General features: G+C 41.7%; 3 protein-coding genes across 4 annotated transcripts; 2 read left to right on the forward strand and 1 right to left on the reverse strand.

The window, feature by feature from the left end:
* The first annotated feature begins 1,890 nt into the window (after positions 1-1,890).
* Positions 1,891-17,487, forward strand: PDIA6 (protein disulfide isomerase family A member 6). The gene is made up of 13 exons (XM_065632155.1): positions 1,891-1,966; positions 4,674-4,815; positions 6,004-6,061; positions 6,805-6,931; positions 7,431-7,537; positions 8,997-9,130; positions 9,513-9,627; positions 10,232-10,372; positions 11,778-11,862; positions 11,956-12,028; positions 12,869-13,027; positions 15,016-15,112; positions 15,884-17,487. The coding sequence occupies exons 1-13, from the start codon at positions 1,933-1,935 to the stop codon at positions 15,950-15,952; spliced, it is 1,341 nt and encodes a 446-aa protein (XP_065488227.1). The 5' UTR covers positions 1,891-1,932; the 3' UTR covers positions 15,953-17,487.
* On the reverse strand, positions 17,404-37,097 carry ATP6V1C2 (ATPase H+ transporting V1 subunit C2). 2 transcript variants are annotated; one of them, XM_065632156.1, is made up of 14 exons: positions 37,076-37,097; positions 36,811-36,970; positions 35,236-35,303; positions 29,599-29,684; positions 28,777-28,806; positions 24,923-25,017; positions 24,303-24,394; positions 21,980-22,078; positions 20,840-20,908; positions 19,809-19,901; positions 19,291-19,384; positions 18,948-19,045; positions 18,437-18,566; positions 17,404-17,791 (listed from the first exon to the last, which is right to left on the reverse strand). In XM_065632156.1, the coding sequence occupies exons 2-14, from the start codon at positions 36,940-36,942 to the stop codon at positions 17,696-17,698; spliced, it is 1,182 nt and encodes a 393-aa protein (XP_065488228.1). In that variant the 5' UTR covers positions 36,943-36,970; positions 37,076-37,097; the 3' UTR covers positions 17,404-17,695. The 2 variants fall into 2 exon arrangements, with proteins under 2 accessions (XP_065488228.1, XP_065488229.1); XM_065632157.1 differs by lacking the exon at positions 28,777-28,806.
* Positions 37,098-43,276: 6,179 nt separating this feature from the next.
* Positions 43,277-93,594, forward strand: NOL10 (nucleolar protein 10). Its single transcript, XM_065631290.1, has 21 exons — positions 43,277-43,363; positions 44,082-44,127; positions 44,776-44,874; positions 45,608-45,685; positions 47,530-47,567; positions 51,078-51,214; positions 51,963-52,028; positions 52,915-52,975; positions 53,498-53,583; positions 53,934-54,012; positions 55,414-55,563; positions 57,887-57,953; positions 63,140-63,192; positions 79,390-79,516; positions 81,198-81,277; positions 81,434-81,532; positions 82,175-82,261; positions 83,796-83,969; positions 84,342-84,589; positions 89,752-89,854; positions 93,190-93,594. The coding sequence occupies exons 1-21, from the start codon at positions 43,298-43,300 to the stop codon at positions 93,307-93,309; spliced, it is 2,064 nt and encodes a 687-aa protein (XP_065487362.1). The 5' UTR covers positions 43,277-43,297; the 3' UTR covers positions 93,310-93,594.
* The last annotated feature ends 50,222 nt before the right edge of the window (positions 93,595-143,816 follow it).

Raw genomic sequence — 143,816 nt, forward strand, 5'->3', positions numbered from 1 at the left:
TTTATCACATACCCTGTATCGTTTCCCTGTTTTCATTGTTATTTATCACTCTACTCATATTTGTGTTGGGGCAGGTTTTATCACCACTATCTTATGTGTACTTCCAGAACACACATAAGAATGTTGAATTGCTCCTGGTGTAGAATCGTTTCACATAGAAACTCACCAGGAATTTACTGAGTCAGCAAAGATCTGTGTTAAAAGCTTCTTATTTGGCAATAAGTATTTTAACACATGCTTCTTGGTGCTATAGAAATGTTAAACACAGTCATTCAGCTTGCTGTTGCACGAACTGATGAAAAATAAAATACATTTCCTCTACGCAGTTCCTTCTGTTAGCCCACCCCCTTATCAATATTCTCTGCCAATTTACATGCCATAAAACTATCCTTTAATTATTTCTGGTTTTCAGGATTTTACTTGGAGCTAATGTCATGCTAACTGCTCAGTCGTGGCCAAGACACCATGTTTAATTTTCATCATACTGGTGGAATGTAAGAGAAAATTAATAGAAATAGTTATTCCCTTGGGAAGGATAGTCAGCAAAGCAGCCCCTGTTTGCTTCACGAGTCAGTAAAATAAAACGTATGTTTTATTTCAAGAACTAAGAATCACCACAAACTGGAATCTGCCTGCTCAGCAGGCTGCCCATTTATAGATAGAAATGCCAAGATGTCAAAATTTTGTAGCCATTCTGATTAAAACTTTTATTTCATGCATCCCTGTTCCTCCATTTCTGAAACAACATGACTATAAAAATGGCTGCTTGTTCTCACTACCATGCTAACAATTTCATATTCTTAAAAAGCATGACTTGGATATACTGAAAAGTGCTACTTGTGAGCATGAAGCAACGGGTGTGGATGGGGGTTAAAATTTAAACCACTTCAGAGCCAACTGCTGAAACTTTCTATTTCAATGGTACCTTAAGTCCAGCTACTACTGCTACACGAAAAAATTCCAGCTCACTTAATCATTGAACCCTAGCTCTACAAAAGCCTTTGGATCTATGCCCACCAGCAACATAGCCTCAGGCTTTACTGCCCCCCTGCAATGTGCAATCATTGTGGGGCAAGGTGGGAAACAGTCAGCTTTTTGAACCATTTGTTTCCAGAGCTTTTGAACTGGGATGTGGATTTTTCATTGAAAACAGCCACATGCATATTGTGCCACTAGACCCAAACTTTCCAAGACTCTCCCGGATGCAAGCAGCTTATCCAGGTTTCAGCAGCACTGGTATCAGCACCAGTCCTCCCCTGCCCCTACTTTTATTTCCTTGGCATACTGCAGACACAGCTAGGCTAATTTCTACTTCTACGTGCATGATTGCGACTTGCAATCAATTTTTTTTCCCAAATCCTTAGTTTCAAATACCTTACTTTTCACAGTGACACCACTTACACTGAGACTTCAGTTTGCACTTAAGAGGCAGTACAAAAGACGCTCAGGCACTAAACAGGACAAAACACTGGCCTGTCTTCCTTCTCCTTGAAGGCCTGTGGTGGGTATCAGCCCAGGCCCAGACACCCCCGAGCGCTGAGGCAGGAGCGCCTGAAGGCACTCTGGTTGTGGTAGGACCCCGGGAAGCTGCAAGAACCAGGCTGAGAGCGCTCTACCAGGGCCAGCGTACTGACAGCGCTCACCGAGTGAACCCCTGCTACCCTCCTGCCCTCGGCACCCCGCTCCCAAACCCCAGACCCATCCCCTCAGGCCCGGCCCCGCCACCCGCCTCTTCCTCCTCCACCCCTCAGAGCCGCCTCCGACCACCCGCGCCCCACAGCGACTGACGCGGCCTCCTCTCATTGGCTGTCGCAGTGCGCCAGCGCCGGCGCCACCAATGGGCGGCGGCCACGGCGGGGAGCGCAAGTCTCGTGGGCGGGAGGGCGGGGCGAGCGGGCTCTAGTCGCTGCGGCCGAGGGAGCGGGGGCAGCCATGGGAGTGCGCGACGCGGGCCGTCTGTGGTGGGGTAGGAGCCGAGGGCCGGGCGGGATGAGGGGCCGCGGGTTTCCCCTCCCCGGGCCCCGCCGGAGTGTGGGCCCGTCGTGGCGGGAGAGCACTGGGTGCCGGGCTGAGCGGGCGACCGCTGGGGACGAGCTCCGTGCCGCCGGTCGGGGAGGGGCGAGGGCTCTGGGCCGTGCGGGCCGTGCTGTGGGGTGGGGGGCAGCGGTCGCGCCTCGGCATCTGCCGGTCCGAGCTGCTGTGCCGGCTAGGGGTGGGGGGTGCCGCCCCCGGCTGCTCGGTGGGTCACCGGAGCGCAGATAGGCGGTCTAAAGATCTTAGGAAACTGCTTATCTCTTATCCTAGTAATAAATAAATAGGTAAAGCCGCTTTGATTCCCAGTCAGCGGTGCCTGGCTGCCCCGAGCGGGGATCCAGCGCTGTGAGGGCGGTAAGGAAGTCAGGCCTGGAGACAAAAGGAGGAGTTCGTGGGGAATTGCGCTTCCCCTGCCCTCCCCCAGCTGCTGCATCTTCTGGGCTGAACAAATGGGCAAAGCCGTTCGGCAGCCCCGCTCGGACCCCTTCGCACAGACACCCGGGGTGCAGATTGTGCCCAGGGCCCGAAGGGCTGGCTCTCACTCCCCCAGATGTCCAGGGATGTGTGATCTTCAGCACACCGAGCTCTGCTGCTGAAGCTGTGGGTTATTTTAAGGAGAAAGTTCACAGAATCGTCATCATCGTCCCATAGCAAAAGCTTTTTTTTGCAGATCTTCAGAGTCACAACTTGGCTTTTCGATGAGGAGTGGTAATACTAGCATGGAGCTGGTATAATAGTATTCCTGTCTATGTAGTTATTTTATATTAGAAAACAACTTTTGAAATCAGGTTATTCTGTGAGGTTTTTTACTCAATATCAGGAACAGATTTGCATTTTCCTGGCTTAGATGCTTGTAGCAGAATGATCTTTTTTTTTGCTAAAGATTAATTTAACATTGAATATTTCACTATAGAAAGGAAAATTATGCCACCAGTTCATGAGTCATCATAATTTTTTTTAATGATGTGGTTATACGTGACTAGGTGGATTTCACCATATGCTTGCTTTTGTGAGTTCTCTTTAGCAGGTGTTTTTGCAAAGCTGGAACTTCTCTATTTAAGTGACAGAAACGACTGAGTGAACTTTGTTCAGCTTCTGAATATATTGTGCCACAGGTATCTTTAGGTGATGCTAGAATATACTGATTACAATGTAATGGTCTCGTTCCATCTAGAGAAGGGATTCTCTCTTGAGAGTGACCGTAACATTGAAGCAGCTTTTTGCATCCTTGTGTTTTTACTCTATGCCAGCAGCAGCTCATACCATAGGTCACCGTAACATGCTGTGCCAGCCACGGATTGCCCTGGAAGTCAGTTGGTCAGTGTTGAAGAAGTGCTGGTTGTGTGTGTGCACCGAAGGGAGAAAGGGCCAATCTAGTGTGTAAATCTGGTGGTGGAAACCAGCTAGGATCACCCCAAAAGAAAAGGATTGGGTCCTAGGGCTAGAAGAAGCTGTTAGGAGGGGTAGTGGTGCAATGGATAAGGGTGCTTGGTTGCAGTGTGACAATTCAGTCCTGATCCTCTGGCTGGGTAACCTGGAAGATATTATTTCTGTCAACTTTGGCCACCTGCAGAATAGGCGTAATGAAACTGACCTTTCTTGAGCAGGACTTGATGAAGCGTAGGTGATGCTGTGCAGTCTGTGTACCATGTGCTGTGGAGTTTATACATCACTGAACTGTATCTTCCTCATTCAGTTTTGAGAATGTGCAGCTTCCTCTGCAAGTTATTAACTCCTCATAGCAAAGCTGGAATTTTTTTTTTGCATAGTTCTGACTTCAGTGTCTGAGCTCTTACTCCCCCCAGTCTTTGGATTAAGAAAAGTCTTTTGCTATGTGAATTTTGTGACAGAGATGCTTGTCATCTTCTACCAAATCACCTTTTAATCCTGACTAGGTAGAAAGAAGGATTATGAAGCTTTACATGTGGTCTCAAACAATAATATCCAGAAGTATGAAGTCTTTCTTAAGAGAAAGCAATTTCCTTCTACCTTCTAATGATTTTTTTTTTTTTAGTATTCCAAGGGTGCTTGAGTTGTTAACTAGAGAGATTTAGCTATTCTCCAGTCTGTTGCTAGAGAGACAAATCGATGGTAGATTAAGATCCTCATGAGCAAGAATGAAGGACCTCCTTATTCTACCAGTATATCAAATGCTGGTCCTAAAATCAGCGTAACTGTGCTAAGACTAGTTGGGATAGTTCTGCATTATGTGATCCCATGAAAGATGTTTGAGTGCCTGCTATGCAAGAGGTATGGGCAATTGTCTTAAGAATTTCTATAAGAAAAAAACGAAAGAAAACATAGCTGATCGTGAGGATACCTATGGAAATTCTGCTGGTCTGATACCAGTAGTAGTTAGGGTTGCAACTTTGACAAAATGCTCTCTGGAGAGCTATAGTGGGAGTGGCATGACTCCAGCTAGCTTCAGGCACAGAAAGTACATTACATGATCCTGTAGAACAATTATTTGTGAGGGAATACATATATGTTACCTTAACTTCCTTTTCCTCTGGTCAAGCTGGAATCCCTTTCCCTTTTTGCCTGCTTATTTGCAATGAGAAGGGAGATGATTTAGCCATGGCAACAGGAGAGCCATAAATGTTCTGCAGGAGTGCTGATTACTTTGCTTTTTGTCCTAGGCACAGTGAGCTGCACATTATTCCTGGCAGTTAATGGTTTGTATTCGGCCAGTGATGATGTGATAGAGCTAACACCAACTAACTTCAACAAGGAGGTCATTCAGAGTGAGAGCCTGTGGCTCGTGGAATTCTACGCCCCATGGTAAGAATTACAGATGCATACTTGCTTGCTCTTATCCTGAAGGAGCAGCATAGGAATCTGGTGCTGATCAGTCCAGGGTTTCATTCAGTCATTGGTAGTACAATTATTGGTTTGGCCTCATCGGTAGCAAAATAGCTGTAGTTGGGATTCCTAGTTTAAGTGTCCTCATGAGGAGGGGAAGAAGGCAGGAATTGGTTTCAAGTTGGCAAATAGGCTGTAACAACAAAACTCTGTGTGCCATTTTACTAATTCAGTTTTTGTACTGAGATGAATAATGAAAATGACTGATCAATAGTGCAATAGATAGCTGAGAAGGCCCCTCACTTCTGTCTTTCTGAACAGGATTCTGATGTGAAAGCACAGGTCTGAATTCACCCTTAGAATTTCCAATTTCCATTGAAAAATACTGGCTTTGTGCATCTTAATTTAGCATTTCGATGTCCCATCCTGCTCGTGACCAGAGCATTGGATTGTCTTCATCTTCCATGTAAATTTTGGTGATGCATATTCCATCTTTCCACAAATTACTTGTGCTATTGCCATACAAAGTTCCACATTCTGGAGGAAAGGGCTTTTCATTGCAACAGTCTGTGCCTGGACTGAGCAGTTTAGAGGGAAGCTTTCTGTGCCTTTTCTAGTGTTATTACAGCTTTATGGGCAACAGGGAGCTTTATTGAACAGATATTAGTAAATTGGCAGCTCCTTCTTCCCTACAGACTTGTGATGCTGTGGTTATGCACTAGTTGCCAGTCAACTGTTCATCTTCTCCCCTAGACACCTCCAGGATATGATGTGCTACAAATTATTTCTAGTTAAGAAGTTAGAATAGACTTATTGGTTCTTCTCACAGGTCCATTTTGGCTTGCAAAAAGACTAGTGTGCAAATCTGAATTTTGGTGTTAATGTTTGCCCCTGTGTTTGGAAAGCCAGGTAGATTTTGAAACGTGTATGTATATAAATGTGTGTGGATGCACCTATATAATACATGTGGAGGTTTTCTTCTGAAGTCTGAGTTCTGATGTGATGTTGTGGCATTGCCTCTTCCCCTCTTAATGAGTAGATCTTCTGTCTCCTACAGTTTGCTGTGACTGACTGTTCTGTAATTGAAAACCCAACAAGACCACTCAGTACTTTGCGAAATAGTTATCAGATCTGAATTACAATTACTGTTTTGGTTTTTTTTAAAAGGTGTGGTCATTGTCAAAGACTAACCCCTGAGTGGAAGAAAGCAGCAACAGCATTAAAAGTAAGTTTAGCCTTTCAAATGTGCTTGTGACAGTGGACTGAGGAGAGTTTGGCTGTTTGTCATGTGGCTTGAGAACACGGCGGTGGGGTTTCGTCTCCAAAACTATATGACTTTAATCATACCTGTCCAGCCAGAGAAGTGGTCGGTCAGAGGCACTTAAAAGTCAGGATTTTTCTCTTTTGGTTTTTGTTTGTTTTGTTTTTTAAAGAAGCCATTGAATCATAGAGGAAGCAGGTCAATTCTGTCCTTAAGAATTCCCATTACTGTTTTCCAGGGCTGCTTTTAACAGCACCAGAAGACATTAGAATCCAGCCATGCCCCAAAATAGCATGTTTCTCTTTTCTTCCTTGCTATCTTGTCACCTGCCTCTGATGTACAAGAACAGCATGAACTGAATATTTGAACGCAGCTTTATAAGCTGTTGGTGATGGGTTTTTCCTTAATTACAGAAAACTTGGTCATGCAGCGATTTGCTGAACTCTTGCCTGTGTAAAATATATTCCCCTTCAAAATAAAAATGAAATAATAATTTAAAAAATTAGTTTGGCAGAATGAAGAAAGAAATGGACACATATGGTGTTCTGTAGCGTCTATGATTAACGCTTTTGGAAGGATAACACCTCTCTTCTGGTGACTGTTTCCTTACCCTCCTGATAACTCTCTCTCTCCAGAATGCACAAGAGTATAAAATGTGTTAAATCACTGTAGAAGTCTTGTCTTAGTTTTTGTTTTTGTTTCCACAGGGTGTAGTGAAAGTAGGTGCAGTAGATGCAGATAAGCATCAGTCCTTGGGTGGACAATATGGAGTCAGAGGGTTTCCAACTATCAAGATATTTGGAGCCAACAAAAACAAAGCAGAGGATTATCAAGGTAAATGTGATGCTCTTTCATGTGTTGCATGCTTAAAAACTTATCTGAATACAGTAATTATGGTAGCTGGTAATACTGTCTTATGTGGTGTTTCCTTCCTGTCTAGTGCTTGTAGTAACTGAGAGACAGGTGGGTGGGACTTGTTTGACCAAATTGTGTATGTCTTGGTGTTGGCTGAGAGTCCCACCTGCAGTTTGTAGATGGTGGAGGTAGACAGGCAGTTCCAAAGAATTATTCCTTTCTTCCTGTTCACTGGGATCTTGCCACAGTCACCCCCAATCTGATAGGGTGGGTAGTTAAAGAAAGTGGAGTGAAATCAATCCTGCTGCTTGTGTTTAAGTTAGTGATGTCCTCCTACTAGTACCATATCACTCACAGCCCAGTCCTGCTTTTCCTGAAAAATTCTTAGGATGAGGGACCACTAAGTTTGTAATTAAGTCAGGGACCTACCTTAAACTGACCTTTAGGTGCTTTAATCACTCATTTTGCTGCATTGCAGGTGGCAGGACAAGTGACGCCATTGTTGATGCTGCTTTAAGTGCTCTCCGGTCCCTGGTGAAAGACCGTCTTAGTGGCAGAAGCGGAGGATATAGTTCTGGGAAACAGGTATTTGAGAGAATGTGTGGGTTTATTTTAAACGGGAGACTGACCTGACTGATTGAACATTAGATCAGGACTTGTGCTCCTGATTGTTCACAAAATAGTTGAAGTTGGAAGGGACCTCTGGAGGTTGTTTAGTCCAACCCCCTGCCCAGGGCAGGGTCAGCTGGAGCAGATTGCTCAGCGCTGTGCTCTCTCAAGTTGTGAGTATCTCCAAGGACTGAGACACCACACAGACTGCACTGTCTGGGCAACCTGTTCCACTGTTTGACCACTCTCACGGTAGAAAATTTTTTGCTTATGAAATTCTTGTATTTCCACTTATGCCTCTTTCATCTTGTCACTTGGCATTGCAGGTAAGAGTTTGTTTTCTTTATTCCCTTCCACTTGGGTATTTATATACAAAGATAGGATCCATGCTGAGCCTTCTCCTCAGCTGAGCAATCCCGGCTTTTTTGACCTGTCATCATGTCAGATGCTCGGAGCCCTCAATCGGCTTTTACCCTTGGCTGGCCTTGCTCCAGTGCGTGCATGCCTCTTGCACTGGGGAGCCCAGAACTGGACCCGGCACTCCAGATGTTTCACACAGTGCTGAGCAGAGGGAAAGGTCACCTCCCCAGACCTGCTGGTAACTCTCTGTGTAAAGCAGCTCAAGAGGATGTTGGCCACCTTTGCCACAGGGGTGCGTTGCTGGCCCACGTTTAACTTGTCCATCAGGATCCCCAGGTCTCTCTGAAAAGCTCCTTTCCAGCCAGTCAGTCCCCAGTGTGTACTGGTGCATGGGGTTATTCTTCCCAGGTGCAAGACTTTGCATCTGCCTTTGAACTCTGAGGTCCCTGTTAGCCCATTCTCTTAACTAGTTGAGGTATCATTTGCCTAGTCCTAGTCTAAGCTGGGTGGTTGAGGCTTTTTTAAATTTGGTAGTGTTCTTCTGAATTTGGCTTGCTGGATTTCTCCGTGAAGGTAACTTAAAAAGCTTCTGGCTCCTACTGCTGTTCCTAAATCACAGAGCAAGTACACACTGACATCTCAGGTTGGCCAGATAGACCTGGGTGTACAGTACGCTGTGGTGTGTATTGCACTTGCATGTGTTTGTTTCTTCTGGAAACCAGGCCACGGTGGGACTGAAAGATTGGAGAGTACTCTGTTTTCAGACAGATCAGAGCATGAGGAACTGGGGAAGTGCTCCCACATTTTGTTAGTCAGTTTGACCTGATTTCTTTTTTTTTTTTTTCCCCTTATGGTTAAGAGAAGGTTCACTTGCTGTTTCTTTGAAGTGCCGTGGGAGTAGGCTGTGTGTATCGTCAGTTCTAAAATGGGAAAGTTCTGTGACCTAACACTGACTGCCTGTTTTGTGTCTCATTTAAATAAAGACAATTTGGTACAACATGACACACAGGAGATGGCTTGTGTGGGAAATGAATTTTGGCTGTTTCTTATGTGAGGGTCTGTTTGTTTCTTGCAGAGCCGAGAAAGCGGAGGTGGAGATAAAAAGGATGTGATTGAACTGACTGATGACAGCTTTGATAAGAACGTCATAAATAGTGATGATGTGTGGATGGTGGAGTTTTATGCCCCATGGTGTGGGCACTGCAAAAAGTAAATGAGGTTTTTCTTTGACATTTTAGTTCCTATTTATGCTCATTTTTGTGCAATATGCTTAATCCTCTAAAAGGGACCTTGCATCTCTGGTATATCAGAAGTGGGATGTTCTGTAAGGTGTTTTAACAAAACTGTGGGCTTGGTGCTGCTCTGGCTGTACTCCAATTTGGCAGTAAAATTCCCAGTTACCAGTGGAAATAAGATCTGGAGGTTATACTAACTTTTTCATTCCTTAAGATGCAGGACTTCAGTCTCATTTGGAATAACTCTCCTAGCTGTCATTCTCTGCAGAATCTTTATTCTTTTTCTGAGTGGAGTATGCTACATACTGTTGTTCTATACTTTTGCTAGCTCTAAGCACTTATACTGTGGTTTTCAGCTTGGAGCCAGAATGGGCAGCTGCTGCCACTGAGGTGAAGGAACAAACAAAGGGCAAAGTAAAGCTGGCTGCAGTAGATGCAACAGTCAATCAGATGCTGGCAAGCCGATATGGGGTAAGTGTGTTCAGCAGCAGTTTCAATTTGCTTTCAATCTCTAAGTCAGATTTCCATTTAATGCTTACTGAACTGTTCCTTGATCTGGTACCACTTAAATGTTTTGTTCTAAAAATAATGTTGAGTGATGCATACCACTTTTCCACAAATAATTCATTCCTGAATGTCAGTAACAGTATAAATAAATGTGGTGAGAGGAAAGGGATAAATCTGGATGTTGCTGATGAAAGAGGCTGTTTATTTCCATAAGGTCCATAATTGTCCCCACAGACAAATTGGGAAACTAATGTCTAAGAAATACAGAGAGTGAAGACAGTCTTCCTGGTACTTTAACCTGCTGTGCTTGGTGTGTCTAATCTGAGATTGAATTTTGCTGATTTGTTAGGCCTAAAACTTGAAACAGTGTTTCAGAGTACCTTAGCGTTGTTTTGAATTGCTACACTAGTAGGAAGCTACAAATTGTTCCAGTTCAGTAGCAACCTGGTGTGAGACTTGCAGATGTTAAATCTTTTCCCTCTTAATCTAGAACACATCAGAGTAGCAGAGAAATTCCACTGTAAACATTCAGATTTACTTGAGCTGATGGCTTAAAATCGTCTTGCAGATTCGTGGATTTCCCACAATTAAAATATTCCAGAAAGGAGAAGACCCTGTTGATTATGATGGTGGCAGAACTAGATCTGATATTGTTGCTCGTGCTCTGGATCTGTTTTCTGATAATGCCCCACCACCTGAGCTCCTGGAGGTACCTTTACATTATTTTCTCAAACTGCTTTTCAATCGTATCCTTTGCAGCGGTTTTTTACAGGACTGTAAATAAAACAGCTTGAGGGTAGTGCTTATGTGCTGCCTCTTTTTAGGAACAATTGAAAAGGTTGGGTTCTGTGCCCTATCTTTCTCTTACAACAAGAGAGCAAGGTTTTGTCATTTGTAAGCCATTCATTAGAAGTTGCATGATGACTAACCTTGCTTGTTGTCCAAAAAACTCCATGCTCTTTATGGTGACTTCTTGTTTCAGCTCGATGTTGGTAGATTTGAAATGGTGGTCAGTTTTTTTCTACAAAGTGAGGTGAATGCAAGACAATCCATTGGGGTGCAGGAAGAAAAAGAATTTGTACCATTAATAAATGAAAAAAAAAATAAAAATCACAGAATGGTTGAGGTTGGAAGGGACCTCTGGAGATCATCTAGTCCAACCCACCTGCTAAAGCAGGTTCACTCAGCAGATCACACAGGAATGTGTCCAGGTGGGTTTTGAATGTCTCTAGAGAATGAGACTCCACAACCTCTCTGGGCACCCTGTTCCAGTGCTCTGGCATCTTCGAAGTAAAGAAGTTTTTCCGCATATTCAGATGGAACCTCCTGCACTTCAGTCTATGCCCATTGCCCCTCATCCTATTGTTGGGCACCACTGAAAGGAGTCTGGTCCCATCCTCTTGACACCCACCCCTGATATTTATAAACATTGATAAAATCCCCTCTCATCCTTCTCCAGGCTGAATGGTGTTTATTTCATCTTTGTCATCCTTTTAAAATGTCTGTATTCTGTATGCCTTATAATGTATATAAATTTAGTACAGTAGTGCATGTGTATAATTGATATTCATATTTTTGGGCTGTGTGCTTAGAATTTTTTTTTACTGGTAGCAGTGCACAATCAAAGCTTGGAGACCACTGATGTAGATAAATGGATTTTGGGGTAGATCACACGACTGGTATTGCTCTGTTAATGTTGATTAAATGTCCTCACCTTCAGCAAATGCTGCACCCTGCTGGCTCCCCTTTTGCTGGCAGTGCCATGAGTGAAACTTACAGGCGTATGCTTAGGTCTGGGTGTGCTGATTCCAGCTCTGGTCCAAGGACAGTGACTTTGAGCAAGAAGTGACATCTTACTGTACTCTCTGTAAGCCTCATTTGGTACTGCTTACATTTTTTTTTTGCTGCAAGTCTCAACAGAAGACTTTGAACTCTTTATAATTAGTCTTGTGTTGGGGAACCAGTGAAGTAATAGAAGCTTGCAAGCTGTTGTGTCGAGTTGTTTCAATGTTTATTATCTTGTAGGAAGGAGTTGGTAGGCTGTTGGAGGGAATAGCAGTCACAGCTGGGTAACCAAGTATTACTCTCATTAACCTTCTGGTGCTTTCTTCTAGATAACTAGTGAAGATGTTCTGAAGAGCACCTGTGATGCTCATCAGCTCTGCATCATTTCTGTCCTGCCTCATATTCTTGATACAGGTAGACATACAAGCAAACAGACTTCTGTATGAATTTGTCACTTAAACACGTAGTTGTGGGTCTTTTAACTTGCTCAATTCTGTCTAAAACCAGGAGCTTCAGGACGGAATTCTTACCTGGATGTCATGTTAAAAATGGCTGAAAAATACAAAAAGAAAATGTGGGGGTAAGTGTCACTGTAGACTGGTCATCTTGGAAAAGATGTGAGCATTTTTAGAGGTAAAGCAATAGAATTTGTGTGATAGTGATTTATCTGCAGGTGAGAGTTGTTCCTTGTTCAGGATAGTATATCTTGGTATTTCACTAACTGTACTGTGGAAGGGGATCCTGTGGCTTTAGAATAAACTGCTGATTTAAAAAAAAAAAAAATTCATCCACCTCTCAAATCCTGCATTTACTCTCTTCTCAAGTGGACATTAGGATCTCTGGGAAATGAGAATTGTTCTGACACTGACTGCTGTGAAAAGGGGGCAAAATGGCATGAAAGCCTGGGGGGAAATACTGAGATTGGCTGATTCCAGAGATTCTTCAGGGGACCTGTTAAGTATTAGAGGAACTGAGACCTGACCAGTAAGGAACTAATACTGAGTGAAATATTGGTCTTACAGTCTTTTGCCAGAAATCCTCTACAGTGGGATTTGGGCAGTACTTTGTCACCTTTAGATCTGTGACTTGAGCCCTTTTAAACCTTGCTTAATATAGGCTAAAGTGTAGTGATTTGTTCAGATTGGTAACATAGTTCTTTCCCTGGACTGCCTTTAATGGGGGTTCTTCTGATCCAGCTTTCAGTGGCTGTGAGCACTGGGCTGGCCCAGAGGAGTTTTCTTCTGTTACATGGTTCAAGATGGGGACCTGCTGTTCCCTGCCGACTTCAGTAACAGTTGACACTGTCAAGGGCAGTTCAGAGCCCAGCTTGAACTCTGCAGGGTTGCAGGAGATGTCTGACTTCAAACTGACTGTAGTGCCTATCTTAATTACTCATTTTCTATTTTATCTCTTCTTCAAGGTGGCTGTGGACAGAAGCAGGTGCTCAGTCAGATCTTGAGAGTTCCTTGGGGATTGGAGGCTTTGGGTATCCAGCGATGGCAGCTGTTAATGCTCGGAAAATGAAGTTTGCCCTTCTGAAAGGATCATTCAGTGAGCAAGGGATTAATGAGTTTCTCAGGTATGAAATCTTCAAGTGACTTCAATCTTTCTGTAACTGGGGCTGTTACTCTTTAGACCAAAATCAGGCTTTCCTGCATCAGATAAGACTTGCACATTAGGAGAATTAAGTTGATGGCTATTCACTAGAGTAGTGAATTATTTCAGTGGGAATTGCAACTAACAAAGGAGTCTCTACCTTTTTGTGGTGGGCAGAATCAAGAAGTTGGACATTTAGATTTAAATGATAGTTTTAGCACAACTTTTGAAAAGAGTGTGAAAACGGAAGTGAGCTTTGATCTTGAAAAACTCTGGTGCTGTGGTAAGCCAATAAATTTATGAGATTTGGTCATTAATTATTAATTCAAATGGTGCATTCTGATTAGTAATTGGGCAGTTCTCAGTTTGGGAATCTGGCGCTGCTGAGGTTCTGGAGGTTCTGTATGTTGCTGTTCCTCTTTCTGGTTTGGTCTGGTCCTGTCTTCCCTTTCCCTGTTCCCTTGGCATCTGACAAACTATTTGGAGGAGCTGAAGCAATCCGTCCAAAAAGTCAGTAGCTCTCTGCTCAGCTGAAGTTCTGTGAAACTGCCTCTTGTGTAGCTGGGCAAGAGCCAGGGCTGAGAAGAACTGAACTGGGAAAGGGAATGGAAAGGGGGACAGAAGGTGGAAGCAGCACCAAAACAGAGCAGCTAAACTTAAACTGTTACTTAAGCATGCTCAAAGTGTAGTGGGAACTCTGCTTCTGGGTAAAACACCAGCTGCCATAAGGTATGTAAGAGCCTTTCGGAGCTTACCTCAGCAGTGTTATTTCCATGTCCTTACTTGGAGAGTGGCAGAGGACAGTCAGAATTGCGAAAGCAAATACAACAGGCTCTCCTTACCTTGCCATAAGAAGCACATAAATTGAACTTTGTTCTTGCTGGATTAGTGAAAACAGTACTATATTCTCCTACCTATGTAAGTGATCAGACTTTCTTCTTAATGCCAAAAAGGGAACATTCGCAGAGTGCCAAGTAAAATTTGGGATGCAAGGAGAGTAATACCAGACAGTCTGTACTAATGCACGTGAGAGAAGTGTCTGCCTTTCTCAGGCATGATAAATTCTCTTAGTCTATAAAATCCATCTTAGTGAAGCCTTTCCTGGTGAGGGTGGATGGTGCTTCCAGGCCACAACAGCCAACTTAACAGCTTATATTGCATTAGATAATTGGTTTGGTATTGTCCTATTACAGAGCAATACTTGCTAGAATAATCTTACTTGATACTTCAGCTCAGCTGTGCTGCCTAGAGAAAGCAGTACAGTCACAGCTGGTGTATCTGGCTGTCAGCTCAGCTTGCTGCATGCAGCTTTTTAATCTGATAGGCAGTCTCAATGGTAGTGACTAAAAGTAAGGAAATCACTGCAATGAGCATGAAAGTTGTAGATGCCACCTAGGAAGGAACGCTTATTCAGTCTTATTTGCCTCTGAAAGAATGCAAAGGGATTAGCTCTTCAGGACTTGAATGTTAGGATTTTTGAGCACGCATAAGCAGAGTGCAAGTTGGGATGTCTTGAAGCAGAAGCTGGTTACCCCAGACCTATTATAACCCATAGAGGCTTAGTCTCCACTAAAATCTCTCACAATTTCAAGTAACAGTTGCAAGTGACTTTGAAAACTAGAATTATAGACTCCTGTTGGAGTTGGCTTCAGTGATAAACACCACACTGTTAATGGGGTTGTGTTTGTCCATGATTTTTCTACTCCTGAAAAATGAAACAGTGTAGCTCACATAGTTTGTCTCTTTGGATCCAGTTGTAAATTTGCAATGCTGCTTTGAGGGCTCAATCATCTTCTGCTTCTCAATTTGAAAAGCTTTTTGCCTCCAGATGGTTTAGATTGGCTTCAAGAGATGTAAGCGGATCTCAAAGTTGACATCCTTTTATTTGAAGCAGGCACTGTTCCAGGCAGTTGGCAACTGGAGAAATTTCTTAAATTTAACTACTTTTTTTTTTTTTTTTCCCCCCCTCAGGGAACTATCTGTTGGTCGTGGCTCTACAGCACCAGTAGGTGGTGGAGCTTTCCCTAAAATTCATTCAGTTGAACCTTGGGATGGCAAAGATGGTGAGGTAAGAGGTCCTCCATCTCTAAAAGAGCTGATGATTTGCTAGGTTCAGAAGTGAGTGGACAGAGTGACTAGCAACTGGCAATGTGAAAATTCTTGTTTTTCAGAGACTTTGGCAAGTTGTGTTGATAGCGGCAGGATATAGGAATAATAGGAATATAGGATATAGGATATATAGGATAGGATATAGGATAATAGGAAACCAGACCACACAACAGATTAATTGTATGACATTGTGGGCAGATACTCCTGCCCAGCTGTTAGGATGTAATCTGAAAGCTGAATCACTTGAGGCCGAAACCTGTTATTACCCATGCTGAGTAGGGGAGGTGGCAGTGTGTGCATTCAAGACCCAAAAGTCTGTGGAGGCTTTAGTTTTGCAATAAGCTGACCTTGCCATCAAAGTCTTAATGTCAGAAAGCTTGCAAGGTAAAGCCCGTGTAATAACACAGTGATTGAGTATGTTCTTAAGGTTCAGCATTGCTGTAAAAAACAAAGTTGCTACAATCTATTTCAGATGGAATCAAAATATAGAATATGGTAGTAGTTTATCTGTATGTCTTTATCTGGAGTATTTTTATTAGTAGAAAACAACCTCCCGCTCTAAACTCTGATCACTTGTTCTGGGCTTACTACACTTTGAGGCTTCTATGAATGAAAGAGATGACAGGTGGGAGCTTTACTCTCAGGATGAAGTAAGCATCTTTCAGAGTCAAGTGATGTAGCAATGTTAAGCACTTCTAAACGTGTGCTCAAAACCTTCCCTTTTTCACAGCTTCCAGTTGAAGATGATATCGATCTCAGTGATGTGGATCTGGATGACTGGGATAAAGATGAGCTGTGAGATCTTCAGGAAACTTCTTTTCTTGGGAGAGTTTGTGCAGTAGTTTGCAACCTGGTTCACAATCAGATGGATATTCCAGTGGCCTTTTTATGGAGAAATAGCACGTGATATGCTGTGCTATTTGATGCACTGCAGCAATGAACTGGACACATCTCAAGAAAACATTGCAGAAATTCTATGAATTGTCAAAACCAGTAAACTTGATTGTATTCTGTGTAATGAATATTTTGAGGGCAACATGGATATTTCTTTGGAACATCTTGGGTTTTATTTTGTTGATAGTGTGCTGTTTGAGTGTTACTGGAGGCTGTTAGTGTAACCCATTTTAAATGTGATTTTTTTTTTTTTCCTTCTTATGGGGTGGAACCTGGTCAACTTCTGTTTCACCTAAGGAATAAAAATATTTTTGACACACAGTGTTAGTCTTGTATAGAGTGACAAAAGTGCACATGACAAAAAGTATCCCATTTTGGGTAATGCTTGGAAAAATGAACCATAGAATAGAGAGGCTGGTGGAGAAGGGGGTCCTAAACCACCCCTTTCCTGTAAACGATCCTGACAGTTTGGTCTAAGGCCTAATTAGATGGACAATCTTAGTTTAAATGCTCTTTAGTCTTCCTTTTCCTATTCCTTCTCAGGGGCTCGCTCTTTCTTTGTGCTGGACTTGGTAAGACCATTACTACAATGGAAGTGGGGTTGCTGCTGCAATGAGGGACACTGTGAGTTGTTGGTCTTTTCCCCAGGATTAGCTAATCCCTATTTGAGGGCTTGAGGATTTCCAGGTGCTAACAGAACAACACCATGGTGCTGTCTCCAGCAAGTGGCATCCAATGTTTCTTCACTGCCCATCTGGTATTGTTTTGATTTGAAATTGCTATTTCCTTGGAAGGGGAATCAGGACTGGGAATAGGAATGGTTACTGCTTCTTTTTTTTAATAAAAATACGATAGTATTTGTTGCTCTCCATGTCTTGCGTATCAGTGTCTAGTGAAGTGACCCTCGTGATCAGCTTGTATGTAAGTATGGAATTAAAGAACTGAAAGTTGCCCCTTCTTTCAAGGAAATAACTTATGTATATTTGTCACCCATAGCTCGCTTGTGTGAAGGGCACCAAGAACCACTGGTAGCCAATGGTAACTGGAGTGCTGATTTGGGGCAGGAAATGTGCCCCAGCTCTAAATCATCCAGCAGAAGAGATCTAATGGGAAGTGTTCTAACTGAACAAAACTAAACTTACTTGGGACTGTTAAGTCATAATACAATAAGTTCCACAGCAATCTTTCTTAAGCTTTATTCTTTTTTTTAATTAAAAAAACCTTTGGGTTTTGTTCTGATGCTTTCTATTTTTTCTGGTTTAGTTTGGGTTGTGTTGTGGTGTGTGGTTTTTTTTTTTAAAGCTTGCTTTGTTAGAAAAACAAAGGTGTACGCACCTAGTAGATCCATTAGCCACCACACTTCTTAAATTGTTTTATTTCAGGTCCAACAGATATTCCATCTTTGTAACTTACCAAAACCAAATAAATACTACCATAGTACCTCCTGCCTCTAAAATATTTTTTTAAAACTATGAACAAGACATTTATACTGAATCCACTGTAAAAGTTATTGCAAGTTGTAGGAAGATCTCACACAATTATCCTACTGCAGCATCTGCATTTTAATTTGACTTTCAGCAGCTGAAGATTGTTTTACTGTAACGTTAGGGTCTTGAAAATGAATAAATGAAGCTTGAGCAATTTATTTTTAACTAGAGTCAAGAAGGCTGAGGTCAATCTTGAAATAGACGTAAGGATAGTATTCCTGATTACTCAGTTGTAACCCAGGGATGTCCATACCAGGCTGCAAAAGGAAACGATGTGACTTTAGTACCAGAAAGCTGACTGTTGCATGGTTCCAGGCTATAGTGGATTGCTTTTGTGCTCCTCTTCCGCAGGTGGAAGGGAGTTTTGTGTTTGTGCTTAAGATGGGGAATTCACCACTGAGAATCTGGTGTTTGCTTGGTGTGTTGGGGGCTGCCTGATGCAGTTAGCATTGAGAAGTCACGCTTGGTTGCAACCATATGAACACAAATTGCGGCATTTTTGTGTGCTTCAGCTCTAGAGAAGCTTATTTATTTCTCCTCCCTTCATGCACTGGGAATCTTCTGCTTGTTGGTTTTAGGCTGTTCTAATAGCCTACTCATTTATCCTAATTGATTTATCCTAAATTGTTTGTGCACTTAAGATACAGGGAGGGCAAAGCAAGAACTGCTGCTTGCTGAAGGCTTCAAGAGAAAATGTAAGCATTGTCCGTGCCTCCCCATCGTAACCTGAGCTGACCTGTTACCCCAATCCACTCTGTAACCAGGGGGATTAGAGCTGCATCCAAGGCTCCTCACAGTGCAAGGTGTGAGGAGGTGCTTGCTCTAGCCCCGGGGTGGTGGAAGCATTCATCTGGCTAAACCGAGACAAGCTACAGCATGTGTAGTTGTAGTGAAATACATACATCCATTATACTTGCAGCTGCGACTTCATCCAGGTGTTTGAAGACCACATTTAAGACATCTCTCAGGCGTTTCACAGACTTCCTATTTGGCTGTAGCAGCATCGCTTGGAAATTCACTGGGAGGCCATACCTTGAAACACACCAATGTACACGATCACCTGCTGGGAAGGGGCACAGCTTTCCGCTTCTGGCACACCAGCTGATTGTTTCTGCAGTGCACGATCTCAGTGGTGGTGTGCTCCTCCTTATCTGAAAGCATTTTCTTTTTGAAGCCAAAAGAACTAAACAGTGTCCTTCTGTTTTCCACTTTCCTGGAAGTGCCCCCAAAGAACTGCTTTTCATCAGTTTTGTATGTCACCATTTTTGTCGTCATCTATATTGTCTCCTGGAAACTTCTGGAGTGTGGTGTGTAAGGAGTGTTCCCTCCCGTGAAGGAACTGCCCCAGGAGGAAATCTGTACATTTTGACTTCTCCAGGAATCTCTGCCAGCACTGCATGTTTACCCACTTACCTCAGGACAGATTCAACAAAAACTCTCAAGGCTTTCACGTGAATCCATGCCACAAATGCTTCACTGAAGTTCACTTTGAGCCAGCGCAGTAACGGGCCCTGTGAGAACAGATACAACAGTACTGTGATCCCCTCGCTGCGTGAAGCAGTTAGTGGCTCCCAGGTTATCAGATGGTCAAGTGACCTTGGGCAAATTTTGTTATCTACCCTATGTCTCAGTTTTCTAGGCTAAGTGGAACTCAGAGGGGTCTGTTGGAACCATAAAGCTATTTCAGAGTGAGAGGTTCTTATGCACACACTGTCATTACATGGGCATCAACTTCATCAAATCACATGCTACTTACGTATTGTTGTTTCTTATCAGAAGCTAATTTCATCAGCTCTTCCTTTTCACATTTCAGTTCCTTCTCATCAAAATAAAATTCTCGAACCATGAACCTACAATTGAATGACACTTGCTCTCACAAGCCGTAGTCCAAGCAATATGCACATTCATTTCTTTTGCCTCTGGAGAAGCAGGTACAGGATGTTTCACAGTTGCTAAAAGTTAACTGCTTGAAGTATGTGGAGGGTGGGAGTCAAAGTCGCCCCAGAAAGAAACCTTCCTGCTGTCAGTAGCATGAGAGCAGGAAGGACAATTCCAGGATCTGTAGTTTGGTGCTTAAATAGGATCACTGTATCTGCTGCCACAGCTCCTTCCCACCCTGCGTCCTCAGTGGCTTTAGGGCCAGCAGCAGCCCAAATATTAAAGAAGTCCTAAAACGTAGTGATGGATCCAGCTGTACTGCACACAGAACAAGCCTCACCTTACCCTCATCATCTGTTTGCCCACCTGGCCCACCGAGCAAGCAGTGCTTCTTACTTGTTCTCCCTCGCTTTAGCCTTGAAGTCGTCCATCACTTTTCTAAATAGAGTCACGGTGAAGAGTCCTCCCTCTGCATCCTCAGCGATCATTCTGTGGGAGGGAAACTCACTGCTGTGATTTGGCATGGCAAATCCCCATGCTGCCTTTACCTTCCTCTTTTGCAGTTCTTTTTTTGTTTATGATACTGAACAACACTGCTTTTTAAAAACTGCTGTGACCGAAACACGAACAAAGACTTTATTAATACTGGCCACACTATCTCCAGTGTAAAGCTGCCACAAGTTAAGTTCCTGAACCCATCATATTACATACGCATTCTGCCTGCCTGATTTTCCTTCGTTTCCTCGTAACCTTCACCCACTTCCCATACACTTGTGTTTTTGAGAGAGGAGGCAGCACACAGCTTTCTTCTGTCTCTGTGCTTCCTGCTTCTTCCATTTCAGAAAATATCGCTGTCACCTCTTGTGCCCTGCATTGGACCTCATGGTCTGTGTGAGCTGAGTAGTGGAATATTTAATTTCTAGGAAGGAATTTTTAATCCAGCCGAAAGGATAAGTTAATATGGCCTTTTCTGTTGCAAATGACAATGCACAGAATGATCCTGTTCTACAGCAGGAAACAATTAAAGATGCAAAGACAGTGTTTGATCTTTATAAAAAGCAGCTTCCATAAAGTTCTATGTGATAGCACGTGTATGAATTATGCCTGGATTACTGTAACAAATTGTTTGTCTGTTGTATACAAAAAGCAAAGGCCCTCATTGAAAGCAGAAAGAACTAGATTACTGGAAAAGGGAACAACAAGCTAATTGTGAAAAAACAGTGATTTTTTTTTTTCTTTCATCTGTACTTGCCTTCAACAGAGTGATTTCTGATTTCAGTTGAGAATGAGATTGGGCAAATCTGTATGTTAACATGGAGCCCATGTGTTAGACAAGTGATTCCTTCCAGGATCCAGCAATCTGAGAGGCTGAAATATGGCAGGGATCTCTGAAACAAATAGGGACCTTAATTTGGAATTTCACTTACTTGGTGGAGCGAGGCACTACCATATCGGAGAGAGATTCATAGGTCTTCTGCCACTGTACGTAGCTTGATCTTCAAGGAACACAAAACAAAGCATGGTAAATAAATACTGTATACTAGAAAGCAAATGTGTTGATAAATATAGTTAAGCCAATGGCTTAAGTTGGAGCTCTTTGTGCTGGGTTATGGGATAAAGAGACATGAAGCGTCTCCTTTCCTCTCCTAGTCACCAGTTAGGGAGATGTTTCCCTCAATGCTGCACCCTCAATCCTCACTTTGGGTCTTGGCATGAGGAAGGGCCCAGAGCAGGAAGCTGATGGTGGGAAGAACGTGGCTTTTGGTACATACTTCCAGGCTACCACAGTGTCCCACACTCCGGGAGCCCTGCACAAGCTGTCCCTGCTCTGTGGGTAGGTGTGGTGGTGTATCCGCCACGTGCAACCCCAGAGCTGATCTGGTGCTACTCTCAAACATGGCAAGTGCCAGCACTGGGAGAAAGGGGCCAAGGGGTTGGTAAGAGTTTGCGAAGTGAGAAGTTTGAAAGAATGTGAAGATAATAAACTCAACAAACAGACCTCAAATAGTTTTTTGTAACATGGTTTTCAGAGACAGAAAAGTGGTGGCACTATAAATGTGTGTGTGTTGGGACAGAGCTACACAGAGAGGAAGTTTTGTGTAGGCTTCTGAGCAGGACATCGTGTAACTTCACAACTCATGGTGATGGCACTCATCCTACATGCAGGCTCTTACAAATACATGGCCAGCAGAGGCCTTGTGAGTTTGACAGGTCTAATTCCTTTTAGAAAGTGGCTAAGCTCCAGTAAGAATATTTTTTTTCTCTCTTTTTTTTTTTTGACTTGTACTATTCCTACCAGAAAGCTGTTTCAGAAGCCACTCTATAACCATTAAAAACCTACATCCCAATTCTGTCCTTCTCAGAGTTCAGACCAGTCTTTGTCCCTTTCTTTTGTGCCAGCATCGCCCTTGGCAGAAACTGTTTTTTCCCTTTGCTAACAGCTCCATCTGTGCCCCAGCCACCGTGCAGATGAGCTGCCCCAGCCTGACCCAGAATTGCCTGGATCCAGTGCTTAGTCCTGAAACTCAACGTCACATGGAACACGTGTGCACACGCTCCTGCCTTACTTTGGCACCACAACGAGCAGCGTGATAAGATATTCGGAATTCAGAACAAAGTCTTCTTTATGCACAATGTCTGCCAGGGTCCGAGTCAGCAGATTTCCCCTACGGTGAAGAAGACAAATTAAAAATAACATTAGCAGGAACCCAGCAGCAGCACACTGGAGGTATTGTGCTGGGGGTGCATTTGCTAACAGTGTATGCTGGGGTAGAAGGCGGCTAGGAAGACAATGGCTAAAGGACACGTTTACACTTCTAAAATGGCCATTTAGTTATTTTTACTGCAACTACAAAGAATAAAAAAGCAACTAATACTAATGGCAGAATATTAGTGACTAGCTGTAGGTTAGATTATGCCCTTTATGTGAAATTACACCATTCTGCTGCTATTGTTTTTACAGTAAAGGTGTAGAAGCTTGGGAAGCGCACATCTGAAGTTACCACCCTGCTCCCAGTCATTGCTGCATCGTGCGGGAGGCACCTGCTTCCTCAGGCTGCCTGTTGAGCTGCTGTGTGCCCATGCTTCGGTTGGAGCAGGCCATGGTGGCGCGGACCTCAGCCACCAGAGCAGCCCTGGCACACCCGCACCGCCATGGACAAGCACACTGAGAGTCCTCCAGCTGAAGGACAGTGGGAGCAGCAGTCTCATGTGCAGGTGGGATCTGCAGGAGGGGGCTCTTCACAGTCTAAGCCCACTTGGTCACATTAAATCCCACTAGTGCTGCACAACTAGTAAGTGTAGATGCCTGGGGCTGGCTGGGCACTGGGTGTGTATGGGGAGAGAGCAGCTGCACTCCCTGTCACTGGGCAGGAGTAAAGAAGGACCTAAAACAGCTGGGTTTGGCTTGAGGTTCACTGTGCCAGTCTAAACATTCATTAACTGGCCACTAGCATCTTATTAGATGCTTGATCAACATCAGAGATGCCCGCATTCAAAGGTGGATGGGACAGTAAAAGGAAGATAGGCCTGGACCATGAGGTCTCCATTCTTCTCCATTATCACCTTGCTGGAGGCCTGGTACTGCTCGTGTTCCCCGCACAGAGCTTCTGCCTCCCTCCGGGTGCTTAAAGCTGACGTGAAAGCTGGGGAGATGCTGCAGGAGCGGGCTGGGAATACAAACGGTGCCAAGAAAAAGGAAATAGGAGCTAATATCCTCTTGTCCCTCGTGCCCACGATTATCCATATGCACGCAGCCTGAGACAAATGTGTCTAACACTTGTCCGTACCAAGCTGGAAACACAGGCCAGTGCACTGGTTGGCAGTGATGAGGCCACAGGAACTCAGCAGAGACAGGGGGAGATGTAACTGCGATACGGCTCTGCAGTCCCCATGTTGAGCAGGTCTCCATGACGGATAGCTTTTTTTTTTTTTTTACAAACTCATTCTGAACTGCCCTCTGGAAGTATTTTTTTCTGCAGTTTCTGGTTGGGTTCAGTGGAGTCGGTGCCAGGCGTGCTCATTTTAGCTCCACATTCGGAGCAAAATTCCAGCCACCCTGGAGTTTGGTTTGAGCCCCCGTGGGTATCTCCCTTGGGTAAAGGTTGGTTCCTAGGCAGGCTGGCAGCCTGGCTGGCTGCAGTGCTGGGAAGGTGAGGACCTGTGTTCTGTGCCCACAGCAAGGGGCCTGAGTAGGAAAGAGTGGCACATATGAGCATGTGTTGGGCAAGGGCTTGCACAGCATCATCTAAGTTGTTTTCAATGTACTGCTTACTGGAATTTACTACTCTCCTCAGTGATACCCTGGAAAAAATCCAGTTATCAGCACTGACATACATAAAGACCATAAGCAGTTGAAGACAGGAGAGAGAACATTTGGGAAGCCCTGACAGGGCATCACCTGGACCTCAACAGCATGAAAGGAAACAAAGCAAAGAAAAATGGAAGTGGGATGCTGGTGGAGGTGGGAAGAAGCAAGACAGAGCTGTTTCCCATGAGAGCTCTGCAGATGCAGTTCAGAACATAGGAAACAGCACTGTCTTGCAAAGGAATCCACCAGTTGACCCAGCTCATCTAATTTCTGACTCCCTGAAATCTCATTAGAACAATCCAGTGCCTTTGGGTTTGAGTCTCCTCAGGACTGTCTGCTCACACTGCCAGTAGAATCCTATTAGGAACTGCAGTCCTGAGCTGGTTTTGAGACATGCCAATCGCACCAGCTGCCCCCAGTCTTTTGCTGGCTCTGTAGATGCTCAGCATGCCCCAAAGCCAGAAAAATTTGTTCCCACCAGAACAGATATGGTCCACAGCACAGCAAGGGGTGTGAGTGTGCCCTGTCCTCAGTTCGGCCACGCAGCGTTCTGGATGTGAACAGTCATGTTCTGTACTTACACAGTTTTTTTCTCCAGGCTTTGCAAATTTCCCTTAATGTTGTTGTATGCAGTTGATCGAGTCTTTAGGTCTGTTTCTATTTGAGTCACTTGCTAAAACAAAGTAAAAAAAAGTGAGTCAACTCAGTGCTTGAGGTGTTGTCCTAACCCCCCTCCCGCAAGGACACAGCTGTCAGGCCTTGTTATCTATACTGAACGAACACATCGCGCCTTCCCGAATGGACTGACTGTAAATACTTCATTCAGCCTGCACTGTGTTTGATTTAACATCAGAACAACAATTTCACAAAAGAACTCCAAAATGGAGAATAATACGGCATTATATAAAAACAATAAAATATTATAAAGAACGGGATTAAAGTGCGGAAGCATGTCAATATACTCTAGTAATTCTGATAAAGTGCTATATACTTACAGACTGGTTAGGTTTAAATATATGTATCTTTATTATAACACTAGAAATTAAAATAAATAATATCAACTGCTTCAGTACAAGTACTGAGCCTGTTCCTGCCCAAACCAAAGGCAAGGCTCTCACTGACTGCCGTGAGAGGAGAGACCAAAAACTGACAAAAGACATGCTTCCCATGCTGACATCTTAAAAGCTGGAGTACAATTTACCTTTGATAATGCTTCTGATATATTCTTCAGTGGCTGCTTTATGGGATATTTGGCCATGTCCCATTCAAACCGTGTCAGGTAGCTGATTAGATCAACTGAAAATGCAAAGATATGCATTAAAGCAGGCAGCTTTCCAGATGGCAGGTCAAAATTTGGGTAGAAGTCCCCAGCTACGGCCTAGACATAATGTTGGTTAACATTAGAGAGAGGAATGAACCAGAAGCCCACCTCTGAATCCTCATAGAAATTTGATCTAGATTAAATCAGCACAGATCACATGCCCAACCTAATAATCTTTCTAAACATCCCCAGACTTAGAAGTTGAACTAGAAATCTTTTCTGCATTATACCTAAAACTACAGAACAAGTGTTACTGTAAAACTAGCAGGACACAGCAACGTGCAGCCACAGCCTCATGTAACATACCTCAATCTTGATTGTTGCAATATGCCTGAATTTAATCCCAGCAAGAGCTGTCAGAAAAATACTGACGCAGGACCAGCAGTAATACTCAGGGTTGTTAAGAGTTTGATGAAAGATATACAGAGCATAGCTGATGTTACTTCTGTGTGATTCAGTCAAGTGCTCACTAGAAATCAAACTGATTCAGGTACGATGAGGAATTCCTCACTGGCTTTGCACACAGAGCTCCCCATCTCACACAAAGCCATACGGTATTTCTCTAAATGGATAAATCCAGTCACAGCATCCAAGAACAGAAACTCACAGCAATGCCCTGTGCATGCAGCTCCCCGCCTCCCCCAAACAAGGCACCCATGAGGAACCACCACTTCTTCCCAGAATCGAGGGGACATGACACATACGACACCCAGCTCCTAGAACAGGATCATGCTGGCTTGCTCTGTTTGAAGACCAAGGCTCCTTAACATGACAAAACATTAATGCAGGGATGTCAAGTGCATTTTCACTGGGGGCCACATCAGCCTCGCAGTTGCCTTCAAAGAGCCGAATGTAATTTTAGGACTGTATAAATGTAACTACTCCTAGATTTATACAGTCCTAAAATTACATTTGACCCTTTGAAGGCAGCCATGAGGCTGATGTGGCTGCTGGAGAAAATGAGTTTGACAACCCTGCATTAAGTCTTGCTATGTTACGGTACCAAACAAGGAATTCTCCTCTAGCAGCTCATGAAATCAGACAGCTCTGCCTGAGTTCTGAGAGCCCTTAGGATGCCAAACTCATTCCTACATAGTGTTCTTGGGACACTTTATGGATGAAGTCACACATACTGCCACAAAAGCAGAGGGGCTGGGGCTGTCCCCCTGTGGGTCAGGGAGCCCGGAGAAGACAGCAGGCAGGGTCTCAGCGTCTAGACAAAGGCCAGAGGCACTGTCACCTGCCAGGTGGGCTTCCTTCCAGACCAGGAGGGTAAACATGGAGAATATCTGGGAAGCTGCTCTGGGGACATGGGAAGCAAAACAAGCTCAAGGTGCCCAATGAAAAGAGGTGCAACGCTGGGGCCATTCGGCACTCTTTGCTGCCTTGTCCAGAGAGTTAATTCAGTCCCACAGCCAAGTTTGAGCACAGACTTCCAGGGTGTAGGGAAAACTTTACGAACCGAGATGCATGGAAAGGAACATAAAAAGTTGTGTAAACACCATACTACCAGGCTGAGGGTACTACTCTGCCTCATGTGACACCGAATATCCTTGGCAGGAGAGCACTATCCTTCCCATGGGCTTCTCTCACCCCACAACAGAGTCAGTTTACCCTATTAGATTTCCAAGCATGGAAAGTCTTATGTTAGGAGGAAACAGGCTTCTCAGCAAGGGATAAACTGCCTGAGAGGCAGAGAGCAATGGCATGATGGTGTTCTCCCCCACTTTCTAAAACCACAGCTGTGTAAACCTTCCCCACATCCAGTGGACAGGAGTCACGAGGCAAAGATCCACCCCCTCCTGCTAAGGTCTGGTTGGGAATCAGCAAGTTCTCCTGAACAGGGAGGTGTGCAGAAAGAGGGCAAAACTGCAGAAGGCAAGGAGAGCTATTGCCCAGCTTCCATGTGCGCAGCTCTCCAGCAGAGCTTGCTCGTGGTCTTTGGAGGAAAGGCAGCAAGGTCAAAAATACATGAGCAATAAAATTTATGGAACATTTTCAGCATGGGGTACACGATACACTAATTTTATCCTGCTCCCTCTCTTTTGAGCTTTCTTGCTTAGGCTCTGCTAATATCAGTGCAAATGAAACCTGCAAAGAGTATGGTACTGCTGGGCTGTATGGAGGAACAGTGTACTCACAGGCTCTTTAAAACCAGGCACTGACCTATATTTAGCTGAGGAGATATGAAAGTTCCCTGAACATGCCCCTTCTATCCTTATATTCCTTGAATCTCAGCAGAATTCAAAGGTTAGGCAGTTGAGCACAGCTTGAATTCTCAGCCCATTTTCCAAGTCCACTCCTGAGCAGAGCTCTGGCTCTGGTGTGGTTTAGTTAAGCAGCCTGATCTTGAGGATGGCACAAAGTACTATGAACACATCAGCAGAAATGAGCTTAAAATGCCAAGCAGTCCAAGCACCCTGATGCTCCTGGGATGGCACCTCTCACTTATGGAACCTGTCAAGTCACTTCTGAAAGACTTGACACAGCTGCCCATCCAGGAGAGATGTCTCCTACCTACCCCAATGCGCTCACAGCTGCCCAGGAACCTCACAGCCTGAATCTCTCTGAATTCTGATGTACTCGCCCAGCTCTAAGAGGCAATGTTAAATGCTTTCCCTTCAAATCACTTAATTTTTCAAAATTGTTATGCTTCCCATTTTGCTTTGTTTTAAGCTTATCGTAAAGAATGGAGTTATTCCATCACATATCAAATTTTAAAATTCATTTGGGTTTAACATTACTATAAATGGAAAAGAATTTGGTCTGAATCTTTGAAAAAAAGCTTTACTTACATTTCACATTTTTTATTCTGTCATAAGGAAGAAAGCACTCCCTGCTGTTGTGATATGCTAAAAATTCCCTTTATTACACAAACACACGTTTTCCTTCTACAAGAGAGACATCTCCATGTGGCTGCTTCCAGCTGTTGCCCACCGGAAAGTAGTGTGTGTGTGTGTGTGTGTGCTCACTTAACTAAAAGAGCTGTATTTTCTCATACTTTGGATTATTCTTCACACGAATCTTACCAAACAACTGTTAGACATACAACCATCATTATCATCAGGTTGTGGACTGAACTGCTGTCTGGAACATATACAACAGAGCTAAAATCTCAGAACTTGTATAGTGTAACTTAAAACAAAATATGAGTTCTGACCATCTAATAGTCTGAAACGGGACCATGCAGCAAGAAGTCACGTCTTATAATTTCATTTCTGATTTCATGACTTCAAGGAAGTCTTCAAATTTAGGGTCCTTTTGCTAACCAGAAAGGGGAGGTGAAAGAATTTGTACAGCAAAGTTACTGCTGCTTATGAAGAATGACACTGGAACGCATTGGGGGAATCCTCATATGCTAAAGCTGACTCCATTTTTTAAGATGTAGTCAATAGTCTTGGAAAGGTTAATGTCTTAGTTTAATGTGATTTGTTTGGATGACTAAATCCAGACAGAGGACAGAAATTAGTAACACACGCAATTAGTAACACATCCTTCTGTTACAACACATGCCAAGCTGATAGGAAAGGAAAATGCTGTAAAAAGAGGAAACAAAGGAAATAAGTTAAACCTGTTGTTTCTCAAGTCATAGGGATATCGTGATCAAGCTACGAGGTTACTTGAGAAATCCATCGTAACCTGATCACTGTATCTCTACAACCAGACCAAGACTTGTCTCTAGCTCTAATACACACAAATGCATGCTTGTAACAACACTGCAATCTTCAACATACTTTTTAGACATTTCATTTTATCCTTTCGCCCTGAAACATAATAAGTGGGGTTATTGTACTTGTCAAGTGGTTGCTGTCATCAAAAAATCAGTCTTATCACATGCAAGAAGGACATTTCCAAAAGAACTTCCTCCCCATGCTTTACTCGTACAGATCTGAAGTACAATACTGCAGACAGTCAAAGGCTGACGGAGTGTGCACTCTAGGTTTATTTGTCTGACAGTTAACAGCATCACTTGACAAGCCTGTCACTAGCATGTGTAACACATCCAAATTTGCTGTACTTTTCCAGGACAGCTGGGGAGAAATTTGCTCTGAAACACACTTAGGGTATAACAAAGCATGCAGAGATCTAGGAGCCACCAGTTCCCAAATGTTAATTTTGCCCTTGACACAAGCTGCCTTTGGGGTCTTGAGTACCATACTGGATAATAAAGTGGGGGAATCAGTTCATGGAGGTCCCAGGTCATTTTAGGAGTGAGGAAGGACATCTCCTGCTTTCATCTTCTCTCCTCAGCCCTGGTGTTAGAAATTATTTCAGTACTAGACAATGAACACTGTCCTGGAAGCAAAACTGGTGCTGGACGAAGCCTCTCCCAACTTTGAGAAAAACGGTAGCAGGCTAGATATGTTCTTAAAAATGTTGCTGCTGGTTGTCCTTTCTAATGTGTGAGTGTTTCAATTCCACATGTTCATATTCTGAAGCAAAGGCAGCAACAATACATTAAAAAACAACAACAACAACAAAACCCCAACAAAAACCACCACCACCACCAACAACAAAAAACAAACAAACAAAAAACCCACATTCACAGCACCTACCTCCATTGGCCAGAAGATTTTCCTGGACTTTATCTTTTGAGTCCTCTATAACTTCTCCTATGTACTGGGCTATTTTCTTTATTACACTTAGGTGTAAGAAGAGAAGCTTTGTTAGTGAAGTAACAAAATGAATATAAAACAGTCGCCACAATGATCTGATAAACATGGAGATGCCCAAACAAAACACTTCTGAAGCAAGGCAGATTAATCTGTAATTCAAATGATGACAAAAAATCCATGGGATATTGCAGAATTAAATGCCATATTTCTAATTACACTGATCTCTGTAAACACATAGGTAATATCATCTCCCCAGTACTCTAGACTTCCAGAAGCTCAAGATTCAGTCTTCTGTACATTCATCATACTCATAGCTTTAGAAACCAGAAGGCAAGCAACCCATGTTTACAACTCCAAAGGCAATGGAGGAACAAGAGGGTACATAGAGACAACATTGGCTGAAAATTGGTTCCATGGGATGCTAAATAAACACTTAGGGCTTGTGGAGATAAGATTCTTACAAAGTACTCAGGGGAAAAAGACAATGTTCTCTTGTTTGACAGGGAGAATTTCCTTCTTATTCCTCTTCTTTAGGAGACTCTTTCTTCTCTTTAGCATGGTGGACTAGACAGTCCTTTAAGGTATGGGAGAACTAGATACAAATCTTCCTTCTGCCCGACACAGAGCAGTGATCTGAACAGAGCCCTTCCTGGAGAGCATTGTCTCCATGCAGTTACTTATTCTGTGTTTATTTTAAAGGAATGGATTCAGCAAGTCCCTCCAGCAGTAGATTCCCCTGGCTCTGGTCAAAGTACCTATCTCATACAGGACAAGAGCTTTCTTGTTTGTTCCAGTATCCTCCTGTACTCAGAAATACCCACAGAATTTCACCTTCGGTTCCCTAATTGTTCCAGGTAGACTACATCTTGTAAAAAAAAAAAAAAAAAAAAGCTAAAAAGTAACTCCCTGATCATGAGACTGGCAGAGACATGAAGTGGACACAATCCTTGGTGTGATGACAGGGAGTGGAGCACAATGGCAAAATGCTTCTCCCTTGCCTTCCTTACAGAGGGGAGACAGGTACTGCTGCAGATGAGCTGGAGGCTGAAAGGGCACTACAGCGTAGGGACAATGTGTCTTGTGACATCCCGTGGCTTTCAAGAGCTCAGGAAAGGGGCTTCAGGCCAGGTACAGATACCATAAGAGCATCAGAGAAAAGGATTTTCTTTGATGTGCTGCAAGGCAGTTATACAGGCTGTTTAAAAGCATTAGTTCACAGAGGTAAAGATTCCCTCCATCTCCATTCCCGTGAAGAAACTTACAGTCTTTGGCAAGGTTTCCCAGTCCTGTGATACAGAGGAAAAATCTGAGACTGCTGATGCTGACAAGAATGCACTAGTCAGAATTCCTGCTGTTTGGGGTCATTTAGCCTGGAGAAGACCTTATCGTGGTCTTTCAGTATATAAAAGGGGCTTATAAGAAAGACAGAGGACTTTTTACCATTGCCTGTAGCGATCAGACAACAGGCAACAGTTTTAAACTGAAAGAGGGCAGATTTAGATTAGACTAAGGAAGAAATTCTTTATGGTGAGGGTGGTGAGACACTGGAACAGGCTGCCTAGCGAAGCTGTGGGTGACCCAAACCTGGAAATGCTTAAGGTCAGGTTGGACAGGGCTTTAGGCAACCTGCTCTAGTGAAAGATGGCCCTGCCCATGGCAAGGGGCATGGACTAGATGATCTTTAAAGGTACCTTCCAACCCAAACTATTCCCCTCGCAACCTTGGACAGGCGCAGTTCAGAGTGCCTGTAGGCGGAATCTACACCACCGTGCCCTGGTTCACAGCCCTCTCTCAGTTTTTCACCCTCTGGCTGCAGCCCCTCAGGGACCTGGTGCCAGCTGTGCGTTGCTGGAGCAGAACACGTGCTGCCCACGCTGGGGCTTGCGGAGGCGGCAGGATCCGCACAGCAGCTCCCCATCAGCTGCAGCCTTGCCAAGCGCCAATGCAATTTTCAGCTTGTAGATGCAGCTGTTTTTTGGCTCCTTCATGATGCTCAGGGAGCCCAAAGGGACTTGGAACAGGACAGGACTCCAGCCCATTTGGTGAGAACAGTATAGCAGGAGGCTAAAGACATGGAGAAAGCAGCCAACAGAGAAGTGTATAAACCAGCAGCTTTTCCGAGGGGTCTGAGCTGCTTTCATTACTGTTGAGTGCAGCTGGTGGCTAACCTGATAGCTGGGATTCAGCTCTGGTCTCTGCCTACAGATATAGACAGTGGGACAGGTATGTGCTGTCATGCACCCGCCAGTCCCAGCTGCCCTGCTGAGGCTTGGCTCCCTTCCAGCCCACACACCCCAAGGTCCCTGCAGCAGGACACAGCCAGGATATTTGTACACATTGGGCCAGAGACATGTTCTCCAGCCGTGGCTTAGTCTCTGTGCCTTGCCTTGCATCCTGTGAAATGCAAGTGGGATTCACTCTTCCAGTACATTCCCCGTGCAAAGACAGAACACACACCCTGTGCACCATTGATGTTTGAGGCAAGTGAGAGGAACCAGAGTCCTGGAGGAGCCCCATTGACTGTAGTGAATCCAACGGCGAGCAGCTTTCACACCCAAACCTTAACCTCCGCCTTTAGGTGAGATGAATCCCACCTTGAGCAAATATCACGCTCAAATGATGTGCTATAGAAGGAGTGGGTTTCAGCTAAACTGCCTTGAGAAGAAGTAATAAATACCTGTAAAGAAAGTAAGTCCATTTAGCCTATTATTATGGCTTGGGAGACTCTCACATTTTGCCTCTGAAATTGCTGGAATGTCGTTACTTCAAAAAAAAAAATTTAATGCTCTTTAAACGATACTGTGTATTAAAGGATGCTACTAGTTAGGCCTCCAAATTGCTGCAGGGAGCAGCAGACCTGCAATCTGAGGCCACTGCAGAATGCTCTGCCAGCTGAGAACCCAGGAGAACCCCCGGGTGTGAGTAACCGAGGGGATCGTCAGCTTGAGAGAGCTCCACGATACCACAGGGTGACATGGAAAAACACCCTGCCTCCCTGTGTGAATAAATAATAAAAGTATGTGGAAACAATAGACCCTGCAAACTCTTGCCCCGTCTCTGCTGTCCTGGCAGGAGGCTGTGCTGACAGGTTTGCGCTGCCCAGCTTTGCTGGCGGGTGTTTATCCAGCAACAGCTCCACTGCAGCTGCTCCAGAGGAGCAGGAAGGGAACTGCTCAGGTCACTGGAACAGGCTTGTAACCCTCTGGATGTCATTTACTCCAATGAAGTGCGAGTGCTTGGCTTTTTAACCCTTGAATCACAATTCAGACTCAACCCCCTGGGCATTTATTTAATGCAAAATGCTTTTGTATGTCCTTGTGGGATTTGATCTGCTAATATATTTATGTTGATTACTCTCTATTATTACTCTGATGCATTTTTCTTATTTTTCAACACATTTTTCTTATTTTTAAATCTTGTTGACCCTTCTTGGTTACCTAGCTCAATAGGCAAATGAGACAAATAGGAACAGTCCTTATTTCAGCAGGTTATGGTGGAAGGGCTTCACTGACCCCTTTGCTCAGTGACTATAACATGTCATATGACAAGTGTCATAACCGGCATTAAAGGGACAATTAGTGGAGTAACATGGCATTCAGCTTGTACAAGGAGCTGTACCATGTTGCCTAGTTAAGACAAAGGTAACAGAAGGAGACAGTGAGCCTAGGAAGCTCATACTGACATCTCACTTGAAATTACCCTCTGATCTTACACAGATCCTGGAGACGGCTTTTCAGAAGTTCTAATTCTTCACAAAACTGGGAATTAGCTAAGCCCTTCTGAAAGTCAGTTCTGCATGGTTTTTGGCAGCTCTCAAACCCAGATCGCACAGTTGCTTGCCCATCTGCTGCCCTGACCAGAGAGCAGCTATTGGCACTGCCTCTCCCCAAATATGCCCCCATCCCCACTTCACGAAATATCTCTGCAGTATGAATCAGAGGCCTGAACATGTTTACAAAGAATTTGGGCAGGTTTTTTGGCAGAATCACAATAAAGAAGGTTTTCTTGATTAATTAAATTGCTCCTGCTAAAAATCCTGAAAGAAGCAGTAAGGTTTAGTTTTAGACAGTCCTGCAAGCAGCAGGGATTTGGACTCGATAATCCTTATGGGTTCCTTACAACTTGAGATATTCTCTGACTCTAAAAAGATCAACGTTGTGTGCAACCAAGAGTGATCAAATGTAATCATTCTAATACAGCCCTGCTGTAGTACCAATAAAGTAGAAAAAAAAAATCCTATGGAGAAATGTATTCTAGCAGACTTACTTTTACTCGGACTGCCTAGCATAGATATAAACAGTTTATATCAGTGTCTCTGTATGTGTTTGCAACTGCTAGACAAAAATCTATGAAAGTATCAAGCATATTTAAATGAGCAAATCTTTATCAGTCCTGGCTGGGAGCGGGGGGGGAAAAGCAAAAAGGCCCACAGCTAACACATGCCTCTGTGACCAAGACCACAACTATATGTGAGGTATGCTTCCAAAGCAAAAACCCAAACCAAACCAAAACACCAAATAAATACACACAAAAAACCTCCAAACAAACCAAACACACACACACAAAATAAAAAATAATTAAAAAAACAAAAACACCCCACCAAAATGAAAAGCACAGCAGCTTGTAGAATCAAAGAATCATTTCATTTGGAAGAGACTCTCAAGATCATCAAGTCCAACCATAACCTAACTCTAGCACTAAACCATGTCCCTAAAAATCTCGTCTAAATGCCTTTTAAACCCCTCCAGGGATGGTGACTCCACCACTGCCCTGGGCAGCCTGTTCCAATGCCTGACAACTCTTTCTGTGAAGAATTTTTTCCTAATATCCAATCTAAACCTCCCCTGGTGCAACATTGATTGCTTCAACAACAAAGTCTAAAACTTGTGACATGAAGTATCTTATAACCTGGCATTTTCTCAGCTTGCTATACTCAGTATTCTTTGTACAGCCAGGTGAGTGTGGCCCAAAAGGCAATCTGGGCAATGATCAGCAGGGAGATCATGTGAGTCTTTGCATAAGTTGGTTTGATATGATGTGAGTCAATAACCTGATTTTCAAGAAGTTGAAGAGTCTGAGAGGGAGAGCTCCAGATTTCATTCAGAAGAACTTATTCCTATATCTAGCTGAAAAGGAGCAGAAGGCTCGAGAGAAAAATTCTGGGGAAATGAGATCAGGGAGGGCTTCATATTCCCCAAATGCCATTTTATTAATTCAAATTTCTAGATCAGGTGGGATGATGTTCTTTAAAAAAAAAAAAAAAAAAAAAAAAAAAAAAAAAAAAAAAGTTTTTTAGCAGTTTCCCTTCAAGAAACAGCTTCCCTAGCACTGTCACTCAAACGGATTGTTGTGCAGACAAAACTATCACTGACTTAATCCATCCAAATTTAAAGGAATGGTCCTTTATTTGCGATGACTCCATGACAATCAACACAAGGGTTAAAAAAAGCCTCTCGACTTTAGCCCAGTTGTAGCCCAGGCAGAACTGAATCAGACAGAGGTGAACACAAGGACATTCCGTCCCATAAAAACAATGTCTGTTTCTCATTTGTAGGTAGTAAATAAGATCTATTTTACCTTTCAGCAAAGCTATCAAGTTTTCCCAACTCATCTGACAGACCAACAAGAGCATCCAGTGTCCCCACCTGTGCAAAAGATGAGAAGTAGGTGAAAGATGCGCAAGTCTGTCTGAGGCTTCTGTTGGCAGAATTTTAGTTACTTAGTGGAAAATAGTAGCAATTCCTTTACCCGAGACCTAGGGCCTTTTCCAATAAAGGAAAAAACGTATATGCAGTCTCAAGATTACATGTCAGTATCTTTCTTCCTGTTTTCATTCCCATATCATCAAGTAGCATAGACTGGTCTTTTGCATGATGAAATAGTGACTAGAAATGCACACAACATACATATTATACAAACAAAACTGATGTATTGAGAGAACCAAGGGAAGCAGCACTTATTCAAAAGGGGGGTCTCTGCTTTCTTTTCTATTGCCAAAGACTAAGCCTCTCACAAAGTCATTGCCTCCAAGACCAACATCTGCTTTTTGTATGACTCTCTGTCACAGTCATCATCTTATGTTTATGGTATGGCAATATATTGCTGAACCTTTTTTTGTAATGTTGCTAGCTCAACATTATGAAGAGTCAAGCTGAAGGAGAAGAAACAAATTTTACATAGAACAATCAGCAGAATATTAAGGGGCTGGTTGCATCTCCAGGCACTGCAAATGCTTTATTTCCTCTGACATTAACAGATTGACACCAACACCGGCTGGGTAAAGCCCATAGATGGTAAAAGCCAGCAATCTCAGGTGCATATGCCAAAAGCAATATTCCCAGTCTGAAACATACATATGAAAATTCAGTAGGTTATTACTTGAGAACAGGCCATGCTCCCCTTTTACTTGCATCCTTATGTAACAGGGATAGCTCAAGTTATAACTGTTAACAATCTTTTTGGATTAAAGCCAGATCCTGAATGCACTAAGTGTAGTTTTGTTAAGTGATAGGTAATGGCAACTCCCCAAGGAACCAAGTTCTACATCTGTGGTAGCTCCGCTGACTTTAATGCAGCATATTTGGATTTTTCATAGCCACAAGTGAAATAAAAATAAGGTGCAGACCTTACAAAATAAAGATTAAATAATGCAAATATTTTTTTAAATAATGGATTAATAGTTTTCCTATTTATATGGTGATATGAAGCTGGCTAACGTATCTGGATATACACATACATACATTTCTGAAGCAGTAATGTGCATTATAGCACTATTTTCTCTGTTAGCAGTCTTACTGGCCCAGTTCGAGATACTTAGCTAGTCCCTCTGCATTAGTGATCCAAGATGTACAATGCTGTATGACTTTCATGTCTGGGAGCAAATGGTACATCAAGAGCAATAAATTAGTTATTTAACTGGTCATCTTCATTCCTGATACGTATATCCTTCCAATGTGAAGGTCAGCTTCAAGCACAATAACTTCTTTTCTCTCTGATCAGTTTTCTGTTGGCTGAACACAATTCATTCCCTGACTCCAATCTTCTTCTGCTCTCTGCATATTACCCCAAAAGATAAATCCCACATTTATCCCAAGTCTTCAGTCCTGGCTAATGCTACTTTATCACACGCACCCAAACCCTTTGCTCGTTTACCTTTAAGTCTGGAATATGGAATCTGCTGTTGCTGGACAGGTTGGATTTAGATGTCACCGCATTCATTCTCTCCCATGCCTGCAGATTTGTTTTATCTCCTGGGGCAGAAATTAGCCAGAACTCCGACATCATCTAATATTTTTCCCTTCGCTCCTTGTCACTGTAGGAACACAAAGCAGGTAAGAGGCTACAAGAGCACTGCACAAAACAGGCTCTTCCCTAAGAACAGAAAAAGTTAGAAGAGATTAATGATTCTTTCAGAAACCTGAGGAGAGTGAGTCAGTCCTGTGTCTCAGGCTGAAATGGAACATGACCTTCTCCGGAATGTCATAGAAAGACTGGGGCCGTTCCTCCTTCCTCAGGGTTGTTCAATCCAGTTTCTGAATGAAGAAACGAAGCTTCCTCCTCCCCTTTTCCCTCCCAGCCTGTTCCATTCCCCTCACACTGCAAGTCCACTCTCCACTGTGCAGTTTGGGGACTTCACTAAACCATCCAAATGTCATGAAGGGTTTCTGCTTGATAAATATTCTCTCTCAAATTTTTGGACACTTGCAGGCAAAAGTGAAAGCAGGATGCAAAAAGACCTCTGCTGGGCACGTCGGCTGCTGAAGGTGCCACTGACAAGAGAAAATGTTGCTTTCCGCTGTGATTTTCTTCCCAAATTGGATAGGAAGGAGCTGAAGGAAGGCAAGTCGCGGTGTACAGACACAATATCAGTAGAACAACACAGATAAAAGAGCCGCGGGAATCCACGCGGGACAACTACACGGGTGTTAACCGAACAGCCCGGGCAGGGCAACGAGAGGCAGGAACGATCTCCCGAAGGGGCGACGAGCTTCTCCGGCGGCTCTCCCGCAGCCCCCCGCCCGGCATGCCTCGGCTCTCCGCTGCCTGGGACAGGGAAGATGTGACACCTGCCTGTCACCCACCCCCGGGGCTGGCCCTTCCTCCGCCCCGGGGCCAGAGCAACGCCCGAACCCCCCCGTACCACCGGGCTGCGCAGCCCGAGCTCTGCGGGCGGGGTGGGGAGGGATGCTGCCGGTGCGGGGTCTGGTGCGGGGTCTGGTGCGGGGTCCTGCCCGCCGCCTCACCTGCGCCAGCTGCCCGTCCCTCCCCGCGCCGCCCCGCTGCTGCCCGCACGGCCGCCGGCACCGACAGGCTCGGGCCGGGGCGGGGCCGGGCGGGGCCGGGGCGGCGGCAGGGCAGCTGCCGGATCCGCGCCGGGGGGAAGCGGTGGGTGCGGGGCGTCCGTCTCCGCACAGGGGGGCTGCTGCACTTGGTGACACGACCCCTTAAAAGCCGGTAACAGCTCCGATTCTTGCAGCTTTTCAGCTTCTTGCCGTCTTTTAAACCCGCAAAAATAATGCAGAGGCCATTGGTTTTCATGAAACACCGACTGCCTTTAACCAGTCTGGAGGTTTTGGAATAAATAAACTTTTAGGAAACTTTTGTTTCTGGGACTTCCATCAGTGCTTTACTTAACAAATACTCCTGTGGTGCAGGATTCTGCAAGCTAGTGATGCTTCCTCCTCTAGTGATGCTTCTTCCTTGGTCAAATATAGCAACAGCTTTTAGTCCTTACTGAGTCCTGAGTTTGCCTTACATCGCCTCAAGCTAGCTTCAGATATTTGGGGGTGGTTTGTACCTCATGTGGAGTAATGTTCTGCAGACCCTTCTAAACCAGGCATGATCTGAAGGAAACAAGTGTCTAAACACTTTCAGTACTCGCCTTCGAGTGGCATTTCTGCAAGCAGGGATTCAACCCCCTCATAGAGAGCCCATGGTGCATTCAGTTCTCATTTGCATAGTCTCATCACTATGCTGTCATACAACACTTAAACAATTTCTCCTGTTACTGGTGTTTTATTTTCTTCAAAACACAGTGCATTTTTTGCTCTTGTTTCTGTGTATCAAATGTAAATGAAGCCCCACAAGACATGAAACAGAAGGGTGCTCTTGGTTTTTCACATGATCTGTCCTAAACTGAGAGGGATTGAGTTGCCTGGGCCAGGCAGGTCTGGCCATGCACAGAAGCAGAGCTCTTGACACCTCCAAGAACCTTATTTTTAATCATCAGTTTATATATGCACTGAGTCATTGCAGCCTTTCAGTACTTAAAAGGGGCCTATAAGAAAGATGGGGACAGACTTTTCAGCAGGGCCTGTTGTGATATGACAAGTGGTAATGGTTTCAAACTAAGAGGGGAGATTCAGGCTAGATATAAGGAAAAAGTTTTTTAAAACAAGGGTGGTGCCCAGGGAGGTGGTCGATGTCCCATCACTGGAAACATCCAAGGCCAGGCTGGATGGGGCTCTGAGCAACCTGATCTGGTTGGAGATGTCCCTGCTTATTGCAGGAGGGTTGAACTAGATGAGCTTTGAAGGTCCCTTCCAACCCAAACCATTCTAAGTGAAGACCCTGAATGGGTTTAAGTATCTCCAGCACCAGGTAGAAGCAGCTGATAGGATAAGTCCTGAATCATAGTCTTGGACTTGGACTGTTCCATCTAAATCATGCTTTAGTTAGCTAAAACACAGGTGAAGGTCTTAGACTCTAAATTTATGGACTCTTTAGATTAGCCAAGGGTTCATCTTCCTCTAACATTTTTAGTGATATATATTTTGGTGATACATAAAAAAGCATTACATGTGTGGAGGAGGAGAGTTTCTACTGAAAACTCTCCAGAAAAAGACACTGAGAAGATTTGTAGCTGAAATAACCACTCTATGGGTTGTTTGTGGTTTTGTCTGGGGGTTCTTGTTGTTGACGTTTGTGGTTTGTTTTGTTTTTCTTGCTTGTTTTGGTTTATCCTTTTTCCTTTCTAGGCTAATTAAACATTCAATGTTCACAACTGTGGTTATTCTAGTTCTTTTCAATCATGGTGTCCCCTAAGGCACAACAAAGGACTTTTCAGAACCTGACATATTGATCTGCGTGATGGCATTCATAGAAATAGTGATTATTGTCCATCTTCCTTTTGTTTGTTTGTTTCTTTAGACTATACATTTTAATAATGAAACCAGAATTAGCTGATGTTTGAGTATGTACATCACACATTTCTGCTTACAGACGGAAAGGTATAGTAACCTCATCACCTAGCTAAGGCAGCTCTTCCCCATCTCAGACCAAGTACAGAGTTTGCATTGGATCCTTGTTGCAGTCTCAAGCCACAGAAATACTTTGCATGATTAATTTTAGAAATGTTATGTTCTCGTAAGCTTCTTAAATTTAGAATTGAGTCAGTTGCCACTAGTGCTAACAGTCAATGTGATTTGCTGCAGTGGCACTAGCTGCTAAGGATGGTTTGTATGCATGGATGTTATAGTGAATGAAGTAAAAACCAGGCTGAAGGGTGGTCACATTTCTGGATTCTACAATATACAGTATTTCCTTCCTAAATGTTTTTATTGCAGCAATGTCACTTTTGTATTTCTTATTTTCTCATATGGATTGATTTACTTTGGTTACTTTTATTAAAGTGGAAAATACTATGCTACCTGATTTTTTTGTTTTAATAGAAAATTATCAAGGAAACATGATGTCAATGCCTAAGAAAGTTCCTATCAAATGCTTTCTATTATCACATTTTCTGGTTTTACTTTGACTGTAAAATAATTTCCCCCCTCCCATTAGAGATTTTTTAGGCTGGGTGAAGCAGCAGTGAAGGTGGAGGAGGGAAGGAGCGTGTGCTGTCCACTCTGGTGGTGAGGCAGCTGTGACACGAGGTGAGGCAGCTGTGACAGCTCGTGTCTCCTCTTCCGTTTCCCTGGCTGGTTCTGTGAGGAGTGCCATGTGATCTCTAAGCTGCCTAATTCCCTCGTGGTCATCATGTGTCTTTCTGCTTTCTTTGATCCATCAACTCAGTGATTTTTTCTGTGACTTTGCCTCTCCCTGCATTTGTACTTCTTCAGATGTCACTACTAAGGAGTGACATCAGTATTAATGGGAAAACTTATGTTTGTAGTTCTACAGAAAACAATTTATACATCTATTACATACATTACCTGTTTAGTTTTCTAGTAGTGTGTGGAGCTTTTCCCCCTCTGCTTAGAATCTTTTAAATCCTATTTCCTAGTCCTGCAAGTGTTTTATTATCATTGTAGCAATGTATTTAAAATTATAATCTCAAGTATTTCAGTGAAGAAACTCTTAAATAACTTGATAATGGATAATAAAATATTATTTCAATAAAAACATTTTTCCATGTACTTTTAAGATTAGTGTGCAAACTACTTTTTATCATTATTTCTTAGCTGTGTATTTATTTCTTGATTATGCTAAAGAATATTCGTTACTCACTCTCTCTGTAGTGTGAAGTGCAGCAGAACCTTCCCGATAAATGGTGTCTATTTACTTTCGTGCACTGAACGTGAAATGTTGTTTTAATGTGAATATACCTGAAAACTTGTACTAAACATAATTATATGTATGTACGTAGTGAAGGCGCACTGTCTAGTTAATCATTAAAATCAGCAAAGGTTACATTCAGTTTGCTTATAACCACACCATTTCAGAACACTGCAGCACCGTGTCTGTCACCAGGTAACGCACCCAGCAAATTCTGACACTAGAAAAAGAAAGAAAAAGCAAGCAAAATTATTTGCCCTTGCTTGAAAGCATCCTATAGCACACCTATTTGCAGTCAGTACATCTACCTGCTCATCTATATTTGTTTGAATGGAAAATCTAAAAGTATATAATTACTACAAGCAACAAAGCTTCATTATATACAGGAAGCAAAATGCTTTGCTAAAGCTTCTCCTCCATCATTCAGATCCTGACTTTTTAAACTCTGTAGTAAGGGTAACAAGCAGATTTGGCTGCTTTTAAATTATCTGGGCTGAAATTTTAGTAGTCCATATTCTAGTTGATCTTTTCCCCTATGATTTTCTAAGAAGTCTTAAATATATGACTGGCCAGTCTCAGATTTTTCAACTTTGCCTGAGAACTGAATTTGACCGAAAAGAACAAAAAATTAATTTCAAGTGATTTGAAATACAATGCTATTTCCTGCTGTGCAGCCAGACCCTCTTCTTCTGCACTGTGGTCAGTTAAATGCATCTGGAGAATGGATGAGAGGGTCAGGAATCCTTGGGCATTCTCACCTAAAGAAAGTCACATAATTCTTCAGCCTGTAAGGATCTCCAGTGTTTTACATGTCTAGGAATTCTTCGTGGGCTCAGTCCTCCTGACTCTGCCTCATGCCTCTTGAGGTGCCCTGGAGCACCCTGTTGAGCCTTCAGCTGCTTTTTCAGGATGATACTGGTCTTCTGCACATCTTGTATCACACCAACCAACCCCCTGCGGATGTCTGGATGTCTAAGGGCATCCCGAATAGCACAAGACCTCTATTTGTGGACAAGCGAATTCAGCTTTCAATGTCTATTTGTAGCTGGTCGTGGTCTAAGTAATTAGACCGTGGAACCTAGGAAGAACTGAACTCACCCCAAAGAAGACACCAAGTGGCTACTGTGCCACCTTGCTCCTCAGGCTTCATCAGCCACATTTGCTAGGGATGAGATTCAGCTGCCTGAGCTTCTAGTGCCACTTGAGATGTCCTTGCACGTCGTGCCTGGCCTCCAGCTCACGCTGCAGAAGGGCATGGGCTTTCCACAGGTCTCATGTCAGCCCCAGCTAGGTGTCCCGGATACCTTACGGCATCTCAAATGCCTCTAGACAACCTACATTTAAGCAAGTGAAGCCTTAGCTCTCTGAAATGGGAGCTTGGATGTCTAGCACCCACATAAACACCTGTATCGAGGTGTGTTGATCTCCCATGAATCTTGGCTATAACGCTAATATGAGCTTGAACAGAATCCTTTCTCCTCATGATATTGGTATCAATCATTCTTGAGATATGTCATCTAGGGAATACCATACATAGGACTTACTCGAGGCAGCTTCAGTTTGCATCTTGTACCGGAGCTACCCGTTGTTGTGGTAAGAATGTAGTTCTGATAAGAATTTAGTTGTGATTTTCATTGTTTCTTGAAGATGTGGTGTTTCAAAAATGTGGACCCAATTTGAAATCACTACTGCTTTGAAATCGGGTCCATCTTTCTGGAACACCCTGTAGATCGGATATGCGTTATCTTGGTCCTTTTTCTTGCTCTTGTAAGTTATAACAGGAACGGCGAGAATTTTGCATGTTTGTTCTCGTTCAAACAGTGATGGCACAAAGCAATAAAAACGGGACTTTTCACATTTGCTGGCGGGTTCTGATCAACCAAATCTTGGCTGTTTTCCATAGATGACATGGTTTTTCTGTAGAAAATTAAACTTTTCCACCCTGCCTGCAAGCACAGCTCCGGCCTTACCGACCGACCCCGACTGCTTTGCCCACCACGGAGAGCCGGTTACGGCCGTTCCCTGTGAGGCAGGCGGGCCCGCAGCCCCCGGCCCCGCCCGGCCGGCCCGGCTGCCGGGGGCGGAACGAGCCGCCTTCCGCTTCCCCTCCGCCCGGGAAGAGGCGGGCCCGGCCGCGGCCATGCAGGTCTCCAGCCTCAACGAGGTGAAGATCTACAGCCTCAGCGCCGGCAGGAGCCTCCCGGAGGTGAGCGGCGGCGGGGCGGCCCCGGGCGGGGCGGGGGGACGCGCTGCCGGCCCAGCCCGCTCGCTGCCGGGCCGGGGCCTGGTCCCAGGGCCCGGTCCCGGGGCCGCCCGGCGGGGCCCGCGGCGGCGGCTTGAGGAGAAGCGCGTGTTGGAGGCCTCGGGCCTGAGCTCGCCGGGCTGCCCCTGCGCTCACCGAACTGCCCCTGCGCTCGCCGAGCTGCCCCTGAGCTGGCCGGGCTGCCCCTGAGCTGGCCGGGCTGCCCCTAGGCTCGCCGGGCTGCCCCTAGGCTCGCCGGGCTGCCCCTAGGCTCGCCGGGCTGCCCCTAGGCTCGCCGGGCTGCCCCTAGGCTCGCCGGGCTGCCCCTGCGCTGGCCGGGCTGCCCCTGCGCTGGCCGGGCTGCCCCTGCGGCCTCCGCGCCCCTGTTCAGGGCAGGGACCGGGCGCCGAAACCAGCTATGAGTGTTTTATAAACTGAAAATGCAGCTTGAACGCGTGCGTCTCCGGCTGCGGGTGTTTTATTCTACAGACCTTTAAAAAAGCACTGCTTTGTAAGTTTTCTTCATGTGGAGTGGTTAAACTTAACAGTGGAAACTTTAAAATAGTAAAAAAATAATGAATTGCCTATATGCCTTACGCTTTCAAAATGGGTTAACTTCAGGCGATTCTCTGGTTCCTGCAGGAGTAATGAGCTCAAAACTGCTTTATGTATTTTCTTGCAGTGGCTTTCAGACAGGAAGAAAAGAGCTTTACAGAAGAAAGATGTGGGTGAGTTTTGCCATCACAGTAATACTGGGCTGCACACACACAACATGCGAGTCCAGAAGGAGACACTTTACTAACTGATACAAGGGAGTTGTGCCTGCTCATCTCTTAAAAACTACGAAACTAAAGCTATAAATAGTTATGGTTAGAAGGCTATTCTTAACATTCTACACAGCTTTGTATAAATTGAGTATTACCAATGCTGCATTAAATTTCAGATGTTAAATATTGGGGTTGTAGATTGTAATGAAACGTCACAGATGAATTCCACAAATAGCTTGTTATAAAGTCCAACTAGAAACTCTTTTATGTATTATGCTCATCTTAGAGTGCAGGAACATTATCGCTTTAGTCTAAACATGTTATCCAAAATAAAATACGGCTATTTACATACCATAGGAAGTGTTGTATAAAAATCTCAACTAACCAAAAATACATAAAGTTAACAGGAAGATGGAATATATCATACAACATCTTAGTTATGTAAAATATGTGATAGACATTTGTGATAATAATTTATTACAGAGTTACCACCTCACAGTAGTGATTTATTTTGTATGGGGGTAGTCTGCATCTCAGGGTCAACAGTCTGTATTAATCTGCTTATACCATGTGTTAATTATACTTTTTTTTTTTTTTTTCTCTTTATAGATGTCCGTAGAAGAATCGAGCTTATTCAAGACTTTGAAATGCCCACAGTTAGCACAAAGATTAAGGTATCAAGAGATGGACAGTATATTATGGCAGTTGGTGAGTTAACAAAGTGTCTCTCTGTAGTAGAGGCCACAAGTGCTAGATGTTGTTGATTGCAGAATGAGTTAGTATTTCAGGTAGAATTGATAAGTGTTCATTTTTAAATGTAGCATTTGGAAGCTTGCTCTTAAGATGTGATAGAGTGGCTGTCTCTGGAGTGGTGTTGTGAAACCCTTCTTTTTACAATACAGATGTTCTTAGAATCATAGAATGGTTTGGGTTGGAAGGGACTTTTGAAGATCGTCTAGTCCAACTCCCCTGCCATGCGAGGGTTTATAATACAGTTAAAAACTAAGTTCTTAATTATTATTATTGTGTGTACATAAATGTGCTTTAAATAACTTCCGAACATCATTGTATGATTATTGTTTTAAAGGATGGAGGATAATGCTGCATTTTGTAGCTGTCAAAGCAGGATCCAAACCTGAACACTTTAGTAGATATTAACAGCATAATGAAACTTGGTCTGTCAGACTTACTGGAAGGTACTAAATTCAGCAGAACCTACATACAAGCAGGGTACTTCCAGGCAGCCAGGACAAAAAACAGACCGTAAGGTTGTGTTACTAAGAGGCATGTTTTTCTGGTCACAGAGACTTTGATAAGATCATAATACTTATGGTTGAAATGCAGTAAAGCCTGTGTATGTAAGACGTTATATGTTTTTTAAAAATGCTTTAATGTTATATTTTTATTTATTTTTTTATTAAAGATCAAATTATTTTTTCAGGAACTTACAAGCCAAGGGTCCGCTGTTATGATACCTATCAGTTATCCCAGAAATTTGAAAGATGCTTAGATTCTGAAGGTTAGTATAAGCTATGGCCGTTAATACAAGGTATCTTCCATACATAATTCAGGTTGGACTTGAGTAGAAATGTTCCTCCCTGTGCTAAGGGGACAGAGTGTACTTTGGGGGAACAAGAATCTAGAGTAAAACGTCACCTAGTCTTTATCTCTGTATTTTTCCCTTTTCGTTCTCGTTCAAAGTTCTTTCCTCTCTTGGAGCAGTGTGAGGAATGTAAGATTTACCTTGAGCTAGAAAGCGCGGGGCTCGGGTGTTTGGGAAATGCGGTGCAGGTACAGTGGCTGGGTAGTGCCAAATCTCCCTTCTGTCCCCTTCTGGGGAGCAGCGAGGCAGGAGGAAGCACTGTAGTCGCAGTGTTGTTACTGACAGTTTTCTCACTTGAGCCCAAGCTCAGCAGGTGAGTTACAGGGTAAAGAGAATTCCCTGCGGGTAGGTTTGTTTGTTTGGTTTGGTTTTTTATTTGTTTTTGTGGAAACAAGGTACTTGGCGGTAGATGGTAGCATGGCCAAGGCCCTGCTTACACCTTGTTTGCTACTTATTTAGAGGGACAACAACTATGGTGAGGAAAGCAAGGAGCCATCTAGACAATGGGAAAGGGTGAACCTGCTGGCAGTTGGAGTAGGGGAGGAGATCAGAGCTGCTGTGGCTCTGAGTTTTAGGGTGCACAGAGTTGGGGACCAGCATTTTGTGATTTTGTTTGGTGTGTGGTTGGTTTTTTTTTGTTAGAAGACTGACAGCTGGAAAGCAGGATACAGGGGTGATCAAAACAGTGAGGAGATGAGCACAGCGTGGCAGAAGTCCTAAATCATTATGGAAGAGTTAAACTGGTCTGTGATGTGTGTGAAAGTGATGTGAAAAATAAAAATTGAGAACTAGCAAATGAGGTCAGGAAAAGGAGAGTAGAGCATGTTGGTTTTACTTTACCCTGTGCCTCAGGATTACAAGGAGTCATGTAGGGTGAAGGGACACGGTGCTACAACGTGGTAAGAGGGAAGATATTAGGGGTAGGGCTTCAGAGAGGCTGGGGAGGGGAAGGTATGGCAAGAGCAAGACCCGCTTTATTAAAAGAGTAGGAATCATTTTAATAGTAAATGCTTGCTGGTAATTAGAGCTTAAGGTAAACTTTTTTTTTTAGCTGGCATTTGCTAGATTGCAAAAGTATATTTCATTTGAAATGTAGCATAGAGTCACTTCAGGTAACTTTAAATGAGCTACCTAATTTAAATGGAACCAGTTTAGCTGAAGCAACTACTCCCTAATGTTCCCAACCCAGCTTGTTTAAAACTAGGCAAAGTTCAATACATCACAGTGTTCAGCATGCATAGTAGCTTTCAACTTTGTGATTTTTTAAAAAAATTTTTTTTTAAATTTTTTAAAGCCTTAGAAGTTTTTCTGTGGAAGTGTTGACCCTTTTAGAATGATCACACATCTGGATTTGTATGTAGTGTGCCCAAACATATGTCATTTTTTGTTATCTTTGACAGATTACCAAAGGTCCATGGACCAAACACTCACTGAAAACCATTTGATTAGACCTTCCCTGAGCCACTAAATACATTGTTGAGCATTGTGTTGAGGAACATGTCGAGTATACAAGAATGATAAAAAGATTATAAGATGCTTCATACATTTCTGAAGTTTTAGAAAACGACTTACTATTTTGCAAATAAGATTATATAATTAAAGATTTTATCACAATGCTTGCATTATGCATTGACAGCTGTGGGGAGTACTTATATGACTATAGTTTAGCATGAGTGTAAATGTTTTCAGGATTTATGCCAATGTTTCCAAATAAGTTTGCTTACTTAGTTGACTTAACATTCTCTTGCTCTTTCCTCTAGTGGTTACGTTTGAGATTTTATCAGATGATTACTCAAAGGTACGTTTAATGTTTTCAATGTATAAATGAAAAAAAGTGTTTAATATGTATATTAAAATGTATTTTCATATATAGTAAAGGCAGTCAATCAACACAACTTTTGGAACAGAATAGTTTTTTTAATAAAGCAAACAGGATAAATATTGTTATTTGTTTTCTTTGTCTCTTTGTATTATAATTTGCCTTACCACTTTAAAAGTCTTTTGTCTGTAGGAGAGAAAAACTCCAAATAATGATCTATCCTACAAACAAAATAATGTGAAAAATGGAATTAGTTATTCTTTCTAGAATAACATTTAGTCACAATTCCTTGTGACCAGTGAGACACAGATACCTATAGCTATCCCATCTCTCAAAAATGGTATAAGTTAATAGCCTGATTTGTCAGTATTGTTGTAGCCATGATGATTATAAGTACATGAATGAGGCAAAAATTGTGGAGAGAAATAATGCCTTTTTTTTCTTAAACAAAATGCTGTACCTAGAGGAAATGGTTGCATTCTTAGAACCATCAGCCCTTTTTCAGGCCCAATACGGTCACCGCTTCTAGTTCTGTTTAACAGTTGGAAAAGTGTTTATGTGCTTGAGAGCTCATCTGTTTTCTCCAGCTGCAGAAGCTGCTGTAAGAAAAGACATTACCTCTTTCTGTAAACTTAGCTTTGCTGATTCATTGAGGTTTTATGTTCAAAATTAAACGTGAAATTTAAGCATACAATTTTGCTGATTTCATTAGGACAAACCTTTTTTTTAAATTACTTTTTTTTTTTTTTTTTTTTTTTCTGAGAACAGACCTTAGTGTTTCCAGTACGGGTTTGTTTTAATAAATGTTTCTATTTCATCCTTCTAGCTTTAGTATTTTTGAATTTTTCCCCTCTGAGATTTCCAAGAATGTGCATGAATTCAAGTAGCAGAAGAAGGTGACTGATACAGTACAGCTGCCTCCAACTTCTCTGGCTGTGGGGGAATGTTTCTGGTTGTACAGACCAGTTATTTGAGAGACTGAGCAACACATTGTGTTTGTAAATCTGTTTCTGACTGGTTATGAACAGTAAGGCTTGTGTGTGTTTTCAGCTGAAATCGGTACCATGTTTCAGACTGAAGCCCTACTTTCACAGTCCAATACAACTTTTCAATTTTGTTTTTCTAAACCTTACCAAATCATTAGAAAGAAAACTAATTTTGGGTAGCCGTCATAATGTTTTGAACATGTTAGAAAGAGGTAACAATATCTGAGAAATTACACTTGAAATGCTTAGAATGATAAAAATATTGTCTGAAAGGGGACCTTCATGTGTCGTTTAATGCTTGAACAGGACAGTCAAAAACTGGAAGCATGGAGTTTCCACAAATTCACTGAATAAATTGTTGCAATGCTGCACTACCTCTTCAAAAATATTTTTTCCTTCCTATCCAACCTGCCCCAGAAAAATCCGAAATTTTCACTGTTGCTTCTGCAAAGAGTTTGACTCTTGCTATTTTTGTAACTGTGATTCAGTTGCCGGCTGCTGTTCGGTTATCCTGCAGGGTGCTTTTTGCCTGACTAAGCAAGCGAAGATTCTTCCAACCTTTCTTTGTATGTTTTGTGTTCTGCCCCTTGTCTGGGCAGCCCTCTGGATGCTCTCACTGTCCCTCACTAGACGCTGCCTCAGGCTTTAGCAGTGCAGGGAAAACAGCTGCTTCTCAGTCCTTTCCCACCGTCTCGTAAGGTTGTCTTTTGAGGCTTATTTGCATTTTCACAGTGAGAACACGCTGTTGGTTTTCATTCCTGTTGGTATCCATAAGTCTAGTTACACTTCTGTGCTCTCTTACGTTTTAGGCTTAAAAGTTTTAGACTTGGTCTACATTTTAGACTAAGGAGAGAGTAATATCTTTTTTTCTGCAGCCTTTTGCAAAAATACATGTATTTCTGCTTAGTATTTTTGCCACACACTGGTGGCTATGCTTTTGCCACCCTGAGGTTGTAGTTTTCTGGTAGTGACAGAAATTTAATTAGTATGAAGGAAAGGCAAACATGATTTACAGTGAGTTGTATCCACTGCTAATGAAAGAGGACACAAATATCTTCAAGTCCAATATTGTAGAAATTTGTCTTAAAGTAGAAAATTATTAGCGGTAAGGCAACCACTTGCAGAATATTCGGTTGCTTTTGGCAACTATCAAAAACTTTGTAAAATCTTTTTACCAGTAGAGTGGATGAGAAGAAAATTTGCTTCTCTGATTGAAAGCAAACTGCATCTTTCTTCCTGGTAACAGGTTTTTGATGGCTTACTGGTAGTGAACTAAGATAATATGATACTGATAGTTTTAAATTAAATACAGTTTAATTTTGTATTATTCTCAGCTTCTGTACTACATGAAGATACAGACATTTCTTCTTTTGCAATGATAATAGAGAAAAGATTTAATCTGGGCATTGTTTCAAACAGATAAGTGAAGAGCTTTGCTTGTTGTGCACATGAAGGGTTGATTGGGGTGTATATGGAAAACATTGTATAACATCACCTGTGCAGCTGCATCTGTAATCTCTTATGAAATTGTAGTTACACTTGTGGAAGATGCTACTCTGCTTGGTCTTGGACCAAGAGGAGCAAGTCCAGGAATAAAAGTTGAAACACTAGGACTTCTGATATCAGAAAAATCATAAGTAAGGAAGGACTTGGTGATAAATAGGCATTAAGTACTAGCCCAGGTCAGTACTTTCTCTGTGTCTTGTAAGGGAAGAATATACGGATATATAATTAAAGATTATAGATTCAAAATAACTTCTGTACCTCGCCCTTCCTGAGCTTCTCATCCTTATTTGTGTTGCTAACAGTGTAGTCCAGCAGTAGGAAATTTTAAATGTTCAATATCTGCTATTTAAAATGTTCATTATCTACTACTTTTAGAAGATGTATGGACTATACATAATCTAAACTAAACTGAACTAGCACTTTATTTACTAGGATAGATCTAACCTTCTAGTAGTTCTTCCCTGTGGGCTCTTCCAGGACCAAGATGTTTGTCTAAGTTTCAGAAAGAAACAATGTGCTTATTCAGTTGGCAGACAACAAAAAAATGCACAAAGGTTGTTGGTGTCATTTATAGGGATGCTGCTGTGCATCAGGATGTATGGTACACGTGCTTAGTCCCTATGAACATGTTGGTGTCTGCATGGCATTGTACCTGGAAGAAATCATTGACTCTGGTGTCTGAAAGAAGTACAGATGTTAATTTTGGTGCAGCATAACACTGGGGTGACTATACGGACTCTGGTTGCAGAGTCTCTTTCAGGATATTGCATATACTCTTGTGAATATTCATTTAATCTTTATTAATAAAGCTCTTTGCTGTGACTAGTAAGAATGATGAAGCACTAGTCAGTTCTATCATTATAACAGAAATGGTTTAAATGAGTTGTGATAGACCTGTGTGAGCTTCTGAAAAAACACTGGAGTTTCTGCTGTAAGACAAGTTGAGGAGACTCTTGTCTGCTTCTGTGTGTTTCAATGCTTTCTGTTTTATTTTCAGATTGTCTTCTTGGAGTGTGGCAGATTTGTGGAGTTTCATTCGCAACACGGCCATTACTACAAGACAAGAATACCAAAATTTGGTAGAGATTTCTCGTATCACTATCCGTCGTGTGACCTGTATTTTGTAGGAGCAAGGTATTGCATAAGTGGATTTTTCTGTTTCACTTTTGTTAGCAGTGTTTTCCAAGAATAAAATGAATATTAAAATACCAGAAAAGTTAAAAAATTGGAGGAAGTGGCAATTCCTTCCAAATTAGTAATGGAGACAGTTTGCGAAGTGTGGAAAATGTGGGAAGACTGAGATTAATTCAGGTTTCTGTACTGTTTGAATACTTTTTTCTTTGATTCTTAAAGCAGGTACATGATATATTTGCAAGTTTGTTGTAAAAATTGAAATTCAATGTACTGTTTTAAAACATTATTAGCATCTAAGTAAGGAAAATTAAATAATTTTATATCCTGGTTGGTGTTTTGTTGCAGTTAAAGTGTGAGTCAAATCACATAATTAATTGAGTTTGTGAGAAGATACAGTCGAAATAAAATGAAGTCTTTAGGGCTTCAAACAAAATAAGTAGCAGCTTAAGATGTAATGTAAATCAAAGGAAATTAGAAGATCTTAAGAAAGGAATTAATACATCTTTTCCCTGGAAAAAGGTTAATTGGTATGATATTGCAGTGTAATAAATATATTGGGTGAACATACTCATTTTTCTCTGTATTTTTAACACTGAAGGATAGATGAGTCTTATGTTTTAGAATGTGAAGTCTGAAAATTTGGTAAAATTAGGCTGTCAGCACGATTCTTTATAACTCCTCCTAACTTATAACAGTATGTTTCAGTATTTGTAAGAGAAAGGAGTAACTTTGTCTTTTTCCTTTGTAGTTCTGAAGTATACAGGCTAAACCTGGAACAAGGAAGGTTTCTCAACTCCCTGCAAACTGATGCCTCGTAAGTTATCTGTAGTGCATGGCATCCCTCTGTCTTCTTTCCACCAGGTGGAAGCAAACCACCAGTGTGCTTACCCTCACTGCTGGAGCTGCCCAAACGCCTTGTAGAGCTGAAACAGAACATAAGCCAAATCTGAGCCTTATTTTATGTTCTGTAATTCTTTGTTCTAGTTTTTATGTTTTAACTGAGTTTTCTTTTGGGGATATTTTAAAATTGCTAATGGAGACTTGTAGTAGATATTACATAACTTGATCTTAAGAGCATTTCATTAAAACTTTGACATTATTGCTCAATTTAGTCATCATATAGAGATCTACCCACAGGGTATGTAATTTCCCAGGCATGTCTTTGTCCTTCTGCACTTGGAGTAGCCCAAAAAGAATTTTTATATTTGCAGTGTGTGTTTGATTCTTTTGAAAATCCTACCAGAGCAGGAGCTGGGCTTCTTTTACGTGGGAAGAAGCAGATGAGAGTAACAGACTTGACTAGATGAAGGGGCTAGTTGGTGGGCAACAGCTGGTGCTCAGTGGGTAGGGGAGTTTAATGGATGAAGGAATATTTGGACAGGAATAATTACAGAAACTGAGCAGTTGCCTCTATGGGCAACCTGTTCCATGTTTAATTATCTACATGGCATAAAAATATTATCCATACATCCAGTTGGAGCCCGACCTGTTTTAAGTAATCAGCACTGTCTCTGATAGCTCCAAATTTTTGGTAAGTTCATTTTAAGTATGGGAAGCTGCTGTTAGGTGGCCATCCATCCCTCCCTCCAGCTTTTGGTTTTCCAGGCTGTGCAATAGTTTACATGATCACAGGAGTCTTTTTAGTTGTTCATGTGTTAAATTATTTTGAGGTCATTAAACTTTTTCTTTTTCTGTTTTAGAGAGAGTAATGTCTGTGACATAAATCCTGTACACTTCTTGTTTGCCATGGGGACAGCTGAGGTAAATGTTTGCATTCCTTTTATGAAAAGGGCAGTAGTGCTTGTTTCTTTTTTTATATTAGTTTGCACGAGAATAGGAAAGAGTCATGACAGGAACCTAATTAATTAATTTCATCTCATTTGCTGTTTCAAGTGTAGATCTGTTAAACAAGATGACTTTTTAGAGCATAGTGCAGATAAAATTTCTGACCTACCTTGGTTGCTAAAATGCTTGAGATTTTGTAGGTGGGAGAGAAAATAATACTCCCTTGCTTTACAGTATAGCCATTTGTAGTAATTAGCTAGCAGTTTTACCCTATTAATCTTCAGAAATTTGGTGTTAATTATTTTAATTCAGATCACATTTTTTAAAAATATAAATGAAATGTGTGGAGCTTATATGCCATTATTAGAACAACTTATGTCAACCTAGGAAATTTGATTCATCAGTCATAGATGAAATAATGCATGATTTTATTCAAACATTTTCAGAATACCAGATATCTGTTGCATAAAGTTGAAACGTATTTTCTAAACTGTTTAGGGTAAAGTGGAATGCTGGGATCCTCGAACTAGAAATCGAGTTGGGCTGTTGGACTGTGCTTTGAGCAGTGTGACAGCAGACACAGAGTGAGTAAAGGCTACCGTGTCAAAGGGTGCTCTTCTGTTTTTTGAGAAGTTTTGCTGTTAGAAATAAATCCCACTTTGTATTAAAATGATCTGTCTGCTTGTCGTATTACGAATGAAGGGTTTTCTTAGTCATAGAGGAGTCTCTTAGTTATCGGTCTGAGTAGTAGTGGCTGATTTTCTATACAAACACACAAGTTGTGAATGTAAACAATACAACTTTTTGAAGTAGTATTTCTGAGTGATATCTGTAAACTTATTTACATACATTATCTTAGCTATTTTTAACATTGAAAAAATCATTTGCAGCCTTTATTAGAATAATGTCTAACTATAAGCATTGTGCTTTGCAGGATAGACAGTTTGCCATCCATTTCAGCACTGAAATTTGATGGAGCTTTGAACATGGCTGTTGGAACATCTACAGGGCAGGTAAAGTTCATCTACAACAGTTCTTAAGAGATCCTGTTCTTGCAATTGCCAGTCCAGGTCTATTGTACATTGAGTGCACTTATTATAATGTAAATACATATCAATAAAAGTATTTATAAGAGCATAAATTATATGTATAGAGTAGTAATAGTAATTCTTAAATTGCAAGTTAATTTTGTCAAATGGTCTTGCTCTTCTGAATACTGAAGGGACCACTTAAAATCATCATAACATACTTACTTTGTAACTTCAAGTTCTGCAGTTTTCTCGTGACTTAGGAGTCATGTATGCAGGGAAGTTGCTGCTTTTTGAGACTCTGTCAGTACCATCTCCATGTCACATATGCTGTCCCTTGATGGTGGCTAAGGAAGCAGAAGTGATTGTCTTTCAGCTATGATTTTTACTGTCTTATCTGTAAGGGATCATTTAGATTTGTTTATTCATTGTTACCATCGTATTTGTGGAGCGCGGGGATTTTTTTTCTGCCTTCATCGATATTTTGGTGGATTTAGAAAACTGTAGTTTGTTCAAGAGCAGATACATATGTAAGTTGTATTTGGGTTAGTGATAGTATACATGTTAGGCAAGTTTTATTGGAAATTATATTTTTTTATTAAACAAACTGGTAATTTTCTTTTCCAAAAATTATTAATATTTACACTTTGCTTGTGAAAGATGTAAGGTCTTTCCCAAGTTCCATAGGAAACTTTGGAGATAAAAATGCAGGTTTCTGGAAGACAGGGCATGTACTCTCTACTTTCCTGAAAATAAAATATTACATTCTGCGGTTTTTAACTGAGTGAAAGTGATGTTCACTGAATGCAGGAGTGCGAAAATTTAAATCTTGTAAGAACAGCACAAGAATCTGAAAGTGAGAGGTTTGTAATTAAGAGCCTTAAAAGTGCTTTGTTTCAACAGAAATTTAAAAGACTTTCGAAGGATGGTGAGCTCTTAAATTTGCTCTTAATTTTTCTAGACTGAAGCATTCTGAGGTTAAAATACAGGGTGTTTCAAAAAGGTGGACTCAATTTTAAATCACTATATCTCTGCAACCACGAACTATCAACTATAATCTCGATTTTGTACAGCAGGTGGAGGGAACAGAGCATTTATAAAAAGGTTACTAAAACCTGATAACTTGTTACACCGTTTGTAAATTTTTCTGTAATTGTAACATATTGCATCCATCTTTTTTGAAACACTCTCCATATTGTCGGAATAAACTGTGCTCACTTAATACGCTTTTTCCAGAATTTGAAATTATTTCTGTTAGGTAAATCCTGTCTGTATATTCAAGTAAAAAATATCAAGTATTATTAAGTCTTTAGTTTAGGTCTGGTACGTGTGACTACTTCTTGATCTTACAATATTGTAAGTTTAATCTGTCTCGTACTCTTCAAGGTTTTATTATATGATCTCCGGTCTAGTAATCCATTAATAGTGAAAGATCACCACTATGGCCTGCCTATTAAGTCAATTCAGTTTCAGCGTCAGTTGGATTTAATTATCTCCGCAGATTCACGAATCATAAAAATGTGGAACAAAGATACAGTGAGTATTCTTATGTTGCTGCATTCAGATTTTTTTAATTTTTCTTTTTTTTTTTTTTCCCATGAAGCTCGAATAATAAATCTAAAATTCAGTGTAGGAAGTTGGGTTTTTAATGTCTTCTGATTTACATAGCGTTTTGTCCTGTCTGACTAAATACACCAACATCTGGGAAGGTATTCAACAGCCTGTCAGGTAGAAAGTTAGAGTCTTAAGTTTTTTTTTTTTTAGCTGTTTGTACATGTCTGCCTAAGAGGCTTCTTTCAGTAGAAGGATTTAAATGTGAAAAGTAGTATCTTAACCATTGCCCTGGTTTGTGTATTTCTCACGGTGTGCTTGAACACATCCAGGTACGATTTTTCATCAGAGAAAACATTCCAATTCCCTGCTCAAAAGGCTAACTTGAAAGGTAGATCAGTTAGTTTAGGACCTATTAAATTCAGGTACTGCTTATTTTCAGAGCAACCTATTTGGATACTGAAGCAGATACTGTGCCTAGGTCCAAATAACAGGATGTACTATGCTGTGTTAATGGATTATGTTGCAATAGGCAACATCTCTGTCCCTGCCTTTTGCACTTCTAAGTGAAGTCGAAATCTTTTAAGTTTCATAAGACTTTCTTTCATTATATTAAGCTGTTTTTACCTTTCCATCAACAAAGTTTGCACAAAATAATTGCCAAATAGGTTCATAGTAATGCTACTCTAACTTAGTTTGAGGTGCTAACTTTAGTCATTGTATTACTTCTAAAAAACATGCTCCATCTATGCTTTTCGAGCTTTATAGTGAAGCCTATCAAGAGCAGTTACACTAGTTTATAGGCGCTTTTTTCTGACTATTTCAGGCAGTCATTTCTCTATTGTTGTGCTTCTTCATGAACTTTCAACAGCCTCCTTTATTTTTTCTGTGATTGCAAGCAGTTTTTTGTAAGCTCCTCTGCAGTTATTTTTTTATTGTTTAGAAGCGCAGAGAAATTATTGGATATTATTTAAAACATCTGCAGTGGCCTCTCCCCATTTTTTCCTAGGTGTATATATATTCCCCTTATAGAGAACGAAAGGCTGTCAGGTTTGTCCGGTGGCCTCTGCAGTGGGAAAAGGGAGGGTGTCTCACTGCTGGAAGGCAGAGATAGCTTTGGACTCTTTTTCCTAGAGTATGTTCCAGCTGGCTCCACCTCTGCCAGATGTTGGTTCCTGACTATCTCTGGCTGGGACCCAAGTGCAGAGGCAGACTGCGGGGTGGAGAGCATATGGCTTTGATACCAGAATAGCCCCATGCTGAGACGTGCCTTGGGGTGGGGAGCGGGAGGCTTTGTCTGCTGGGACTGGGGTGGGGAGGACTCCTATTAATCATCGGGGAGAGACCAGAGGTGGGTGGGGTAACAGCATGTAACTGGGAGGGAAAGGACGGGCCCAGAAAGGTAGGTGGGATTGCTGCAGGGAAAGAAAAGAGAGGAATAGGATGAAAATTTGCTCTGTTCCTGTCCCTCATTTAGAACTGTATAGGCATGTACTCTCATGCTTCAGATTCTGTGGCCCAGTTCTTAGAGACTCTTCCTTTACTGGCTGTCTTGTGTGTTGGCTAATAAGAGCACCTGTATTTTGTCTGGGTTTTTCAGACTCTGTTCCTGTTCTTTTATTTTTTTTTTTTTTTGAGAATATTGTTTCCTGCTTTTACCTTTTTCTTAAATAACCTTTATAACTTCAATTCTGATCTAAGCTAGAAGCCACTGGATGCTTTTAATAGTTTTATTTTATGTTTAGACCTCTTCAATACTGAGTTTATAAATTGCAGATAAAGTGCTGAGCTATATTTCATTTTATGTAGACACAAGCAGAGTGGAGGAACCAAGCTCCAGAACAAAATTACACTCCCAGTTCATCATTTCAGTTAATAATACTTACCAAAATAAAATTATTTAAAACTACCGTATTCAGACTTAAACAAAAGGGGGGTTATGCTAGCCATGTGCCAGGAACTTATGGACATCACTCCTCCTTTTGCATAAAATAAAGCAGATGTGACACATATATTTTCGACACAGAAGTGTGAGCTGAGAGATTAGAAGTGCCACTATATGTTGCTGTGTCTTCAATAACCAGTAGGCTACACTTGCTTATAAGAGGTAGGATGAGAGACAAAATACAATATTTAGTTCCTTGTGTTATGTTCAGATAGTTCATTGTTCTGCAAAATCTGTTCAGTCTTTATTCTGTCATATTTTTTAGCTTCTATAATGGCTATTCTTAATGTTTAGATTTACTAAATTTAAGTATATTATATTGTTTGGAATTCCTTATAATAGATTTTCTTCCTACAATTTCAGGGGAAGATATTTACTTCAATGGAGCCAGAATATGATATCAATGATGTCTGCCTGTATCCAAATTCAGGTACATTAGATATTTTAATGTCTTAGTAAGTTCAAAAGGGAAAGCTTGTGTTAACCCAAGCTGCGGTCTTTTTCCTCTGTTTAGGTGATACAAATTAGGTGCACTTTTCCTCCTTATGAGTTAGGAAAAAAGGGTTACTTGTCCATTAGTGTCATTGTTTCCTCTGCATCTGTATTAAATCAGAGCCTGTGCAGTTAGGAACTGCTGTGCTGTCTATTGAACGACTGACCTCTTTTACCCTTTCAAATATCTGAAGTGTTTGTTTCATAAGAATAGAAATTTTGGCCTTTTGTCTCAGCTAAGTCCCAGATGAGTTAGAGCTTGTGTTCTAGAGCTAGGAAAAATTTCTTTACAGCAAATTTACAAATTTTTACAAGTGCTCACAACTATTTGATCTTTCCTGCTTTTAGATACAGCACTTATTGTGCCCTCTCTGAGACGGAATACTTTGGTTTTAAGTGTAGATTACTAAGTGCACAGATTTGAATGCTTTTTGTGACTGTTTTCAGATTTGCTGTGTCCCATAGTGTTATGTTTAGAGGTCAAAACTGAGGGTCACTTTTAGCCAGTTTCCAGATCCTACCTTAGGAGTGAAAATATTTTACAAAATGGTGCTTCTGTGTGCACACGTGGCTGTACCTCTGCTTGCAACTGCCTTAATTTTCCCTCTTTAATCTAAGTTGTTTAGTTTTTAACTAGTATGTGGCACCTACGTCCCTTTCAGAAAGCAGACTGAAAAAGATGAAATAAAAATTAGGGCCACTAGGATGGCACAGGGCAAAATTCTTGATCCAGAGAATGCCTATGTTGCAAACTCCATTATCTTCATTTTGGAGAGAGGTAGCAGTGAAGACAGAGCCACTTGGACTTTGATTCACACTAGCAGCTTGAATTCAAGATTAAAACTTAACTGAAGTTGGTAGAAGAGACAAGATAAGAATGCATCCTCTTTTTTTTGGTAAGATGAGCACTTAAGTACTGATCCCTACTGAGGTGGTGGGCATTTTGAACCTTAAGCAGCAACAAAACTGTAATGGTCTGCAGGACCTTGCTGATGAAAATACTAACTCACTTCCATGCTGTTCAGGTTTAGCCCCCTCCGAAACAGACTGGTGTTTCCCTACGTAGGCATTGGGCTAGGTTTTTTTGAACCCTTAAAAAGGCATAAATACCATTTTATTTGTGTTCCGTATACTTGGTTTTTTTTCCAGATCAAAGTGCCAGAAATAATGTAAGCAAAGAATTGAAGCCTGCCAAAACTGAGACTCTATGGTACAGCGCTGAGGGTACCTCTCGTGTACCCTGGTTGTGTATACGAATTCCTTTTGGCATGCTTGAGAATAACTGTGTAGTATGAGTGTGGACTGTGCAACATTGAAGTGAACAAACCTGGTCTTCTCTCATCCATAGTGGCTACAGAGAGAGATCATTGAAGTGAATTAACATCCATGCAGGATAGTGAAGGGCTCATGACAGGGAGTGAAAGAGAAGCTATTTGACAATGTAGAATCTTAGCATAATTTAGATTGGAAGGGACCTCTGGGGGTCATATATTCTCTGCTCAAAGCAGGGCCAAACTTTGAAGTTGTATGTAACTTAAAGTCTGAACAGGTTGCTCAGGTCATAATGGGCCAAGTTCAAATATCTACAAGGATGGACGTTACTCAACCATGGACTCTCTATAACCTCAGTGGTATGTAGACATGCCCCAAGTGCTTCTGCAGAAGTGATTTTCATGAGACTGCAGGAAGAATTTTGTAGCACAAAGAATTGAATGCACATATCTCCCTAATGTTGCTTATTGGACATTACATTTTCATGTGTCTGTGATCTGGATCAAGATCCATGATCTAGATTGTGCATTCCCGTCCTGTCTCCTCCTTAAGTCAGTTCTGATTTAGGTTGATGTCTTTTGGTAAGAACTGTTGTGGGATGAAAACTAAGTTGTATTTTATAATCATATGAAGGTAGAGGGGGGAAAAACTAGAACATGTTGCAGCAAAAACTAAGAAACAATATAAAAGGTGTCACATGTTTGTCATAAATACTATTGCTCCATAATTTAAGATGCCGAGCACCAGCTCATGCTCATTCAGAATGTAAAGAATAATAACAGTAGAACAACCGAAAAGAAGGAAATACTTCCAGTGATATGAACTTGCAGTTGTAGAAAGCTGGACATAGAGCATCAGGGAAGTCTCAGTGTGGCTGTGGCTCGGTGCTGCCACTGGTGCCTCAGTGTTCCCAGAGCACTGCTCAGGAACCTAAAGATATTTGCCTGGCTCCTGTTTAACGCTTCCTGTGGAACTGCTGCCCAGAAAGCCCATACTCTAATCTCACCCTTATGCTCTTATATTTGCTTAAAACAGCTTTGCGGTTCATCATTGCAAGGAACAATACACTTATATATTTTATTTCACTGATGGGGGTCAAAATTCAGAATTTCTTTCATGAGAAACACGTTTTGTTTCAAATCGAAGAGAGCAATTTCAGAAATACCATGAACCAGAAGACATTGAATCTACTTTTAGAATGCTTTTATATTGGGAAAATTGATGTCTAGTACTTTTCCATTTTATATTTGTAATTTTATTACGATAGGTGTAATAAACAAGTTTTAGTTTAAAACCACAGTAGGTAGCTGCTACTTTGTATTAGTTGCAGCCCATTTTACAGCTAAATATCTGCTGTATGTGCAGAAATGAAATAGTTTTACCACTGTATTGTCACAGTTATTTAAAAAAAAAAGTGGAAAAGTGAACCTACATTGTAACATAAAACATTCTGAAATATTTATGGTAAACTATGGGTCAGTATTGTGAATTATTCTTTTTCAATAGTATTGTGAGAATCTTCTTGTAGTTGGGGTTTTTCAATTAAATTATTTTACTGACCCATGTCAGTATTACTGCCTTTTGTGGGAAGCAGACCCTTGTGTATCTTTGACCAAATTACATCATGACAAACTTTAAGTGGATCTCTTAAACTAGTTATGAATGTCTTTTCTCTGATTACACATGCACCGATTAGAGGTGGGGAAAAAAGGTTTACCACTGACTGAGTAGCCTTGGCTAAGCTTCAGTTAAGTAGGAGAATATAAACGAAACTTAACAGCATTTTCAATGTATAGAAACCTGTGCCTCATTTGTTTCAGTTATTGTAAAGAAAATTTTTAAGTTCATGAATTTGCATTTTCTAAAACTACTTTTCCCATTTACTACTGCTTCATACTCATATTTTCATTCCTTTAAATTGATGTTACTCTATTGCAGACCACTTTCCAAAGACGGTCTTATTAAAACCTCATCTCTGAAAAAAAGAGTTCTCATTTATTTCCCCTTTAAAGTGATCAAACTAGGCTGCTGTGTAGTTGGTTAGGGTGTGGTCTCACTTCCCACAAAAATTGGTTAAAACTAACAAGCTGAAACAATGAAAATGTGCGCAGTAGACTTCTCCTTTCACAGTTCCTTTTGCTATTTCGTTATTTTACTTCCCCGTAGTATACCTACATGTACTGTTCCAAAGACTGTTTTTCCCTCCTTTGATCATTGGTGGAAGACTCTTACATAGGAGGTTTTCTCTTTACTGTCATGTTTGAAGCACCTGCAGAATTAATTTCTATCCTTTTGTCTCTGCTGATTCATATAGTCAATGCAGAAATGCTTTGTCTCCTGAAACAGTAGTGAGCATGCTGATATGTTAAGGGAACGTGTAAACTATATACTATACTATGGTAGATACGTGTAGTACAGAGTGTATGTGTGTGTGTATATATATGTACAGACTATACATTCTTGCTTTTTCCTTAAATTGCCTGCAAACCTTTCCAGATATGGTTTTTAGCCCCATTTTACTGACTAAGCTTTCACAGATTTCGTGCTTTGCCAGGGAAGGAAGCCCCCTTTTCTCTGACATTCTAAGTCTATACCTTGTGTATTTTTAATAAAAGGATTAGGTAGGAAGGATTACTCCACCCATGTTAATTGCGTTCCTCTAGTTGGGTGTAAATTATATTTCTACCCTCTGGGTGTGTAGTAATTGACCCAATTATTCATAGTCTCAGTGGCATATGTTAGAATGCTTTCACATGAGAATGTTATCTAACTTGATTTCTGTTCCTCGTATTCCATTTTTTGTGTTACCCAGTGATCAGCTATGTTGGAAAGACAAAATTGAGATAAATGTAAAAGTATATGCTAAATGTCCTTATGACTCTCTATGTAGAACGACATGTTTTTCATTTTGAACTTAAATGAAGTCTTGTGGTGGTTGGAGATATTCCATGGATTTTAGTATTTCTGCAATATTTTTTTGTATTCAGAGTATTTGAAACCCTTATTCATGGTGTTTCTTAGGTATGTTCATAGATATTTCAAATTTTACACTTGCCCCGGTTAGCTAATATCACTAATATTACTGCATTTGAAGCCACAGGATCTTGTCTCTTATTTTGCGTTGACAAGCTACTGTTGTGTTGGTCTCCCAAGATGAAATATGAATAAAGGTGTAAACCACCTTATGATTTATGACTTTGTTTAGACTACAGGTGTGTGTTTAAAAACAAAATAAAAATTTGAAATCCCCTCTGTATTAATAATACCTGTTCATCCCAGAGGTGGGGTTAAAGTACAATACTAATTGGATTTGTTCTAAATGGTGTTATAGGATGAACTATTTAGATTTGTTATAAGAGTTGGCAGCCAACAGTTGTCAGGACTCTGGTGTTGCTTGAAGTGGTGCTGAACAGTTGTTAAGATAGAGGACGAAAAGGAAGAATATGTAGGGAACTAAGCTTCATTAATTGTGCTGCTGTCAGACCTTTCTTAACATTCGACGCAACAATTTATTATGGGTCCCACTTAGCTGTTCCATTGCAGGCCCAGAATATGTACTGTATGAACTGCAGGTAATGTGATTTCACCACTCCTCCCCTGACCCATGAAGGATTCTTTCCTATGAATACTCAGGTTGACATTCTAATTTTTTTTTTTTTTTTTTTTTGGTGCCAGCAAACTTTCGATTTTTTTTCCATTTCTTTGCTTGGAAAGATATTAACTCCTATGTATAAGTCTATAATACTTTGTGTGAATCAAATGTCTCAAGTATATATACTAAAAAAAAAAAAAAATAAGAGTAGTGTTATCCTCTTGTGACCAATATTTTTTAATGCGGAAATCTCTTTTTAGGAATGCTAATGACTGCCAATGAAGCCCCTAAAATGAATATCTATTATATACCAGTAAGTAATACAAATTGTTGCTGATATTGCTCTTTTAAAACTCGGTTGTTTGGTGCCATTCAAGTATTCATGTTAGAAAATTACTTCTGCAAATTTGTGTCTACATTCTCTGATTTTCCAGGATAAAGTAAATTTAAGCTAACCATAACTTACTAATGTAACATATTGAATTACTGAAGAAAACAGCCTGTAATTTGCCTTTTGCAACCAGTTTCAAAATTAGTCAGTGGCAGTACGAATTTCAGGTGGAGGTTTGCCAGAAAAAGTGGGTTTTGATTGCTGATCAGACAATAATTCCTAAATAGGAACTGTCTAGGTTACTTTCAAGATATACAGTGACATAGTCATGGCGATGGATATTCAAAGAAATGCGATTGTGTGGCTCTTGCCGCAGCCTCTGCTCAATGCCCTACATGAAATGCAGCTTTTCACTTGAGCAGCTCTTCACTTGGAAGGCTTAATTGTAGGTTTATTATATATCTCTGCAGGTTGGGTTTAGGGAGACTGAACAGCAAGCCTTCTGCTGTAAGGGAATGGGACAGAAAACTACACCTGCTTTTCACTCTTGTTGATTCTACAGTGCATTTGCTAGGGACTTTTTGGCCTGATAAGAGATAAATAGCAGGATATATATGTGAATGTTACATGTAGAATAGCTGACCAGGCTCTAAAAATATGTGCAGTCCTTCCTAAGTAATTTTATACACATTCTGGATAAACTATAAAGTTCGTTAATTTTTATATGTATTTTTAACCATTTTTAAAAAACAGCCAATAAGTCTTCAGATAATTAGTTTTAAATTAATTTTAATTTTCTTTATTTTATTTCTAGTTGTCATATCTCCCCCCTATATGATCTCAGTTACATTTAAGACAGAGATTCATCAGTTTACATTTTTCTTTCTGGAATAGACACCATATACCTGTTGTATATAAATGTCTAAACACAACGGTTTACTACTCTAAACAATTCTATGATCTGGTTCTTGTTTTGTTAGATTTTTGCATTTTATACATGAGTTTTTTATGTGTCATTTACGTCAGGTTGTTCTTTGGATGTAAATTACCTATTTCTCTAATTAATCTCTAACCAACTTATGTTTTGTTAACTGGAGCTGTTCGATGCTTTGGATAACAAAGGGCTGGGGGACAACAAACATTTTGTAGTTAAGACAAAGTATTTGCTGTAGTTAGAACTGAACACTTTGTTTCTATTTGCTGTCCCCTGTAAAGTTTAGAGAGTAGCTCTTCAAGCATTTTTATTATCTGTTGTCTTTTTAATTAATGGATTAGGGAAGATAAACTCCCATATTTTCAAGATAGGATGAATTTTTAAAACTTGAATGGACTAGTTATTCAATTTAAGTAATTCAGATGGAAAAAAAAAAAGCATTCCTTCTGTCATGAAGGGTAAGGTTCAGCTTCTCTCTGAAAGTTGTGCACTGAGATTTTTTTTTTTAATGCAGGTGTGCATGATATACAGCTATAGTACATTAGGGGTTCATATCTGACATTGCCATTTATCCAAAAAATTATTTCATTGTCTTGATTGTCACCAGCTATGAATGTTTGTTAGAACTTGTTCTAGCCAGTATTATTATGAGTATTCTTGCATATATTGTAAATCAAAATGAAAAATTTTACTGTCTCAAAAATCTCACTCTCGCAGAATCCTCTGTGAATACTGAATTCATGTTTCTGAAGTCAGATAAGTAATTTTTAGCTAAGAAATATAAGCACTCTATATTAGATCTCAGATCATACTTAACAGACATTATTGCAAACCTAAATATTGACTAATACTACCTACTATTTTTGCAGCATGCAGGTTATTCCAATGAAAATTAACACAAATCTTTCCTTGAACCATCTTCCTTTGTCGCTGTTCTCTGATGATTGGTACCTGAGTCTGCCTGAACTTACTTGAATGAAACCTTTTTATGGGTTTTACATTTGTAGTGACAGATGAGTATACAAATGGACCCAAATCATGAATGTTAAAGCATAAATCCAAATATGAGTTCTATTTTTGAAATACTGTTGTGTATAAGAAAATTTAAAATGCGATTCAAAGGCTACTGCCCAGATTAAATTCGCTTTTTGAATAAGCTAAACTTTTCCAGTTCATGTCAATGGTTTTGAGTTTGAAGGTTGCTGAAGATATCTTAAATACTGGCATGACTTCTGTTTAGTCAACAATCTATAGTTCATTTCAAAACATGGAATGTTGCTTCTAGACAATAGAAAAGGTAAAAGTAGTAAGAAGAGGTTACTTTGAAATAGAGACAGAAGTCTCACAGTCTAGTAATTGCCTTTTTTTACCCTGTCTACTTTTCTTTTTGCATGGGCAAGACTAAAGGGGCTGGCACAGATGGTGTTGTATAATTGAAGGGTTTCTTACTGCATTTCCTAAAAATCAAGTATGTAGATCACTAAATCTGTTTTGGTTGGATGTTTGGTTGGTTGGTTGGGTTTTTTTTGTTCTCGTTTTTAGATGAAGAAAACATAAAACGAATAAGTCGTGTCAGCCTTAAGCTGCTCCAGGGCATTTGTTATTAAGGAAAACTCAATGCTATTAATGTGTTCATGTTACAGTTTTACTCCTTGATCTTTTGGGCTGGTTATTTGAGCTGAGAGATGCACACCTGTCCTTTGGTTTCTGTGTCAGTAGATTAAGACTTTTTTTTCATCCTTGGAACACACAATAATTTCCTTGCAGAGGCAAAGATGAGTTTAGTTGCATGTATCTTTGAAGCAAAACTTTAAAGAACTAGTGATTTGCTGTATTACCTGCTCTCTTTTCATAATCTTGTTCTCTGGCTTTTTCTAAGGACTAGGATTCACTGTTTTTCCAGTGAATAGCTTAATTTTCTATTTGTTTGTTTACTTTGAGATAGATGTGAATACTACTTAAAATGTGTCCTCTGTTTTCGAGATGTTGACAAGAACTGGATTAGAATTCTTGAATCCACAACAGAATAAATGCCTGGGGGAAATGCTACTACTATAAAGGACAGTTGTGTTTCAGAACTCTTGGAAGTACTTTTGTGTAAATAGAATCCGTTTGACTGCCCTAGCCCCTTGTTGCCCTGTAAGGCTAGTAATTGTTCTCATTTTTTTTAAGTCTTCCTTGGAACTACTACAAGGAATTACCATGGTTATGGTCAAGAAGGATACTTAAAACCTCAAATATATGGTGCTGTGCTCTAGCCCTCTAGTTTACAATATAAGAAAAAACATCTTTAGAAGAGGTGCCCAGGAGTCAGAGCGTTATGGAGCAGGAGCGCATATAGACGCGGGTGGGTGCAGACAGAAACAGCGTCCTCTGTCCTCGACTGAAGTTGGCCAGACAGTGTCAGACTGTGCCCAGCCTAGCGGGCCCAGCCTAACAGACCCGGCCTCTCTGCAGGTTTTATTAGTGTGGGCACAGTCCTGTGCTAACACAGCTACACAACTGGTGAGCTGGAGCTGGCTCCTGTCCGGCCGGCTTGGAGTGTGATCTGGCTGAGCTCATGTCTGCCTGGATTATCTGTGTACATGTGCCCATTCTCTCCATTCTTAATGCCAAAGCTGAATTTCCACTGCAAAACCAAAAAATGACTGTCTCTTGAACGTCAGGATTATAAAAGAGTTGACAACGGGTATCATAATATTGTCTGTAAATGAAATGGGATGCATCAGCTTTTCCTGCAGAATTCTCAAGAAGATGGGTATGACATTTGAGGCTAGGAATGTCTGAGAGAATTATGCTTTTCTTAAAAAAAAAAATAAATAAATACTGCAGTTGTTCCTTTTATCTGCAAAGCTGTTAGTAGAGAGAAAAGGTGATTTTTAGTTTACTAGAAAGGACAGGCAGGTTTGGTTTTAAATGGCAAGAAGGTGCCTTATGCAGGTACTACACAGTGCAGAGTAAGTTAAAGCCAAATTGAACCTGACTGTTAAAACGTTTGTTTTACATAGGTAACATCTTGAGTGGCTTAGCTTGGAGACTTTGTTTTTGTTTTATTTTGTTGGGCTTTAATGAGGCCAAGTGCCTCTGACTGGAATTGGGCCGTTTGCCAATAGTTTAATAGTTAACTCGCAGTTTCTGCAAACACTCAGAACGCGCTCCTTGCCAGCTGGCTTCCTGCTGTATGGCTTTGATGTGTGCCTCAGGAAGGCTGAAATGAAAGTCGTGTGTGCCTTGGGACACTTTGCAGACTACTGACTCAGAAACATAAGTTGAGTCAATAGTGCAACCAGGTCCTGGCCAGAGAAGTGAAGAGAAGAAGAGGTTCCACTGACACATGGTGGTCCGCTGGCCTGCCATCTAAAGTCAGCCACATTCTCTTATGTTTAATCCAGGCTGTCAGCTTCAATGGCATAGAATGTTCTCTTCTCAGATTGTACAGGAAAACCCTACATATTACCTCCTGGACACCCCGGGTGGAGAGCAAGGGGCGTAGATGTTATTTATTCGGGGTGTTTACTACTGGTTACGTGGACATGTCTGATCTTAGCGCGGATATTTCGAATCAGTCGCGTCTCCTTTATTGGACTTGAGACTTTGGGCTACATATACATACTGAAACTGAAACTTTCTCTATTCATTAGGCTGTTTAAAGAAGAGAGCAATTAAGTGTGTAATTAATTGAGAGCAATATTCTGTGTTCTGGATTTTTTTTTTTTTTTTTTTTTACTTTCCTGCAGTGTTGGCAGAAAACTCCCTGTTGAGGCTAGAAGCAATGTACTTTTGGTGTAGAGAAGATATTAAGCTCTTTAAGAAAAAATAAATCCTGGAGCATCTCTGGCTTTTTTTCAGGTGGTTTTGGAAAATCATTTGATATCCTAGCGCTCTCCTAGTTCAGGGTTGTTGGAGTTATAAGCTGGAAATGTTTCAAGGGCAAATATTTCTTGCCTACTCAATGATTCAGTTTCTCCCCTCCCCCGTTTTTGTTTTCTCTTGGATCTTTATATGGTGGGGATACAATTAGAGAAAACCCCCTCCCCACGCCTTGCACTTCATGCCCTTAATGATAGTCAGCTGTCATTCAAATGGTTTATAGGTGCTGTTGGAGTTAGAGCAAGATCTTCTGAACTGATTTTTGGCTTCTGCATAGTAAAAGCTATGAAGCAAATGATGCAATTGTTTTTTATATTTGTGGCCAGTATTTTGACACTGATAGAACAGATTAGGACTAGTGTGAAATTTTGACCTCTTTTAGGATGTTTTCATGTCTTCTGATTGGCAGTATTAGGTAATTCTGAATTAATGCTGCCTCAGCTGTCTTCTTGAAGATATGATGAGGGTGTATTTTTTAGAAGACAGTTGTTCATCTCCTTCAGTACAACCTTTACCGAAGAAGTTTTAGGTAAAGTGGAAAGCAGCCATGAAACTGAATTGTGCTGAGTTTGTTTTTCCTATCCTGAAACAATATATAGTGTAGGAGAACATTTCATTCCCTGAGAAAAAATGTTTTAAAATAAAAATACAGTAGTTACGACGTAGAATGAGAAATGTTGATCTTAACCTTAGCTTGCTCATTTTGAGAACTGTGAAATGACTGGAAAGCAGGGTTGTTATGAAGTAGCGTATTACAGTTGTGCTTTGGGGCTGCCAGGTGTTAAAAGAAAAAACTTTCCATTAATAAAAAGACACTTGAGTGCATCTTTGCCCTTTAAGCTAATTCTGAGTTTTGGTATATCAGTCTCTTAGAACTGCGTTTTCCATCCAGAATAGTCTAATCCTTTACACAGAAAATTGTGGAAACAATATAAAAAGAATGGCTGGTGAATGATACATTACCTATCTCACAGTATTTACAAGCATAGGGAAAAAAGTTGTTTATCATCACAAACAGAAATGTGAGCTTCCTACTTTTAACCTAAACACTTTCAAACTGAAGAATAACACACTGGGCTTATTCCCAACAAAGGATATCCTCCATTTCCCATGCTCTGGCTGAGAGACACCGTACCACTTATCACACAAATATAGAAGGAAAACACCAGCGTGCGATAATCAGGAAACAATTTCTGGCCTTCCTGTGAAACTTGGTTTAGATGATTTTTGGTGCTGACGATGTAGTAGTTCAACGTGGTGTTGATTATGAGGGTGTCTAGTGCCTGCTGACTGCTGTTGTGGGTGATAGTGTGATAGGCAGTGCTGCTGGATTAATATTTTTTTGCTAGCAGCATGCTGACTGTTAAGCCCACACTTCTGATTGTTTGCATCATACTCTTCATAGGACAAAGGAGAAAACTCTCAAAAGCAGAAGTTGTACTGAATTATACCAGATGATTGCTCTGCCAGTTGATAGACTCATGTGTTTAGTGTTGTGACTGTTTCTTAGGCAATTGGTGGTATAGGACACTCTAGTTTTGGGTTCCTATATTAAGGAAACAGTGTGTTTTTGTGGAGGGGGGCTCCCCTTTTTAAGTGGTAGAAAACTTAAGCATTGAGTATCTAAAAAAAGTATATATTTCTGAAGTGGCACTTGTTCCTTCCTTTGGACCATCTGTTCTTTACCTGGATTCTGAAAATTTAGAGGTACAGTTGCTCAGCTGCAGTTAGAAGAGAGAAGCAGTCACAGATAATGGAAAGATGTAATTGCTTAAATGAAGTTTTGTACTATGCTATAGTCTATAAGCATGTAATAAAAATTAGTGAGTTTTTTTGCTTTTGGATTGGAAAAGACAAAGGACATGAGAATTTTCTCTGTGTGATAATTTCAACTATGTCTTTATTTCATTATATTTGAAAGCAGAGGCAAGTGACTTGTAGCTTGTCTGTATTATCATCTGTGCTGCACTCAGGAATGAACCAACTGCATTGTGAGTTATGACTTTTATAGGAAAATAGTAACAAAGTTGTGAGGATTTAAAATTTCTATCACACAAACTTGAAAGATAAATAAAACCATCAGTTATGTAAAAGCTTTCAAGTATACATTTGGAAGATGTTTCGTACTCAAAGAAATTATTTCATAAGTTGTATAAAATTTCTTCTAACTAGCATTATGCTCTGTGAAGAGTAGGTTGCTGTATGCTGAGATTATCATGATTATCTGTCTGCAGGAGCTGCATGTTCCCAACAGGTGGTTTCCCTTTCTGTCCCTTTGTGTTGTCTGGCAGTAGCTGTACAGACTCTTCTTCCTCCCAGGTTTACAAAGTGCAATTAAGCTGCCAGGGCAGGGAGTTATTAGAAGGTTCTTCGATTTCCAGTAGCCATACAGGTGGGTTTGAGGTCACCTTTGTATCTATAGCATCCCTCGAATTTTCCTAAAATAAAAGTCATGCTCTGAACTCCAATACAGTTTTGTTTTCATGACCGTAATGGTATTTATGCTGTAACACTCCTTGGCATCTGGCTTGTACTGCGAGAGCCCTGTTATTCCCAGCCACTTAAAAACACAAGGGGCAAGTCCCCACATGGTGTGGGGATTGGTAAGGTTCCTGTCCTATCAGAGACATGGAGAGGGGGACTTGCTGGGATTTTGCATTTCTGGATTATTCTTAGTCCTTATTTGTTAATTTAGTTTGCAATCAGAGGCCATTATGTACATACCAAAATCAATGCACGTGTTACTCTCATGTCTATTAGTGGCAGAATTTTTGTCTGTTGATGGTCCATGCCCTTAGTATTGCAAGAAATGCTGTTATATTTTGAGAAACAGATTTCTGACCATGTTGGAGCAGGCAGAAGCTGTGCAGCAGTTCTCTTCTTGTGCAAGAAAAAGTTGAGACAGTTAGGAAGTCTCCCACTTGCTATTGACTTGCCTGTGTCCTGCAGTTGCAACTGTAAAAGCACAGGGAGAGCTTCGTGAAGGATTTATTCTTTGAAGAGTATCATAATAGGGTGAGGTTGGTGGTTTTTTGTTTGTTTGGGGTTTTTTGTTTGTCAGACTTCATATAAAATGTGGAGGTGTTGTGTTTGAGAGGGCTTGTGCTGGTTCAGTGACGCTGAGTCACTGAACAGTAAATCGGCTCCGTGAAGGGCCTGGTGAATACCAGAACCTCTGCAAAGGAACTGGTAAGAGCACATAGTCAGATGTGGTAGGGAATGGGAGGTGTTAGTGGCCAAAGTAAAATGTGATTTCTGCGTTTTATTGTCAGCAAGGCGTTAGATCAGCTGGTCATGCCTGATCTACACCTTATTTTCATGGATAAAGAAACAGACCATCAGCAGATGTTCACAGGTAAAAACCTGTGACGTGAGTCTCAGTTGAACATATTGTACAGTATTTAACTTACCCGAAGTGACTCTATTATTACAGCAGATATACTGTAGTAGCCGCTGTATTAGAATAAGAACAGAGTTTTGGGAACATTTAATTCATTTCCAGCTGATATTTATGGAAAAGTGCTTGCAGCAGGTCATGCTTGTAATACATGCTTTGAGAAGCCAGTGTCTTCTTACCCTTTGAGCTTCGTTTGATTAGTTGGCTTAATGTGAAGGTTGTGGTTTCTTGTACTTCATGTTTCTATGTATTTTTCTGACCTCTGATCATTGCAGCTCCAATTGTCTAAAGACCTAAAATGTGTAGGGAGTCTGATAAATAAAAAGATCTGTAGCAGTAGTGACGAGTGTTTATCTTTTACGTATGTCAGCGTGTTAGAACATGACAAGGATGTTGGCGAAAGCGTCGGACTCTACTCAGTGCCATTGCTGGTAAGGTACAGATGACTTATGAGAAATGTCCCTTTTCCTTCCTGCCTTGTAAGGAAGAGAACTATTCTGCTAATCTTATTTGCGTTTTTAGGGAGTAACTTTCTTGCTGAAAAAAATTATTTGCTGTTCCTATCTTGGAGGTCATTTTTTTTCCCAACGTTATGAGCAATAGGACCATTGTCTCCTTTGAAAGAAGGTGGCTTCACCAAGAAGACACTCACAGTGAGAGCAGACCCATGACTGGTTAACTGACTGCAATACTTGTCAGATCAGAGAATAGGAGATTTAAAAACAAAAACCAAAAAAAACCCACAACAACAAAACCAACCAAACCAAAACAAAAATAAAAAAGAACCCCCCCCAAACCCACAAACAACAACCACCAAAATAAAACCCAGCAACCAAGCAAACCAAAAAAACCACACACCAAACCAAACCCCCACAAACTGTAAAGCCAAACTACTTAGGATTAGAAAAAGAAGCACTTACTATCTGATAACTACCAGGGCAGAAGGATTTAGTATCTCATTCCTAGATAAAGTGTGCAAGTTCCTGCAGCAGTTTTTGTTTAACACTGGGAAGATCTTAAAAGCCACATTTCCTTTAACATATCCTCTAAGGAGTAAAACCTCCAAATTGTTGATTTGGCAGCTTCCATAGCATAGTGAAAGCTAGGAAAACCAGTCTCTCTGAGATGAATGAATCTGCCAGAAATGTCTGGATGGGCTGGAGTGAGGATGAAAGAAAGAGCCAATTCATTGTATAGTTCAGTGAAATTTACGAGTCTGTGGGCTTGAAAACCAAATGCAATGCAGTTGTCAGTAATATGCCGAAAAGGAAAAATGTCCTGTTCAGTCTCTCTTGGTCACAGCTTTGCTCCAGTGACCTATTTGGTGGCTGTAGAAGCATCAAATCCACACTATATAATGTAGGGTGAATGAAATAAGGAAATGATGAAAAACAGAAATGTGTGGGAGATTTGTTTAGAGTTTATTCCCAAACCCCATTTAATTTAGAGTATTAAAGAATTTTATTCAGTACGTTAAATGGGTTTACTCATGAGATTAACAAGGCAAAATTGGAGTTGGTTGTAGAGCATTCACGGGGAGAAAGTAGATTAGAAAGGAATGGCAAAATAAAATTCAGCCTCACAAATTGTTTGGAGCATGTTGGTTGCTAAGGGCAACACACTGTGTATGGAAGTATAATAGAAACACAACATGGCAAGGTGATCTCAAGGCTCCTTTTTAACAAGAGTTGATCTCCTGAGCGCTCTGAAGTTCTTGGGCTGGGCATGACTGAAGCCCAAAAGCACAAGAACAGGAATAGAGCGCCGCAGGTTTTTGTGTCTGCAAGCTAGAAATAATCCATCTGATTTGTGAGAGTTACCAATTGCAATTGATGTAACCTTGACTGTTAATAAGGGCTAATAACAAGTTATTCTTTCTTCTCTTGCCTTTTCAATGCATATAGATGGAAACTTTTCAAAGTTATTACATATTGAGATCTGTCTAATTCTTAAAATTAGAGAACAAAACATTGAAAACAGTACTCTTAAAATGAATAGTAATTAATTACTCATGTAATTGCATTAATTAAACTTGGCTATGCAATTAGGGAGCTAATTATGTTTAAAACGCAATTGCACATTTCAATCACTGCCCACACCCTGGGGATCACCCATTTTTTTTTTTTTTCTCTTCCCTCATTAGATCTTCTGTAATCTCCTTCTGTTAAATGGCATGATTGGAGCTGAGAATATGCATACATAGACATACATTTGCTTTCTCCAGCAAATGTGTCCTGTTACAAGTTTAAAATGCTTTTTGTTGTGCCATTTTATTAAAAAAAGCACGCCAAAATTAAGATTTTATTTTATTCCTACTCTCTGTCTTCTCCAAAGAATTGTTTTTCTCTCCTACAGGTAAATACGTGTGTGAAGTTATTGAGTCATATGTATAAAATATATTTAATGTAAAGAAATCATAATCTAGAAAAGAATCTCTCTTTGTTAAAGTGCTTTAAGTTTGGGTCAGTGGTGGTTTTTTTTCCACATGGGAACAGAGGTATGGAGAAGCTCCCTTCGATCATCGAGTCCAGTCCCATTTTATCACAGGCAAACAGATTGTATAATCTTTTCCATGAATATGTCAGGTTTCATCTGAAAATTAGTTGTTTGTTTCTTCCTCATTATCTCCATTAAAAAGCTGTTCAAGAGTCCCATTCCTTTGATGCTTAGCTAACTTTTGTGGTTTACAGTGTCACTGGGAGAACTTTGCATGTATTTGTCCTTATGCAGGCATCACTGTTTCAGAAACCATCCTGGCAGCCTTTCACAGTACTTGCTGCAGTTTGTGTTCACGTGCCCTGAACATTATTGCCTGGGTGTTGTACAAAATGTACACTGAGTCATTATTCCTATTCTATACTAATACAATGACCTTATATGACTATTTTATTGTCTTGTGATCAGATAGTATTTTTTTTTTCCTATTCTGTTCCTTACAGCTGATAGTTATTGGTTATACATTTAATCCAATTTCCAGCATTTTTTTTTCAAGGTAGTTTTTTTTCCTAGAGAGATTTTGACCCTTCTTTTTTGACAGTTTGTCATCAGCATATTTTAATGGCATTTTCCTACTATATTTTATAGGACAGTCTTTGAGCTTCAGATATAACCTCCTTTCTATGCAGTAATTCCCCTTTCAGCATAAGCTGTTTCTTGTTAGCCGGTTTTTGTCTTGCCTTACAGTTACTAAAATTCTCATCCTGACCAGTAATTTTACACAAGACACTGTAGCCAGAGCTCTGCTGAAATCCTTAAAGGTACACTATTTTATTTTTGGTGTTGTTCAAATAGGATGGCAGTGGATGATTTAACTATAATTATACATTTTTGCTACCTTGTAAAGCTCTCACAGTCTAACTAAAATCCGTAGGAGATATCGCAACAAACAATTTGAAGATTTTCAAAAGAAACTTTTACACTTAAAATACATTATGAAAGAACAGTGATATGGTGTATTTTTATACTTAATTGTTATTGACTGTATTATTTTGGTAGAGCATGATACAGCATTACAGTGTTAATTTTTGTGAAACTGAAGTTTCTGCGAAGCTGCATGTCACTGTATTGTGCAGCTATGGCAGCAAATACCTCTGCTTTCCAAAGCCTATGGAAGTGTTTTATTGCATGATGTCCACCTACATTAAGTTAGTCTTCTAGATGGATTTCAGGCAGTTTTAACTTTGCAAATTCTAGTTAATTTTTTTCCAATCCGATTCATGCTGTCTGCGAACATTTTGCATGTTTTTGTTTGCTAAAATACATTGTTGAAGGTTGGGATGAGTTTCTGCTACTTGCATGTTAATATATTTTGACATCTTATTTGCAGCTGAATGGTTAATCCCTGCCTCGTATGAACTCTTCCAGGAACTCACTATTTAGCATCCTGCAAAACAGATTTTGGAACCTGTTTTTATGCCCTGTGAAGGAAAGAGCAACTGTTCAGTTCACTAGTATAGAATTGGTCCCTGAAACCTTCAAACAGATATTTAACAACATTTGTCTGTATGTTCATTAAAGTTGTATAATTTAAATCTCGTGACATCTGACTCTGGAAGCTTCTACACATCCTGGGCTTCTTTTAAGCTGTTAGGCATGTTTAGTACTAGTTAGGATTAGACCCAGTTTTTCTGTGACTCAAAGGGCTCTGCGGATCTGGCTGTCAAATTGTTGAGTGGTGTTTAAAAGTGTACAAGTGTTGTCTGGTGTTCCAGATTGAAGATAAGGAACATCTGTTGTGGGTTGCAAGTAATACCTACTCTGTCTTAGGGTTCATTAATTTCAGAGGAATTACAGACTGATGACAGGATCATATTTTTCTACAGAAGTGCTCAGGAATTAGGCATTGCTGTGCTCTACCATGTAAGGTTTTGGTGCTACAAGACTATTGAATTAAACAGCTTGTGAAATAGAATACAAAGAACTATTTAAAAAATATTTTTCTGTCAACATTTTCCTCTTCCTTTTGCTGAGCAGCTTGGCCTTGCACTTGCCATCTCTGCTTGGTTGCATGCTAGATTACTCATCATATTTTGTGTTTTCTGTGTCTAAAGTTAAAAAAAAAAGATAACGTTCTAATGCGTACTAATAAAAATTTTATATTAGATAGCACGATATTAAGTCCATGTCTTCTTGTGGCTTGGTATAAAATAGGAAAGGCAGCGGCAAGGCATTACCTGTGTGTCCCAGTGGGAAGCCTCCTGTGCTGACTCCGGTCATGTGCAAAAATATTGGTTTGATCACTACTGGTGATGACATCTGGTTTTCCTATACTAAGAAATATCTGAGTAAAAGCCAAATTTAGATGTGCACTCATTTAATAATGTTTTTCCTGTTAGTTGTGTGAAACTTTTCTAAAACTTGTGGAGAAGCCTATTTGGTATATCATAAATATTTAAAAAATGAGACCTGGTGGTTTAGTTGCATGTCATTACCTACCTCAATAACATTTCCTTATTCCTGCTATGAATTCCGGTGCACTTTTTTTTTTTTTTCCCCCTTAGGCATGGTAGAATTGTACATTCCCGATCTAAGTTGTCAAGTAAATTGAGCAGCCTCCCCAAACTCCACGGCTTCGTGGCCGTGTTGCTGGTTTTGGTGGGGACTGAGCACCAGGCCGAGGCAGCGGCAGGAGCTCCCGGGGGTCCCACCGCTGCCGCTGCACACCCGCTGCTGGGGGGACAGACAGGCGTCACCGCTCCCCCTCACCCCTGGTGGCCCAGCGGGGACCGGCCTCCTGAACCGTGGCATTGGCACCCGGGCACAGGACTGGCAGAGCCTGACATCTCGGAGTGGCCTCGGCACCGTCCTGGGACGTCCTGGTTGGCAGTGGGTGACAGAGGGGCATTAAACTCTGCAGTTAAACTGCAGTGGCGATTAAATTCTGTGAGGAATTACTGTTGCAAGAGAAGGACGTTTCTTGTTTATGTTTTTGTCATTGTGGCTGGTATTGTTTGCCTTTTACTATTTTTAAATTTCTTCCTCAGCTTTAAAAAATGTCCCATTTTAATATACAAAGCAAAGATCCTAAGATGTCCTGGAATAGGTAGGCAAGTGGCTTCAGTAGGGTGGGTGAGAGGGAAATAAGGCAATAAAACATACACAGATATCTCTGTAGGGTTTTCCTTTTTGTCAGTTTACATGTGAAATCTGAATAATAGTTGGACTTTCTATTTTTTCCTGGTATTCTGCCATTGCTTTTTTTCCTTTAATTATCTCATTTCCCCTGCTGCTTGTTTTCCGTGATCTGATCATCCAACTCAGTCCACAGATTATAATGAATAATCAGGTCTTTTGGCTTTACATGTCTCATGGCACAAATTACGTGCCATGAAAGGTTTTACTCTCAGTATCAGGTTTTGAGTACCGGGATACTTGGAACAGTGACTGGAGCTACAGCTGAAGAGCAGATAAACTTGTTTTCCTTTATTTGTGAGTGAGACTTCTGCTTTAGTTATTCGTTCAAAGATTTACGCCACTCAAGATCCCATTGGGGGGAATTACCCTAAGTGGCTGGAGTGGCCGGAGTTCTAATGAATAACATGCACTTTGTAAGGCTTGAGCAGATACTGTCATAGACATGGAAGTGATGAAAAAGGTTTATTGAAGTGATAAAGATCTTTACATGATGAGTCAGGAAGATGGAATAAAGGGGAACTTTTTATTTAATGGGAATGGACGTGAGTCAAGGATTCTCTAATTTTGTTTCTAATAATCTTCAGCAGAGAAACTTGTACTTAAATTTTATTACAAGAGAAGTTTTCTTAAGTTAGTAAGCAACTTGTTTTTAATAAGAAGGACAAATGGTTTCATCCAAAACAAAACTATAGGTAAACTTCAGAGAAGATTCCTCCACCCCAGTCCTGCTTTGACGGTCTGGTAATTAAGCACTGATTTCTTGAATGGCATGAAAACCAGAGGTACATTTAATATATCTAGTCTAATTTCTTATAAAGTTTGGCATTTAGATTAAATAAGTGGGTTTGGGGGAAATAACTGAAAAAATTAAAATCTGGTTGGAGACAATATGGAGACAAAAGCTTCTGCAATGTTGTCAAGAAATCAATCTGAATGTTATATAGTATTATATTTAAGCTGAGTATTGCTGGAGCAGGCATAGAGATTTGGTTAATTCATTAAGTAGGTAACATCTTTCTTGTTAGTGACATCTTGGGTCTTTGCTTGGAAGCTCTTACTAATTGGAATAAAATATGCAGCACTGTAAAAAAAGTGCAGTTTTTTGTTTGGCATGTTACGGTTCTCAGCTAAGGCTGAAATCTTAAGATAAATAATACTTGACACAGAGACAATAATGGTCTAGAGTACAGTATTATTGTCTGGAGCCTTACAGTCTAGAATGTTGTGGTCTAGAATACAATCTTAGTATTTTTTTGTGTATAGTTGTCTTCAAAAGAAGACTTTTGAATGCGTAGTAACACACTTGAACAGAATTATCTCATACTGTTACCACACTATAACGTTAAAACAAACTTTATGTATTTTATATATATAAAATCACTTCTCCCTTTTTTCATAATCAGATAGGATCTTAAAATGTTGTTGAATCACAACTAGTCCTATGGTCATGTTGACTGCAGAGTTTTTAACATTAATTTTTAGCAAACACATTAGAAGCCTCATTAGAAGTCCCAATCTAGGAGTTAACTGGCCACTTTACATTCTAAAATGTCAGATGATTTGCTCTAGAGAGAAAAATGTAGTGTTGGATTTTTCCATTCAGCTAACTCACCTACTAAAATAATAGTACTGGAACAGTTGAGTATGGCTGTGTGCATCAAGATAGAGAGGAATTTCAATCAGAACAGCAGGAGGGAAAAGTGGAGGGAGCTAATTGTTAACTGGGGAAATTGGAGGAACCTTATATGGAAAAGTACATTGATAGTTCAACATGACATTGTTCAAATAAATCCTTTTGCTTCATGGTGGAAATATGCAAGTTTTTTAATATTTCCCATTATCTGTTCATAACAGTCTGGGTTTATCCTTGAATAAAAATACATAAAATATACCTGTGGTGTGTTAATTAAAATAAGTAAGGCAGAGTGGCATTTGACATGATTGCATGCTGAACCTAATGACTTTGATTTCCAACAGTGCTTTACAGATTGGTCGCTATCTAGTGCCATTAGTTCATAATTCTATGTATAATGTTGGGCTCTGAGCTTCTAATAAATTAATCCATCAGACTGAGACAACTTGAAACAGTTAAGCTTGAAACCTCTATATTGTTACTTTCAAATAAATGATCTAAATTAAAATAATGTTTATATAATCTGTAGTACTCCTTATTGGTAATGCAAGCAATAGGTTCAATTGTGTTCTCTAACTGCTGTTGCTCTTAAGGTCTGTTTGATTTCAGAGGGATTCATTTGTTATTCCATTACAACACAGTAGCTGAGCCTAACTGTAGGTTTTCTTCTGTAAGAATATACAATGTCATAACTTTTAATAATATCCACAGGTTTTAGGACCTGCCCCAAAATGGTGTTCCTTCTTGGATAACTTGACTGAAGAACTGGAAGAGAATCCAGAGAGCACAGTTTATGATGATTATAAATTTGTCACCAGAAAAGACCTTGAAAATTTAGGTAAAACAGTTGAATATCCTCTTTAGCTGACTTCTTTGTTCAGTTTTTGATCACTTACACATATAAGTTTTATAATTCTGATGTGACATACGAGCACGGTTAGAAATTCACTGGCAGCGGTTTCCTCCAGTCTTCTTGGTTGTTAATTACCAGACTGATGGCTTTATGTTCTTTGGCTCCCAACCAGTGCAACACGAGGTATTTGTGTTTCACAGATTTTTATCCCAAGAAGATGATTGATATTTGCTGATTTAATATGTCTAGGAATCTGTTGTGTGTGCTTTCAGACACTAAACAGAAGGCATAGGAAGGGAAGTTGGTTTACTTTTCAAAGTATTTTTGAGGTGCTCAAATAGTATGTTGGAGCTCAGAGCAAACTCTGCCAAGGGCCACCCTATTTGAATAGAGTCATTTCCAGAAAACACAAATCATTCTAGGGCTAATAGAAAAACACTTCCAAGGAACTGGAATGCTGAAAATTACATAGCAGAGAAGGTAAGCATGCTTCTCCCAACGTAGTTAGTCCTTTTTCAGTCCACCACGTGTTTTGATTGCCATGTTTTGATCCAGCTTAGTTTAACTAATTTACCTCTGAATGTGGGAGCTGGGTTTGGCCTGGCTGGAGGCCATTCAAGGGGGAGGTCATCCAAAGCACCTGCGTCTTCAATGTTAGAGTTCTAGAGTTGGTGGTCTGAATGGAGCCCACAGACCCCTATCCCAATAGCAAGGGAATAAGGCAATGTGGTATTATCTACACAGAGACTTAACTCAGAATACTTATTCTGCTTTAAATTCACTATAACTTAGTCAAATTCATTTTGCCGTAAATGGAAGCTTTCAAATGAAGACCCAGCTTAAGGGATATTTTGATTTTATCTGTCAGGATTTCCTTGTATTACTAGCCATTAGCTGGAGTACTCTCATTTTGGAATACGCAGGAAGATTGTTTCCTGGAAACAGTTTAAAACAATTTTTAGAGACAACTTAACTTTCTGAGATGCACAGTGGTTTCTCACATTTTTTTTGCAATTTAGTTCTAGAAGTAGTTTGTTAATTCTTGACAGATTCCAAATCTTTAGAAATTAAGGATATTTTGCTATAAAAAGCTTTTCCTTTTGTCAGTCTTGGAATTTTGTGAAGATACATGGAAGGAAAATCAGAGGACTCTTAAGTGTTTTCATTCTTACTTAGGTTAGGGCCTAGGGTGACAGTTTTACGACCTGATGTGGTACTGTATTTTTTTCAACATGTTGATTCTTCAAAGGTAGTGACCCAAGGCAAAACTCTTTAATTAAAAACATCTCTATACCACAGTAAAAAAGTGATTGTCAAACATCTATGGACTTTAAAAAAAAAATCCTCTCAAATTTTTCTTTGTAAACTTTTATGGAGCGTAGTACTTGTGGGCATTTTTTAAAAGTGCACAGTAACATGTATTATGACAAGAAAGAAAGATTTTTTTTCTCTGAAGGAGCTCAGATTTCTTGCTGGCCAAACTGTGTGGGCTTTTTTTTTTTTTTGCGGTTTTACTTAAGAGTTGATGTATTAGATGTGACTGTTAGATTGATGTGTTGTGTTGGCAGTGCTTGTTTGTCTTGACTTGGGTCAGTGAAGTGGTTATCTTGGAATAGGAGTTCTTTTTATATGAAAGCTCTTTGAAATCCTTTAACTTTTTTCCCAGGCCTTGCTCATCTCATTGGATCATCATTGCTCAGAGCATATATGCATGGCTTTTTCATGGACATAAGACTGTATCATAAGGTAAATAAGGCTGATCCTTGTCAACTTTCACTTGAAACAATAAAGTACATGTGTTGGGTTTTTGTTGAGGGTTTTGTGTGTTTTATTTTTCTCCAAACAATGGACTGTGTCCTGTATTAATTTTTTTTCTTTTTACTTCCTCCTGCTTATTCAAAGGCAAAAATGATGGCCAACCCCTTTGCCTATGAAGAATATAGAAGAGAGAAAATAAGGCAGAAGATAGAAGAAACACGTGCACAGAGAGTTCAACTAAAGGTAAATCCTGTAAACAATGAGTATACTTCTGGGAAAACTATTCATAAAGAGTAAGTGTATCTCAGATGTAATGACTTAGGATTTGATTCTGTTTATCATTGGAGACACAAAGTGATTTATAGAATGTTTTGAATGGAACTGTAAAATTCCCTTGCTCGTGATTCCCACATATGAGAAAGACTGATACCAAACTGTAAAAGAGCAGCTCTCATCACATTTGGCACTCAAGCAGATAACCCTCCAGTAAAACTTGCAGTTTCTACTTCTGTCATTAAACTAAATGGCTTCAGCCATTAAAACGTAATAATCTGAAAAGAGATAATATAAAAATAGTATTGTGTTTATAACTGGTAATTTTCCACATTGAATTTGCTCAACATACAAGGAGAAATGATAGCTTTCAAAGTACTAAAGCTGATGCATTACAGGGAAGAAACTACACACAAGTTCTGCTTAAATTTTCTTCAAGTGCTATTGCTTTACTAGTGCCTAGAAATACTTGGAACCCGTCAAAGAGCTTTTCAGCAGGAGTTATAAGAATGAATAAGAATTCTCTCTCTACCAGACTTAAAAATGTAAAGCATGTAGGTTTTTGCCTGCGTAAAGGAGTAACTTACTGATAAATTGCTTTCCTCTCTTCAGAAACTTCCAAAAGTCAATAAAGAGCTTGCACTCAAACTGATTGAAGAAGAAGAGCAGCAACAGGTTACTAGAAAAAGGAAACAGAAGGTGAGTGTTTGTTTTGGAGACTTCTCTAAGTGAGAGCACAGAAATAGTAATGCTTATAGAACTGGGTGGTTTGCTTTGTTTTGGTTGGTTTTGTTCTGTTTTGGTGTGGGTTTTTTTGTTTTGTAACCTGGTCAAACAAATTCAAAAAGCCATTGTTTCTGTTTCTCATCACTTATTCTAGTACGTAGCTTTAAGGTGGACTTTACTGTAGCTGCAGCACCAAAAAGGCCATGTAGTAACTTAAAGCTTAGAATGATGAAATACTCACTGTGAAGAACACATGAGTTTCCTTGGACTCCAGAAGCTAGCTAAATGCAGAGTCAAATACCAGAGCTGCTCAAAAAAGGGCTGGTTTTTGCATTTGTTGGTATTTTGGTGGTAAAACCTTAAATGTAGACTGTGTAAGCCAGTGTTACGATGGAAATATGAGTTCAATAAATGGGGGCTGATTTGTCTAAGAGTACATATAGATCGTGTTGCAAAGCAAACTAAAAATAGTATACATAGAAATGCATGGTCTGGTTATTTTCTTGAAATGGCATTAGAGTCTTCTGAAGAGAAATTTTTTTTCAGAAATATTTAGAAATATATCTTAGGCTTTGGGATTTAATTTTTAGCTGTGTGACTCCAAGTCACACATTTGCGAGAGTTTCTGTGTTTGAAATTTACACTTGTTGTTTTCTGTTTTGGGGGGTGTTTTTTGTGTTGTTTTTCCACCACCACCACCCCCCCCCCCCTTCTTGGGTAACAATGAAAAATTTAATGCTGGAGTGGAATGAACGTGCTGGTATAAGTTTGGCAATGTTGAAAGATCAGCTTTTTATAATAAAAAGCTATGTATTCAATGATTTTAAAATGACAGCAGCAGGTATTCCCATAAACTGAAATCGTGGCTTGAACTGTTCCTAGTTCAGCAGTAACATAATTTGCCCTGAGTTCATTTTACTTTGACAGGAACAAAACTGCCTTTTCCATTCTGTATGTGAGGGCAGCGAAGAAAAAGTGTTATAAGATGTATAGAAACACTCACTGTTATGTATTTACAGTAAAACAGTAGTAGCGTTGCATAAAGACATGTTTACCCTGATAATTTGTTGTACGTGTTGTAGAATCATCCCCGTCAGGCAGGTTATTTGCCTTGAGGGTGCTGCTCATTAGTCAATAGATACTAACACGTCTCCAGACTAGCTTAGCTGGCTGAAAGTACGAGAAGCATTAATTCAAAAATATTAGTAATTGTGTACACTTAAGGTGTCTACAGTGTGCATTAAAAAACAAAAAATCCAAAAAACAAAACAACAACAAAAAAACCCCATCTTGCTTACAGATATCTTAGAATTATATTTATTTGATCTTTGTGAAAGTAGTAAAATATAATAGGCATAAATCTTTATTTTATACGACCTGGAAGGATAAAGCAGCTGGCATTTTGCATGCTGGTTTTGAGTTTTCTTTAATTAAAAAAGGTGTTGCTTACTTTACTAATGTCTGTTTCAGAATTTTATAACTCACTCATGCTTTGCTTCTCTTCCAGAATCTGCCTAGCCTTCTGAAAGATGATCGTTTTAAGGTCATGTTTGAGAATCCAGATTTCCAGGTGGATGAGCAGAGTGAAGAATTTAGGCTACTTAACCCACTTGTTTCTAAAATAAGTGAGAAAAGAAAGAGGAAACTGAAGATCTTAGAGGAACTGGAAGCACAAGAACAGGTAAAATATTTTACATTTGGATTTGTTTGTTTGTTTCAAGCATTCAGATTTTTTACCATAGAAAGAAGGAAAGATGGAAGCAACACAAGAATGTCTTATCAGCTACAGTAAGTCTAATTTCTAACATTATCCTGGTTGTTAGATGTGAGCAATATGTGTCTACGTGAATACAGGTTTGAAAAACATAAAACATGTAGGTGAAAACAATTTTATAATATCCTCTTCCGCTGCATTTGCTGTTACTGCTTTTGTTCAAACTTTAGTTCTCTTCAACTGTATCTATGCAAAGGCTGTCACGTACACTAATTGCAGGAATGGTTTGAAAAGAAAATTAGTTGATGATTTCTTATTTTATACTATTTTTGTCTGCAGGAAGAAGAGGAAGAACCAGAAGGAAAAGCAAGTGATGCAGAAAGTTCTGAGAGTTCAGATGATGAAAAAGGCTGGGTTGAAGAGGTCAGGAAACAGCGCAAACTTCTACGCCAAGAGGAAAAAGTAAAGCGGCAGGAAAGGTTCAAGGAGGATCAGCAAACATTACTGAAACCTCAGTTTTTTGAGATTAAAGAAGGAGAGGAATTCAGAAGCTTCAAAGACTCTGCCAAAAAACAAAAATTAATGAAGTAAGACTAATGTTCCTATTTTAATAGCTGGGGGTGGATGATTCTCAAATATTTCTGTACAGTGCAAGCCAGTGGCATTTTTGGCTTGGAAGCACTTACTAGTAAAGCCACATCTGGCGAAGCAGGGATGTAACTTAAAGCGACGTAGTTGTTAAAGCTTTGTTTTGTAGTTAAACAAATATAATATTTAAAGTATGACAGACAGACAACACAAATGAGGCAAGTAAGAGCAATATTCTGAGCCAGATTTGGGGATGCATTACTAGTGTTGGTGAACTGCTGCTCTCACAAATAACAACACTGATGTCTGTGAGGCTAGATATATTTATTCCCCAGTGTATGTATGAGGTTGACAGCCTGGATATGTTTCATCTGATCCTCTAAAAGGATATAGAATACTGCATGACTAGTCACTATTTTGGGGGTAAGATAAGGTGGTAAAACAAAAATTGTTTTCTCTGGGTGTTTTTGTGGCATCCAGAAACTTTCAAAAAACTATGCTGTCCTTATGTTGTCAGGTCTCACTATTTCTATTTTTCTTTTTGCAATGCACCAAAAGGGCCTTTTTTTTTTCTTTTTAATTTGGATTTCCTTAAGGTGATGATCAACTGAAGTAATTGGGTACTTTATAAAGAGCATGTCAAACTAAAGGACTTGGCTGTGAGGTGCTTAATGCCTGCAAATCTCATTGATATTTTTTTTTCTGAGGTGAGTTGAGCCCTTCAGAAGATTAGATTTAATAGCCTTTTATTACTTGGAGTGCAGACACCAGTATTAAAACCTTGAAAGACAATAGATTCAAAGTTCTTGCAGCACACTAGATGCAAAGCAGAATTTTGACTAATGTTGGAAACAAGTTGTTGAGCTAGATGGATCTCGTAATAGCCGTTATGTTTTTGCTTAGAATAAAATGATACAGTAAGAGGAAGTGAATAATATATATAATGGGACTGTTTCTTTGTGTCACTAATGACTGCTTTTATAATCTGGTTGTTTCATGATGGAAATTTTCTGGAGACAAGTGAAGAAACATTTGATTAAAAACTCAGCTCATCCCTTAGACTTGCAAGTTTTTAACTGAATGATCATGTAAAATGGGCTTTAAATATTAGTGACATGGCATTTCTACAGTAGTCTGGTAGTCTATGTTTCCATGTAAGACCTCTTTAAATAGAAGTAGTATTTTTTATAAATTGGGATTTATAGCAGTTCTGCAGAACTGGTTCCCACGTTTTCCTTAGCTGCCTTTTATCAGCAGGTGTTTTCACACAGGGATTTTTTTGTTCTTTATATTGAATATACCCACTCTTTCTGGACTCTGACTTTTAGATTTCTCCATCAACTAACTTACTCTCGCTCTTTCTCGCTCGCAACTCTTTAGTTTTTGTCAGTTGTTTTTCTTTATCAGGAGAAAATCCACTTTGGACACTCTGACAGAGTGTCATAGGTTGAGGATATTTTTTACATTCTACTTGGGTTTATAGTCATGTTAGCAAGTGACTTGAGCCCGAGATCAGATGGCGCTGTGTTCTCCCTGCTGTTGACGCGCTCCCCTGGCAGGCAGCCTGGGCTTTTACAGGAACTCAGCTGCTGACCTCTGAAGGAACTTCTCAAGGATACTCAATTTGACGTAGTAAGATTTCATTTTGTTCGAAACACAGAAGGCTTAAATGTGAGCAAGGATACTGAAAGTTTAGTAAATAAGCCAAAACAGCTGTAAGGAAGAAAAACATTTAGTGAAAAAATGAGTACAGTGTGACACAGGGCAAAGTAAATTCTTACATCTGGTGTGTACAGGAAGGAAAATTATTTCTTCAGCTTGGGAAAAATGAAAGCAAATACCACAGACCTGTCTGGTGGATAGAGGAATATCAGTGATGAAATAACTATGGAAAGATTTTTAAAAGATGGATTTTAGAGAAAAGAAAATTTGTCTTAAGATTTGCTGCTAATTCTCTGCAGAATACTTTCCAAGGTGTGATGGACATTCAGGGTGGCTTAGGTTAGAGACCGTCTCTGGATAGCTGCGCAGATGGGATGTAATGTAAAATGTTAAAAAAGAAAACAAGACAAAATTGAAGATAGGATAGGATTACAAAAATGCGGATGTGACAGTGCTACATCCTTTATGTTTTCCTGAGTTGCTGTCATTGAATTGTCTTTCCATGATTTTTTAAATTTTTGTTTAAGCAATTAGCTCTGTACTCCCTCATCCCATTTGTGCTCATCTATGCATTATTCTTAGTATGGAGTTTGATATTCCTCACATTCTCAGAAGAAATTTAAAAATTAACAGCTGGTATATTTTTCGTATAACATATAGCTGATGCAGTTCTCTAATCATAATGACTTAGTCTGTGTTATGAGCTAACTTGCTTGGTTAATAGCATTTTTACATATTAGAATTCTATGAAGAAAATACCTACATGTGTTTTCTGCTAGCCTTATTCAGTGATCAGTAGTCAACATAAAAATAATTAATTCAAGTAAGGTACTGAAAATTGGGAAGGCTGCAGTGGCATGTACAATCTGGTGAGGCTGGCGTGTTTGTCTTTCATTTGATTTATCCAATTATGGAATGATGGTCTGTGACCAGTATAATTAAGTACCTTAATACCTTCACTATGCACTTAATGGCTAGGTGTTCTTTTTTTCTCTCTAATCGTATAATGTTCTACCTGAGGAAACAGTTTATGACTTATATAAAACTGGGTGTTTCTTTCAACATGTTCCTGACTCAGCACGGCTCCAAGCCCAGCTTCTAAAGCAGTGGTGTGTACTATAAATTTCTTCATAGACCAACAGTCTACGCATTTCTTTGCACAGGAAAGCTTCAAAATTTACTCATGATTGTAAAAATCCACCTTCTGTCAAATCTGTCCACATTTCGTTTTCCCCTTTTGCACTCTTATACTTACACGTGAAAACCTGCAAAACTTTGCTTTGTTTACTTACCACCTAAGTTCCTTACATAGTAACTTAAAAGGAATCCATAAACGGAAAGGATTTTTATCGATGTGCTAAGAGCTCTTTTGATTTACTTGAAGTCCCTTTAAAATGTTTATTATTGAAGTTAGAGCATGTCAAAATTAAAAACTACGGTAGTCTTACTCTGTAAAGTATGGCAGTCAATGTATGTGTCTCCAGAGGTGGACAAGAAAGTCAACAAAAGCATAGTTGACATTCCTAGGTATTGCTGAAGTAAAACAGCAGGAAAGATCCTGAAAAACTCCTCTCTTTATAGTGAGGAAAAAAGAAGTGCCTGGGCAATTTGTTTGTTTGTTTTTTACTGTAGGGCAGGGGAAGTTGCTTTTAATAACACTGTTAATGTATCCCTTGAATCAATTTGTTGAGGATGATTTAAAAACAACCAACCCAGCTGTTGTGTTTGTGTATCAGTGTGTGCAATTCACTATCATTTGACGTCTGTGCATTTTCAGATAAACATAGCCATACCTGCAATTATTCTGTAAAACTGCAACCCCACAGCGTTTTGCTAATATCCCCTCATTTTAATTTTTCTCCGGACAGAAGCAGGATCTAGGCAGTCATGCTAAATAATTGCTGGGTAGTAGCCATATTTCTCCAGTTCACTTTCAAAGGCGAGAAAAATGGGGCTTCACTTGAATGTAAAAATCCCACCGCAATGTCGGTGACTGATCTCCTGCCATAGTTAGCTCTGAGGCTTAGCTTGTCTTCCCGATTCGCACAGATGGAACAAGTTTTTACATGTACTCACTGAAAAATATACTACAGAAAAAAAATACAAAGTACCTAGTCATGAGAAGTAATGTAATTCTTGACAGTCATTTTTCATTGTTAATCTGAAAAAACTTTTTTGCATAAAATGGCTCATTAACCAAAATTCAGCAGACCTCAGAGACTTCATGCACTGGCCACCATCCATGAGCCCTTCATCCCTAGAAATGCCATTGACTTTGGTGGCTGCTAATCATCTGTATTTTTATGATGGCTTATTTTCCACTCTAAAACTTGCACAAAAATGTCTTTTAGACCTCTTCAGAGAGATCTAATAGGGCACTAACAGCATTATCTCAAATTACAGAAACTAATTTCATTTACAGTCAGGTGAACGTTTCCAAAGCACGTCACAGAGTGAGTTTGGTTGTACACGCCATGTCGTATTCCCAGGTGGCACTACCCACTTGTGACCCCTGTGACAGAAGAAGGACGAGCCATGTTAAGATTGGAGGTGTCTTTGGGCAATTTGGCTGAAGGCAGCCCCATCCCTGCCTCACCCTGTGCTGGAGAACAAGGGCTGTCTCCACTCCTCGGCTCTTCCAGTTTACAACCCAGCTTCACTCAAGTCAGCAAGGGTGATGTTAAATATCAGCTCGCAACCTGGAGCAACTGGGGCATGTCCATGTGTCCTGGTTTTCTAGGGGCATAAACTTCTGGGGGGGGAGAGCTGGCAGCAGTTTTGGGGGCAGCAGCCACCCCGTCCCCAGCAGTGCTGGAGCTCTAACCAGCTCGCTGCTGATGAGCACCATGCACTTGCAGGCACATGGTCATGTGGAGCTCCGCTCCACCATCAGGGTCTGTCGTCTTACCACATTCACTTGTTTGCATTGTTCTTTTATTTAGAAAACTATTTGCATTAGACTGTTAGGGGCGCAGTGTCCGAACAGTCATTTATATTTGGACTAAGTAGTTTGTCTCTATAAGTGAAGTGATTAATTTGGTGATGGATTCATTCTGATGTATTGTCAAGATTATTTCCTTCCCTTGAAAGTGTTTCCAGCTCAGAAATTATAAGGTTTCAAGAAAGCTGGATGAATCTAGCCTTATTTTTTTGTGTGTATGTGTCTGTTACTGTAGCTGAACATTCATTTTTCTAACATTTCATAGAAAACTATAGCAATAGAAGGGTGCGGTTTCTTTCTCAACTGGAGTCCTGTTGCTTTTTTAACAGGAAAAAAACCAATGAACTTTACATAAATTTTAAAAACGTTTCTACTGAAAGCAATATCTGGAGGGAATGATTTGAAGTTTTTTCTGTTCTGTGTACTGAATATTTATTTTTTAAGGTGATGGCATTTCAAGGTTTCAGAGACATTGAGATTAGTTTTGACTGCATTATCAGCATTTATTATAGTAAAAAGATGGCAAGAATAGGGACTAATGTTAATTATTCTCTGCAGGAAAACTCTTGGAGATCGTTTAAAGCTTGAAGAAAAACTTGGCACGCTCAACGTGTCTGATACCACAGTAGGCAGCAAACAGGCAACATTCAAATTAAAGAAGGTGAGAGATATATATATATATAAAATTTTTTAAGATAATGCACAAGTAACTTTAGTTTTTGCATGAAAGAACAGGAACTTTAAAACCGTCAAACAAATGTCCCTCTTCATTTCTTTATAAGCTGCCAACTCTTCTGCTTCTTGCCAAGAGAATGAAAGCCTCCGGTAGTACTCTGTGTGTTTATACCCTTATAACTCAGGCAACACTCATAAAATCTTGTGTTCCGGTGGAAAATACTGGCTTCCATCTTTTAATAGTTTATTTGCAGACATACAATCAGAAGCTGATGACCTTACGTGACTTCTGTGCCAGGACTGATCAGATCTTGTCTGCAGATCCAACCGCAGTTGGGATGCTGTAGGTGACAGACTTTCTCTCGGTTGATAATGTCGCAAGGTCTCAGCAGGAAAAAACAGAGCTCCGAACCGCTCGTGTCATTGAACTTGTGTAACGCAGGTCACAGGAACGAGCTCTGGTCCTGTTCTACTTGCCGTGTTCCATTTGAAGTGTGCAGTTGACTGCTGCCTGTCTACCTTCCCCGAAGGGTTTTTATTTCCCATTCTAAGGAGTATTGCAGATCGCAGACAGGTGATTACTTTGTAGCGTGGGCAGAGTTACATGCGTGCGTGTGTCTGCTATTGCTGTACAAAACTTTAGGGATTTTTTGCTAGAAAATTGCTTTAGAACTGAGGAAAGGACCCATTATAAAAGCTGAAGAGCCATATTAATTGCTACTTGAGCTGGCAAAAATTTGCTTTAGTAAAAACTGGTTTCTCTCAGGTAAGCCTCTGTGCTGTAATACATTTCTCCTTACCAGTGGTCAGATATTATTCTCACTGGTAAAACTGCTGTCACAAGAATAGCTAAATAGTTGTTTGAATGTCACATTGGCTATGCCTGAGAAGTTTTTAAATAACCAAATTTATTGGACTATTTCTACCTTAATTGTTTTATCTGATTGTCTGCCTGCAGATGTCCTTTTTCATCTGTTTTTCATTCCTGTGTTGCTGGAATTTAAAATGTGTTGACTGTGGAATAAGAATCAAATTCCTTTGGAGTGCTGTGTAGGATAACCATTCTGGGGATTTTACCAACTGCTGTAACTGATATGTTATTGTCTTGCAGCTAATTAAATGGGCTTTGCAGGACTTTGAAAGCACAGTCTTTTTTATAGTAGCTTTAACTTAAAAAGCGCAAAGCCACAAGGTTTATTGCAATTGGTGCTGAACAAGGCACTGTCACCTTTTGTAACAGTTTTGTGAGATTTTGGGAGTAAGGTGGAAGAAGGCAGGTACAGCAGTGGTTCAGAATGCCACTTGCTTCCGTCAGATATGCTGTACCTTTGAGATTTTTTTAAATTATGTTCTGCTGACATATATGGATAACTTCTTTCTGACTGCTAACTGATGTTGCCTTATTGAAATATGCATATTGTGCTCATTGCATTAAAGATTTTTTTGAAGTCTAATTAACAGGAAAATAATGCATCTACAGTGGATATATTTTCTCCCATCAACAGAATAGCAAAATAAGACTTACAAGTCTTCTCTCAAAGAAACAGACCCTGCGTATATATTCTGAACTCCCAGGAAATGAAGCAGGGAGAGCTAGGAAGAAGTCATGCTACATAATATGCTGTGTCTTGACACTCCAGAGGATGAAAAGATGAAGTTGGCAAGCCAAAAAAACGATTTTAGTGATACTCTGATCATCAGCTTCTACTTTGTGATGCCCTTTCCTTAAATTGCAGGTGGATTTAGGAGTAGGTAGAAAGATGTAGTCGGTGAGAGAATTGTGATGCCATGGGATTGGTGTCACTCAACCTTATAGGTCAGTGGAATTGAGACTGAACTTGGCTGCTGCAGTCGAGGCGTGTCAGCAGCTTCCCAAATGCCCAGCAACTGCTAAGAGGTCAAGCAATGAAATTGTTTGCCATTGATACTTCACAGTTTAGTTTTCAGGGGATTTCAGTATGGTTCCTACAGCGTGGCATCCTGTTCTTCAATTTCAGCATGCTTTATCATAGCAAATAGATTTAATGAAATAGCAGGGATTCTAAAATACCTAAGTACTTATGCTACTAGGGAGGTATAGAGGACATTGAAAAAAGCTTCCAATTCAAATCAAGATCATTAAATTTCAGTGCAGTAGCAGTCAACTTTATATTAAGAAAGATTTCTCAAGACCTTTTCAGATGAAGTCTGGAGACAGAGAGAAACTACTTACATTTTCACATAGTGGGTTTCTTATTTCCCTGCTTGCAGTGGAAACAGGAGTCAAATTTCAACAAAGTCTGAAGACCACTGGCTTTTATTTCCATGGTACTGGTATGGGCTTATTGCTGCATTTGGTAAATTGGTTCATATCTTACCTGAGCCAAAATGTTCTCTATGCAGGCAAATCTCTAGCTCAAGTTTCAGTGATGCTTTAATGGGAGATTTGGGAGGAGCTGGGCTGTTGTCTGAATGCTGCTGGTTGCAGAATTAGATGCAGTGGGGATACAGCCGCGTATCCAGTAATTCTGTCACACTGTTCATGCATTTATCCTGTGCTGCCATTGAAATGGCTCTAATTGCTGGAATATCTTATAGCATGGACAGTTGCCTGAGCTTGGATAATTCAAGTCTGCTAGTTCCAGTTTATGCTTAGGTTGAAGACAAGCCTTAGTCTTCCAAAGGAAATAGTAGTTTATGGCTGTCAGAGCCATCTCATCTATGTGGTATGTAAATGAAACCCTTTCAGTGTGTTTTTAATGAAGAGGAAAAACTTTAATAGAGCATGTGCCACAGGAGCAGAGACTTTAAATGAGTTTAATGTGGAAAGTCTGTCTAGAATTGCATACAGCATATCAAACACTTTCAAGAACTTCTACGAACACTTTTAAAAAAACCTGTATGTTTCAGAAAATGTAATAATTGTTCTGTCTTTTTAAAATGCATTTGTGTAAATATTAAATATGCTAATACCAGTTAACCAAAGTAGCTACTAAGTAGCCTCAAATTGTGCTCTACCTTCTTGAGCACATTAAAACATACATTCTGGAGTCTAATTTTACAGTCTGTTGTTAGACATTGGTTTTCATCTAAAATACATTATTTTATTCATTTTTTTCAACATCTTTAACTTAAATGTTTGCTCTGAATTACTTGGAATGATAATTCCCAGGGATACCCAGAATCAACAGGTGCAGTATAAAACAAGATAGCCTGAGACCATTTACAGTAACATTTCCAGATTTCCCTAATGGAGTTCTGACTCGATATATAGATACTTGAACAATGAGGTGTTATGTAACTTTAAAAGAATCTTAGTCTATTTTTGTTTTAATATTTCAGTCGGAGCAGCAAAAGAAACAGCAGGAAGCTGAGAAGCAACATCGTCAAGAGAGGAAGGCTCTTAGGCGTTCTGCTAGTCATCTCAAGAGTAAACGTGGAAGAGGACGACGGTTTCATTGATTTATTTTATGCTATTTTTAAAAGGAACTTCTTTTATCTAATTTTTTATTTGAAAAAGGGACTCTTTCAAATTGGGACACAGTACCAATGTGTTTGTATGTTGATTAATTGATGAGCACAAAAATCAGAACTTGCTAAACCCAGTGTTAATTATTGAAAAGTTGATAAAAGTATTGACCAAAGGACACTATATGAGTATGTGTGAACTGCGTTTGTGCAGTAATCACTAGCAACTGGTTATTGTGTAACCCTGGATGTTTTCTATATAAAAATTTATATATACAATGAGGGTGCCTGTCTTTTGTTTAACTTAAGAGCTGTGGGGTTTTGCTTTCTGAAATATTTATTTGTGACTACTTAGATAAAAGATTAAGGGTAAGTTATTTTCTCCAAAAACTTATCTTTATGAGGGCACACAATTTTTTCTTCTATAGTTCTTGAAGCATGACACACAATTGTGTTTTTCAAAAACTGACTTTGCCTTTATATTTTTGGGCTGCCTTAGTAGCCAGGAGGAGGTACAAATGGTCATCATGAGGACAGTTGAGAATGCCTGATTTAGGTTCCTCTAAGTCACTCTGTAAGGAAACCCCTCTTGTCTCACTGGTGTACAAAGGGGAATCTTGGAAGGATAGTCGTATTAGGTGAAATTTGTGAATATTACCTTTACTTGGAATCCTTAGGACCAGGTTTAATGTGTTTTCATAAGCTAGCCATGGTTCAACATAGATCAGATGGTATATGTTCACTTAACAAGCGCATTAAGGCCATGCCAGGAGCCTCCTATTCTTCAGAAAGTTCATTAGAACCTACATTGAGGAAATGATTGGTTCTTTTCTTTGTCATCTTTTTTATTCCCAAGAGAATACTTCTTGCCTACCAGGATGCAGCATCTCTTCTTGATTATTATCTTGCAAACTCATCATTTACATAATTTCTTTGCATAAGTAGTGAATAACTTAATTTTTACCTTTGATTCTAGTGGAGCTTTTTTATTGTTTTTTAAAAGGCTTTATAAATTGTCTTTTTACTAAATCCAAGAAACGGTGAACTTTGGATCCGACAAGAATCGGTGAGTCTACTCATCGCTGTAAATCTTTCTAAGAGACTTGGAGGTTCTTAAATGTTTTGCTTTATAAACCAGAGAGGGTACTAATCTGGTCAGGTCTCCTAGACAGTATTTATCATAGAATTTTTGCAGTTAATGTCAGTAAAAACCTTGGTTTCTCATAGCCTGATGCCTTTTTTTTTTTAACATGGTAATTAGCCACATGGTTAAATTTATTTTCTTCTCTCTGATTTAATTTTACCTGCTTTAATTCCTTGCTTCTGATTTTAATTATGTTGTTTCTTTTGATTTAAAAATGCCTTTTACCCCTGCTACTTTCATCTTTAAAACATACATTGTAATCATCACGGCTCTGTCCTTGCATTCAACTAAAGGGTGAGTCTCTCCATACCTATTTTTTTACCTCTAGCTGTCAAATTTCTGCATTGTCCACAAGCTTCTCATGCTTTCTGTTTAACACAGAACTACCCAGTATTCCAATGTCAGTCTCACCCATGCTGCATATCAAGGGGTAACATTATTGCTCCTCTTTAGCCACTGAGAAGACGTAATGCCATTGTGGTTGCTCCAAGGCATGTCCCTCTTTTGGAGTCTTGTCTTTTGATGACATTCAAGCCTTTGAAATCCAAGTGCAATGGCAAGTTAAAGTTTGTCCTAGTGCAACATCTTTTCCTCTGGAGCATAGTGTTCTCTCTTAGAAGTGACCTGCACGCAGCTCAGGTGTGCTCCCTTCATACACGTGGCTGTACTGAACGTGGAAAGATTAATGTTGGAAACTTGCCACCATCCCGGTTGATACAGGGAGAACTGGGGATTAGGTGGACAGAACTGGAGCTGTAAGAACAGCAATTTGGGGGAGTTTGCTCCTTCTTGTGGTAGGCCTAAATCCCCTTATGTTCGATCAAGGGCTCTAGAGGTGCATTTATGGCTTAAGGCATTCTTATTTCAGCAATGATTTTGTTGGCTGCCAGGAGCAGTTAAAAAAAATCTGGTTCATTTGTGGAATAGTAGTGAACTGGGTTTGAAATGGTTAACTTTCAGTTTAAAAAGTGTATTTCTTCTGTTTTGAGATTCTAAGGACCGACATTGGTTTAGTTCAGTGAATTTTGTTTTCCATGCACTTACAGAGTACATCATTGTGATAATACTGATTGTGTATTTAGGTTGGAACCTGTGTTATCAGAAGAATATACTTTATGCTGCTAGAGAGAAGGCACATGCAAACTGTACTTACCCTCTATGTGAAATATACACTGTGCTATTTGGTATATACTTTAAACAGTGCTTAAATATACTAGGCGTATTGTTGTGAATGCATCTGCTTGTCTGCCCGGGACACCTGCCTTGTGGACGGTTCTTTGTGCAACGTTTTCTTCATTTGCGCACTGGATTGCTCAGGGCTTGCGTCAGATCGTGGCGGAACAGGGCATTTGTGGAAGGTGAAGAAGAGACAGAGCTCTACGCAGTCTCCGCCTTAGCTACAACTAAATTCATGCTGTGCTAGGTAACCAGTGGCTGATGTAGATGTTGAAAGACCAGAGAGAATTGACCTAAACCAGGTCTGTAGTGTCAACGGTGTTTTCCTGCTGCAGGGGTCCTGAAGGAAGGATGCGTTATTCTAATACAGTCAGAGGGATACCCAGCATGTTTCTAAAGCAGGAAGATAATATATAATTTAAAAATTCATAAACTAATTGAACAAATATTTCATCTCGGGCTACTTTTTCCCATGAACCACTTTTAGAATCGGTGATACCCAGAAAAGTGGATTTCCTAGCCTTGATCTGACTATTAAATGTTTGAAAGGGGGCAGTGCTCTCTATATGTTTCTCATTTTGGTCAGAGATGTTTGACTTTGCAAATGGTGAGACATGGTTCTTCAGGGTGTCCAGTGCTGCAACTCTGGAACCCAGGTGAGCTATAGTTGGTGAGCTGTGTCCAGCTGCCTGGAACGTGTTCGAGCCCGAGGGCTTTTTGGTGAAACAGGGATGAAGATTCCTTGCAAGCCTTGCTTCTGAGGTGCCAGGGAGCAGCAAGAGGAGGCAGCTCTGTGAGGGAGGGCAGGCTGGCAGTTACCAAACAAGGAGAGCAGTAGGGTGACAGCAATGAGGTTCAACCAGTGGACCTGACGGACAAGTCCATCATGACAAGGCAGGTCCAAGGTCAAGTGAGAAGATCGGGATCAGTGAGGTACTTGGGTGGGCATGGGCACACCTGCAGCGTAGCTTAGGCGAGGATTAAGACTGATGTGGCTCCCAAGCAAAGCACGGGAGACCTCTGGCAAGGCTGTTCAGAGCTCTTATGTTCCAACAGGACAAGGGGTGATGGTTTTAAACTAAAATGGGAGATTCAGGCTAGACATGAGGAAGAATTTTTTTACAATGAGGATGATGAAACACTGGCCCAGGTTGCCCATAGAGGTGGTCAATGCCCCATCCCTGGAAACATTCAAGGCCAGGCTGGACAGGGCTCTGAGCAACCTGATCTAGTTGCAGATGTCTCTGCTCATCACAGGGTGACTGGACTAGATGAGCTTTGAAGGTACCTTCCAACCCAAACTGTTCTATGATCTCTTCTCAGCAGTCTGGTCCCCAGCGGTTTACCCGAGCTGGCTTTCAGCACAGAGAACCAAACCCTTGGCAACATGAGGGAGAAGTAGCAGAGCCCTAATGTCCCACATAGGGACCTGGTATGAAGCATGTTTAGATTCTTGAGACTCATAAACCAGGTAAATGTCCTTAAACAGCTATCTGGGGTAACATTTGAGAGTTTCAGTAGAATCTGGTGTGCTAATGCAACATCATTGCAACCCCTTAACTTTGTAATGCAACCAAAGTGGACATTTCGTAGGTATTGGCCTGATTACATCAACCTTTTTCAGTCAACAGTACTTCATTTTCCATGCTGCAGGAATCAGTATGGATACAGTATTGTCATTCCTAGAACCTGAGCAGCCTCTGGAATCCTTTTTGACATTTAAAATTTATACTCCAAGGTAAGAGTGATCAGGTACTGTAGCCTCATTGAAACCCTAATTGTTTCCTACATGTGAGAATTTAGTGGTAAGAATCAGTTTAAAAACTATAAATAAATTTACCGATAGTGGTTAAATGTGCCTGAAATACCAGTGAGATAAAGACCTGGATCTGATGTGTCGCCTTTAGTACTTTATTACTCCATAAGTAATATAATTCACTTCAGGCTATTAGTCATTGAACAAACATTGAACCAAAACTGTTTGTGTAATGTTCTTTCCAAAATGCTGTTACTAAGCCAAGAAGCATGCTGTGTTCCTGTGGCTGGTACAATTGTCTGAAATGGAGAGCATCCATCGGTTTATACAAAACAATGAAAGAACTTACTGTACCACACTACTGGTTTCTAGTATCTGAACAAAATAGTGAAATATGACTTAAAATATTTTCCTGCATGTGTGTGTAAAATGTATATATACATTTTTATACTCATGGGGTTTGTTTAGGTATAGGGCTTAACATAGGTATGCTTTGATATTACCAGCTTCAGGAAGAGTTGTGAGCAAGGGTGTAACAGTTTTCAAGTTGCTCCATCTTGCTTTGCAGCAGCCTTTTATAAATATGTCTTCTCCATGTTTCCAGATGGGAAAACGAGTAATAAACTTGAATTCTGGGAAGAAAGGACCAACTTCCAGGTGCAGCAGGACAGTGAAGCAGTGCAACAGTTCACCTGGGAAGGTCGTGCAATGTCCACTGAAAAAAGTGCGATGTCAGATGAAACATCTGCAGGAACCCCACACGTATGCTGGAGCCTGCCTGGAGGAGGAGGAATAGATCAATCAACTCCAGAGGACCTCTCCAGACTCTATTGATGTTGTAGGGCATAAGGAAGCAGCATGCAGCATCAACTGACTGGAGTCATTTTCCTTTGTCCCATCCTTCAGCTGAATCACTCACTAGTTTTACCTTTTTATCTCTTTTGTAAAGATTAAATACCTTTTCTGGCCTGTTTCCATAGCTAATGTATTTTGTCTGATCTTGGGAAGTGTGGGGTTTTTAAGCTGAGTGAAAGCACATAAATCTATTAATAAACTTTAGCTCTTGATCGTTATCTCTGTGTTTCAAAGCCCATTTTACTCAACAACTGACTTTTTGTGAAGAACATGAAGCAGTCCTATCACCAAAATGAACAATTTATGCTACAGCCTGCAGAAAATAAGTTTAGCAGAGCTTGTAGTTTACACAAGTGGAGGAAAAAGAATTCCCTTATTTTAAAGACTCTGTAGATGGATAACTGCAAACCTTGCAAGACGATTTGTAAGTCATTCTGTCTATAAAACTGGGTATTACAAATTTCCACATCTATTCCCCTGCCTTTAATTTAGTCATTCTCTTTCTGCCCCATTCCTCTCTCTGATGTCTGTGCTTGTGTTAACTGCATTTTAGTATCATTTTAGTATCGCTTCCTTCACCCTTTGTTTTTTAATTTGACCCAGATCCTTGATCCACATGGGGCTTAGTGGAAAATTTCTGTTGATAAATCATGTTACTCTGAGTTTGTACTGCAAGTGGCATTTCCTTATGAAATACTTGCGATCATCCCTTGGTACAAACTGGTTTGCACACACACATCAGCAGTGGTCAAGAAAGCTGATTTCAGTACAAGTGAATGAAAACTGCAATGAGTGTCAATCATCCATACTAGTAAAAATTCAGAAATGTATTCGTCTGTTGCTGACTGTGTTTTTCAGGATCTCATCTTCTGTTCTTTGCTTAGTGTTTTAGACTGCAGTGCATGTGCAAGGAGTGAAGATCAACCCTGAGCATGTTGAGAAAGGAGTAATTTTTCTCTTACCATTTGAAAGAAGTAGTTGCAGAGATAAGTGCTGCATTTCCTTTGACGGTTACATTCAATTAGAGTTTAAATACAATAATTTTACAGGAAGATCAGGTATGAGTTAAAACACTATCCTTCCCAGTGTGGTCATGCTTCATAAATGGCATTTGAGTCAGCTTACCTATGAAGGCAAGTCCATGTTCACATTTAATTCTTCATTGAGGGGGGCAAAAGTGAAAATCCCATTTCCTCATTAAAGAGAAAACTAGGCAGTTGAAGTGGGAAATACCAGCCCAGCCCTAATTAAAATTTACACTCCCAGTTCCTGGAACCACCCTTCCCTTCCCTACAGCGGTTTCTGCCAAAGCTGCTCTGTCTCCTACTTATTATCTCTTGTTTTAACATCTGGCTATTTCTTGGGGAGGGGGGCGGGGGGCTTATCTCTACAGTCCAGTTTTTCTATTAATATCAGGATCTATCTATAGCATAAATTTGTACAGATATAGCACAGATTTGAGAAGGAACACCAAAACAGTAATAGTAGACAGGCTGTGTATAGGCACATCTTGAGCAGAATGGATTTTGTATGAATTTGGAGATGTGGAGAGCTGTGACATCGAAGCACACAGTGGGGGTTCAGAGAACTGGCACACGTTTCTGTGCACGTCGTTGGTGATAGGCAAGGGGAATGTTGCTTTAACCCCCCAAAAATTCACTCTTACTGCTCTGTGTGCATCTGTACTGCTGTGCTAGCTCTACTTCAGTAAGAGTCTGGGTCTTTTGGGTGGGTTTGTTGTGTTTTATCATTTTTTTCAAGACTTTTACTATTGCATTATACTATCGCAATGTACAATTACATACATGCACAACTGCGTTATGTACAATTACACAACAGGTTCAACATTCAAAAGAATTAAAATTATATATCATCTGACTTCAGTAATGAATATGATGTCCATTCCATTTAAGAACATTTCTTCAGCAAATGTATTTTCTTACGTATTCTAACCTTTGTAATATTGCAACTTTATATTGCAAGTGAAGTCCATACAGTAGGGGTCATAAAAGACCACATGCTTACCTGTAAGGATTTAATCATCTTATGTGAATGAGAATATGGCAAAAAGTAATTATCTTGTATATTAGGATTTTGCTGATATTCTTGTAAACTGAATCAAAAGAGAAGTTTGCAACACTCCCATCATAGCTACTGTGTTTTTCTCCTTTCCCATATGTAAATGGGAGATTGCCCAACAGGACTATGACACTTGCACTGAAAATATGAGGCAATATTTTAAACAAATCTCCACAGCAAATAAATGTCCTCTATCCGAGATGTTTAAGGCAGGTTACAACAAATCACTTTTGCACAGTGCCATGGTAACTACATTTAAATATTACTAGAAGCAGGGCACAGATGATCGTGCTCCAGTGCTTAGGACGGGGCCTGACACTGTTCAGTTTACGAGTACAGACATGGGCAAGAATATTGTGTGCAATATCCCACATGTGCATGTAGTTGGGGACTACTATCACTGAATTAACTGTAGTTTAGCCAGTTAAGGGAAGAAATTAGCATGACTGATGAGTTTAGAGAAAGTTATTTTAGGAGAGTTCAAAGGAGATGATCCTTTATTTCTATGGTCACTCTCAAACCATGAGAGGTTCCAGTTGAAACTGGAAGAAGATGGAAACTTGTCCAAAGCGCAGATGAGACACGAGGCTATTTCAGGTATTCAAGAGATGCTTGACGTCCCTGGAGTGGTGGGAATGAAAGCTGACTTCAGTGGTGGCATTTTGGATCTATGTGAGGGCAGGGCTGCTGGTGTATGGTGGGTATTTAACATGACCAAAGCAGGGGAGACTTTTACACCCAAGTGGAGAGAACACTGCACCTCAGGGTACCAGAGGATCACATAACCAAGCAGCCGAGGCAGGCAGCTCCTTCTCTCCATTTTCTCAGAGGAGCTCCCTTGGCTTCCTTTGTTATGTATATATCTATGTGTACATGATGTCTACTGAAGCAATTTCTAGAGAGTAATCCCCAATGGTGGATGTCTTTCTTGGTCTCTACTGATACTTACGTGCTTCCTCTGAACCAGAGGAAAGTAATTGACCTTTTGTGTTAGTGAAAACGTACCGTTTCCCCTTGCCTCTGAAAATCTGGGGAAGCAGAGCTCCTTCCTTCAAAGAGACCACCACTCCCCATGAAATAAGAGGAATTTCTCACAGAAAGAGACAATTTGGAAAAAGAGTAACTGTCTGCTAAGGCAGTCAGTAAAGCAGCAGGGAAGGAAGAGAGAGAGGAGATGTGGAAAATCGTTTGATATCTGGCCAAATGTTTCTCTTAAAACACTTTCCAACAAAGAGCAGAGCTTATCAATATAAACGTCAAATTTCAAGAGCTGAAACTGATCTGTTCTCGTTTGGGGTTTTCGGTGAAGAGTTTCTAGCTTTTGATTTTACCACCTTTTCCTCCTAGAGGGTACAGTCCTGTCCTGACCTGCTCTGGTTTCTTGCACTTCAGTGTCTTTTAAAAACTGGATTCCTTTAACCAGCATTACAAGGTTACCAGAGCTGGTCAGGTAGAAATAGCAGTGTAAACACTTTAAATTTTTTTTTTTTTTTTTGGTTCCCTCCCCAGCATCTGGAGTTCTTGGGAGTTAAATGATTGGGCACTTGAACAAAACAGTTAGAGGAAGTTTGATAGACAACCTCTTCATTTCTTCAAGCTGTCTTTGGCTGCTAAGTCCTCACAGCAAACCAGTTTCTGCCAGGAGTAGGAATAGTGGGAATGAAAATTATTATCAGTGCTGATGTGGGTTTTTTTTTTCCTAGTGTAGTTGGGATTTGGCGAAAACTGAGAGGAGCTGAGTGGAAATAATTTCTTAATCACAGGAAGCTTTGAAGCTTCTGACTTCGAGACAACTCTATTTCTGGCTTACTTCATGCATCACTTCATCGATCTCACAACACTGAGTAACGCATTTTAGGGTATCTAAACTAATACATCAAGATACAAACCAGGCTTAAGAACCAGATGGGCTTAAGAATCTGTCATCGTGTAAGGTACTCATACTGTATTAGGTTGTGTATTCCCATAGGTCAAAATTTCTGCCTCTTGGCTAAGACACGAATTTGGACTGGCCTCCGGGCTTGCTCAGAGTTCGAAGGTGCTTGAATCTAAGAACATAGGCCTGTTCCTGCTTTGACCGCAGCTCAGAAATCTTCAGCACAAAGCTGTCCTAAGAGCTTGGCAACAGCCATGCTTCCAGCCTTCCTTCTACCGTGTGTTTTCTGAGCAATCTTCCTGCTCTTTTTTGAAAGCCCTTAGTATGTCAGTGCATTTTGAGGCCAATGTATTCAGTGTTTTGAAAAGGAACCACAAGATCCCTGCAGGGCCTAGGCGATGTTCCTCACCACCAAGCTGAAAAGCTATAGAACCAAACTGTCCATAGTAGATTTTATTTTCTTCCATAAATATTAAGAGTCTCTGAAAACAAAGAAAAGCTGGCCTCTGGGTTCAGAGAAAGGAAGACTAAGCCCTAAGGCAGAAGGACATAAAAACCCAAGGGACAATAATGATTCTGAGGCATTTCAGTGTTGGTCTCTCAAAGCATCTGATGCAGATGCCTCAAAATAAAGCAAGAAATTTGAAATCTACTCAAATAGCTTTCTTTGAACACCCTTTTGCCTGTGGATTTCAAGCACTGAAAGAGAGAATTTCAGTTATAGCAATGGAATCTCTTGTGTTTTTACCAGAGAAGCAATGATACCATGAGAGGTAGCTATGGTGACCATGCTCCAGGTCCCTCAGCAACAGATCTGTAGCTTGGGTTGACCAGCATGTGACAGTTCAGAAAGACTTACTTTTCTCTCAACTAAAAGTTCTCACTTTGGTACATAAGTAAGGCAGCTCAAATGCAGAGAGTTAATTCGAACAACTGGTACTGAATTTGTGTTGGCTCTCATGGATGCTGCTTACATTAATTACAGGGAACCTATTGCACAGATGAACTATTACTGAATCATTTTTTAGATTTATTAAGCATAAGCTGGCTTTCATCCCACACGCAGGGCTTTGAACAGTTACTGAATAATTTCTCAATTCATTTTCTTCGGGTTTTTATTCTACCTGCAGGTCTTGTCTTTTCCACTTACACAGCCTCCAAAACAGTAGGGTCAATCCCAATCCTGCTGCGTTGACGCAAACCATTGTCTCACTGACATCAAAGGAGTTTTGCCTGTGTTGAGATGGTGTTGGCTGTATGTTTACTGTGACAACTGTGAGGTACTGCCTGGCTTGCTGATTGCCTGTTGGTTTGTGTTGTTCTGGATGGAATTTGGGGGAAGGAGTACATTGTACTGAGGTAAGGTAGAATGGCTCATGTGTGACGAGTTGACGAGCTCTCCCAGCTGCTGGCCATGAAGAGCAGCCCATGCGGCAGCGGCTAAAGGTGGGTTGTGCACAAGCCTGGCAGCGCGCCCTCCCCAGGCAGTCAGATCTGCCATATGCTTTGCATAGATCCAGTTCCTGGTTGCCAGATAATTTCCTGAAGATGGAAGGGGGACGCAGGAAAACACTGGAAGCTCTGCAAGATTTCTGCTGCTCCCTCGCTTCACAACCATTCCCAACAGAAAGGGCCCAGTTCTTCTCAATGACAACACCCGACCACACGTTGCACAGCCAACCCTTCAAAAGTTGAATGAATTGGTCTACAAAATTTTGTCTCATCCCCCATATTCACCTTACCACTTCTTCAAGTATCTTGACAACTTTTTGCAGCAAAAACACTTCCACACCAGGAGGATGCAGAAAATTTTTTCCAAGAGTTTGAAACATGGATTTTTGCGCTACGGGAATAAACAAACTTATTTCTCATTGGCAAAAATGTGTTGATTGTAATGGTTCCTATTTTGATTAATGAAGATGTGTTTGAGTGTAGTTACAATGATTTAAAATTCACAGTCCAAAACCTCAATTACTTTTGTATCAACCTAATATGTGCTATGGTGTGTCCCAAAATGGGAAGGGGTGAGATGATGACCACATCTCAAAGGAGCAAGGTGAAAGTCTCTGAATCTACTGAGCGGATCTATCAGAGCATTGTCTTAACTGCCATGGGAAGGAGGTGAAGTTTTGGTCTACTTTGATGCATAAAAGCTTTTACACCTTTGCTTTGATTTCCTGACAGAACAGCACATCACACACCTGGAAGGTGGTTAAATGCAAATGGGTTCTGCCTTACATGGAAAGGAGGAAAAAAAAAAGGTGCATTCCCTCCTCTGAAATTGGTGATTTAATTAGAGATAGTATTTGCCAAAACATCTCTGTGCCCCAGTTGCTGTAGCTAAGGATTTAAACCAAAGACACCCTTTTATCTGAGAAGATACTATTTGAGAAAAAAAAAGGACAGAATCTTTAAAAACCATTTATAAATAAACAAAGCAATTCACTGATTTTTTTTCTTCTTTGATTTTATTACTGATGAGCTATGGGAGACTAACAGAATCTACTTTTGTGTAGTTTGTGCCCTTGAAACTCCATGGATCCTGCTCACAGAGATGTCTGCAGCCACAAACAGGAACAGTTCATGTCTTAAATACCATTTTTGCTTGGGTTTTGTATGTAGAAAGCTTTGAAGTTTCCCCTGGAGAAGAGGTTCAGTATCTGTAGGTGATTGCAGAGGTTTCTTACGTGGTTTTAGGATCAGACAAAGGCAATGGGGTTGCAAACTGTCAGAGCACTTGTGGAGAGATGAAAACCCTGTGAACATTTGCAACTTCAGATGAGTTGGTGCTTCTCTCACGAATTTTCTCTTTGAGCAGTGCATAGTTATGGTGCAGCCCATGTCTACTTGGAGATGTAACGCTATTAACTTCTACCTAATAGCCACCCAGATCTTAGAGCTATTTAGCTGGGGACAGCCTTAGCTGGATATGGTTTCTGTGTCCTTGGTACCTCAGCTTCTGTGTACTCCTCCAGCTTCCCCTTGAAGGCTGCATATTTTAGCATGCACCGCACCCACTGCCACGGCGTGGTGAGACACTTCCCACTGCTGGTGCTGTGCCCGGCTCTGGGGCTTCACTTGAGCTTCGTTCCAGTTCTTGGCTTTGAGGAAACAGTGAGACAGCTGTTCCCTTTTTGTCTTCTTTGTGCCAACACTCTTGATGTTGTAGACTTCTTTCGTGACCATTTTTAAGTCGTCTCTTTTCCAGACTGAAGTCCTGAACTATTCAGTCACTCCTTGTACAGAAGCTGCCCCATGTTTGGGATATCCATAAACATGCAAACAATTCAGAGCCCTTGGCTTTCTGAAACACCGTTAATAATATATTTTGCCTTTTGCTTGGAAACTAGGCTCGTTTTCCATCAACTGTCATGGGGCAAGAGGAGGGGTTCTCCTGTGGGTTAGTAAGTTGTTACGGGTGGGGAAGAAAGGGTGACAGTAAATGGGCAGTTTCCCTGAGAGGAGGAGGGTTTCCCAAGGACCTGTGAGGAGCCCTGTGCTCTTCCATGTATTTACAAGTGATTTGGAAAGATAAAAAGTAAAGAAGGCTGCAAAGAGCTGTAGGAGAATTCAGTAAACCTGGGTAGGAAACAAAGTGACAGCTGTCACTGAGGCATGCTGTGACATGGCAGTGGCGCGTCAGCTGTGCAAAGTGATAGAGGCAGGCAGGAAAATCCAGCCAGCTGCGGGGATACAGCAGCGAGCTCTCAGCTTGTCGTTGGTAGTCAGGAAAGATCTTGTAACTGGAGAAAGTTCTCTGAAAACATTGAAACAGTGTTCAGCAATAGTCAAATGTTATTGGAAATGAGAGAGAAAAAAAAAAAGAATAAGTATCTGTGCTATACATAAACATCCAGAGCTCCTGTGCCTTGGGTGTTATGTTTAGATCTGATCACTTCACTTTAAGAAAGGGTGTGGTATTATATAACTATGCACTGAAGAGAAACGTTTTTTATAAGAGACGTGAAGAGCTTCCTTGCAAATAAAGATTAAATAGTGCAGGACTTTTCAGCTTGGAAAAAAAAAAAGACAGCTGAGCAGCCGTATGGTAGAAGCGTATAAAATGGTTGGAATGGTGTATAGAGGAAGGTTATGAAACTATTACTAAATATTCTTCATAATGTGAGATCCAGGTGCCATCAAATGAAATTATCAGGTAGCAGGTTTAAGACAAACATACTGAGTATTTATGTATGTGATGTATAGGTACATTGTGAAGTTAGTTATCTCAGGCTATTATGGAAGCCAGATGTAGGTACTAATACTAGAAGGGGTGAGATATGTTCACAAGTGATAAATCTACTGAGATTTGCTCTACTTGAGAACCTGGATGCCATCTCCAGCTCAAGAAATCCTTAGATTAGTGTCTGCCTGAAGCATGTATTGAGGAAAAGATCACTCTGTACTTGTCCTGTTCCTTATACCCTTCCTTACATATGTACAATGGAGAAGGTAACTCTGGTCTGCCTATATTTGTGTCTTGCTGTGAGCATGCTGAAAGCTGTGAGATTTCCATCACAGGAGCTTAAGAGCAGATTAGCTAAATGTCTCTCTGATCTGGGGTATGTAGAGCTTATCCTGCTTCAGAGCAGAAGCCAGACTCGAGGACCTCTCAACATCACTTTGATCCTGTTTCCTGCAATTCTGCGGAAACGGCAAGCGAAAGTGCCTACTTCTCCATTCCCACATCTGGGCTGTCATCAGGGTGTGACAAAAAGGAGTCCTGGGTGCTAAAGGGAAAGAAAAGGCTGAAACAAGGGCAGAGCCTGCAGCCAGCACATTATCCTCCCACTGTTGCAATCACCGCGGAGGTGAGGGTGAGTTACACCTCTGAAGTGCCCCAAAGCAAAGACGCCAGGATGTGACTCAAGGGCCAGGCTAAGCCGTAAGCTGGGTCTGTAGGCGCTGGAGCCAGCATCGTGTCAGTCCGCTGTGCTGCTGGCAGCCTGCCCGCGGAGGAGTGCAAGTGGCAGAATGAGGTTGCTTCAAGCCCTGGGAGAAAGGAACTGCAGCCACTGAGCCTGGAGGGATGAGCTGTTGTGTTATAAGTGGTGGAGATCCAGATGAAGCATCTAAGGAACAGTTTCACAACACATCTGGCGCATGAGCTTTCTGTGAGAAAAAGGACAAAACAGGACTGGGCTAACAGGACAGATAGCAGTCTCATCCTTACATATTACTCTTAGTTTCTCCCCTTTGGTATGATTGTGGTTTTGGGCTGTAAGCTAACTTGCAGGACCTCGTTGCCAGATCCTGTAGGGAGGGCAGCTGCAGCAGATGCTGATGCTCATGCATTTCAGAGGGCACGTTATTCAAGGCAATGCCATCAGAAAGTTACCACTGACTGAGTCTCCCTCTTGCTCCCTCTCCCCCAGCAAAACCAATCTCTGTAGATAGCATTAAAATGGACAGCAATTGAGTTGAGCTAACAGACCACGCTTGGAGAAAAACATGAAAAAACAAAACAAAAAAAACCCCAACCAAATAAAAATAAACAAACAAAACATGGGAAAAAGTCAAAACAAAACAAAACAGAGTTATATACTTGCAGTTACAGAGATGAATTGAGCTCCCAAGGAACTCAAAGAACATAGCACAAACAGGCATTTGAAAATCACAGCATGAAAGAAAAGGTATAAGCAGATGGTAAATTATTGTGTGTTCCCCTTTGTCCTCTAAAAATGCCTGAAGATTTATGTGAGCTACAGCCTGTTTTTTCCAGGGACTTACTTTGAGGTCCTCTGTTATTAACAAGCAAGTAGCACTGCCAAGAAGATAGCTGAACCTCTAACTTTCTGTCCAGCTCATCAGCCTTCAGTCCAGGAGACTGGAGCTGCATCTAACCGCAAATACCTAAGCCTGGAAATCCCTCCTCAGAGGCAAACCAGCTTCCAGGCTCAGACTAGCTATTTGTGAAGAAACCTGAAGATGCCTTCCATGGCCATATCATGCATGGTATGAGGCTGAGCAGTCAGAAGTGTTTGATGGCTCCTGCCCAAGTCAGCCTCATAATGTCTACCATATATAAAGGATGATTAACACCCAGTCTTTGAACCACAAGTAAACCACTTCAGTGTGGTTCCATTAAGGTATGTTCTACAAGTAATAATTACAAACAGCTCCCTGCATTCCATAAATGTGTTGGACTTCCACAAGCCCTCTCCTTTTCCAAAGGGGCAAGATGTTTCCCTAATGCTTTTGAAACCAGAGCAACAAATGAAAATATTTCCAGCTTATTTTTAACCATTGCTGGCAACCTGTGAAGTGATTAGAGATCGTGTTTCTTTCACTTCTTTATTTTTTCTTGTGTTATTTGCATTCATTTAATGCAGGTATAGCACACACACACACAAAATAGAGCATAAGGGATGTGTTTGTAGAATACGATCTGGTTGGAAGAATGCCAGTATGACTGCTAGTAATCTTGAAAGTGGCATTTCTGTAATCCTGCTGGAATATAGAGCCTAATAGGATATAACACACCTCTGCTGTTCCAATGGTACTTCTTCATTTAACATAGATAGGCCAAAGGAATCACACCTATTTTAGCTAGGTGCATTCTGGACCATCGCATGATAGTTGCAGGAGGGAAATGATGTGCTAACAGCCCCTTCCTATCTGCGTGTCCTTTTTAGCTCCCAGCATTAAGGGAATCAAAGACTATGGTTCAACATCCTAACCAGGATCCTAATGACCTAGGGAGTGTTTATAGGGAGCGGGGGGGGGGTGTGTTTGTTTGGTTGTTGTTTGTTTGTTTGTTTGTTTGTTTTGTGAGGAAGTGTAGTTTTGGCCTGTTTAAACTCTGATCTGAATTCTGTAGATCTTTTAGGTAGGACTTCTGAGGGATTTTGCCACTACTCACTACAAGGGCAAAAAGGCTGGGGTCTCTTACACAAGCTGACTAGAACAGTCTTCATCCCTTCACCTCTGAGGAACAAGGCATGTTAGGGGTAGGGCTCCCCTTGCTCAGCAAGCAGGACAGGTGTACTTTACACAAAATTTTAGCTTGGACTGCAGAAGAAAACAGTTACTCTATAGCCTATTGATTAAAACATCCCTCTAGGAAGTGTAACGCATTTGCACCCACATTCATGTTTAAATATTTTGCATATCTCAGGACAGTCTCATCAGGTGAGTCTGGGATAACTCCACTCAGAGGGAGCTCTCCATCCACAAGCCTGCTCTCACATACCGGAGGAGACTTCCAAAAGCAATTCTCCATCATGTCTCTTCTCCCTCTCAGTACTAGCTCTGACAAGTCTTTCAGGTAGGTTTGTCAGCTGCAGCTGTGACCTCAGCCATTGACTTTTGTTGCTGATAGAGCTGACCAAGACTGAATTTTCCATTTTCTCGACATTAATTAAAATCAAGCCTTTTAAGATTCTGGTGCACCTAAAATATTTTTATTCATTTTTTTTTCTGTTCAATGTCGCAAGCCCCTCCTCTGTTCCCTTCCCCAGTAAAATTTGCATGCCCCTAATCCTGGGATTTACTTAAGCAACTGCAGAGGATCCTGAAATGGCTTCTCCTCCAACTGCTTTGTTTCCAGCTGGAGACAATTACCGATTTGTCCAATTCTCACCACATATATTATTAAGATCAAAGGCAGACTTCAAAACATCAGCAACTAATTTCAGTGTTATAGTTCCAATAAAATAAAAGCAGGCCAATATTAGGCAACATCTCTTTTGCATGTGGTAACTTCTTCATTGAATTCTGAGGTTTTCTTCCTTCCCAGATAGAATTAATCATAGTTGCAAGGATCTATGGATTACTGCTGCTTTTAAATTTGCAGCAGGGTGGCAGATGGGAGTAATTCGGGTACGTCCCCAGCAAGAGCATGGAGAGAGACAGAATAGTGTTAATAATTTGCTTTTTCTTATTCTAATAAAATTCTGAATTCAGTGTTAGAGACTCTTCTTGCAGGGGTCTCTTTTTATCACATGGCTTGGTAGCAGATGTTGATTTGTTCTGTATCAGTGCAAGCAAGAGGAACAGAAAGTGCCAGAGTTCAGTCTTCTGGACAGCAGATTTGGATGAGCCCAGGGAAGATTTGCCAGGTTTCAGACCTGACGAGTGCTGAACATGGAAGGTGGAAAGTATTAAGGGGATAGTGAATAACACATTTCATTAATATAGAAAACAAAGGCAACTGTAGAACATTTGCCCTCGCTGAACTAGAAGAGTAACTGGGTTTTGTTTAAAGTATTCCTATATTTAGGCCCTGCTTCCCAGAGAAAACACCTACCCTTTCAGCTCCCAGCTCTGGCAAAGAAACTTGATGACCTTTGAATCTGGACTGAGCAACCATCCGCAAGGCACAGTGCTGTCATCAGCCCTGAGGCCTCTGCCCCGACCTCTGCCAGCTGAGGGGCTCTGAGGAAGATGAAGGTCTGAAGGAGAGCCTGCCAGCCCAGCCATGCCTCGGCCCACCCTGAGAGCTCAGCCACGGGGACCTGCCACCACACAGATGATGGATTCCTGGCCCTACCAGCCTGTCTTGGGACACCCCCCAGTCCTGCTCATGTCCCTTGTAACTGGAAGCAAGCGTGAAAGGAGGCAGAAGCTGGATTTACTGGGAGGCTGTGCTGTGTGGACCCTGAAGTCCAAAGCTTGAGCAGCAGAAAAGGTGTCAAAAGGGAAAGTTGAACGTTAATTCCCTCCATGGTACAGGTCACATAAGCTTGAGATCTGCCACCAGTTAGCACAAGCAGACAGACAAATCAACGACGATGAGAGGACCATGTCTGAACCACCTTGTCTGATTGTATCCCAGTGCTCAGGTAAAGGCTGATGGGGCCAAGGCCTGGCAGGGCCAGTAAGATTCCTAGCCTGAGAGGAGTCTGCCCCTGGGCCTTCTGGATAGGGCTACCCAGGAGCGAGAGGTGCTAAAGATAAGGCACAAGTGTGGGACCAAAGCCTAGAAGTTGAGAGAGCTTAGAATCCATCTTTTCATCCCTTCTCAGGTGTGATGTAGCTTCTGGGCTACTGCACAGAAGGTGTTCACTAGCATATCCTCTGGTTGCCTCTCTTCTTCTGCGATGAATGTGGCTGCTGTTTTTTGGGCCGCTAGTCACCTCCCAAGTGGGACTTTCCAGGAGCCATGGGTACTAACAACCCCTTGCTAGCAAACCTCAAATAGCAAGAGTTGTGTGCTGCAGTTCTTGGCTTGACCAGGGTGATTTTGTCACTGGATGTCTTCGCAGTGCCATCCTCCCAGTTATCACCCCCTGAACTCTCCCGTTGGCCCAAGCAATCGATGTGGTGGTGTGGTGGCAGAGTGGTGTGGGTGCCTTCAGCTGGCCTCGGTGCCTGTGTGGTGGACAGGCTAATTCCCTGTGCCATGAGCTGGGTAGCCAGGGTGCAGTTGCAAGCCCCGGCTGTCTGGATGCACTGCAAGATAAAGGGGATGTCTTAAACCACTGTGGCAAAATTTGTTAGAGCTGCTCTGCCAGAGGCCGGAGTTGAAAGGGGCCTTTTCCCATGTAGTCATGCCAGAAGAGATGATCACAAACAACTGGCTGTCACTGATCTGCTCTGAAGTCCCAGTTTTTGCAACACCCCGATTTAAATAGTTCCATCCTACAGGAACTCCAAGGGTACTGATCAACCGGGCAAAGCGTCCTGCTCACAGGGAAAGCTTTGCAGGGGGGACTTGAACCTCGGAGCTGTGGCTGCTCCGTCAGTGCAGCAGAGAACAACACAGCTGCTGCCCAAGTCTCTGCTCTGGCTCCCCGCATCTGCATTGCCTGGAGTGGCCCTTCCATCACTTTGTGGCTGGCAATGGTGCAAATTGCTCTCTTGTGATTTTTATTTGGAGCTGAGCTTGACATGACCTTTGTGTCACCTTCTATTTTCAAACAATATTTTATTTTAAAGCTGAAATAATACTTGGACAAATAACGTTGTGAAAAAAGTGTGGGTCTGGATTTTCCCCATGCTTCACATCTGCAGCAGTATAGATATGATACGACCTACCACAACTGTGTTGTGTACGCTGCATAATATGTCATTACAACTCCAGAGGGCCTCCCAAAGGCTAATCTGAAAGATGATTTACGGCAACCCATCTCAACCCGTAACAGCCATCGACTCACTTCTGACACTTTGCTGGGTTTCCTGACTTTCTGCCTGGTTTATTTCAGAAGCAGAAGAGAAAGACAGGATTTCTGTCAGAAATAGGCCAGCTCTTCAGCTGATCACTGGAGCTTTGCCAGTTCTTGCCAGATGGGGATAGGGCACTGGCTTTGTGAGATGAAATATTACCTAGCTAAGATTTAGTGGCATCTGGCTAGACATTCTTTGCTTTCTAAGAGATCTTCTGTTACTCATCCCAAATACTTTGGTCTTGGATCTGGTATTATCTGACTATAGCTTTTCCTCCAGCTACTTGCAGTGAGGTATTTATGTACACACAATCACAGCAGATAAATCTCTTATAAAGAGGTAATCGTAATCTCTTTAATCAGTACACTGTTGTAATCCCACGTGAACAGACCGCAGCAAACCTTTTACTAGGTCAGTGTCACCACCAGTATCTTCTCTCTTCTATTGTGCCCTGTGTCAGCTGTGTAGCAGGAGGCATTTCAGAGAGGACAGGAAATTAAATGATTATGTGTACATACAGGACTTGATAATATGCGTCTTGCATGCACATGCTATTTGGTTATAAGAAATCTGAGAATAACATTCAAAGGTGAGTAGGAAGAATGCAAACACATCTTCACTGTCATTTAGAACACGGCAAATTCCAGTGACTCCTGTCTTGGGGCACTCCCTACCAAACCAGCATTTACATTGTGCTTTTATTTGCTCTTCATTCCTGGAAGCTAACGATGCTGCTGACACTGCAGAAGTTACAGTTATGTTTCTTGTCACACATGGTGCACATACATTATTGTAAATATACTTGTATGAATGAGTTATTGACACTGCAGGGAATGTGAATTGCACACCTGCCTCCAGCAAACTCTCCTTGTCTGGGTTTATTCAGTTGCTGTAGGATCAGTAAAAACATTTCTAAAGGAAAAACAATTCATCTGAGGGGGTCTAGCAAGAGGTCAGCTCTCTTCAGACACACTCCAGAAAAGGAAGGAAAATGTCTGACCAGAGGAAAGCTGGTGGTGATACCTGTCCTCAGATCCTGCTCCAGCCATTCTCACCATGCAGGCCTTAACACTTTTGCATGCATTTTTTTTTAAGATTGTTTCTAAGTACACGCTGGGGGTTATCATGTTGACTGCTACCCTGGAGGGACTCCAGGTAAAGCAAGAAATGCAAATGAGGTTTGGGAAATTATTTATGCTCATCTAAAATGTCAGACAATGTTCTCATTTCAGGCAAGAGCACTGTTAACTCCAAATTTGGGGCTGTCTGCAGAGACCAAGGAAGAATGATGGGGAAGAAGAGTGCCTCAGACATTCCGGGCTTTGCCTTAGAAGAGAGGACAGTATAACCTTCAGCGTTTGCTTTCTTCCCTGATTTGCAGGTCAGCTTTAGAAAGCCTGCATGTACTTGAAAAAAAAAAATTGACAAGCTGCGTCCAGTCCTGTGGGTCTTACTCATGGGACTACTCCTTACTCATCGGATCGGCCCCCGCAAGGTCGGTGAGACTGCTTGTATGATTGAGCCTTTTGGCAGAAAGGCCTGTTCTTTCAGATGGGGATGTGTTTGTTTTGCACTCTGTAAAAATACAGCCGTCACTGGAAGGAAGCAGGGATTTTACCCATGTGAGCTCAAGTGTGCAAAGGGGCACAAGCCCGCCTGGGACAGTCCTGGAGTCCAGGACAGTCCCGGCACCCCAGTGATGGTCTTCAAGAACCCATCACGAATGTGCATCCAGGCACAGGATTTTTTGCTGTTTCCACATCTCATCGTGGAGTCCCCAGAGCTTCCCTGTTCCTAGGGCTGCGGCAGTATCTTTTTAGTTGCTATAGGATTTATGTTGTTTAAGTCAATTGAGAAAGGTGGGAATGGATGCAGAGTGTTCCCATTTATGTGATGTGTTGCAAAGGACATTTCCATGTCCCTGTTTTTCACCACACAAGCAAGAATGTTGCCACTCTCAGCTACAGAGCAGCTGGGAGCCAGGAAAGGGGGCAAGCTCTGATCTGGGTGGCTGAAGGCTGTAAAACTCTGTGTTGGAAATGGTCCAGGTGCAGAGAATCCCCAATCTTGGTGATCACAAACATCCTGGACACCTATTTCAATGTGGCATCTTCATCAGCGGTGTCCTTGGCTGTGGCTGCTGACACTGGCTGTTATTTTCACTGCGGTGATGGGTGCATGGGGATTGCCCAGCTCAGAACAACAATGGTGCTGTCTGCCCCGCAGAGCAGGCAGTGGAGGGGCACAGCAGCTCTGGAAACCTCTTTTTTATCTTGGCTTCCTGCTGAAGTTGAGTGTGTGGAAGGAAGAATGGTCTTAAAGTTAGGACACTGGACTGGTAGGACTGAACTGGAGTTGTAGTTTCTACCTGCGCTTTTATGCTTGTGAAAGTGACCTGAACTCTGCTTCATTTTGTTGCTTGAGCCGGAGAGATTCCTTGTTTCAGAGGAGAAGAAGTCATGCAAGTTCGTGGCTTAACTGGAGAACATGGTCATGAAAGCCTAACAAGTAACAAGCGTAAGAGAGGAGGAAAAGCTGGTAGGCTGTAGCACTCAGGGGTCCTGTTTGATGGTGGTAAAAGTATCACAGTGGCAGGAGTCCTCTGAGTTTGGTGGGGTTTCTTGTTTTTCCTGAAGTGTGTCCTACAAACACTTGAAGTTCAGCTTTTTTGTAGTTAGGGAGATCTTTGGAGCATGCAGCCTAATAGCAAGGAAAGACTTCACCCTGCTGTGTGTAACTTTAAAGAATCTGTGTGTAGGCAAATTTGCCCATGAAGACGAGTACTTCCTAATGTTTAGTGTGAGGTTGCCATGACAGTAAGTTCCTGCAATGTTGCCATCACTAATGGATGGGACCAGCGCTTTCTCATTTGTTTAAAAACACCTATTTTGGGTGAAACTGCTCTCAGGGACTGGCCACCAGAACTGCAGCACAATCAAGATGGAGACTGATGAGCTGATTTGTCTCTGTTGCCCTCACTCCACTGCTGAGGACATGGAGAGAAGACAAGGACACACCTTGGTGAATTGCCCAGCAGCCTCATATGGCATTTGAATTTTGTGATGACTGATTTTGACTGGGCTTTTCACATCTGTGATTTTCACTCAGTGGAAGGTGTTTTTAAGCAGGGACCTCTGTCCTATTCAATAAAACAGTGCTGACTAAACTGGGATGGGGAAAGGCTTTGCTGCAGAGGCAGGGCTGGAGCCCAGAGCAAAGAGTCAGAAGGGAAGGCGTGGAAGTGAGTTTGGCTGGGGGATCACAGGACCCTTGGGAGCAGCGGTGGGCTGCTACGAAGCCATCCTCTCAGCCAGCTGAAGTTGTTGGTGCTCTTTTCAAGTCGGCTGTCCTGTAGACATGAGTGTCTCCCTCAAATGAGAGGGAGCCAACAGCTTAAAAACTTGATTTTCTTCTGAAGCTCGTTAGGGATTGATGATAAAATAAGATAAATTCTTTTTTTTAAAAAAAAAAAAAAAATTTAATTACTCTTTAGAAGTGACACTTAACTATAAGCAATAAGGTCAAAAGAAGTTAGACCCGAGGATGCCCTAGTATGATTTATGAAGGCGGCTTTCCTGCTTGAATGAACTGGTAGCTGAATTCCAGTGAATCTTGACTGAGCAATTCAAGGTGTTTTGCTCCCCAAGGAAGCATCAGCCCCACCCAGCATTACAGGTTACACCCCTTAGCTGCTCCAGCAGGCAGTCTGATGTCCTTGCTAGGACTGGTCCCTCTGCAAGCAGACCAAGCCGCAGCAGCCTCCTCTGTGCTTTGAGGAACACCAGTGTGCTGAATTTGCCAATGCGGTTGCTGCCAGAGCAGTGGCCTCTCACAGACAGGTGACCAGCTGTGAGGGACAGCCACTTCTGAAACTGCTTCTCCTGTTTCCAAAGGGAACATGTGTTTTTGCACTTAATAGTTAAAAATTAGGTACCTGCCCTATTTCAGCTGTTGGCATTTCTGCTTTGGCTTTGCTTAAACCCATGTTTTCAAGGGCTCTTCTACGTACACAAACAGCAACAGCCTGCTGATAAACCAGGGAAGTTCTTTGTAGAAGCTCTGAAGCATTTTCCACAGGTAGTTTAGCACTGATTCAACAACTACAGTTAAAAGCCTGTTAATTAATATTGTCATATTGGTCAGATTGCTGAAATCAATTTGAACATGGTTGATCTTAGGCCATTTTCTAAATCAGTCTTTAAAACATGCCACTATACTGGTGCAGAAATCTGGGCATAGGTATGTTTTTTTGTTTCTTCACGCTGCATTAGACCAACTTTTACTTGTACAACAGTGACACTTCAAATCAGAATATAAAATCCTTCTTTGATACTTTGAAAAGAAATTGGGTAAAATCTCAGATCTCGTCCTTTGTATTTAAGAATGTGCCAAATACAGCTGGGGAAGACAAGCTTTAAAAAAGACGGGAAGTAAAATAAAAATAATATCCACCCTTCTTCATATGCTATAAAGCAGCAGAAAGTCCTCATAAGTTAAAAATACTTTCACAACACCACTAAATCTATTTATCTTTTCAAGGTCCAATATTTCCCTTTTGTCAGTGCACTTTGGTTATGCTCCTCTATGATCTCTTTTCCATTTCCAGCCCACGAGACTAAACATGCTTTATTTTTTCATGGTACATTTCCTCCTTTCTGTTCTTGCCTCCTCACACTCGTCCCAGAGATCTGGGATGGTCTGAAGACAAGATGGAGCTCCTGCTGTGTCTAAATATAGCCTCTGGGGTGGATGTGTAACGTGATATGGAGCCTTTCACTGTCTGGGTTGCTAATTTGGTTCTGAATCAGATCTGTCACGACTGAAATAGGCCGTTCTTCAGTAGCTTTCTAGTGGTCAGTTCGATATGATTTATTCAAGTTCATATTGACCCAATCCCATTTGTCAAATCATCACCACAACTGAGCTTAACCTGCTCTCAACCCGATCCCCACTAAGATGGTGTGAGTCTTTGGATTCATCTGTCCTGTCTGGATTTTCTTCTTTGTTGTTGTTGCCCATGTTGTAGCTGCAACAGTTCTTTTCATAGAAAAATTGACCCAGTGCTTTTCATCAACTGGAAGATCCACATCAATGCCCCAGCAGTAATGGCACAAGCAAACCCTCACTTTGCTGTCAGCTAAGCCATTTGAAGATGTTATGGCCTCTTCAGGGTGCAGGTGGCTGTCCCTTTGCTGGAGGTGACCATTTCCAAAACTCTGATGCTGGGTAAGACCATACAAACAACCTCTGATCAGCTTCAGTCAGCCACACGGGTTTGAACAGTCAGCACTGGCACATTAAAATAATATTGCTGATTTTGACAACAGCAGGTTCATAGAATCATATAATAGTTTGGGTTGAAAGGAACCTTCAAAGCTCATCGAGTCCAACCCCCCTGCAATGAGCAGGGACATCTTCAACTAGATCAGGTTGCTCAGAGCCCCGTCCAGCCTGGCCTTGAATGTTTCCAGGGATGGGGCATCTACCACCTCTCTGGGAAACGTGCCTATGTCTCACCACCCTCATTGTAAAAAATTTCTTCTTCATGTCTAACCTGACTCTTCCCTCTTCTAGTTTAAAACCACTACCCCTTGTCCTGTCGTAACACACCCTTCTAAAAACTCTGTCCCCAGACACTCTGTTGGGGAGTCCTGCTGTAGAGGGTTCCTCCTGCTGGTAGATCACAGGGGTGGCCGCTGTGAGTAAGAAGGTGCTGTTATGTTCCTGACAATGAAAATGCTGTTCACTGTCAGAGATAACCCTAAAAATCTGTTCACAGCCTGTGTGTGCACTCAGAGCCGGACTGGGCACCCTCCCCAAAGATGGAGAAGGTTCACTGCTGCAGCACTTGTGGTTTCTGCCAAGTCCTCGTCCTGCTGCTGCTGTGCCCAGCATGGTTTGGACCTGAATCAGCTTGGACTGTCAGGCAATGAACAGCCCAAGGCTTGGGGCTCAGCTTGGACTCAGTCTCACTAAGTGGTTCAGATGTGACCACCCTGCTGCAGAAAGCTAAGCTGGACAGATGTGATCTGGTGGACCACTGACCTCAGGATCAGAGAACGGTTCTGGGCCCATTTTATTTGCTGGTATTACTGTCCTCTATGGCTGGTATTACTGTCCTCTATGTGCCTCACTCTTTGTCGAGTATCTGCACCCCAGTTTTTCTAAATCCCAAAGAGGTTATAGTACTACAAAGGCACAACCTGAAATAAGAGTGGTCATTTAATGCCTGGGAAGATTTAACAGTTTAATTTAGTAATACCCAGGTCATTTAATACCTCTTAGGGTTTTCTCCACCCCAGATGTCATCCTGTCATTCCAGTGCTCTCAAGGGATACAGGAGATGGACTTGATTAGACAGGCAGGACTGTAGCGATGTGGTCTCTGGTCATATTTACAAGTAACTTCACTGGAGTCACTGCTCTCAGTGCACCAATAGGTAGCAAGACCAAAAGATGTGAGACATGAATGGGAGCTGAAAGTTTGGAGCTCTTTTTTGGCATGGCAGATTTGTTGTGTGGCTTTCGCCAAATTTCTCTAAGCTTCAGTCACTTGGCATTGAAAATGGAGAAAATACTACCATGGTGGTTGAAAACTCATTGAGGAGCCATCAGCAGAGTTCTTTAGATCAGCAGATGGGAGGATTTGTGTGGTATTCATTGTTTGCATCACAGACCTCCCGTTTTGTCTGATCAGGAGGTTTATTGCCTGAATGTCTTGTTGGAACTGCCACCGGCATCCTAGTTCTGGGCATGCACTGCACATTTTACCCGCTCTCTGAACACTGATCAAAGCTGCTGGGAGGAGAAGCCAGCAACATACTAAATACATGTCAGTTCAGTTGTTTTCACATGCAGAGCTTTTCTTAGCCTGCTAAAGCTCGTTGTCTCCAAGCCAAGTAATTGAAGGAGTCGAGGCTCTATTTAACCTCTCAGGAAGAGCTGATGCTTTGACATTCACAAAGAACGTCTTTGTTTGAGGAGCTAAAGGATCTTCGCAAGGTAAGAGTCCGGTATTACAGGCCAGTACATGGTTGCTAGCTGTAACAAGGTATGTGGATGGGGAAGGGATGTGTAAGACCTGGGGCTTGACTGCTACTTCTGCTTGAGGGAATCTGAAACTGCACCTCCCACCCATGAGGACATTGCCCTGGCCACCAGGTGTGAAGTCCTGTACTCTTGAGGAGCAAGAGATAGATAGCGCAAGCACTTTCAACCTCACATGTTGGATCTTCTGCTTTCTATAAAGCAACTTAAATAATTATTCATCCACAGGGAAAAACAAACAAACAAACAAAGAATACAACCAACCAGCCAAACCGAACCAAACCAACCAAACCCAAACCAGTCTTCTAGCCCTTGAACAACTCATTTAAGGTCTGGTTCCTGCTCCTGTGAACAGGAGAGACTGCGGGTTACCCACACCAAGGTACCTTAGAGTTTGTTTTGTGATGGCAGACCCTCAGTTTGAAGCCTTGGGCTGAATGATACACAGAGTGGATTTGAACCAGGAATGTCTTATTTTCTGAGAAGCTGTCTTAAACCCTGAGTTAAAGAGAGAACAGTGGTCTTCCTCAGTTTTTGCACCTGGGCTGTCTGTTGAATGTGATGAAAAATTCAGGGTAGAGCAAACCAATATTTTCCAGGAAAGATTCTTCCTGAGATCCCACAGTCACCATCCCACAGGCAGCTTGAATTTTTCCCCACAAATATCCAGCATTCAGTACATCTGTTGGTTTATATATCATGTTGCATTCTGCTGTGAAAATGTCTATAATGAATAAACTTGTAATGCTTTTTTTCATTATTCAGACTATACTTACACAGCAGTCATTTTATCTCATTTTTTAAATCTCAGTCATCCCTGGTGCTATTTCCTGTGCTTCTGCCTGTGTTGGAAGTCAATTTGGACCAACACACTGAAGAACTGTTGTTCCTTATCTTGTGGCAATCATATTCAGCAACTCTGTGTTCAAAGTGATGTAGTTAATGGGAGGAGAATTTAATTGCACCATCTTTATTCCATTGTCTTTGTTTCCTTTGTCCCCTTCGGGATTGCTACCATGGCATGTGCAGTTGCAGACTTGCCCTCTTTCAACCCAAGTCATCCTCTAATTGATCACCACCATTCTGCAACCTGGAAAACCATGGATCTACCTCACTGCAAGCTGAAACAGGCACCACGTGAGGCATTTCTCCAGTGTCATGCCTGGTATTAGCCAGGTACTCTACAAGCTACTTTGGCATCTTCACCCCTATAAATCTGACCAGTATAATGAGGCTCATGGGTTATTTAAGGTGGAGGGCTGTCAGCTAGAGTGCTAAATACCTGTCTTTCATCCACATCCTCGTGTAAGCAATTCCACATGTTTGCTGTCCATATGGACATTGCAAGAACAGAGGAATCTTGCAAGAGTGCTTAATTACCTTACCTTACCTCAGAAACCCATTTGACTTCCTAAGTTCTGCAATAATCACATTTTGTAGTTGATTTAAAATGAACAAGAGAATCATCCAGGTCCCACATAATTTAATGAATACATTGATTGTAGTTAATTAATAACATACTCCTTTTTATTCCAGAACACGGCCACAATGCCAAGTGTATCATTAGCACCTACCGAGTGAGTAATGATTAATTATGTTTACTATTTATATCCACAAGAAAACCAATAATTGCTTGGCATGTTTGGGCTGTGGAGAGGCTCTAACAGATATTCGCACACCCTTACAGCTTATTTTATGTTGCACACAGGGGAGTGATTCTTGCTATCCAAATGCAGGCATAACCCATACAACTCTACGAACAGCTGGGCCAGTGCTTTTCATTTACGCTGAACTCATCCCCTGTTGATGCCTTGGCAATGAGCCTAATGCAATGTGAGGCACTGCCTCGTGACCCTGAACCACAGACTAAATACTTAAAGGGTTTTGACCCACAACCTTGAGGTCACCAGAGCTTCTGTCCCCTGTGTCCCGATGGAGCCCAGTTCTGGGACACGGTTCAGTGGAGAAGGGACAGGAGAAGAGAAAGCTGAGAGGGGATCTTATCAATGTTTGTAAATATCTCAAGGGTGGGTGTCAAGATGATGGGACCAGACTCCTTTCAGTGGTGCCCAACGATAATATGAGGGGCAACGGGCACAGACTGAAGCACAGGAGATTCCATCTAAACATTAGGAGAAACTTCTAGACTTTGAGGTGCCAGACCCCTGGAACAGGCTGCCCAGAGAGGTTGTGGAGTCTCCTTCTCTGGAGACACTCAAAACCTGCCTGGATGTGATCCTGTGTGATGTGCTCTGGTGACCCTGCTTTAGCAGGTAGGTTGAACTAGATGATCTCCAGAGTTGCCTTCCAACACCAACCATTCTGTGATTCTATGATTCTGTGAATGTTTGCAGGAACAGGCTTCCTTAAATATGGATTGCTAGAGGTGAAATGATTCCATGAGCTGAAACCACTGCAGAACGGATGCTGCTGCATTGCTGCATTTCTGGAGGCAGCTCCCTGCTCCCCTCTGGCTCCTGCTCTGCCCATGGCTGGGGCAAGGCCACCAGCATGCAGGCAGCTCTGGACACACTGCCACGGATGAGCCAGGCAGTGTCTGTGTCACCACCTCACTCATTTTCCAGCAAGTTCTTGAAGGAGTTTACAATTCATTTTGGTGGCCCTAAGCCTGCTTCTTTGTCTAGCTCTTTTTTTGGAAGGTCTTATGTGCTCAGGCTAGCACACAGGCAAGGTAAAAAAATGCAGGTGCCTCTGCCTAGTGAGCAGTACACAGCCAGTCCTGTGCCTGGAATATACTTGTGTATTGAGACACAGGACAGAGGTTCTGGTGTCCCATCCTTGGAGTGGGTACACAAATGTCGCTTCTCAGGGAACACCTGCATTTCGGCCACATGGTGGATGTGCACTCATGTGTGAAGAAGATGGAGCTAGATAATTGTCCTTTTTTTGTCTCTCTAAGCAGTTACATAAACCTCCTTAGCAAAAAAAAAATTGATTCAATGAGAAAAAACAAACACCACCACAAACAATAAAACCCCACAAACAACAACAAAACCAACCAGACAAAAACCCCGCCTTCCTATCTCCTCTAAAAAGGTACTGGGATTTGAGGAAAAAGCATACTTTTGCCTTTTAGGTACTAAGCAGGGCTTTGTGGTTGACCACTGGCAAGTGTCGATGCACAAAGCCGGGACTCTTGAGGCTCGAGAGCAGTGTGGTGCTGGGAAATCTCTGCCTCACCAACCACCTACTGTTTAGCCTCGGGGTAGTCATGTAATCTCCTATGTATCTCTGCTTCCTTCTCAGAATATGCCTTGTCTATGTACATTGGGTTCTCTGGGTTAAGGACCAGCACATGATATTTATTAATATAGTGCCTGGCATGCTGGAGCATGACTCCGCTGAGGTCTCCTGCTACCAAAGTGCAAAATAATTAAAAGAGTATGTTAAGGTTTCTTTTATCTAATGCTGTCATCCAGACAGTTGATGCTTGTTACCTTCTAGGTAGAGTTTGACTTGGATCTCAAAATTGTTTGTCTTGTTTATAAGATTATTTGCTTGCAGTATGCTATACTGTCACAGCTAGAACAACTGGAGAACCCCTCTGTATGTGGAAGAGCAGCTGAGCATTTTTCCGGCAGCCCTTAGACTGGAACTTGTCCCTGCTTGTCCCAAAAGAGCACTCAGTAGAAGATACCTTCACAAGCATTTTAGAAAGCGGTCTTTGATTTTGGGGACTCACAAAGATACAACTTGCTCTGCCTCAGAGGTCTGAACAGCCACAAATCAAAGTGCTCAGTACATCAGAAAACCCTCCACTATGCACATATGCCTGGCTCTCTGAGGATCTGAGTCCAAGGGAATATCAGTCTTTTGCAGATTGACACGATATGGAGAAGCCCTTCTGCACCAGCCAAGCCAACTCCTAACTGGAAGTCATGTCACTGCAGTTACAGTGCACTTGAGCTTTCTGCAGCTGTGTAGCCCTGACTACACCTGGTTTGCTTTGGCCCCACTTAGAGCAGGAACATAAGTCAGTCGTGTCTGGTGTGAAAGGCTGGATAAAAATAGCCAGCATTTTCAGATGTAAAACCAAGTCAGTAGCACTGATAACAGGAGGGCTCAGAAATACATTCCCTTCCTGAAAGTGCCAGATGAAATAACCTTTGAGGAATGCAAGCGTTCCCTTTGAGACTACCGAACAAGCCATTGACAATTGCTGGGACATCTGCTAAGACAGTTGCCAGACCTTTTACCCTCCTCGACAAGTTGCAGTCTTTTACATGGTGCCATTTGGCTGTAGAGTCCACCAGTGTGACCCAGAAAAGGGTACACAGGACAGTTTGGCTCCAGGCAGCATTAAATTCAGAAACTATCAGTAAGTTCAGCTTTGAACTTCCACCTTCACATGCCTGGCAACTTGCCTCTTTAGTATAGATGTTGTAGCCCTGAAAAACATGCTCTGCCACATCACACAGACACAGGCAAGCTATGCAAACCGTGGCAACGAGATTATAATCCTCTACGAAGGCGCACAAATTAGAGAGGAAGTGCTCATTTTCAGTAAATGGTTTTCAAATAAAACAACCCTTACAGGATAGCTTGAAAAGCCTTCTAATTAGTCGCTTTTCCTTCTGCTGTTCAGTGCCTTTTGACTGCTAAGCTTTTTATTGCTTTACATTTCTGTGCCAGCTTGTATGGTAACCCCGTAGCCCACGTCAGGCTACTGGGTTACTACAACACCAAAAGCAGCTGACAGCTTCTTGAAAGTCACCTTAGGTTTTACAAAACAAAAGTGCAGTAACTTCTGACAAAGGGATGGTCAGGTAGAGTGTAATTTCTTTCCCTGTACTTCAGTTTTACCCAACATCAGAAGAGGTAAGCTTTATCTGAGGAAGACAACACTGAAAGACCGCTATGCTTAAGATCAGTCCTATACAACTGCTGGCATTACCACAGGCACCTGTCAGAAATGCAAAGAATTAGGAAGATTTATGCCTTATGTTTGAGTGGTATTGGGGTAACAGGCAAGCAAATCGCTTGAGGGTGGGATGTGGTGCCCTCAAGATCACACATCCATCTGGAAACAATGGAGTTCTCTGGGACCAGGTAAAACGATGAAAAAAGGGTTGATGGTAACTTGTCTGATAAATGTTGCTAATGGTAACAACCTTGTTTTGTTCTGCATTACGCAAGTTAAGCAGACATCACTTCCCAAGCTGGGTCTGTGCTGTGTGACCGGTGGCTGATGCTGCCATGGCTGAGAGCCTGCCTTGGCTCTGCACATCAATCCCAGGTGAGGTATGCTGCTTGCTGAGCATTTTTTGGTTGGATTATTTCCTCCTGGAGTCAGAAAACTGGAGCAAATGCAAAAGAGGGGTGGGATGGATCAAGCAGGTGTCTGGACCGTGTCCCCCTGCTGCCACAGACTTGCCAAGGCAGGCTGGAGCAGGTCCCCAGCCCCCCACAGCCCATAGTGAGGGGTCAGTACTGCGGGAGTGAGATGCAGAAAGCCACCAGGCTGAGCTGGAGGCTGTCCAGAGCCAGCCAAAACAAAATGCTGGCCATGAGGATATCTGAGTTACTGCCTCTCTCCTGAGGATGGGCACTTACCAGAGGCCCCCTGCCTGGGACTGGGTGTCAGCACTTCATCTCCTGCTGTTTCTGGAATACAGGACTGGAAAAATTATTTTGCGCAGATGGGTTTTGGATTTGCTGTGCTGGAACTTTCTTCTCTGCCATTTCCCTTGTTCTGAGGAGGTTGCAAGAAAATATTTTTCTTTACCCACTTTAGCACTGGAACGAACCACTGGATTTCCTACTCGCTACAACCCTTACCTAGAAAACTGCCCATCCGCCTCAGGCTTGCAACATCCCCAGCCCTGGGTTTGGATTTCACATGTTCAGAGACATGTGAAAGAGCCATGACAGGCATTGTAAAGACTGTGGGCAGACAATCCATGTTTACTAAGCTATCGTGAAAAACACACAGTTAGACAGGGTAGATATCATAGAATCATAGAATAGTTTGGGTTGGAAGGAACCTTCAAAGGTCATCTAATCCACCACCCACTGCAATGAGCAGGGACATCTTCAACCAGATCAGGTTGCTCAGAGCCCCATCCAGCCTGGCCTTGGTTGTCTCCAGGGATGGGGCATCCACCACCTCTCTGGGCAACCTGGGCCAGTGTTTCATCACCCTCATTGTAAAAAAATTCTTCCTCATGTCTAGCCTAAATCTCCCCTCTTCTAGTTTAAAATCATATATCTATGGGTGTATGTATATGTACATCCATATGTAGTTCCACGTTCAGTTTCTCCTTTGGTATTCACTGAGCTAAGGATAGTGTCCCCTGACTGGTTAAATCTTTCTTTTGGGAGAGACTGCAGTGATGTGGCTGGTCCTCTGCTACGATACCATGCCCTTTTCCTGCTGGGAGTTGTGACTCCCTCTGAGGTCTCCTGGAGCTGCTTCAGAACTGCAGTTTTCAAGAAGCAGAACTAATCCTGGTGCTTTGTTCTTCTGTATTGGAATTACTTGCCATCCCCATTCTTCTGTAGCAACATCAGGAAAATAAAATATTTTCTTCTACCATGTAGCTACGTTTTAGTCCAAAGTGGAGGGAGGGAGCTTTAATTTTTAATCATCTTTGGTTTAGGAGACATGAGTGGCACAGTCTTGGCAGTGCCATGGATGCCAAAGCACTATGATTTGATGCGATCAGCCCGAGTTCATGAGCTGTGCAAGGAGAGATCCCCTGGGCAACCAGATAGAGTCCATCAGGACATAGTTTACAATGTTGGACCAATTTATAGATACCACTCTCAGATAAATATGTGCTGCTGTTTTGTCCAAAGCTTGTTCTCATTTCAGTGGTCTCTCATAAAAATGGTACAGTAGATAAAATATTCTGGACAGAAATCTGCTGAGCAGGAGAAATCTTCAGTTGGAAAGTACCCTTTCTGCAATCTCATCCAACCCAAAACACTGGCTTACAAGTTTGAAATTGTATCACTGTTTAATTAAGTACTGACTGATGTTCCCTTTAGAATCACAGGCTACAGACATGGGATGCTAGCGATTAAATATCTTGATCCCTATCCTATAATGCTAATGTTCTGCCAGTTGGCTATCAAAGTATGTCCGGAGCAGAGCAAGCATTTGGCAACTTTGCAACCTTCAGTGATTTAAGAAAAACCCCAAATGACTCTTCAGTTTATATTCCTATTTTAATCTATAACATAAACAGTATCTACAACTGCTGAAGAAAAGCTGTTCAGCATTTCCTGGGTTTCACAACCTTTAACGAACAGTTATGACGAACTCGTTTTCACAGCTACAAAGTGCTTGGTAGTTTAATAACAGGCTTTGGACAGGAAGACCAAATGCTTCTCCAGGGAGTGACAGTAGGATTCAATGCAATAAAAAGGCCTTAGTCATGGTGGCGTATGCATGGCTGCAAGGGCACATTCACAATAGCGTTGCCTTTGAGGGAGTTCGTGAGGCGGACACAACTGGAAAACCCTTTGCCATGGTCCATCTCCTTCAATGATAGACTGCTTATGATTTTGTCCTGAGCTGTTTCCTGTAGTTTCTTGAGCTTGTTTGCTTGTGTGGTATTTGAATCCATTCAGGAATCTATAGAGTATCAGGATTAAAAACTGAATTGTATTACTCAAGGACTCTTACCTGGTACTGCCACAGTGCCAAGTCCAGGCAGACAGCAGTCAAGCAGGCAGCAAATGACCTAAAGACAGTCCCTCTTCTGACAGACAAGTTTTAATGGCATCATATTCAGCAAAACAAAATGGGGCAGGGGTGGGTAGTCCTTCCCTGCAGGAGCTCACCCATCTGTGGCCACATGTGCTGGGAGCTGCAGCAAACAGGAGCTGGGAGTCTGCCTGCAAGGCTGCATTCAGCTTTTGTGCTGAACCCCTCCATTTGCTTCAGCAGCCACTGTTCCTACCCCTTTCTTTCCTTTGGTTTGGTTTAAGGAGGCTCAAATCCCCATGATGTGGCATTATTGGTTTTTGGTTTAATCATAGGTTACTTACTCTACGTGTTGCTCTAACCAGCTATAGACCGCTTGACATGAAAGTCTTTGTTTTCCTGAATATCTACAGTGGGACTGCCAGTTTCCAAAAAGGATTCATTAATTACCTAAATTTAGCTCACTTTTCCAGCAGATGTGAATCCAGGTCTTTCTGAAAAGGGAGCCTCTTTGACATGCCACAATATACGGGAAAAAGACGCTGCTCCAGCAGCTGGTCTCTGTGGGAGGACTTGCCCTAATCCCTGGTTACTGGTATGCTGTGCTGTGTATTGACTGCATCCACTCCTACCCACCTTATCCATTTCCCTGGTGCTATTTCCTCCTGAAGGTTTCTGAGGTGAGGGCAAAGTCGAAGTGTGAGATCTCTCCACCTGTGGCAGTTTCCATTTGGTGGCTACAGGGACTCTCCTGCACTGATGCCACATCCTCTTCTCCTTTTCCTCACTCTGATTTTCAGGCCCCTTTGAGCTCTCCTTGCATCTCTTGGGAGGATGGGGAAAGTTAAATAACACTCAGGAGTGCAACTCAGTGGTTAGCAACATGCTGAAAACTGAAAGCTGTTTCATGCTGAAAGAGTGTGGAAAAAAAAAAAAGTTTGTCACAGGATTTCATTGCAGTTGTTTCCCAAAATATAAAAAAAACCAGTGAGAAAATATCTGTTTCACCTTAGAGCTCCATGTGTCTTATTGCTGTCAGCAGACTGAGGCTGGCACTGGGAATCACACCCCAGGTGTTAATGAGATATTTAAGGATACTTAACAAGTGTTTCATTACTAAATCAACATTTCTGCTGTTACTGCCCTGGTGTTTCCCAGGCACCATTATCTGATCTTCTAATTATCACAATTTTATTCTTGTGTGGGTAATTAATAGGATGTATTAGGGTTCTATGTGTGAAATGCTGTGTTCAGTTTTCAATTTCAGAGTTTGTTTTAACCCACTTTGACAAGGTCCTGTAGCAGTGATCTCAAGTGCCCAGTTTTGGTGGTGGCTGAGGCAGTGACACACACGATCCGTGGGGTACTTTGAGAGGCTCTGCCCTCAATTTGCCACTGGCCAGAGGTCACCACCCTGAGACATTTTTTCTGAAATGGAGGTTAACACAAGTTTAAATTTAGTGTACCTGGCTGCAAACTGTCAGCTGAAGAGTCAAGGTTCTTTGGTTAGAGTGGCAAGGGACAATAATATCTGCTAGAAAGTAGCAAATGGCAGAAACTTCCTATATTACCCATAATTGATTTTTCTATAGGAGTACCAGTATTCCATGTTTTCTTTAACCCAGCTCACTACCAGAATCCACTGAGCCAAAATTAAACTCCCTGAGATGGGACAACCTTCTCCATCCACCTCAGAGAGGGCAGCATGAGGCAAATGAGATACCCATACACAGGCAGAGGGGAGAGAAGACAGCTGGAATAGCAATCTTGGATTTCTCTCAAATTCAGCAGCACTTTCGGCTGTATTCTTAGGGCCAAACCTTCAGGAAGTGTAAATTTGCCACATCACTGAACAGCTTTGCAGTGGGAGACAACGTGACTCTGCAGAAGCAGAAAAGGCAGCAGAAATGTAATATCAGGGAAGGGACCGTAAGTCCGAAGCGCAAGACAGACTTTGAAGAGACAGCAAAGTGTTTTGATAGCATCACGCCAAACTGGGGCAAGTGCAGGAGGGACGCAATGAGATCATATAAATGGAGAAAGCTGTAAAACAATGCAGAAAGACCAAGTCCTTGCACAGCTTGTGCTCGGCCATATGTATGGTACAGGCTTGAGCTGTAGTACCGGGTGTGAAGTGCTCCTTGTACAGCAGTTACAGGGAACTTCAAGAACTGGTTTTCTGTACAGAAAACAAGACTGCTACAGAGGAGAAGGGAGGCTGGGTGGCACGGCAATGCCCTGCTGCCTGGCCCTTCTCTGCCTGCAGTTTGGGAGTCTCATCACCTATCATTTAACTAATGCTCTGCTAACCTTCATCACTGATTCATTTTTCCATCTCTTGACCTTGATTGGCTGGAATGAGATTTATTAATTTGAGGAAGATAATGACAAAGATGAAAATGTAATCATTCAGAAGAGGTAGGAGGAATTCTCCTGCAAGAGGATGCGCATCAAGCTGTCAGCCTCATGGGAAAGGCAGGTGAGAACTTTCAGAGCAGTGTCCTGTTCCCAAAAATCAGCCTCCCAAGTATCACTTGGTGATCTTGTCTCCACATCTTCATCCTCCACACTATGGATACTGTCCCTGTGCACTTAAAGAATGTGCATTGTGTAAGTCCTTGCATGCATTCATTCCTCCCTCAGTTACATTAATTCCTATGGGAAAAATTACACCCCAGTCCACTGAGTCACTAACCATCACATTTTCCAGCACCCTGGATGGTGAGCAGGTTGTGATACTTATTTCCCCCCCTTGCTGCTGACATGCACTCCCTCTTTTTCCATTTGCAAGCCCTGACTTTGCTGTTGCTGGTCCTGAAGCCACTGCTGCTCAACTTCTCCCCCCGGTCCCCGCAGGCTCCTCTCCCACATTTTGTCCTTATGCCTCGCATTTCCCCCAGCAGGGAGGTGCGAAGCCTTTTCCAAACACAGAGCTGGGCCACAGCAATGCCTTGTGAGCAGGAGGAAACTACCAAAGGTGCCTGCTTACTCATCAGAGATCTTCCAGTAGAGTTTTCTGAGATTAATTCCCCACCAGCATGGGATAGAAAGTGAGATAAGGAGGGGAGATCTTGCCTGCCCTGCTCACACGTGAACTCAACATGGAGCTGTGGTCCCTCCAACCTACGTCAAGCTATGTCACTCCTCTGCTGAATGCTTTCCCATGTGGGCTGTGGCTGGGGGTGGCACTGGAAAGCAGATGTTTCTCTCATGAAAAAGCTGTAGCTGAATCCTGGATTGTGTTTACATTCCCAGAAGATACGCAATGTGGAAATGTCTTGAAATAGGAAATAGTGTCCTGGCTGAATGAGTAAAAGACATGAGATTAAAAAAAAATCACTATCATCATTTCCGAGAGACTTGCCAAATTCCTCATTTCTGCACTGATTTGCACATCCTGCAGATGTGTCTGCTCAAATTTCCCTTCTGGTATTTTCCTCTCACACGGTATGTCAAGCACACATACACATTCACCTGAATGAAGAGCTAGTTCTGTTAATGATAAGTGAAATACCTACTGTTGGTGAGAGAGCGTGAGGACGGGGATGTGACCAGGTGCACACACAGACGTGCCCACAGGCCTGACGGCAGCAGATAAGCACGTCATGTGTTGTTCTTTCTTCTCTAGGCAACTGTAAATGGCTCACTGCTGGGGACAGCAGAGGTTTTGCAAGTGAGACACTATATGCACAGTCCTGAGTGTTGCTATGTGTCTCCTGTGAGACGTTAAGAGCTGCCTCTATTAACGCAAAGTTGAACATTTGTGCCTTATATCAAAAGAGAGCCTGGTGAGATTTGGGGACCAGCCCACAAAAAATTTCCCAGTTGACTTCCAAATCTTGCTTAGATGGAAAACATTCTTCCTCCTTGTCTCTCAGATGATATCAGCTGCACCTTGAGTTGCAGATACCGTTGGGAAACATTGTGAGGGCACTGAGACAGGCTAGGAAATCAAGGAGTTTGCAGAAATACAGACTGGGTTTAAGATTATGGTTCTGATTATTACTTTTTTGTAATAACTTAGGACAGGAAAACCTGGCCATGAGGCTCTATGACAGCAGATTCTATGAAACACAACTTCTACCTCCCACGAGGCCAGATGCTGACTCCAGCTAGATGCTGACTCCCGCTTGCTGTCTCCTCTAGTTTATCCATGTTGAAGTCAGAGCAGGGGACAGCTAAGTGTTCACATAAAGTGACATCTCTAACAGCACCCTGACCTCATTTGAATACATCCACAGTCATCTGCTCAAGCAAAAGTGACCAGTCAACAGGCTTGGGAGCGTAGGACCTTAAGCCAGAGCAACTAAATACCATCTTCTCCTTGCGGGAGCAATATCCCCCATCGGGCAGATGACACCAGAAGATTAGTGGTCCCAAAACACTGCTTTCAGACTCCTGTTTCTTGCAGGGTCTGTTCTTTTCTCATTTCCCTGTGTTGTGTTTTATTCGGAAGGATGACAGCACTGGTACCAGGTGAAGGCTGGGTTGGAGTTTTACAGGGGACAGTGAGGACCTGGCTGGAGTGAGCCGCTGTAGGGAAAAAGGACAAACTAACAGTCTTTGCTTGGCACAGCACAATATCAGGCACACAAGCAGTTGTGGTGGGGTTACTGTGAAGGACAGTGCTGCCTAGCATGGCAGTTCCAGGTGGGAGCCACACAAGATGTCCTCAGCAGCAAATGTGCAGTGCTGGGCAGGCAGTGCAGTGCCAGTGATTCTGTAACAGACCCGGTGATAGGATGGGATTCCCCACATTTCTCTAAAAAATGTGGTTGCAGGGCTTGTCAAAGGCAGGAGATACAATCTGATAGACCAGCGGTGTGATGTGGTGTGCTGGATCCTGTCACACCTGCTGGAGGAGGGGGATCTTTGTCAAAACCGCCTTGGTTATCATGACAAAGAAATCAGCTAGAAGCATGGAAAAGATCATATCAAGGGAAGAAGATAAATTAGGACATGCATTTTGAATGTTAAATTTGAGTCTTACGGGCTGGAAACGTTGAAGTTAATATTGCCTCAGGGAGCTGGAGCGCAAGCCTGACGCCAGCCACAAGTGGAAATGAATTTGCAGGGTGGCTCCCTGCTCGTCCTGAGGAAGCTGCGCACCTCGCTGCGAGTAGTGCTCTGGGCTGCCGAGAGGCCCGGGCCAGGGGGAACAATAGCAAGAAGAGACTAAATCGAGAGATTAAGGTCTTGTCTATACAAGAAAAGTCATATCAGTTTATCTAGGTGGATTTGGAGTGAGGTAGTTAAACTGGAGAAAACCCCAAGCGCATGGGCACTTAAGCTCCAGCTGCAGTCATTTTAACTCAAGCTGCAGCACTGGCACTGCCTCAAAACCTTTGAAGACCCGGGGCCAGATGCCTATCTAGATGTCAGAACATCCCTGAAAATGCTGTACCCTCGGTGTTGTAAAATGGGGCAATGCCCCGCAGAGGCAGGGTGAGGATGGACACACAGAGACTGCGAGACACCAAGGAGCCGTGGTGGCCAGGGCGTTCCAGGATAGGTCTCAGCAGCACCATCCCGCGAGTGTTCTGGCTGCAGGTGCTGCGGCAAGGACCTCTGGGGTGCTCCAGGACATCTCCCTGTCCTCCCAGCCAGGCACGAGGACTGTGGGGCAGGCGGTGAAGCACAGCGCGGGCAGCTGTGCTGGTGCATGGGGAATTTCCATGGCAAGTGCTTTCATGCCATCTGGCTCAGGTGATAGAAGTTTTTTTTAATTGTTTGTTTTTTGTTTTTGTTTTTTTTTTCTCCTGTGTTCACAGAGGTACATGCTGTCAGAGCAGCAGAGGATCAGATCTTCCCTAGGATGTGGTCTGAGCTGACATTGCCCTGTTCAGTGAAGTTTCCTCACATCTGTGCAGGCCTTGTCTCACCCTGTGTGGCTAAGACACTGAAGGGGATTAGGATTTTATTTTGCTTTTCAGGCTACCTAATTGATGAGTTATCCCCTCAGTTCTGCCAAAAAGAGCAGTAATTTTTCCTTTAAAAATCATGCACCAGCCATTAATTTCCAGCAGCTGAGCACTCATGCTGTTATCTGAAGACAGTGTAAAATCTGCAGCAGGCGAAGGGGACAGCACAAATCACTGAGGCCTCACTGACAGTTCTGCATCACTCTGAGAAAACAAATCTCTATTTTTCTCAGACCGTTGCAAAAAAAAAAGACAACTATTTTTGATGGGCTTAAATCCTGTCAGATACTGAACACGCATTTGTGTGCATGGTGCTGAGTGCCTGCCCCTCTACTGACATTAATATGAAAATAATATTGATGAGAACATCAGTTTGTTGGTAAATGACCCGGCGGCACTTGGCTCTGGGCAGTGGCCAGCACCCTCTCCACTTACAAGCACATACAGAGCTTGCATAACTCCTTCACATTGAAAGCAAATGCTATTATTAGTTTATAAAGCAAGTTTTGTTGAATTTGGCAGACAATGTGCATGTGTAAATTCCCCCAAATTAATTAAAACGTTCAGAGCGATGGTGGAGATAGCAGCGCTGCTCATCGAATAGATAGTTTTAACAGGTTCACAAATGCTTTTATGTAATTAATTAACGCTTGGCTACCTCAGGTGAAATAATCTGGGCATGCATGTTTCCTTAAATCAGAGCAAAGGTAGAGAGGCAAATTCATGCTCTGTTTAAGCAGCTTCCACCAAAGTTGGTCTGAAGCCCATTGCGGGCTCTAATTTATCTCTGGAAGACAAAATGTGATGTGAACTGACTGTATGAGCAGAAGAAAGAAAATGTATAAAATAATAAATAAAGCCATTGTGCTTGCCAGGACTGAGTGCCAGAATTTTCTTCTTGCCTGGTTTAGCTCCTCTCCTTTTGTAGTCAAAGAGCGAAACCAGGCTCAGACACAGCCAACGGGGACTTGTGCCGACACTATCACGGTGGCATCATGATGATGCTCGGTGGCATAGTGTGACACAAGCTGTGAGCTGCATAACATTGGTCCCTTCCTGCAGGTGAAAACAGGGGATATTTGGGTGCATGAGCCACCACAGCCAATTTGGTGAACAAGCCTCTTGAATTTAATGGGACAAATCAAAAGTGCTCCAGCCAAATGCAAGAGCTAATAATGTTAATGTGGACGTGCTCAGGAACACCGCAAAAAAGAAGACGGCTGGCTATAGATGCCACAGCTCAAGTGTAGCTCCTTTTCCTCCTATCCAAATTCCTGGGCCTGGGACTTTAGATCTGGACTCAGTCCTCCGCCTGCCTTGTGTGTGGAGACACAGGCACATGCAAAGCCTGAAATGCTGCAAGGAGACGAACGAAGACCTCTCAGAGAAGAAAACCCACAGCATAATCTGAAGAAGATTTTCTGAAGTGACTGTGTAATTCTAGTGCGCCTGTGAATGTGGCTGAGGAAAAGAACCTTTTTTCATCAGATTCTGTATACGTTGAGAGTGCTCTCTGCTGATTGCTGTACCATATAAGTATAAACTTAGTCACTTTTTGTTAACACTCACTATGGAGGATCGCCACTGCTCTGAATAGGTAGAAAGCTGTATTTTAGCTCTTTACTGCATCATTATCAGAATAACTCTTTGATAAACGGCTGTCTGTTTTCTCTGGGCAAAATCAGGCAGCACTAATGACCAGAAATAACCAGCCTGGCTCCCAGATGAAGGTAAGTGGAGAATGTCCCCCTCATTTTCCTCTGCAAGCAGGGCATATGTGATCTGAGTCACTGAGGGATCAACTCACAGCCCTATCACCTTGTTTTCACCTCCTTACTTTTCAGAACAACATCACACTTTTAAAATCTTACTTACGTAAAGCCTGTCCAGGTACCTGAAATGCAAAACTATGCTGCTTCCAGCCAAGAGGTACCCAGCTGACTCGGACTCACTTCTGTCCCACAAGCCTGCATGGAGACCAGGTGCCACAGCTCAGAAACGGATCCAGCTTTCTACCAAACATGTTTCCAAGCCGGTGTAATCAGTCTTTGAGTACAGCCCAGTCCAGCTTGGTCCTCTAATGACAACGCTGCTTCTCACTTGTTCATCTTCTGACATTGTGAGACTTGCAGTCCAGGGTGCATGTGGTCCAGCTTTAACATATAAAGGTAAATAAATATATAGATATACCCTGCCCTCTGAATGCCAGGGACATGATATAGCCTGGTGGCCAGAACAGTCTCCTCCATGTGTAAGTTCATACACACAGAAGCTGGTGATACTGGAAGCCAGGTCTCATACTCACTGCGAGTCTGCTGTAGCCACAGGGATATTACCCAGAGGTGGACAAAGCAGGACAAGATGTGCTCTGGACTGATTTCAATGCTCTTCCTATGGGTACACTCGCCTTGAACACACCTGCTGAATCAAACCCATTAAAAGTTTTAGGGGCTTCTGGTGCCTAATCCGTATCCAAACTTTTATACACCTCTGTCCAGATCAGGACCTTTTTGAGCATCATCTTAGGATGTTCCAAGCTGTCAGGTACATTCCTAGCGAATGATCTCCAGGATTGGGTTCTGCTGCAGTGCAACTTTAGGTGTTCTGCATTTTATTTTCAGTCAAGGGGGCCACTGCAGGGAGGCTGATAGCACTTTCCCTGGATGGACATAGCTAGAATTCATCTTGTTTTCATGGAGGTAGTCGCTTAGGAATATCTCTTCCAATTAACTTTGGTATTGAATGGATGCTAAATGAGAAAGCCAGCATTGCTGCTTCCTGCATCACGTTCAGTATTTTCTTTTCCATGACTGTGATGCCTAACAGACGAGCTCCCACTCTGGAAAAAAAAAGTTTGTAAACTAGATATCCTGCACAGCTGTATGTGAGAGTATTTCCTATTTATTGTTTAAAGAAAATCTCTGGAGTAAATTGTGGAAGAAAAACACTGGAATAAACGTGGGTTAGGTTACTCTCTTGTAAAAGACACAAGACTTCAAAGAGTGTGAAGCAGAGTGCTCATGTTCCTTCTTTGTTTCTGCTTTGCTTCCTTTGACCAAATCCTTTTCTTGGATTACATAAATCTTCATACACTGCACGGAAGATTTTATCTCTGCTCGCACAGGTATAATTCTGGAGTAACTCCACTGGCTCCAACAAATTTGTTCCAGATCTAGGGCTGTGCAAGGGAGAGCAATCAAGTATCCATTCTCGGTGACTGCATTTTGGGCATTGCATTTTGCATTTTGGGCAGTTTCCTTCCCAAGGAGAAGGGATCTCCATAGTAGAGCTGGGACATTCAGTGCAATGCAGCAATTTGGAGGAACAGTAGTTACAAATGATAGGGTCATGACCTGGTATGTTTGCCACTCAAAGCCCACCAGTTTGGTTATACATGGAGGGATGCAAATTGCACCATTTTTTTATAGAAATGTTGGAATTGAGGAGATTTTTTTTTTACATGTATACTCCTCATCCGTGGTTTTGATCTTAAATTCTAACATTGAAAAAGTTGCTTTCAGAACAGCCTGTGCTTCTCTAATGGGTTAAGAGGAGAGCCTGCACTCCTTTTGGATTCTCTTTGTGTCAGCAATTGAATTTGGCCCGAAATAATGGCAGTCTGCAATTAGTGGAGGAAGCAGATCTTCAGGTTTCTTCTTCTTGGCTTCATAAATGGGCCTGAACAGTGTCATTCAGATAGCAATACCAACCATGGTCAAGGTGGACTCTGTACAAAAGGCTGTGTTTTAACTTTATGGGGAAAAACAAGGCAGCCCTGAACATGGAGAAGCAGCCATTTCACTTTCTTTACCAAAAGCCTTTTAAAAGAGAGACAAACTGTGGCCGTGTCCTGGAGGGAGACCTTACTTTTGTTCTTTCTTGTTGCGTTCCTTCGTATAAACATATTCAAGGCTGAAAGTATTTGGCTGTTCTTCCCGTCTGGAAACATAACAGGAGTCATGATGATTAGGTAAGTTAGCTGTGGGGTGATGCATCTTGCTCTGTCTTAGCCACCTGGCAATTAGGCGTCTTGGCTCCACTAGTTTTCTTGGCTCCAAGAGCCAGGAGAGGGGAAAAAAGACACCTTTGCTAGGCAGTTCAGCCCCTGCCTTAAGCACCTGTCTTAGAACGGGATGACTTACTCTCTGGAGGTGTTTGCCTCTCTGCTTTAGCTATAGAGGGAACATATACAACTAGTTCAGACCGAATGCATGATTTTTAGAAGGGTGAAGTTAGCTGTTCTTCTATGTCTCGTCTCCTAGTCTGTGCTCCCACTGTCCTGTCACTATGAATGCTGCTGCTCTGTAACCAAATCCAGGCTGCCACAGCCATTATTTCTGTCTCCAAGAGACTGATGAAATGAAATGTCCAATCTAACAGAGACACACTTTGCAGGCAAATTTTGCACACCTCTTATTTTGCACAGACTAGTAAGTCTCTCTCTTTTTTTAGCTTGAATATTTTATGCAAGGAGTCTAAAAAGCTATCAAATAAGGGCAAGGATTCACTTTGAGCTGTGTCCTAGCAGCTTTGTGTCAGAACATCCTTGTATGTAGTTTTATCAGCTGTTTCAGGGCTGGTTCATATCTAACATTGTTATACTTTAGGACAAAAATACAGTGGCGCCTCCTGGACAACTATTTTTATACTATTAAAACCAAAACTTTTTTCCTTGCCTAAAAAACAGCTCCAGCAGAAGCCTTTTCAAAAAATAGACAATTTGCTGTCTACTTCTGGTTAATGCTTGATTTATGCTGTTGTTACTGGGCCTTGTAAAAACGGACTGCTCCTGTCACAACATTTCTAGATACATAAACAGCCAAGACCAGCCATTTGAAAGTCCCCTGCTCTGCAACCCAATATTATTTAGCTTTTGCTTTGATCTTGCGCCTGGAAAAAATCTTTTCCTTGAAACCCCGAAAGTTTTCACAATTCTAATAATGCATCAAAGCCGATATAGTATGTAGTTCGGCCAATCTCCAGCATTAGCTCACTTTGTGAACCCAAATAAACATCTTTCCCCGCTTCTTTCAGCTCTAATTTCGTGTTTTCTTTGCAGTGATTCTGGGGAGCGACGTGTTGCTGGTGCTCGGGGAAGCGAGCCGGGGAGAGCGCTGGCTAATGCGGGGCACAGCGCCGTCAGATGCTTCCTTCCAGAGAACTGCCAATGCCCTGAGCACCTCTAGACGTCTCGTGAGCACAGACTGCTGCTCCTGCCAAATTGCATGGCGGTTTTGGGGATGGAGACGAATATCCACTGAGTATTTACGTGATGCTATCAAACTCATTTGTCTCGTAACCAAAGTCAGAGTCCCTAGAGGTGAAATTCAGTGCATCAATCCACTGCTCTATCTACCTACCCTTGAAAGGCACATCATTAACATGCCTTACACATGAACAAATGTGGCTTTGTTCCATGTTACTTCATTAATACATTATTTAGGCTGATAGATTTGAAACCCAGAAGGCACCTTTATGATCACCTAGTCTGATCTCATGAGTACCACAAACTAGTAATCTAGGCAGTAACCTGTGGTTGATCTGTATCATATATTTTAGAAAAATGGCCAGTTTCCCGTGGCAGTTTGGACTGATCTCCCTAGATGTGCTGATTTCCAACAAGTTGTTTGCCAAAGGGAGAGCGGAGAACACAATAGCAAAACTGGTTTTTGCTGCACAGATCTGGAAGAGGAGTTTCACCCTAGGAAGCCAGACAGGCCCAAATACAAACAAAGATGCAAACAGCCCTGTTCTGTAGATCTGAATTTAGATCTAACCTTTGGCTGAGGGCCTAATTCCCCTTTAAAGTCAAAGTGGAACTCAGTCTACTAAAGGAAGAGAATTTGCTACTTGGATACCATAGGTGAGCTCTGAAAAAATACATCCTTTTGGACTTAGGATGGAGAGAAAGATTTCTTGAGTGAAGGAAAAGAAATACCCAGATAAATGTTTGTAATTTTATGTTTTCAATTGAGAAGTCTGTTCTTAGTGTTGAGTGCATGGTCAGAAAACACCGACCTATGGAAATGTATTTGTTTCAGTGAGGGACTGATGAAACATGCTCAAGCCAAGGAACCTTCCCAGGCTTTTTTGTCATCTCACTTTGTGGGCTGCTGGGAGTACAGGATTTTTTGAAGAAGACTAGGGAAGACTGAAGGAGACAGAAGATCCCTTTGAAGGGGTGGTCCATCTAATCTATGTCCAAGAGCAATTCTGTAATTATATATTCCATCACAACTCCAGGCAAGCTGTTACTGAAGTGCTGTGGAAAGTTAAGTGCTGGGAAAAAAGGCAGAGGCAGTCAGCGGGGGCTATGATGATTAAGTTCTGGGAAGATTATTGATTTATCAAATGAAGGTCAAAACTACTCAGCAAAAAGGCAGGAAATCTTAGCACAAAGAAGCTCAATGTGGAAACAAGGAACTTGAATGCTGAGCAGGAAAAAACAGTGCACACAAGTGTAAATGAAGCATTTACAAAACTTAAATAAGGAAGGTCAAGGCTTTCCATGACACACACCGGTTGGTACAGCACAGCCATAAGCAAACACATCTCAACAGGCGTGACTGGCAGCATTGGCCCTTGCGTGATAGATGACAGGCAAAAATGGAATGACGCATGATATATTAACTGAAGTGCCAAAGGAGGCTGGAGTTCCTGGGCTAAATCTGCTGAAAGAAATTAACCAGACCGAGGTCTGGCCTCTACCACTGGAGCTGGCTGGCACGGCCGTGCCGCAGCCTACCCGCTAAGCTCTCTTAGCTTCCAAACCACAATGGCCACATCCTAACTACCTGTTGGGAACGATCTCTCCCCTGTGCAAACTCCCAGGCTGTGCTCAAGTAGCGCTTGGGGAAGCTGACCTGGGTCAAAATCAAGCCAGGGATTATGATAATAATTCTGACTAGTTACTAGTGTAGACACAGGGGAAAAAGAAATCCAGTGTAAGCCCTCTTCCTGCAGCATGCTCATCTGAGGTATCTCCAAAGCTGCCTCTCTTTGTGCAGTTCATGAAGTTTTCCTCATTGTCCAGTGTGACTGTGGGGTTTGTAAACCAGATTGAACCCATGCATCCACTCCCTCAGCTCTTGAAAATGGCAGAGGCTGCAGGTGCCTAAACCGTCTCATAGTCCCCTTTCTGCCACCGATCAGCTCTCAGTTTCCCATGTTGTGACTTTCCCAAAGGGAAGGTGTGGGACAGCCTTGGGAAGATGGCTCATGAGGATGGTGTAGCAGGATCGGGGTCACGGGTGAGCACACAGACTGTTATAGTGTTTTGGCACATGGCTCCTCACTCACGTCTTCTCTGTTCTCCAAAAGAGAGACAGACAATGTTAAAACCTCTGTGGTTTCTCCTCCCAGAAGTTCTGGAGACGGGAGCTCAAGGCTCCCGCAGTCTCCCTGCGGCATGTAGGCTTCTGCTCCACCCTGCCCTGCCTTCCCCTCGGCTGTCTGGTGCTAAGTGTGGCTTACCTGGCCACAAACACGTCTGTGGATGTGCAATCATCCATTTGTTTGTGTGCATTCACGAAAAGACAACACAGAAACCAGCGCTGGCACACGCGGCTTGTGCTGGCTTTAGGGAAAAGCTGTGTGCATTTATTTGTTTGTGGTTTTCGTTATGCAAATAAAGTTGTACTGGTGAGGCTGAGCTGAGTATGGAGCAGTTTGCCTGAAGATCCCTAGTGCAAGACAAGAAGGAGCAGAGCTCTACAAGAAATTCTTTGCAGTGCTTTTTACTAGATTTAGTAAAGCATTTATTAAAATGCTGCTTCGTTGAGAGCAAAGTGCCTCGTAGGAGCATAAGAACTGCCTTTGGCTGTTGGAGCTGAGAGCCGTCCAGCCACAAGTGAATGTTCAGGTGAAGAGTTTAGGGCCCAGAGCACATACACGGGACATCTCAGTTACAAGCCGTCAGTGCTTCAGGGACTCTCTGTTCCAGAGTTTAAGAACATTGACCAAGTAGGATAGGTGGATCTGTCCCCCATTAATTTGTCCCTCAGCCACTTAGGAACTGCAAATTTTAAATCCCTGCCTTGAACTCCACTTAGGACTGGCAGAACCCTGTGGTAATGCATTCCACCATGCAATTAGTCAATGGGTAATAACGTGCTTTTGTTTGGTCTGAACCTGCTGCACGACAATTTCTCCAGGTGGCCCTTAGATCTCACCTTATGACAATACTTGCTCAGTACTTGCTTTCAATCCATCTCCTCCACAAGATCATCTTCTTAGAAACCTCACTCTGTTTTCCAGCACCATTTACCCTTTCCTCATGGGGAAGCTGTTCCACACCTTTATTCATGTTTGTCATTTTCTTGGGAAAGCTTCCTGGTCCTACACAATCTTTTCACGACAGCCGACTATAATCATATATGTATGAAACACAGCGTTAAACGCTGAGTTGGCACTGAATTCTGTTGGCCAAGCTGTTGTCCAGTCTCTTGACATCATGCAGTTCTTTGGCTTTTCTTTATCAGCAGCTATAGGTTGGCCAGCCTCGGTTCTTCCTCCTGAAAACTGAATCACTGTGCTGTCGAAACCACCTCATTGAAATTATCTTGGTTTTGATGATTTTTCACTAAATCTTAGACCAGTGCCTGAGGAGAAACTGCCTGGTGCCTCATGGGCTTGGACCAGGGCTGGGGCTGCTGGGAGAACTAGGGCCCCTGGGGCTGGTGGGAGCCTGTTCAGCAGCTGGAGCTGCTGCAGCTGCCCCTGGCAAGTTGTCCCTGTTGGTGTCAGTCCCAACAGAGCAAGCCTCACAGTGCGGAGGTGCTCCTCCTTGTGAAGCTGTTTGGAGAACAAGGTAGGGCAACCCCTGCATCTGTGGCACTGAGCATCAGCCTCTGGTCCTCCCGCAGTGACAGCATGCCTGACGTGGCTGCCTGACAGGACGCGCATCAAGGTGATGACCTGCCTCTCATGGGTGAGGACACAGGACAAGAGAGGCCATGGCACTGCTCTGCTGAAGAGTGGAATATGAGCCTGGAAAAGCAGGGGAGAGGGTCAGGAGCCAAGCGTGTGATTGTCCTTCAGTGTGAGGAGCATGATGGCTCTGTTTGTTCCTCTGGCTCTGGGTGGCTGTCCATAGCCAGGCTTGCTTTTTCATCTGTAAGGTTTTTCTAATGTTCTTGTGTGGATAACACTACTGGAAAAGTACAGGAAGGACCACGGGGCTAGTTAAATGTAAGGAATGGTCTCTGTCCAGGGGGTGGAATAGACTGGGAAGAGAGATGACTGATGCAGGATATGGTAAAAGTCCACAAAATCATGAGTAGTAGGAAGAAAGCACCTAGAAAATGACTGTGTTTTCCAGTAATAGAACTGGGAGATGCCAGATGAAACTCCCAGGTGGCAAGGTCAGTGCAAAGGAAAGAAGGCGGTTGTGCTCCTGGGGAGAAGGTGAAGGTGTGGGACCCAGTGCTGCCAAGGGTGGTAGGTGCTCAATGTTTACACGATCTTAAATTAATGGAAAAAATATCCATTGATAGTTATTAAATACGAAACCGCAACCTCTGCTCCGGGATATCCATGAAGGCTGGAAGAACATCCTGGAGCAGCAGTATTATAAGCCTGTCCTTTTGTACTCTTCCCTGGCATCTCTTTTTTGCCAGGAAGAGAAAAGATCCTGAGATAGATGGATCCTTAATCTGGCACGCATGGGCATTCTTAGGAATGCAGGTGTGTTCTTCATGTGAAGGCAGAAGAAGTCTCTCTCAGCATCTTGGACAATTTGATCTTGTTAATCTTACGAATGCAGTGAAACAAGGTTACGGTTAATACAACTCCTTAGGACACTAGTGCACAAACGGCATGTCCCCTTTGCTGATCTTGGCCCAAAATGGCTGCTGATTTGCCCGCATATAACTCAGATTCAGCGAAGAGGAGTAACATTTCCGTCTGAAGGAAAGACAGTGCAATCAGAAAAAATAGCAGAGATAGCCAGATATGCCGGACAGTCCTGGATGTTAGTGTTTCCTTTTCAGTGCTCAGGCTGATCTAGCTCTATGAGATCATGCAACTTAGCAAATCACTGTGTGTCCTGTTGTGTCAGTAATCAAACCACAGCCTTACACTCCAAAATCTGTTTCCAAATGTGTGTATATGAGAGGTGCAGCAACAGAGCTGCGTGCTCAGTGCTGCTGGATGTAACAGCACTTTCTCCGTAACAGGGTTTTGTTTGGAAAGAAACGCTGTATGAGATGATAGAATTTTTAGGACTGCTGAGATACTTCACGTATTTGAAATCAAGTGGGTGCAACATGTGCAGAGATCAAGGTCACCTGGAGATGTAGGCCACCCAGCCTGAGAGCTTGGCTCAGCCAGGCAAGAGTCATTTCCTCAGCCTGCCAAAGCATGAACCGGGAGTTAGCATACGCTCATGTATGTCATGGTGTTCATCTGATAACACCGCCTGATGATTAATCTCTATAATTAATTGTTCATTAATATAGTTCACTGCAGTATATTGAAATGGCAATGGAGATTCCCTCCCCAGTAAAACAAAATAGTTTTGTGGCTCATAATAGAACAGGTTGAAAAAAGAACCGTATTTTAAACTTGTGTGATGCAACATGGTGAGTCCATGTGTCATTCGTGTTGTGATATCAGTCCACTCTTCTCTCCCTTCCCTTTTGCTACCTTGCGTGCGGGACTTGCTCATTACCACTCTGGTAACCTCGGATGTGGAGAGATTGGGGTTATCTTGGGCAGTCTTCTGCTGAAAGTAGAAGACTGAGTAGCTGCATGAAGCCTCCCCTGCAGCCCTGGGCAGGAGCACTGCGTTTCTGTTGCGGGAGCTGTATCGTGAAGCTGCCATGGGGTGGGATGCTGTCCTGGCTGTGTGCAGATAAGGGAGCATGCTGA

The sequence above is a fragment of the Caloenas nicobarica genome, chromosome 3, assembly GCF_036013445.1.
Source record: "Caloenas nicobarica isolate bCalNic1 chromosome 3, bCalNic1.hap1, whole genome shotgun sequence".
Lineage (NCBI taxonomy): Eukaryota > Metazoa > Chordata > Aves > Columbiformes > Columbidae > Caloenas > Caloenas nicobarica.

Coding starts and splice junctions, on each gene's coding strand:
- PDIA6 (XM_065632155.1), top strand. CDS start 1,933: ATGGGAGTGCGCGACGCGGGCCGTCTGTGGTGGG. Junction 4,816..6,003: donor GTGGAATTCTACGCCCCATG/GTAAGAATTACA, acceptor TTTTTTTAAAAG/GTGTGGTCATTGTCAAAGAC. Junction 6,062..6,804: donor AAGCAGCAACAGCATTAAAA/GTAAGTTTAGCC, acceptor TTGTTTCCACAG/GGTGTAGTGAAAGTAGGTGC.
- ATP6V1C2 (XM_065632156.1), bottom strand. CDS start 36,942: ATGATGTCGGAGTTCTGGCTAATTTCTGCCCCAGGAGATAAAACAAAT. Junction 29,685..35,235: donor CTTGATAGCTTTGCTGAAAG/GTAAAATAGATC, acceptor CTTACACCTAAG/TGTAATAAAGAAAATAGCCC. Junction 24,395..24,922: donor TATCAGAAGCATTATCAAAG/GTAAATTGTACT, acceptor ACTTTGTTTTAG/CAAGTGACTCAAATAGAAAC.
- NOL10 (XM_065631290.1), top strand. CDS start 43,298: ATGCAGGTCTCCAGCCTCAACGAGGTGAAGATCTACAGCCTCAGCGCC. Junction 52,029..52,914: donor TCCCTGCAAACTGATGCCTC/GTAAGTTATCTG, acceptor TTTCTGTTTTAG/AGAGAGTAATGTCTGTGACA. Junction 82,262..83,795: donor CTAGAAAAAGGAAACAGAAG/GTGAGTGTTTGT, acceptor CTTCTCTTCCAG/AATCTGCCTAGCCTTCTGAA.